Source organism: Nothoprocta perdicaria, unplaced genomic scaffold, assembly GCF_003342845.1.
Source record: "Nothoprocta perdicaria isolate Ctin4 unplaced genomic scaffold, notPer1 scaffold_184, whole genome shotgun sequence".
NCBI classification, from domain to species: Eukaryota; Metazoa; Chordata; class Aves; order Tinamiformes; family Tinamidae; genus Nothoprocta; species Nothoprocta perdicaria.
In genome coordinates, this window is record NW_020455027.1 from 112,575 (window position 1) to 233,196 (window position 120,622).

Sequence of the window (120,622 nt, forward strand, 5' to 3'; positions counted from 1 at the left end):
GTCAGCGGCGGCGCCCGCGGCCGCGGAGGGGCCGCCCCGCGCGGCCCGGGATCGGGTCTGGGCTCGGGGCCAGTGTTAAAACCGCCCGCCGCCATCGCCCCCGGGCCAACGGCCGCCGCCATCGCCCCCGAGCCAACGGCCGCCTCGGGGCGCAGCGGCTGCCGCCCTCTGCCCCCAAGTCAACGGCCGCTGCCATCTCTCCGCAGCCGCATGGCCACCACCATCTACCCCCAGGCCAGCGGCACCCGCCATCTACCCCAGCGCAACGGCTGCCATCTCCCCCTGACCCAGCAGCTGCCTCGGGGTCAATGGCTGCTCCCACCTCCCAGACCAACAGTCACTGCCGTCTCCCCCCCCAGCCCCATAGCCGCCATCTCCCTGACCCAACAGCAGCCATCTCCCCCGTGTCTAACGGCCGCCTTGGGGCACAACGGCTGCCGCCGTCTCCCCAACCCCAAGGCCATCTGCGCCAGCCCCATGGCYGCCTCGGGGCGCAGCGGCCGCCCGAGCGGGAAGGGCAGGGAACAGGGGCCAACGCGTGTGGCAGGTTCCCCTGGATCTGGGGGAAGCTGCCCCAAGGCAGGTCCGTCTGGCACCAGCCAGCCTAACATACAACACACATATATTTGGATTTTATCAGCTTTTTAGTTAGTAGAAACAACTATATTTAGAAATTCTACTTTGTCATTACATGACACATTGCCCGTACCTGGTAATTCAATAGCAGCTCTGAGAGCACAAGYGACTTACCCTGTTATATTTATACCGTATTGACAGCCAAGTATCTAAGCACAGAAACTATTGCCTGGGCAGCAGCCTAGTGCCCTGCTCAGCCAGCCCTCCTCTTCGGCACGGGGTGCAAGGAGAGCAAAACTGAGCGGGAATGGCACGGGCTTTCCTCAGGCGTTTATTTAGTTCATTTTAACACATCTGCCGCAAAGGCAGCATGTGGGCACCTTGTGGCCAGGGTGTTACTTAGTTTTTTGACTAAGCTAGTTGAAAACTGCCACGCACCGCCGAGGTTGGATGGTTCTGGTGGCTGCGGTCCCACCGTGGCGTTTTGGTGTGCCAAGGGCCTTGCATTAGTGGACACCCACATTAAACCCTCCTTGCCCATCTCCCCACTGGCCTGGTGGGGGCTTGGGTGACTGGTTGTGTTCATCCCACCCAAGATGTGTCCTAGGTGTGTGGTGGGACAAATCCATGGTTGGGTTCATCCTGCCCACACTGTATACGGGGTGTGTGGTGGGATGGATCCATGGTTGGGATCATCCCACCCACAACGAGTCCTGGGTGTGTGGTGGGACAAATCCATGGTTGGGTTCATCCTGCCCACACTGTATACGGGGTGTGTGGTGGGATGGATCCATGGTTGGGATCATCCCACCCACAACGTGTCCTGGGTGTGTGGTGGGACAAATCCATGGTTGGGTTCATCCCACTCAAGATGTGTCTTGGGTGTGTGGTGGATGAATCCATAGTTGGGATTATCTCACCCATGATGTGTCCTGGGTGTGTGGTGGGATGGATCCATGGCTGGGTTCATCCCACCCACGCTGTATATGGGGTGTGTGGTGGGATGGATCCATGGTTGGGATCATCCCACCCACGCTGTGACCGTTCCTGCAGTGTGGTGCATCACCCAGCAGGTGGGCGGCCCTTCCCTTGCGGTGCCTCTGCTGGGGCAAGGCTGTGGTGACCTCAGCAGTGGGACCGCCCTTGGCCAAGGGATGCTGTTCTCCACATCTGGAGACACATCTGCACACCCAGAGGGCAGCAGGTACTGCACCCCTGGGCTTTGTGGAGGTTGCAGTTGGGTACTAACAAAACAGGCAGAAGTTCTTAGAAGCCGTAACCTAAGCTAGGAACCACCTTCATTGGTGCTGGCTCTTCATGGTCATTCTTTTTCATTGATATGTTCCATTCATTTCTAATTTTCCTATATTTCACAACCATATAAAAACACTGAATATATTCTTRTGTTCCTGATACGAATCACCAGATACAGTCGGACTCTCTAGTTCTCTAGCCTTGGGGTCTGGGCTATATCATCAAGATAGAAGAATGCAAGGATCATGTGGCATCAGTGCATTTTTATGGCTGCTTTTGAAACTCAACATTTTTCTGACTACAGTTGTTAAGGAATCAATTTGTAAATCTTAAATATGGCTAACAACAACCAAAAAGATATGATTTATGAGTAAAATCTATTTAGTTTTGAATTGTCAACAGTTCCAAAAATATTTCTCATGCTGAAGGCAATAGTTTCTGTGCTTAGATACTTGGCTGTCAATAAGGTATAAATATAACAGGGTAAGTCGCTGGTGCTTTCAGAGGTGCCATTGAATTACCAGGTGCAGGCAATGTGTCATGTAATGACAAAGTAGAATTTCTAAATAAAGTTGTTTCTACTAACTAAAAAGCTGATAAAATCCAAATATATGTGCTGTGTGTGTTGTATGTTTTCTGAGGGATAAAATTTTAAAGAAAGAAATGGAAATACATGAAGAAAATGTCAGTACTGAAACACAGCATATCAGCGAATTCAGTTATGTGTATTGAAGAATCCTGTGCAGYTTTTGTGTTTGCTATGGATTTCTCTAGGAAAAAAAAATTGCATTTCTGTGAAGAAAACACTGAAAATGTTTAAATCTGGGTAGTTGCTAATAAATTTGTAATAACAGAGATGTTTGTGGTGATGCAGTTGCTGCTCTTCTTGTGTTCGTGCCCATTTCAGGATGTATCCAGTGAATGAAAGGGAGTGATTGCTTGAGAAAGAGTGATTGCTTGAGAAGAACATTCAGCCACTGACCTCAGCTGGGCAAGAGCTTGAAAACATTTCCCCGTAACACAGGGTTTCTTTAAGACCTGACAAACAACAAAGATAAAAGTCTGATAAAAGATGGAGGAACTGAGTCAAAACTAGTAACAATGACCTGGAAATTAATATTTCCCTTAGCACYATATCCCATGGAAAAATAAACATTCATATGATGAGTCTCCAAAATTGTAGYGACCAGCAGAAAAATGGGGAGCATTTTATTCCGTAATAAACCAGAAATTATTTAGGAATAATAACAATTAAAAAAAGACAAATACACTTCCGATTGAAATGTACTGCTGAAGATACTGTTTTAATAATGATGGGAAGGCCTGAGTAGTCCCTTTTAATTATTAATTGCTTTCTTTAAACTTATCAGGATGTATAGAGCTTTCTAAAGCATTTCCAGCACATACAATGTTCACTATAGTCAAGCAAAATGTCAGCTTTATTTATAGCTTGTTTTCAGGGAATGTGGCTGATGGGAGCATTTTGCTTGATATTCCAAAATACGGAGTGGCAGAAATAACTTACAAGTTCACGGTGTTAAATTTAGGCACTTAAGATTATCTAAAAAGGTGTTGGCAGAGGCTGTGTGCGTGCTGGAGCTGCTGAGCACTTGCAGCTGGCCTGGAGATCAGAGAGGCTGAAGATTCTGAGCAAACCAGAAAGCTCTGTTACCTGTATATACATATACATACATYGGTATATACCTACCTCGTGGTCATTTCGCCTCCATATGCAAATGATGACCAAAATGCATTGGGAAAATACATTTTTCTGCTTCCGTACGTGCTGTGAGCAAACATGTTGCCAGCATTTCTAGAAAGAAGCGGATGAAATAGAAATGAGATACAAAGAAGGTTACTGATCCCGTGGAATTAAAAAGTTTCAAATTAACTATACATATATTCTAAAAGTGTGAAATGTCTAATAGGGAATCGTGTGAAATGCTGCCAGTAGTCAGTGGTGTTGTGGGAGAATGAGCCTGAAAATCATCAGGAAAAAAGTCAAAAGGTCTCAGCAGGACCGAGAAGAGTCAGACACTTCCATTCCTGTAGTCTTGAGAGACTGTTTAAAATAAATACAATTAATCAAAACAAAGGACCTACCCAGGTACCTGAGCTCTGAAGAGTTATTCGTGCTACCTCCTGTCATCTATAAGTGCTTTGCAGGCTTTCTGTGGAGCTAAGTCTTAAGCCTCATGAGAAATTATAGAAAAATGTTCCTATCGAGCAAAAGCTCCCTAAGGAAGAGCTGGTGCCTTTCAGGAATTGCAGCCTCCGGGATGCAGCAAGTGATGGATGAGTGAGGCAGCTCTCATCTGCAAACAGGACTTTTACACGGATCGACGTTYGCTGCTTTTCGTCATAACGACTTCGTCATTCATCAGTATTTAATTTTCCCCACATTTTTAGTATTTCTGTAAGTCTCGACGGCTTTATAGAAAACACACGACTGGAGAAATCTTTCGTGTGACCTTTTCTCTGGTTTGTGGGCTGATCTTGGCAGTCAGCACGTGTGCTCAGCAATAGCACTCGAAATCTGAAATGGCAGGAATTAGAGAAAATATGTGCATGTGTGAAGCCTGCAACTGGTCATGTAGTGTCTTTGCTCTTCAGAGTTTTACTCTGGAGATATTTCCCAAGGAGAGGAACTATTTGTAATTGTCACACTAGTAGAAGCAGAAAAGTTCATCTTCAAGTGCAATGAATCCTGTGTATGTAAACTGTTTTTGAAGTAAGTTAACATCCTGTGTGCTGCTGATGTAACTTTTAAATSCTCTGTTATAGGAGCCATTAATTTACCGGGCTGAGTACAGTGTCCTTAGTTTTGGAAGCTTTAGTTCTCCACATTACAACTGGCTTGGAAGTAACTGTATTTATCCATGTATATATCCATGGCTCTGGAAGGAGCTGTTGCTATGTGGACTGCCACATTGCTACTCCAACTCAACCTGTGAAATCTAGCACATTTCAGACCAAAAATACTGTGAAAAAGCAAGTGTGAGATCAGCARCAAACAGTTTTCTCTGGTGATTCACCTTTTTCAATTCAAGACACTGACTGTCACCATGTGAATAACCCTTTGAAATGTTGCACTACCAATGTGCAAAACAGCACAGGGGCTTAGGGAAAATGTTGCCGTGATTTACCACAGTAAAAKTCTCCTTGTATTTAGCACATGCTACAGATGTGTTTACATGATATCTCATCTGGTCTCGGATGTGAAATGYCGCCTGTCCTGTCCTCAGAAGCTAAGGAAAAGTAACTGCTTGATGAGCTGTGTGCTCTGAGGAAATCAGAGTGGCTTTGCAGGTAATTTATATTATTAACATACATTAGAAATAGTATAGATTCTACAGCTATCCTTTAACAGAAAATGGAAGTATAAATTTAAGATACTTCCCTTTTGGTATTCATAAAGGAGAACAGAAACCCACGCTTGATGCTGGACCAACCGTGGTTGAATCCGCAGCAGACTGTGTGGGATCGAGTTTTCCACCATGCGTGATGGCCCCAGCTTCCTGATGCTCGGAAATTAAGATGTCCTATTAGCACACATTCTTAGAGGAGAGCGTGTTCAGTTCTGATAGAGGCTCAGCTCAAGTGAGGAAGGAGGGAGCTACGAGCTCCTGTTTCTCCAGCTCGTGTGCCTAGGGGAGCAAGGGCAGCGCGGCAGGGAGAAACCAGGAGGGTTTCTGGTGCACTGGTTTCTCACATCCTTGGTGTGCAGCCCGTGACCACGAGGGCCTGGCGCCCTGCCCGGCGCTGCCTCGTGGCCTCCYGTTTGTATCCCCCGCGGCCAGGCCACGACGGCAGCCCGGGCCGGTCGCCCTTTTCTTCTGGGCTGTCGTCAGGCATCTAAAGTAGGTTTTAGATTGCACTAGGACTGAGGATCTAGCTGATTTCAGGAAAATAATTGAATACGGAACTTCATACTGTAGAGATAGAAGATTTGTGGTCTATCWGTAGGTATGCTAGTGCTTTTGGGAATATCTATTTAAGGAACACAGCGGAAGGAAAAACAGCTTGGAAAAAGTACATTGCAGACCCATGAAGGTGTAAGTTACTCCTGAACAGCAACTCAAAGGCATACTTTTCCTGTTTTCTATTTCACACACTCATACATTGCTTATTTGCAGTGTATAACCAGCTGTAGCCGACGAAGTTACAGGTCTTACCTCAGTATTCACTCCCATAAGAAAAGCTGGTGAGTTTTTTTCCCCCGATGCCTGTTGCAGTTGGTTCTACAGATTACCTTCCAGTGGAAAACACACACTGATAAAATTCCTGTCAACTCCAGTATCACTGAAAAGAGGAGGGAGTTATTGCCTAAGTTTTTGCTGGGAGCTGTGGTAACCTGGCAGGGTGCTGCAGCCTGCCTGGAGAAGCAGGTTGCCTGCAGCGCCTGTCAACACCAGCACTGATTTCCCCTGCACGCGGCGTCACGGCAGTGAACGCAGCTCACGCTTAAATTCATCATGCCAGGGAGCCACCGAACAGGAGCAGACCGTGTCTGCAGAGGAAGCTGTGATAAAAAAGCTCGTTTGTGAAAATCCACAAGTTGCTGACACATGGAGGTGACTGGGGCCCTCCACGATTTCCTCTGCTAGTATCGGTAGAGTTAGAACAAGACTGGAACAAGACTGTATTTAGCCAAGCACAAATATGAGGATTTTTCCAGCATGTCAATGAGATTTCACTGAAAATGCGAGTTCTTGTACACTTTGGTAACACCAGCTCCAAATTCTGAATCTACCTTAGTATTATTATTTCTTTGGGGATAGATTACACTTTTCAGCTTCTCCTAGGAACACAAGTGACAAGCACCCAGATTGTATTGTTTGTCTCTAGCAGTGAGACATTCACCTCTGTTCACCTTTTGTTGTCACAAATTGAAAGAACAAGTTCTTGGAAGCCAGCCTATGGTGGGCCCAGTATTTTTGAGGCACCAGTGTTATACTAAACCCCATGTTTGTCACAGAACATCCTTTATAAGGCACCTGCCCCACAGGGGTCCAGTGAAGTCCTGCCTAGTATTTATTTCCCCTCTGTCAGTGTGGGTTTTGAGCTCCATAAATAAAACCCTTGAAAACAAACAGCAGAATGTTCTTGAGGAAAAGACTTTTAAATGGGTAACCCCCAAAATACTGTGCTTATAGTTTCTGGCCACCCTGAAGGGAGAATAAAAAGGAGATTTGTTAGCCAAATGGCAAGGATAAAGAGCACAATATATCTCCTTCTGATTATGAGCCCTTTTTTTATTTTTTTWAAAAATGACTGRAAGATTAGGAGGGTATTTTTATTGCAGAGGGGCAAGAGGAAATGAAAGAAAAAAAGCTCTGTTTAATGTTCTCCTTAGCTTAGTTGAGAGGTATAATGAAGCATTTAGTCTGGCTGTCTTTTACAGCCAATAACAGTGGGAATTCTCTTTTAAAAGAGAATGAAAGAAAATAAAGGAAATACTGCATCTACATGCTGTCCTGAGAGAAGCTGTGACCTAAAGAGTATTGGTAAACTAGAAATTTCATTGCATTTTCGCTGGAAACTTTATACTTTGTATTGTGGTATTTATATAGCAAAGTAGCAGTTTCCAGTGGCCTTATCCAGTTTCTTGGATAAAGGTGTATGGAAGGCCCATGGAAACTATGAAGAACTATGTGGAAAACTTGGAAGGCTGCTCTGCTTCCATTCTTATTTTTTAAGATAAATTACATGGTAATGTGATATTTTATGCGGCAAACCAATCTTTGTGCTGCTTATTTCCATGCCTCTGTTACTGATATTGATAACTTCAAGCAAATATCAAACTCCCGTGTTAACTTTCTTGTGTCCCCAGAGTGCCAGCCACAACGGGGCCCTGTTCATCACGTAGGCACCACCCAGGAAATACCCTTGGCAACAATATTGACCATCTCTTCACAATGATAAGTAAAGGAGAATCTCGGACAACAAAAATGACACCTCTTAGAAGAATGTAAAATAGAGTAGCAGTAGTTCCGGGATGTTAGGGCAGGCCGCGGCACGTCTGTAAGTAAAGATATGAAGTTGCTTTTATATGATAGATTAAAAGGAAGGTGTTATTGTTCAGGGGGTGAAATCTGGGAGACMAAGTAGGTAAATTTCCCTTGGGGAGAATGGTTCAAATCACTTTGGAAAGTTATTTTTCATGGTAATGAGATAGAAGGGAATACATGGGATGAGAGTTGATGTATTTAGGTAAGGTGAATTCAGATCAAGTGTAATTGTCAACTGGAAAAAGACAATTTTTTWAAAAAAATTGCCAGAATTACATTCTGCATTACAGAAATGCAGAACAATATGGCTCACATGCTATTAGAGGTATTTAATTGGGCAGCCCCTTCATGTTATGTTCATCGGTGTCACGAACACCAGGGATGCTATAGGATGTGCTGGAAGTCAGTGTGGTCACAGCTGTGTGACTCAGAGGGCAATATTTTTAAAGCTTTCCTATAAAATTGGGGGCATTTCTCAAACGACATCACTCTTGTTTGCATTACTTTAAAGTGAGACACCAATTACACTGTATGCCACTGTCTCTCACRTGCTTTATATTTTCCAAAGAGCTTCCAGCTTATATATCCAAATATTACAGAGAAGGCACCAACACCTCCAGTCATTTACTTTGGGATGTTCTTTAGGTGCCTGCTCTTGAGAAATGCAGACCATCCCTTGGGCAACCCAACAGGCCATGCTAGGCAGCAGCCCAAGTCCTCTCAGGGGAAGTAAAAGCAGCCTCAGTTCAGTGGTGGAGTCACTAAGTCCCACAGAAGTGGGGGGAACCAAGCAGACCCCACGTGGTGCCTCAGTGCCAGGACCCACCCCCAGGGGCCCCTGGACACGGACACCGGAGCYGGGAATTCCCTGCAGTCATCTGAGACAGGCACAGACAGGGAAAGCTCCCCCAGGAACACTTGGAATTCTTCTGTGGGACTGCTCGCCTCTCCTTGCTGATCGGAGAGGAAGGATATTCCTGTCTGAAAGGCCTTTCCCAAGGCAGGCCGCCTACGGCTAAGTCACTCTTGACAGAAATTGGTCTCTTTTTTTTATTTTTAAAGGCTCCAGTCATGAAAATTTGGCAAGTCCCTCCAGGCACTTCCTAATTATGAGGAGGCTTTTCCTCATGTCTGCCTGGATAACTTCCTTGCTGTGGTTTAAGATCATTATTAATTTTCCTCTGTGACTGTTCTTGAAAATGGTCATGTTCCCCACTCTTTGATAATGGTCTTCTCTTCATTAGGCTGAACAACCCAATTTATTGCAACTTTGTGATTTTAGGTCATTAATTATATTCTCATTGCTGAACTGTCCAGTTTTGCATGTCCTCTTGAAATACGACAACCAGCTGCAAAACTGTCCTCAAGTTGTGACCCTACCCAATCCAGATCGAAGATGTTACTTGAGTGTATGCAGAAGGTAACCCCTGTTGTTGATTGCTTAGATATTGATCAGTTAAATCAATAATCAATATTTTTTTTCTGGCTGAAATTACTTCTTAAAAGCAAGCAAGGGTGGGATTCACATTTTTTTTTATATTTGGCAATCTTAAATTGACACATCCAAGTCTAAGTTTGCTGTCTATGGTGAGTGGACAGAGGCAGGCTCTTCATGAGGGGGATTCATCCCATCCGCATGGAAGTGTCTAAGATACATGAGATTAAACCAAAGGAAGTGAATTGCCTCCCTTTCCCCAAGAATGACCTTAAGGAAGCCTAAAAGATTAGGCTAGACTGCATATCTACCTTTCAGATAGTTAAAGGGAAATTGCTTTACCTTAACAATACAATATAATTCATCACTCTCAACAGAAGGAATAAATCCTAAGGAAATATATATATATATATTTATAAGCATATATTTTCATTTCTTACTGAAATGCTATAAACTGTAGTACTTTGACTCTTGTTTTCCATTGTYAGTTAACAGATAGTTATTTTAAGATCTAAATATTTAGAGAGAAATTTGTCCTTAGATGGAGAGATTAGAATTGTATGAAAATTATTTCTAAAATTATTCAGAAAAAAAAAAGAACAAGATGTACTAGGGTTAGTCTATATAGCCAATCCACTGGCTAGATATTTTTCTTATGGTTCTCTATTTTTTAGTGTTCCCCAAAATGTTGGCATAACAGCACACACTAAAATGTAACTTTTATGTCCGTATGTCATCTATTTTAAGAGCAATGTTAGAGGTTTTACTGCTCTGGGCAAACTTCCTACTTCTGTGAGGTTAGATGATAAAGCTTGGCAGAACTATATTTATGGTACAGGTACCAATTATTTCAATTTGTCAAAATATTAAAATAAAAATTGATTTTTGCAGTTGATATCCTATTGCCCCAAATTAAATTAGCTTGGCAGTTTAACTCATTYGTAAGCTGATTTTGATTACTCCCAAACCAGAAAGTATATGGTCATTATTTACAAATGCAGTGAAAATTATTTAGAGATAGAATGAACATATTACAGACAAAAGTAGCATATGATAGTACGGATGGAAGGACAGTAACAAATAATGTTAGAAGCTACCCGTTTTTATACATTTTTACTGTACTAAACTGGTAGCTTTAACGAATGACTCATTCATTAAAACGGCTTGAAATGATTCCCATTTCATGCTAAATCCCTGCACTTTCTGGGTCGAGATCCTTTGTTCTGCCCCTTATGGAGCCWGACCTCTCCCATGGCCGGTTTTCACGTGGGAAGAGCGAAGGAGGAAGCGCCTGAGGTGCAGGAGGCACCTTGGGCACCTTGCTCTTCCCTCCATCCTGGCTGACTGTTAGACCTCTACAGGGCAGGATCTGGCCTGGAAAACATTCCATGCACCGACCCCCTGCTCCGTGGGCTGGCCCCTTCCCTTTCCCTTAGACACATGGGATGGTTTGGATCCCTGYGATCGCACGTCAGCCTGTCAAGGTTTTGCAGCGTAGCTGATTTCTCTTTCACTCCATCTGTTGTTTAAACTCGGAATTGGAATAATGGGGTTAAAATGCCGACATGTTTATAAAGCAGCTCTCTGTGCAGACACAAAGGGAAATTTTGAAGTTACCCGTGGAAAGGGACGATTTTGGGTGTAGCCTTTGGGAGCACCGAGCTACACAGGGCTATAGGGCAGCCAGGGGGGCCTCTCTGGGAAGCTCTAGCAACAGGAGAAGCCAGAGATTCTGGAGCTGCTTAAGGTAAAGGACTTAAGGTAAAGGACTTAAGGTAAAGGTAAGAAAAAAGGAAAAAAAAGAAAGGAAAAATAATAGAACTGGGAGCATGTGTGACACACAGCAAGTAGAGGTGGCACAGATAAGGATATTGGAAGCGTGATTTTGATTTTGCTCCCTGAAAGAAACAAAACTTCATGTTGTTTCTACAAAACTTCCATTATGTGAGGTGACTACATGAAAGAAATGGAAAAAAAAAAGAGAAATATTATTTCTTTATATTATTTCTTTTTAGCTAATCTAACTGCTAAAGCTTCCCACACCATGTAGGAGACTGACGATCTGTGAAGGATTTTTTTTTTTTTTGCACTTGGTAGCATCTGGTTGCAGGAGATTTAGCAATAAATCAGTGGCAGAAAGAGGGAKGTTTCTCTTCTGTGCATTCCTTGTGAGATGATCTAGGCTGGTGAAGGCTGGGCTGGAGCACCTGAAAGGCCTGAGGGAGCTTCTCAGCTGACAAGGTGTGTGGGAGAAGAGGGGAGCAGAACATAAGAGTGGCTGAAGGAGATAGTTAATTGAGGGAGTGGGAGATCAGAACAAAACTGTAATGGGTTCACATATGGCCGTATGCTACATTTTATTGTAATTCAGGGCCACGTGCTGCATTTCTCATCTTGGATAGATAAGGAAGAGGTAAAAGGTTGTCTGTCTTCACATTTTTTCCCCCAACTTTCTCTAGATGCCATTAAAATTGTTCCTCAAGATAGTTCTCTTCTAGGCATGCTGCTGGTCAACATCCCCCATTGTAAAGAATCTATTCATTTTATATAAGTTTTCTCCCAAAGTCCTTACTTCACAGAGAAACAGAGGAGGGAGCAAGGTTAATTTCTGAGTGTTTACAGGAGCACATCCCATTTTCTAGAAGAAGGAACAGCAACAACAGCAGGAACCTCTGTTTGCCTGAAGTCCCAGCCTTTGGCTAGAGGCCTCTCCTTGCCTTCTCCCGCAGGTTTATTCTGTCTATCCCAGGGTTTATTCCATCTGCTTGACTTTCTGGTTGCCTGGTGTGTGGTGTCTCTGCACGTGGCCTCCTTAGCTGTTTAGCTCCACGTGGTGCTTCGTTCTCTATGAAGCTCAGTCCCTGCCTGGCCTCGCTTGCAGACTTGTGCTCTGGGGTTTATGGTAAGTCCCCTATAGAAATCTCCTGCCACAAAAAAAGCAGAAATTCCTTCTGAACTACGTTGGTCTGAGCCCCAGCAACAAAAACATTTACAGTACTCATGCAATTCGGTGAGGTTTCATCCAGCTTTCATCGTAACGATGCACGAGACAGAGCCCTTGGGGGTTGTCCAGTTTTGGRTGGAATCTTAGGCTTATACTCCTATAACTCTAAATAAAATATATGAGCTAACTGTGATTTCAAGCTGTGTTTTTACAGAATGCTGGCCCAGAATTTCATAGATACAGTRTATAAAATCGGGGGTGGGCATGCAGCTTAAGCTTGTTATTTTGACTACCTCTGTACTCAGCAGAAGGCAGGCAGGCTCCTGCAGGGCCATTCRTCCTGCTGCAAAGTAAATATCAAGAACACAGAGCAGATCTTTTGCTCTCTCAAATGTCTCTCTCTGAAGTAACCAATGAGGCAGCCAGAACAACTAGCTTAAATTAGACACTTAACCCTTTGCTGGCTAAAGGTAAGTGAGTGAAAGTAATCAGCAACAGTTTTCTGCTGCAGGAACTCCCATTTTTACCGCTGCAAAAGGCCTCCAGGAGAATTATCCATCATCTGGCTGCTTCGCCCAGTGTCACTGAACAAAAATGCTTGTAAAACCAAACGAGGTGCAGCTGTGCTGAGCTCTCTGCTTAGCACCACGTGTGTATCTGCTGCAACCTGTGCTGAGTCTCCTAAAACTGCCAAGAGCTGAATCACGCAGTGTGAGCAAATCTAGGGGCAGGGATTTGCTGCTTTTGCAAGGCTTAAAAAGTAATATTATAAAACGTGATGTTGAAAAAGWTTTACTTCATTCAGAGAGCTACAGTCACAACTCAAAAACGTGCAGTTTCTCTCGGTTTATACAACCACCAGGGTTTTCTACAACATACAACCTATGGAACTGATTGTTCAGTACATTTTTGAGGTTATGAGGCTAGGAGATTTCAGAAATAAGTACCTATCAGTTATTTTGATCCCTGATTTAGATTGGCTTGTTTGGGCATCTGTAGCCAAGCATCATGAGATTCTCCAAACGGGTATGCAGGGCTCACAAAATACTACGTTAACATTTACTGACTAATGCACCAAAGYGGTGCACTAATGCACCAAAGATAGYTAAGGTTTAATGAGCTCTCAGGCTAAGGATTAATACACTTATCACACCAGATACAACACAACTTGACCCAGGAATTCCTGACCAGTCTGTGWCTGGTGCCCTCGCTTTTTTGACGTAGGGTTGCACCATCTTCCGTTCTCACACAGGGGTTTTCTCCCTTAACCCCTACAAATATTTAACACGGTTTTCTGAACAATTCCACCACTGTCTGCAGTGTTTATTTTTCTTGTCTCTCCTGTCTCTCTCAGCTCTTCCTCAGCAGTGTGRGTGAGGGATAACCAGCTTGGGTGCCCACCGCTGGCCTTGGACCCCTGCTAAAGCCCTGGCCATGGGGAGCCTCCAGCAGCCCTTCAGAGAGAGAAGGAGCATTGCTCACATCATTAAGAAGACAGAAGGAAWTTGTGTAAGTTGCCATTTCTCAGGGAAGGCACCACATGGCATGGTCCTAAGCATGGATCATGCTTACCTATGGCTCTTACCTATGGAGCCTGTGAAGTTTCTTTTGCAGCATCTGGTACCACTGTTAGACACTCAGTGCATTAAGAAGGTGCTYGGGCTGCTCCTGTAATTGCAACCTTTGCATTTTTTAGAGATGTTTATGTATCTATACATACACACACACATACACACACCTACAAATACTCCGTGTTTTATATTCCCTGGAAATTAGTGGGGAAAAAAAAAAAAGGATTAGTTTTATTTGATGATAATTTGGCAGGCAAAGCAATAGTGTTAGTATACATGGTATATACAGGGTGGTAAATTTGGTGTGGAATATGTTGGGCAGTTGTAGGAAGTGACTGTAAAARGTGTTTCAATGGTTACTGATGTTTTTCACGCAGTAGTTCAACATTTCATTTGTCAGTGTTATGGCTAGAAAACAACCCGTTTCCATTCCCGTTTTAGAAGGCCACCTCTCTGTGCACATTTCTGCATTACATTTTTATATAACAGCTGTCCTTGGTGATGGTTGCTATGAAGAAATATTGGCACTTTAGTCCAATGTTCCACTTACAGGGCTAGTGCCTCGYGACCCTGTTCCATTAGGTTTATATTTTCTACTTTGGAAGCTCTGTCTTTCTTTGAGTTCCAAGGCTCTCTGCCTAATGCCTGATTATCAGTCATGTTGGGACTGGTAGGAGTTAATTTTTATCTTGCCTGTTCATTAYGTTGACTTGCCCTTTTGAGCTTGTCTCTCTTACATTTGAGTAAAATTCAGAGCAGATTTCTCTGATGAAACATCATGWAGCTCAAGCTTTTATGTAGAAAGATATCAGGAGGACATCAGGCTTTTGTCACTGGGAAGGAGGGTTTTAATCTTTAACTGTTTCCCTTCGCATGTGCATTTATAACCATTAAAGCTACTGCTACCTTCAGAGTGCAGCACGTGTGGTGATCAAAAATTATGTTCATGAGAAGACCTTGGACTGGCTACGTTCACCCTCCCTGGCTCTTATCCAGGGACCTCTCTCTGCTTCTCCAGAGGCCGGTCCTCTGTGCCCACCTTGGTGCCCTTGGAGAGTGTAAGGACTCTCCTGACCATCGCCCTGTGTTGCTCTCACTGCTTTCTTTGCAGATTCTTGACCCTGTGTTACCACCACATTCCTGATCCTGCTCCTTTGGCACCTAGTCCTCTTGCTCCCACTTCTCCCCCCAAGTAACTCTGGAAACCATTGACAAGTTTTAACCAAATAATGCAGCGAAACATCTCCAAGATGGTTAACATTTGACATGTTCTCTGAAAACTGGCAGCTAAGCAGAGGAGGAGACCTAGGGGAACGTGTGTGCTTGGCAGAGGCAGGGCAGCAGACACCATGGAGTCTCCTCCATGGTTGGGGAGTCTCCTTCTCTGGAGATCTTTAAAACCCTCTTGGATGCAGCCCTGTGCCCCGTGCTCTAGGTGACCCTGCGTGAGCAGGGGGGTTGGACTCGATGACCTCTGAGGTCCCTTCCAACCTTGGGCATTCTATGATTCCATGGGTCATGTCTGACAGCTCCTACATGGCTAACCAGCGTTCAGCCTGTACATAGCGCATGTGCTTTTGGGGGAAGAGCAGGAAGAAATGTGACCTAGGGGACACGAAAGGGGGTGAGGGTGACATTCTTGTGTGAAATGGAGCACTGGGCAGAGGGTTGTGGTGTCCCAGGGCAAAGAAGCGGCAGTGATCCCGAAGCAGCCGGGTTTGTGTTCTGCTAATCCCAACAGAAGTAACTTCCTCCTAATACCCCCAAGAGCTTAGCAACTGCTCCAAGTCCTAAATGCTTCCAAGAGGTCTCCTTTATTCCACAACCAGCTCCAAAAGCCTGTGTAGATCATTCTCTATCCCCAGCTGAAACAGTTACTCAAAATTCCGGTTGTCTGCTCCGCTGCAGGCGTTGCTGGCTTGATACCTGCACACAGACAGAGCTACTCAGGCTGCAACATCTGCGTGGTGCACTGGGGCTGCAGAAGAATGGCCAATGTGGTTTGCTCTCTTTTCCCTTCCATCTTCTGATTCTGCTTTATTGGACATTATAATGAGTTATTTACATACTCACGTGAGTCTAAAATTTTAGCAATAGTGTTAATAATTAATGCTTGAAGCAAGCACAASACACACGATCCTGTCAAATTTGCTCGACTTTAGCTCTGCACTTTTACAGTTACAAATTCCATGACTAAGCCAAAAACTGAGAGGAGAAAGTGAGTGTCATACCTTAATGAGCTGAAAGTGCTTTGCGTGCTGTGTCACTGGCAGAGCTTGAATATCTGGTGTCTTGCCTCAAAATGTTCTCCAATCCCAGCCGGCTGTGAGGCTTTTTCCTGTATTTAATGAGATCCCCAGTGTTTGATCTATTTTTTTCATGAATTTCCATCCTGACATTTTTTGGCTTATGTTGTCCTGCTCTTGTGATTCGAGTCTCAATGTATGTAGTCCAAAATGGTCTTGGCTTTTCTGCACTGTTTCTCTTGCTTTAAATGTTTGTTTGCTTGAATCTTATATAAAAAACATCCCATAGTAATAATTTTTWAAAAATCAAAAATTATTAAAAGGTAAAAACACAAAAAAGAAAGTCATGGATAATTTTTTCACTCTTGACAATAAAATTACACAAGATATATTCACTGTATTACTTAAAGGTTCTCACTACACTCTGTGAGGAGTGTTTCATTTAGAAGTAAATGTTTCCATTATAATGTCAAAAAAAAAAAAAAGTTGGAGTTTGAGGAGCTTAGTTTTGGAAAATTTGCTTCAGATCTGACATCTAATTTGACAATATTCTCTGAAGACATATAATTGCATTTTTCTTTCGAATATTATTCCTAGGTTATCAGGATGTTGATGAGGTAAGCATCATAATTCAACTTGCAAATTAAAATAATACCACTTGGGAACTAATCCTGTGCTTCTTAAGCTCCTACGAGTGAAAATGAGTGGAATAAGAAATAACAAGCTGTTATTTTAAGGTATTTCTACATATTAGTCACAGAACTTACTACGTAACAAACTATTTATTGCTGTGTTGTTCGGATGATGTTGATGCCTGGACATCTTTTAGATATGTCCGTATGTATTTTGTGTGTGTATGTGTGTGTATAATTAATTGTTTGTGCATGGATTCTATACCCCACTGCAATATGAATAACAAGGAAGAAAGATAATTTGCTGCCTTTTACACAACCCAATGCTCTTAGTGAAAAACCCATGTAGCCCAATGCACAGCCCCTTGCTTTTTTAAGAGGTCAGCTATAGAGAACTGAACAATTTTGAGCAAGTCAGTTATCGTCAGCCCTGTGCAGCAAGCACAGCTGGACTCCAGACACTGACTCATGCTCCAATTACCATCTCCTCCTTCATTTCCAATGGGCTCCCTTCTGCCAATAAATCTTCCAGCTTCCCACAACGTCCTGGCAGGCTGAGGTCATGGCAGTGTGGACATAAAAACTAAATCTGTGTCTACGCCCAGAAGAGGAAAATAAGGCAAGGTACTTGGAGCCAACTAGCATTAAYAAAGCAGCTGGAAAACACACAGGCAATTTGAGGAGTTCTTTGTATGGAGCACAGAGGAAACCAGGTATTCTGCATCTGTGTTTACCAGGCAGCCCGCTCAGACACAGCAGCGTTTCCCTTGCAGGCAGGAGAGAGAAGCAATTCGCAGGTCAGAAAAGTTACCCTTAGCTAAAAGCAACAGGACAACAAAKCTTCGTGTTGTAGGATGCTTCAGTGAATCCACAGGGCAAAACATCAATTTTGCTGTGTGGTAAATGTAAGGAAATAGAATAGTGGTCTATACCAGCCTCAGTCTTGCTGTCATGTTAATAAATAAGCATTAAGCTAAAGGCCTGTTTACCAAGACCTGCCATGAACTTCAGACACGTGTTCCAAGTTCTTGCGACCAGAGTACGAGGGTTTCACTCAATTTAGCACCACCAGATCTCCATTTTACCCCAATTTCACTGAGGCAAATGTGCTTTGCAGTTTAACTGAGAGGTTGCAGAATCTGCTCTTTCCCAAAACAGACTCTTTAGCCCCACAGTGGGGGGCTAAAGCCCCATCTATACAGTGGATGAAATTCTATGGCATGTTTTGCCTAGGAAATTTAAATATATTTCCTTCTGTCTCTACACTCTATTAAAAAATAAAAGGCAGAAGAGAATATCATAGAGAATATTTTAATATTCCTAATTGTGYGGCCATCTCTTTCTGAGTATTACCAGCAAGTGTCCTAAAGTCAACCCGTTGTCATGAAAGCAGTTTGAAACAGAGAATTCCCACCGATGGAAAATGATTTGTCAGCCACAAAAACAATATGGAAATTGAACTTTCAGAGCTATCTCATTTTCTAATGAGTAGTTACAGAAAGCCAATGTTTCTAGCCACTAGAGCTGTTAGTCCTACTGAGCATAAGTAAGATAATATCTTGAAGTAAAACTGTGTTTGACAAAATGGCTAGCAGAGAATTTTAGCAGCAAAAACAAACTGATGTGAAAGAAAAAGAAGAGTTTAGCTTTAGAAAATCTCAGCCAGGCTACTCTATGGTCTCACTGAAGCTCAAAAATATCAGGGAAAATGAGTTTCCAGTGTGAGTTTCTTTGCCTGCTGCTGAAAACTTGTCTGTATTCAGGCTGTGACACTGGAACATTGAAGAGTCCTAGCAGCCTGTCCTAGCAGCCTGAAGAAATTAAAAAGCCAGGTATATACCAGGCTCTGGGGACAACGTTCAATAAAAATCATTGCACTAAAACATTATGAGGAGGAGCGGGTGAAATGGAAAGTGATATTAGCCTTCTGCCTCTGAAGCCAGTGCTTKGTAAGGTGAATGTGTCTGCAGTGATATAAAAGATCATCATTATTTAGATAAATTGTATTTATGTTAGAGAGAGAAAGGCAAAGAAATACCCTGCATTTGAAGTGAACGACAGAAAACTACCCCCGTGGAAAAAAAAAAACCAAACCCATATCTTCTTTGTAATAAGACGCTGTGTTCCCAAGGAACAGAATTATTGACCTTGATCTGGGAATTCAAATCATTCCTTTAGCTATGGGAGGTTTTTATGTCTTTAAAGAGTGAGAAAAAGAGTAGCTAATAGAGGAAACAAAGAAAAGACAGGTTTTTTTAAATTAGCAAGGTACCAAAAAGGTTTGCTGAAATACAACAGCTCCAACTGAAGCACAAAACAAACTACTTGGGGAGCTTTTTGTACTGTATGACTCCCTTTCAGTGGAATTTGACGGGAAAAGAAAGTCCGTGTGTCCTGCAGCGTGCTCTATATGGTAGTCATTTTAATGGTCATTTAAATGTAATGTAATTTTACATTTAATGTCATTTAATGTAATGTAAATTTAAATGTGGGATGTGTTTCAGCTTCTGCAGTTTGATGTGCAGTTTCCCAAACAACAACGTGGGTCCCGGGTTCCTCCATATGCGTGGAGGTGGTGGGCTGAGCAGACTGCCAAGATAGGGTTGCCAGCAGATGTTCTACAGCTTGAAAATAACTCACCAGCTTCATCAGCAAGCCCTGAATGTTGGGGAGAGTTACAGTAGGATGGATGTGAACGGTGCCAGGGGACAGGGCCGGAGCTGAAGGCTGCGGCGAGGGGCTGCGGCCAGGGAAATCCGTGCAGYTTGGGAGCAGAACTGCTGGGGAGAGGGATCCCTGCCTGTCCTGCCTTGTCCTGCCTTGGCCAGAGCTGCTTCGCTTGCGCGASTTCCCAAAAGCCTCAGCCAAAGAAAATCCAAGGTACATGGGAGAGATGAAGGAAAACAAATATTTAGTTTTTAGTAGAAAGGTAGCTAAAGGAATTTATCAGTTTTTTAACATTGTAGGCTTCTGAAGGGGAAGTTCAAGAACTTGATCTTGTATGTCTTGCTCTGGCAACCTTCAATTAACTTGGAATTTTGCCCACATAAGGAAGATGGGAGTTACCTCTAACTCCTTATGTTGGTATCTGCAACAGGGAACAGATCTAAAACTCTTTTAACGTTCAAAAACGCTCAGGTTTTCCTTCTGTGCATTACATGAATGTTAAAAGAAAAAGCCAAAGCCTAAACCAAACCTGAGATAAATGAATGGAAAGACTATATGCTTGCAGCCATCAAGCAGCATTGAATCCATCTGCTTAGGCACATGGATTCAAGCAGGCTAAAAGTCCTTTAGGAGGCCAGCAGGATACCCACCCCTTCCCAATAATGGCACAGGAAAATATTCCTTTCAAGGGAAGAGCTTAGAAGGTAAGTGCAGGTTAGGGGACGTGTTTATGCAGAATGGCCCCTCACCGTGGTGTCTGGGGGTGTTTGRCTGGCAGCAGTGGAGCTGCTCTGAGCAAGGCCAATCCTGAGGCTACGTAGGAGCAGGAAAGCACCTGGCCGCTCGGAGGYTGGAGTTCCATGGAGTTTTACACAGAGACTGGACTTTCATGGAGTTCTGAGACTGGAGTTTCATGGAGTTCTGTTTTACACAGAGACSGGGTAGCTGCGAGCTCAGTGTGTGTCAGCACTGACTGAGCGGGACATTTTTTCACAATCAAGTCATGGGCTTAAAACGGGAAATCTGCCTGGCCAAATCTGTATTATTCAATATCCTTAGATAAACATTGAAATGTCTGAAAAAAAATCCTTAAACTGCAGTTGGTTTCTTTTAATGGAGGCACAACTGTGTTTGGGAATTTTGGGGAAAAAAAAAGATTCTCCCTATAAAAATAGATCCTTATCCACTCCTGTGCATTTTTCTATACCCTGACAATTGACTCTTTATGAATCAAAAAAAAAAAAAAAAAAAAAAGGAAAAAAGCTAAAAATCCTAGACACATGGATATGATTAGCCTGTACTGGATATATATTTTATTTTGGATAAAGATAGCTCTTGGGTTAAAGAAGTCTTCTGGTTGCCTACAGATTACTTAATCAGAAAGGATCCTATTCTTTACTCACATTCAAGTAAAAATTTAACTAATCTCAAGAGACTGAAAGGACTGCAGAAAATACTGTTATATGCAAATAAATTTTCTTCTTGCAATTAATTTAAAGAGAATCTTTTCCAAAAAGAGAAAATATCAGTATCTTAAAGCATCTTCTTTACATATCTGTTGCTCCAAAGCTTCCTAGCACCGCAGTGACACTGACACTTAATATTTTCTAGGCTCTCTGACCATCGTTATCATATATTCATGCTGAGCATCATCTAGAGACTTCCAGTACAGACGTACAGGGCAAACTGCTTCAGAAACTCACAATTTAGCCTAGGAAAAGGGAGAAGGAAATCCACACGTAGCCGACYAAATGAAGCCTTTAAATTGATTCTTTCTTAGTCCTGATGCTCAAGAGCCCAAATATTCCCCCGTTGGGTTGTTCRGATGCTCTCAGGGAGAGGAGGAGCTGGATCCTGGAGCTCATATTTCTGCTGATGGGCTGGCCAGGATGTTTATGTTAACTGTGTGGTTGCTGCTGCTCCACATGGAAAAGAGGCCAAGTCCTGCTTTTCTTTCCATGGTGGAAATTTGAATCTCTCTCTMTATCTTTTATTTATTTATTTATTCATTTCAGGCTTTAATTTTTCCAGTTTGTAAGAACTGTCTTGTCACAAAACACAGGGGTGGCCTCCTCCTTTTGGAGAGGCCGCGGATAGGGACAGGGCAGATCTCTCCCGATACGTAGCCTGAAAGACGATGCTGCGGGATTGGAAATATAAGAGCACAAGGAGTTAGTGGAGATGTTCAGCACAGCAGCCTAAATACACTGAAAAGGATGCATGCAGTGAGAGGCCCGGGTAATCAGCCAGATGACGGATCTATCTGCCAGGATAAATCAAAGAAGATTTGGAAGAAGTACCTGGATTTCCTCCCCCTCTTCCAGAGTTTTGGACAGAGAACTTTGTGAGTAAATCCAGGGTTTGAAAACACTGCACAAATGGAGGCAGGGAGTTAGAAACCATCGCTACTCCCTGCTGAGACAAATCACGGCTGCGAGGCCAAGGAGGCATCCGACAAAAATAGCTGCCTCCGCTGCTCCGCGGCGCGTGATTCATCCTTCCCTCACTTTGGAGCCTGAAGCAGTTTAAAGGCCAACTCAAAACATTTACCTCGCTATTTAAGGTAAATACAGAGATACTCGTGCAGCACAGTCAGAAAAAAAAGCTCCGTATAAACCCAATGGAAAATATTTAATGAAGGAGTAGCAAGCACAGAGCAGAGGAGGCATTGCYGCAAACAAAAATACAAAGAGAAGGCGAGCGAGCAGTAGCAAAAGTAGACTGCAAAAAATGTGTAAACAGGCTTCTGGGAAAACCCAATTGGTCTGTAGGTTAAGGGATGGAAAAATGTGAAGACTAAATAAATAAGAGTTTTAAGGTACTTTCAAGAATAAATTACTTTGACGTCCAAAAAGCAAAAGCATCCAGAAAGTAAATTATAAAAACAATATGTGCAAAGCATAAATTATATGAAAATTCAGTTAAGCTGATGACATAAGAAGTAAAGAAGGTTGTGGGTAAACTAACAGTAAGAACCGAAAAGTAGACAAAACCAGGGAAGGGGCGTTTTGCCCAAGTGCTCATCCCTGCTCCTTCAGAGGGATCCAAAGGTTAGGGACGTGCGAGATGAACAGGGCAGCACCAAAGACAGCGGACACATCGGCGGGACACCGATATACAACATAGATCTGTGCAGTGCTGGGTTCCCCAGTACAAGAGGGATGTGGAGCTGCTGGAGAGAGTCCAGTGCAGGGCTACGAGGATGATCAGGGGCCTGGAACATCTGCCCTATGAGCAAAGGCTGAGAGAGCTGGGCCTGTTCAGCCTGGAGAAGAGGAGGCTGAGGGGGGACCTGATCAGYGTGTATAAATACCTCGAGGGAGGCAGTGAGGAGGAGGGGGCGGCCTCTTTTCAGTGGTGGGCAGCGACAGGACTAGAGGAAACGGCCACAAGCTGAGGCACCGAAAGTTCCACAGGAACTTAAGGAAACACTTCTTGACAGTGAGGGTGACAGAGCCCTGGAACAGGCTGCCCAGAGAGGCTGTGGAGTCTCCTTCTTTGGAGATCCTTAAAACCCRCTTGGACRCAGCCCTGYGCCACGTGCTCTAGGTGACCCTGCGTGWGCAGGGGGGTTGGACTAGATGACCTTTGAGGTCCCTTCCAACCTTAAGCATTCTATGATTCTACTTGCTACTTGAAGCTGAAGCTGTGAAAGCAGAAAAGGAGAGGGCTCCATTGCTGAGCACTTTGCTAGTTAGTGTAACAAAGATGGGAGTAGAATATGTGTAATGATATAGAGTTGACACAACATAAGGAATCTGGGTTATTTTTTGTTAATTAGGCAGCAGAATAGAAGGAGTTTGGGCTGTGCTGGATTGGACTGTGTGTTTGGATGAGCCAATGAGGACAGATTGGCAGCTGGCCATATGGATGTTGTCCTAAAACACTTGGGATGCACACTGCTGAAACGTCAATGATTTTGTTTAGAAATACTTCTGCAAACAGACCCTACTTGTAATGAGCATGTGGAAGTCATTCTAAGTTATTACAAGTGAATTACTTGTTGCAAGTAATTGGAACAAAGTAATGAAAATGTTAATGTGAGAAATATTGCCACTTAGAAATGACAATAACTAGGTCCATGAGAAAGTTTCGGTTATAAAATTGTTGATTTTTGGATTGGCAAGTTTCCTCCAATATGCTCCCTTTCACTTCTTCATCTGTTTCCCTAATAAAAAGAGTTGTGCGTGAAAGGTTGACAACCCCCTACCAAGGTTTTGCATTGTAAAATGTAAGTCTGGCATTAAGTGTTATTTTTCCTTCTTTATTTATGCTGAGGTAAATATATGCAGCAAGGTCAGTGTCAATGGGTAACTGAAATGAATGAAAAAAAATAGGATTGGGTTTTGCCTAATTTCAGTCAATCTGAGGATTAGTACTCAGCATTAGAGGAAAAAACAGAGCATTGAAACAAGGAGAAAAGAGTATGCCAGGTAGAGGTGTAGCTGCTGACCTGCTAAAGGATCAGCAGGACGTGGCTCAAAAGAAAAGAAAAGGTGATGGACAGCAAGCTGTAGCCTCGGATTTCCAAAACTGTGGTACCACTCAAGTGCTAGTAAAGTAAAACATTATTTAAATTAAGATTAAAGGCCCTGATGACTTTGTGTAAGCTGACTTTGCTCCTCGTCCTTGTCAAACTTCTCCCCCTTCTGTCCAGCCTGGGTGCAGGCTCAACATGCAGCAAACCAACTCTGTGGCATCTCGGAAAAGGGATGAGATCACCCAACCATGTAACTGTGCAGAGTTTGTGGGATTAGAGGGAGGTTCCTTGGTATATGAATATTATGCTAAAAGTTCACTTTCTGATCAGTTTAACAGTGTYGTAAAACTTGGTGATGTCATGATGCTCTTTTTGAAGGGGTACTGAAGTTACATAGGACTCAGATAATACTGTGATCACTAATGCAAAGGAGGATCAGTGGTGGTAGATGTTTGCTTGAAACCAGCAGCAGTATCAGTCTTGAAGGGGATTTTGGTAAACGACAAAAATCCAGTAATGAAGCCTTAGGGAAAACAGGGCAATTATATATGCCAGAGGAAATAAATTTACAGAATGGTTGAGGTTGGAAGGGACCTATATAGGTCATCTAGTCCAACCCTCGTGCTCAAGCAGGGAGACCTACAGTACGGGGCACAGGGCGGCATCCAGGCGGGTTTTGAAGACCTCCAGAGAAGGAGACTCCACAACCTCCCTGGGCAGCCTGTTCCAGGGCTCTGTCACCCTCACAGGAAAGAAGTTCCTCCTCACATGGCAATGGAATTTCCCATGCAATTCCACTGTAAAACCATCAGGCAAGTGCTACAGTTGTGCATTAGCAAGTGTGGAAAAATTCACCAAGTGTGCCACGTCCAGTTTTGTGGTAAAATGGGAGGCTGAGAGTCACAGTCCCTTCTCTGCATGCTCCCAAGCAGGAATGACGCAGAGGCCCCGGAGGGCAGAGCCTTCYGCTGTCAGCCATAGCGAGGTCCCTCGGACACATGGAATTAATGGTTCTGTGGCCTGTCCCATCTCTAGAGCYAGGAGATGGGCAATGGAAACCACTGCGGCAGCCCTCTGCCAAATMAACAGCCTCTTCAGGGAAAGCAGTCCCGTTCACGCCGGTGAAACCCAGCGTCAGTTAAATCCGTTGGGGAAGAGGGTGGGGAGCGCCGCCCTGACGGGAGCCCCGCCCCCTCCTCCGCCTTCCCGCCACGGGCACCATAGMGCTCCCCTGGGAGCTAGAGCGGCCGCCAGCACTAGCGTGGCGGAGCCGCCATATTAGCTACGGGCACGCGCCTCGCCCAATCAGCGCGCGGGACGGGGCCCGAGGGGGCGGGGTGCCGGGGGCGGGGCCGGCCGTGCGCGGGAAGTGGCGGCGCGCGGCGGTAGCGGGCAACGGTAACGGGCCTGTCGTGGGTGTTTCGCGCGTGGCCGTTAACGGGCGTAACCGCCGCCTCCCCGCGGGGCCGGGGTGGGAGGCAGGGGGATGGAGTTCAGCCGGCGGGCGCAGGCGGGGGAGCGGCGGGAGCTCTACCCGCACAGCCTGCAGTTCTACCTGGAGCCCCCCACGGAGAACATCTCGCTCGCCGAGTTCGAGAGCTTGGCCGTGGAGCGCCTGAGGCGTGAGTAGCGGCCCCTTCCCCGTCGCGAGTCCCGTTGCGAAGCAAAGCAAAGCAGCCGGGTTTCTTTTCAAGCTGCTGCCTCTTACGCGAGCGTTTTCCCTCCCCCTCGCAGTGCTTAAGGTAGTTGAGAATCTCGGGGTGAGCCATGTGAGAAATGGTGATGCGTACAAAACCAAGCTGGAACAGGAGCTCCGCAAGCTCAAGTTTCCCTACAAAGTAAGTAAAAAAGCTTTATTAAGAAGTAAAACATTTTTTTTTTCCATTTTACTCTCTCTGTCCTGTTAATAAAATACAACTAGGACTTTTTTTTTTAACATTAATCAGGTATGTAATTTGTATCTAAGATGCAAATTTTCTAATTTCCAACTCTCTTTCTAATGGTCTTGTGTTCTATAGTCATAGAAATTATTATTACTATTAGTATCATATATTCTATTCAGTCTTTTGCTGAAATCAGTAATACCTTGAGCCAGGAGGGGGTTGGACTAGATGATCTCTAGAGGTCTTTTTCATCTCCACCATCCTGTGATCTTCTGTAGGCTTTGGCTGAGGGCGATCATGACGCAAGAAGGAAAGACCATATTTCTCACTTCATACTACGTCTTGCTTACTGTCAGTCGTAAGTACTTTCTAAGTTATGCTRTAGTTCTCTTGGTAACTTTAAGCGTAGACATGTTATTGTAGACATGGTGAACATTATGAAGCCATGTGGTTGACAGAGAGGCAGGCTCAAGTAGAGGCCTTTCTGACCTTGAAACTTAGATTAATCTGTGGTAAAAAATAATACCCGGGGTCAAAATTAAGTCTTAATCGTATTAGATCAAAAGAATGAACTTTTCATAAACTATCAACCGATGAAAGCCGCTGAGGTAGGAGTCTCTGAAACGTGTGCTTCAATAGGYCTGACTGCAAACGAGCTTGAATTCAGTTCTGTTTTCAGAGCAGTCGTACATTAAATTTCTAGTAGGCCAGCAGCGCCACCCAGGGGTACAAGTTTGTATCGACTTTGACTMTCTGCATCAGTCCTTATTCATGGTTTGGTCCGTGGATTTTGTGTGCTCTTCAGCCGGGTTTCCCTTGCTACCTTTTCTTGTATTTTAATCCTAAGCTCATAAGGTCTCCTCTATCATTGGTTCCTTGGCAGAATTAGAGATAGAATTCTGTTTCATGCCCAGGCTTCTACAAGCTGGTAACTGAATTGTTATGTTTAATTTTGGAGTGGTTTGAGACCCTAAATTTAGGCGCATTTTAATATTGCAAAGTACTTTCATTCTGGTGCTCAACAACAAATACTTTCGGTTTTCATAGACTTTCTTGGGGGTATTTATGGGTAGGTTGTTGATTTATTTATTTATTTATTTTGAGTGCCATTCCCTAATGTGAAAGAGTCTGTTTACAATCATTTTCTGTTTGGAAAGCTACTAATCACATTTAAACTGTTGAGGGTTCTGCATATGTAACTTGAAGTGGTGGTGGGGGAAAAAGCTAGGAAGCATTTCTCATCTATTTGCTCTGTTGCCCTTAGCTTCCATGTCTGGACTACCTGCAGCTGTTTGGTCTTCAGCAGCAGCTTGGTTAGCTGTGGAGTAGCATTGGCAGCACTTCTGAGCTTTTGGTTTTAATCTAATATTGCTTATATATGAGGAAGGAGAATGTACTTCTTTGTTAGCAAGTATGAGAAATGAATCAGATCTGGGAAAGGTGTAAAAAATCCCATGACATGAATATGTTTCATATTCTAATGACGGTGTATGAATTGAGATATGTGCTGGGCAGGTACAGCTGTATTGCTCAGGTACACCAGCTCATTGGAACTGTGTGAAGAATCCATAGGCAGTTGTGGTTACAGAGCAGATATTGGGGATAAATTAACAAAACATGCAAGTATTAAACTTTAGTTGATGATGGGAATTGATGGGAATTATAGGGAATTGTTTTCCTCTTTTGGAGRACGGAATGACTAGGCTCACAGTAGCTACACATTCTTGACCTTCCCCTAGGGAAAGAAATACAGTGTAAAACTATTGCATTAGGACAAGAGTAAAATTGTCTCAGATTATTGCTGTTGTTTGTGCTTTGATTGTGGGATTCTGTTACTGTGCAAAATAATCACAGAGGAGCTAGAGAAGACAAGTTGTCAGTGCATTTACTTGCATTCTGACTTGTACACATCCTGGTCACTGAAACTGTCAACTATGTTTTAGGAAAGATCTAGAAAGAGCCTTTCCACCTGGAATGGGAATTTGAATATTAATTACTTTCTTTTCCAAACTGTATTTCAAGAGAGCTTTTGCAGTCCACTAACTCACTGTGCCCAGAGTCCTGTTGCGATGAATTGCCTCTGGGGAGGAGAGCTCAGTAGTATAAAGGAAAATAGTCCTGCACAACTTCTGCTCTGCAAGCTGCTGGGCTGTACCTCTCAGCAGAGCCTTTGGAGGACTGCTCAAAAGAATGCTCCCTTAGAGCAAGTTGCGGTGTCTACTATGTTCTGTGCTAGTTTGTGTGGTGTTAGTTTGGTGACTTGCATTTTGCTATCTATTTTTGGTAGCTTGGAGTAACGTACCGGTGATTCAGAATTTGGCACTCCAGCGTGCCCAAAGTTAGACAGTGGGTACCTGGAGATGGACTTCTCTGTTCCTGTTTCTTGTCTTGTTCTTGCCTCTTCAGTGCTGCCTCCTGACCCCTGTTCTCTGTGTACTTCCACTCGCCTGCAGCTGCTAAACCTGGTCTGCCAGGTCATGGCTGTGTTTTGCTTGTCTTGCTCAGCCGTGTTCATCCCCATAAAATTTCTGCTAGCCTCCTTGCGCGTTAATTCTTGCCTTGTCATAGTGTCTCTGTGTGTGTGTGTGTGTGCATGCTCCTTCACGCCTACGGATACTCCCTGAAAGTGTGACAGTAAAAAGCAGTAGTAGTCACAGTCAATCTGACAAAGAAAATACAATATGAAGTTGATTGCAGTAAGAAAAAATAGTGTCACATTGAAGATTTGCTCTAGCAGTGAGGGAGAGTATCTGCAGTTGGTTATTCTTAACTAACACAAGTAATAAATGATGGARAATACATGACAGAATAACAAGTCTTAAATTTTACAGAACATTTCCAGTATTTGGATTGAATACATCTGATCTTCCAAAATACCCAGTCATGCTTCCTTCTGTGCTACCTCTTCAAAAACTTCTTCTGATTCAGTCTTTATTCATTCCCCTGAGGGTTTTCTGCCTTCTCTTCCATGGTAATCAGTCCTCTGCCACAATCAGAAATATATTTAATTCTGTGTTCTCTTGGGTTGCTATCCAGTCTATGGTAGGAAGAATGCATAACCTATATATTTTTATTTCTATGTAGTGAGGAACTTAGACGCTGGTTTCTCCAGCAAGAAATGGACCTGTTTCGATACCGTTTCAATCAACTGAATGCTGATCTAAGGCAGAAATTCTTGGATCATGTGAACTTACATTTTGAAGCTGTAAGTATGTTACATCTTGTGTTCTGCTATGCAGTGCATGTCTGCTTGCTAGAATTCTCACGAAGTCAATTTTAAGTCAATTTTAATAATCTTATTTTAAAATTTAAAAGCCATAATGCTTCATACTCCAGCCCATTGCCTAGTTTAAAATGTGATGTATTTACAGTGGTGTTATCTGGTTGACAACTGTAGTGACAGTAGTGAGATATTACTGATGAGGATTTCTCTAGTTGATAGGGTTTTTGTTAAAATTCTGCCATCAAGAACCTCACTGTTAAGCTTAGAGCACTGGGCTTGCTGAGGGGAATACAGCATTTCATTGCCTTTCTGCACGCTTCAGTTTGGAGTGTTCAACATTGTTGAAGAGGATTAGGCAGTGTAATTGTCCCTCCATCTTCAGAGGACAAGAAATACTGATGTGTTCTCTGCTTTCAGAGCTTGCTTAGTTCTAATTTATACTTCTAAAGTGCTTTTTGCTGATACGTTGAATTCTTCTCACAATATTAGGAGAATCATGGATACAGGTAATTGGGTTTTAGTCTATTTAGCCTATGCTAACTGTATTTTTTTTTTGGCAGTGCTATCATAATCTAGAAAAAAATACTGAAATGTTTTACCCGTGGCTTTTAATCTTCAGCTCTCAAGGCGCATTTGGAAAAAAAAAATGACCTTGTTAAATCAGGCACATGGGGAGAACAGGAAGCCCTTAAGCAGCACTCAAGTGAAGTAAATGCTGACATTTAAGGTGACAGGGCCCCTGCCAACACAGGTGTGCAGTGGAGACTTAAATTAATTTAGGAGATTAAAGCACTAAAATCTTGCAAAAAATGAGTATTTACAGTTATGATATCTGGCAGATTCTGGCAATTAAAGCCCCTAATGCAGACTTTTAAAGATATTTAAAGGGAAATGCAGTGAATATTCATTTTAAGTAAAACATCTCCATCAATTGCTGTAGTGATCTCRAGGATGGTATATGAAAGAGCTATGTAACTTATGGCACTTGGGTTTTAGCTAAGAAGCTCTCTTTTTGTGGAGAGCTGSACTTCTGTTCTTCTCTACCACGTTACTATTACCGTCTTTCAGCCAAATTGTACTGGATAACCTATTTGAAGCTGTCGAGCAAGTTGGCCATAACATATCTATATGCTTTGTTATTACAGTAGTGCATTTGGACCCTCACGGTGTGAGCTAATTCATGTTGTATCAATTTGAAGTTATCGTAGCTTTTTTGACATAATCACAGTTATTAGAGCAACTAAGGCAGCCAGTTATTGGAAAGCTTTTAATGTATCTTAATTAAGGAAAAACATAAAATATCTGACCTTTGGTGGTTTTAGAAATGAACACATCCATAATACTATTTCATCTGAGTGCTATTGCTTTCATTTGTTACTGTGTCTTTCCAGGAACTTAATCCACTGGAATATGGYGTAGAGTGTAAAGTGCTATCCTAAATTTAGGTTTCAGTGACAGTGGTCATCACCTCAGTTGTTCTGCTGTCCTGAAACCCTTCTTTCRTCTTATCTTCAGACTGCTAGCTCCTTCAAAAAGACAGGAAACGTGACGATCACATTCTTGTCTGGTGTGCAAGCACCATGTATAATAGAATTTACATCCCCCCAAAGGTCTGTGCTGCATTAACTTTATAGCGTAACCAGAAGAAATAAATTTGGAAGTGTACAATATTTTTTCCTGTGCTGATGCTATGTCTCACCAGAGTACAAAAGCTTCTGTTTAAATTACTTCGCTCTAGAAGGCCTCTTCAAATTTCAAAAAAAAAAAAAAAGGGCAAAACTTTTTAATTTGCAGGCTAGATGCCTTCCTTTGACTGGCAGACAGTTGTTGCCAAATTCATTTTTAAGGGCGTTATGCAGCGTGTTATTTGAAGTATTTGTATCGTAGTAATGAGGAAGGAATAGCGGGTCAGTATTGTCAGTTGGTGGAGCTACTGCTCCACAGTGCGTCTGCCAAAGAGAGAGAACTGCAAAATAAGAGGAATCAGCAAAATACATTAGTGGAGTTCGTTGCTTCCACAGAACCTCGGCTTTGAAGTTGCAGTTAAAGTATGTTTTTTGAGATTTAAGCAGTAGAAATTAAACTTCTTTAATTTTCATTTTTATGATCAGAGCACTCCTATGAGAGACTTTCTGATATTGCTGTTACACTTTTTTCGAAAGCTTTTGTCTCAGAGGGGCAGTGGTAGAAGTATTTGTAGTTTAGCTGCTTGAACATTTTCATGTTTTATAGCTGACTTTTTAGAAGGTGCAGAAGATCCTAGAACTAGATTTGGATTAATGAGAATGTGACTAGTTTGTGTCCTTAGTAAGTAGGGATAAATGTGAAAGAAAAAATTCGATATTGCATCTGTCTAGCAAAAGGTCATGACTACAATTATCCATCTTGGTGGCAAGTGTATGAATCAAAATTTTTTTCTGAAAATGCTTTAGAGACATAAAGTAAGATTGCTTCCTTTCCCACACAGAATGGGAAGAATGCTTAGAACTAGGAACTATCTAGAGCTTTCATTTTTTTTTTTAATGAAAACTTAGAAACTGTTTGAGTTTGACATATGTCCAAGTAGGCTGCAGTTTATGTCTSGGAAGGAAAATAGTTATTTTAGCTTATTTTGTTGCTAGCTGAGATTTCAGTTTGGTCCTTTGCTTGAAAATCAGCTGTGCTTGTCTTGGTGATGACAGCCAAGGTCAGAATTGAGGCTTTTCTCTATGGGCAATAGTGCCTTACTGCCAGTGTCAGCTAAAAATACTTATTCTGCTGCTTAGATCTATACTTAATCATAAGAGAAACAAAACTATGTAAAAAGATGAGAGTAAGAATTATTTTAAAGTCTAGATTTTATTAAAGATGACAACGAAACGGCTGCGTGCTTTAAAAAGCCTGACATCCTCATTTCAAAGGAAGCAACGATTTTCCGTTTAAACTTTTGAGTTTCAGAAGATAGATTTAAGTGAAACCAAATAGCTACTCTGTCGAAGGAAAAATTGACTATTTCTTTTTTTAAATTTGGTTTTTGTCCCATAGAAAGGAAAAAGTGTAAGGGCTTACCTTACAGCTACCTCTTGCTGGATTGATTAGTGATGGATTAAGAGGAGAGCCAAGATTCAGAGCAGACCTCTCCCATCATAACAATTAACAGTGAAATATGAGCACAACTCTGTTATCAGTTATGGAGGCAACTAGCATTTTCCTGGAGACATTCCAGATGCAGGTGTTTGTACATACTGTGATGGTGACGCTTCATAGAAGTGAAGTTAAATATAATAAATGTGATTGAAAAAATGTAACTACTGGGACTGTCTCTTTCCACCTTCATAAACATAATGAACAGCAGTTTGTAGATTATGCAAAATGCTAATTAAAAGTTTTAATTTGGTAATCATCTCTGATTAGTAACAGCTGCTCATTATCTGCAGAAATCCTAAGTGGACCCTTTTAAGACCACTTTTACTGCTTAAAATCAACTTGTGAACCCAACTAGAGGAGAACTAAAACGCAAGCTGTACAGTATGTTACTTGTGTCCCAGTGCAAGAGAGTATTGTGATATATTTTTTTTTTTATTAAATAGCTTTGTGACGTTTCTCATTTGAGCATTAGGGGGTTCTAAAGGTCTTATTGGAGGTTGAAATCTTCTGTGCTGGTGTAATGCACACACGCTTTCTGCTTTGAGGTGCGTTTGTCCTGTTTTGAAGAAGTTACCTGCTTTGAAGTAAGGTAATTTTTGGGGTGAAGAGGATACAGTAAAAAATGAGATGTCAAAAACATTCTTCTACCTGATCTAGTAGAAAACTAGACAAGGTTCAGAATACATTTTGAATCCTGAGGGCAGATGTTCTGCTGCAACTATGGATGGCTGAAGTCTGAAACTGTGAGAGTGCAGCGACCTGGTGAAGAATAGGGATCTGTTGCATTAGATTTTCTTSAGCTTATGGTAAGAGGCAGGAAGGGAATCCACACCACATGGGTGCTGTAGCACTCGGTGTTGGTCTGGGTTATGTATGTTTCACTGCTGGTTGTCTCATGGTGAATGGTGAAGGCAATGGCAATAGATACAGAATAGATCTGATTCTTCTATTTYCTCAGGCCTAACTTGTCAGTTTTGGATTTTGCAGGAAACATAGTTTAGATAAATACCCTCTTTTTCTATAGGTAATTCAGTGATTCTTTTTGCATAATTTGTATCAAGCCAGTGGCTTTAGGTGAACACAGCTGATGTTCTCCATTGCCTTGGGCTGTGCTGCCTTGCAGGGTGCCTGTTAGTTAGGAAATGATCGTTTTGACTGCTTGATACTTAAATAGCCTGTAGCACAGTATTGCGGAACCGTATGTTTTTGAGAAAGGTATTATGCAGTTTAAATGCCATCTGCGTGGTGACAAAGTTATGTATAATAAATTGAATTTCTTAGGAACACCAGTGATATGTTGCTAACCAGAGAGGCAGAACATTGGAGGAGTAATAGTTTGAGCTTGGAGTTCTTGTTTATTACTGTGGGATTTAGGAACAGCAAAATKAAGTACGTAGGCATATATGGTATAATGTACAAATGCATTGTGATCACTTCATTAAAACAAAGGAGGGATATTAAATTTTGAAGTCTTTGGACTACCTCATTGCCAGTATTTGTTTAACCAATCTTTTARTTATTCATATTTCAATCTAAATTTGTTTCTTTATGGCTCCAGAATGATTCTTGGTTCAAAAGCAATGAATAAATTGCATATAGAAAGCGAGAAACGTAGACATTATGCAACTTGCCCCATATAAAACATTCGCAATCCTACCTCCCTTCTTTTATCCCTTCAATTTTTCCCCTCCCTCTCCAATCTTGTTTGTTTTTCCTCATGTTTCAGGAAGGCTTAGGGTGAAGTGTTAGGTTGTTCCAAGCTGTAACATGTGGCCCTTTGGCACTGAAAGGGGAAGATCCTTTTCCATGCCTTTATAGTCCACATTTTTYTTGTGCTCTGGTTTGGTGGGAATAAGCAGATTCACTTTAAGCTGGCAATAAGTAACCAAAGGAGAAAAAAACCCAAAACTTGTGAATTGTTTTCCTGGAGTGAACGATTTGAATCRGTTCAGGGCAAGTTGGATGAGCAGTAAAGGGGGTCAGGACTATGCAGCTGCAAGGAGCAGGGAAGCACTTGCTATCCTCTTGCTTTCTTGCTCCCTTCCTGAAACTCTGCTCATCTCCTTTATCTTTTGAGCAGGAGAGTATTTTTGTCTGACAGGCATTTTCAAGTTCTGTCAAAAGTTAAGCAGCCTGTTTATCTTTTAGGATTCTAATCAAGATTTCAAAGCTGTACTTAATTCTGTCTAATTAATGATTACAGGAATGTATTCATGCGGGTGCCACTTTAGATAKGAAATCATTAAATGTGCAAATTGTAGTGTTGTTTTAAAAAAAAAAAAAGCTTTTCTGGTTGAATGGGCTGGTTAAAAATGGGGCACATGTTTCAAGGTGCCCCATCTACCAAGGTACTTGCTATTCTGCAACTGGAAACTTGAGTCTGACTTTGGAATATTGATTGTCTTATCATGTAAGAAATCCTATGAACTTTCCCGCTGATCAAACCTGAGATTTATATTCAGTTCTGCCTTCAGTCAAGCTAAACTTTGACATCTTTCTATGTGAAAATGGAGAAATCTTTATTACTTATGTTTTTTTTCCTTTAATGTTCCTGTCTTTGGGAAAACAAGCTTTATTCTAYATATTCTGGAATCTTTATCAGCAATAGCTAAGGCAGTACTTGCCTCCTTTCCTTCTCTATCCGTTAGCTGAAAACACAAAATTCAGTGAACAGGCAGCAGGCAGAGTGTTTGGAGGACGATGGAAGGTAATGGGGCTCAGGGAGAGGGTTCATTTACTGATCTTGTATGGTACCCGAGGCTGTAGGAAATAAGTAACAAAGCTCTTAAGTTATTTTGCCCTTTTTGGATTTTCAGTAATCCTGCCCACAAACTTAACCACTGTCTTGGTCGTAGCCCACTAGCTACTTTCTCTGGAGGCTTCACCAGGATGACTGTTACCCAAGTGTTGAAACTTCCAACCTTAACCGTTCCGTGATTCTGTGATTCTTTGTAGCGAGTTGCAAGAAAATCAAAATGACTGTCGCTTTGCAACCACAAAAAAAAAAAAAAAAAAAAAAAAGAGAGAGAGAGATGGCCAAAGTACTAATATGGAAGGACCTGGACAGCTTGGGAAGCTTGGAATCTGATTATTTTTATGTTAAATTTCAAGGACAAGAATCTTTAAATGAACTGTAATACTGATTAAAGTAGTTTTATTGATGAAAACTAGTTAGCTTAAGCATCAAGCCTTGCCTTTTCCTGCAACCTGTACGCTACATCAGTCACTGACTGTATTTTTATTTTCAGCAAGAATAATGTTGGCTCAACTTTTAGCTCATGCGCTCCCCTCATCCCCCACTCCCACCCCTCTACTCAGGGAAATAGGCTCAAAAGCACAACCTCTTTCAATTCTAGATCAGTGAAGAGCTGAAAAACAAATGGGCAGATGATCTGTGTGCATCAACCCCTGGCCTCAGCATGATTAAAGTCAAAGAACAAATGTTCTATAAGGTAAGTAGAAGTGGGAAGTTGCAGATTTGTGATCATTTTCTTAAAACTATGAGTTACAGCTTTTTAGCTTCTTTATTAGCAGATGATCAGAAAATAGGAATTAAGTTTCCTGTTTTTCATGCCAATATGAGGGTGAAAGGAGGGGCTCATAARGACAAAGGGGACTTTAAGCTATCATTAAATTCTCTGCCTTCTTTTACAACCCATCCCTTGCTACCAAAAAAGTCCTAATTCTTAACACTTCCCAGAGAAATGACCTGGCTGACAGGCTGTTTAGGATGGAATCAAACATCAATTGCTGAAGCTAAGCTAGCTGTGACCGAGCTACTGCTCAGTTCTTGCTGCAAGAAAGCAAGGACAGAGGGAACAGTCATCTAACTTAATCCACCAGTTCTTCTCTGAGTAGAGCCAGTTGGGTTTTGGATCCATTTCCAAGAACTGTTGTATGTATTCTGTATGAATCGAATATTTCAAGCTACCTGATAACCAGCAGGGCCAGCAGAAGTCTGTTCTCAAAYACCAAACCATTAATACAATGTTACGTAATCAGGCTAACAGTCATGGGCACAAATTATCCACTATTCTTTTTTGCTAATGTGTGGCTTTCTGTAAGCACGAATATTTTTCCCACCAAAGTGATCATTGGCTCTTTCATCATTTGCTTTCAGAAGTTTTGGTTTGTTAAAACACACAAAGTGACTTGAAAGGCCTCTGCTTCAATTTTAGGATTGTAAACACTTAATGTGTGGTGTTTTTTTTTTTTTTTTTTCTAATCCGTAGTGGTACCTTTTTAAAGTTTGGGTCTCTCTCCCATTTCAGGTTGGACTTGCAGATGCTGTGGAGCTATTCAGAGCAAGAAGAGTGTTTATCAAGGATGGCTTTGCGTATGTGCCTCTTAAGGATATTGATGCAATTGTCTTGAATAACTATAGAGCAAAGTTATCTAAAGCTTTGGCGGTAAGTGGGGAGTCTCCTTACAGCTTTTGTTGCATAGTTTAATAACAATGTTGTGCATAACTTACCGACAAGCTTSTGCAGTAACTTCTTGGAGATGTAAATCTATGGGCTTCAACTTGCAAAGGAAGAAGTGGGAACTATCGGGGGAGAACTGTTCAGTATGAAACTAAGCAGAGCCACTTGGGAAGAATTTTCAGCTAGAGATTTTAAAATACATTGTATGRTGACTGAAATGATGACTAAACTCTGAAAACAAACAAAACCCACCCTTTCTGAAGTTCAACATAGGTTTTAATATTAGCTTTAGGTTTGTTTTATAACTTAGAACAAACTTATTATTTCAAATTACTTTTATATCTGGGCTCCCCAGYACAAGAGGGATGTGGAGCTGCTGGAGAGAGTCCAGCGCAGGGCTACGAGGATGATCAGGGGCCTGGAACATCTGCCCTATGAGCAAAGGCTGAGAGAGCTGGGCCTGTTCAGCCTGGAGAAGAGRAGGCTGAGGGGGGACCTGATCAGTGTGTATAAATACCTCAAGGGAGGCAGTGAGGAGGAGGGGGCGGCCTCTTTTCAGTGGTGGSCAGCGACAGGACTAGAGGAAACGGCCACAARCTGAGGCACCRAAAGTTCCACAGGAACTTRAGGAAACACTTCTTGACAGTGAGGGTGACAGAGCYCTGGAACAGGYTGCCCAGAGAGGCTGTGGAGTCTCCTTCTTTGGAGATCCTTAAAACCCACTTGGACRCAGCCCTGCGCCACGTGCTCTAGGTGACCCTGCGTGTGCAGGGAGGCTGGACTARATGACCTCTGAGGTCCCTTCCAACCTTAAACATTCTATTATTCTATGATTCTATGATATGTTACTCATGGAGGTTGGTGGAGTTAATATGCAAACGTCTGTATAAGATTGCTGAGTGGTAGTTTAGATATTTCAGTAACAGTAGCACAGAACTTAGGTTGCAAATATTCTTAGCAACTTTAGATCTCCCTTCCTGAGGACAGTTGCYTTAATTTTTTTTCTTGAAGTCAGAATATTTGAATTAAAATTGCAGATGCACAACTGCAGATTAGTATCAGAGCTGTTAAACTGCGTATTGCACAAAGGATTGTCTCAAGAAAAATGTCAAGTAGGACAAAAAGAGGAAGGGGCCACAAGAGGCTGTAGGATCACTTAATTGGGACTTACCTTTCAATAGCGATATCTTAAAGTAATTGAGAAATTGACTTAATAGTTAGCAGTTCTCTAACTTGTATGGACCAACTGTTTGCATCTAGAATCGCCACCTTCTGTGGTTAACTGAAATGGGTGTGGAGATGAGGTCTCCCACCTGCTGGAAATGTTCTAGTGTCCAAACATAAGCTTCTAGGGAATGTGACATTCCCAGAGGTACTGTTATCTCTGGACATAAGTGGAGGGTTTTTTGAATGACTCTTTCTTATAGTATTGCTTAGTACATAGTATAGGTATTCTTTGTGTAATTTAAATGTTTTATTTATTATTATTAGACCATAGTCTTTAACCTGTTTTGCTTGAGATTTCTGTGCTTGTAGRTATTCTAGGATTGAAAACTAAAGGAAAGGAGTTTGAGCATCAAGGTTTCCAGCAAGCAGGGTGGTGGTARCTTATTTGTATTGTACTCTCATCCTCGGAAATGATTTTTGATCAGTTCCGGAGATGGGCATGATTGCCTGGGATGCCCTCATTTATGTAGGGCATTTGTGTAAACAAGATGGAATCATTAATTGTTATTCTTATCCTAATGAATGTTGTGGCTTAGCAAAGTTTTATCATAAAACTGCAGTGCTCATTAAACAGAACACTTATAGGCCATAAGCTACTGCTTGAGGATGGATGTGTTCCTGTGCAACACGGGTGCTTTTATTGTGGGATTGAGGAGTTTGCTTCTCAAGGACTTGCTTGTCTTTGGTAGCCTGACCTAGCTTTAAGTTCAGAGTCTGGGAGGTTTTCAGTGGAGCTATTTACTTGCTTTTAAACTCCTAATTGTGAAGCTATCAATTAAGGTAGCAACTTGGCTCTGTGTGTGTGTGTGTGTGTGTGTGTGTGTGTGTATATATATATACACACATTTTTAAACATTCACCGGGTCTTTGTTTGGTGAATATTTTTTGTCAGAACTTAACCTTATATAGTATCATACTTTATGCAAAGAAATTAATTTTAATTAGCTGAAAATAACAGAGGAAATGTCTGGTACTGTAAGAAGTTCTAATTTTAGTTTGTATAATCTTGCTCACCCTTCTCATTCTTGATTTGGTAATAATAAATCTTGCAGTATGAACTGAGTAATTTGGACAAATATACAGAAGTTATGGGGTCTTGAGGGCTTGGCACAAAAGGAAGATTTCACTCCTATTTGCTARTTTTTATATCCTTTTGGTTTGTTCCTTCCTATGTTCAGGGTGCAATCTTCAAAAACTTTAGAAATATATATCAARTAGGATTGATTTTAGTTTTTACTAAAGTTTGTAATTTTATTAAAAATACATTAATAAATTATGCTATCTGCAAAACACTTTTATCCTTAAACCCCTACATTTCAATCAGTGAGGTGAAAGGCTTTATGCCGTGGTATTAATGGGGAGAAGGAGAGATGGAAGAGGGCCTTGTCACGTGAAATTCACATCAGGGTTAATATTTTTGTAATGTCATTCCTTTTCACTGGTGGGTGGGCTTTTTTTTTTTTTTTTTTTTTCTTTTACTAGTCCTCTGACTAATAAGACTTATCTCTTAAGATCAACAAGGCTCTCTCTTAGATCAGTTTTTTAGCTGATACCGATCCTATCCAAATGGCATAGTCTTTTCAATTCATAAAATGGGAAATGGATATTAACCAGCTACACATCTATCTTGGAAACATTGGGGTTTTCAGTAATTTGAGTTCTTAGATTGTTCCTTGGGAGCATCTTCTAAGGCTTTTCTATTTCTTCTGTAAGCTGTGATACTTTGGGATGCAAAGCCATCACTGCTGGGGTATCTATCATTCTCAGTGAGTGATGCCACATTCTGTCTCAGTTTTCCTCTTGACCTTGGCACTGCTGTATTCCTCACATCTCACCTAAAACTAGTTGGGATTCCAACCTGTTTTCTTCAAATGGTTGACAATTTCCTTTTGTGTACTTGGTTTTCCTACAAATATAGTCTATTGGGTGTCTGAAGGTAGAGTTCATTCAGTTGGATGTTGCATTTGTTCTGTAGGAGGAGCTCAGACTTTCGATGTTCTGGAGTCACCGTGATCCTGTTACCAGTCTCGGATTTTCCCCTCTGTCAGCACAACTATGAAGCTGCATGTCAGGCTTCCTGTATTCCTGAAGAGTGATAAAGAGGAATAAGCAGACAAAGCTGCTTCAGRCCTTAGCTGTTATCACAAGGTTATGTCCAAAACTTCTAAGGAGACTGTTGAACATTCATACTTCCAGTTCTGAGCCTTCTATTTTTATTATATTTTTTTCTCCTTGACCTGAACTCCATGGTCCCATATCTTGACTTGCAATGATGGGTTGGTAGTAGGATGGAGACTTAAGAGCAGAGTTTGCAAAAGCTCTGCAGCTTCAAATTCATCTGTTTGTGTRTGAATATGGTCACTGGTGGCCCTGATACCTGGAAATGGGCACACAAGAACTCTGCAGATCACTGCTGCAGCCAGTGTTTGATGTAGTGCCTCTGAATAAGCCATCTACTTCCCTGTGCGTTACCAACTTCTCTTGTGCCCCTAGGAAACCAGGATACTTCGGTAGTTTGAGGAGGAGGAATAGCAGGGTTTGCAATTGCCTTGCTAAGGCAGCTTACAAATTAAATACTAATATTGGAATCTTATTTCCTGGAGATTTCTGTCCTCCTTGAGTTCTGCTTGCTGTGAGGCCTTTCTGCCAGGCCTGGCACCGAATCTAGTTCTGCAGTGAGCAGAAGCAGCTATGCCAGCCATGTGGTTTCAAATAACCTGGTATCTGCAGATGCTTTGGGTGCTTGAAGAGGATTTGATTTCTTGTGTGCACTGCTGACCTGAAACTGAAGGCTTTTATCCAGAAGGGCAGTGCCAGGTAAACTTGCCTAACTGTATGTTAAAATTAATATTTTCTAGCTGCCCAGTGAAATGGAACGTCTTTGGTACGTGGAGCCCATCTAAGCCACTCCTAGGACTGCGGTGTGCAAGTTAGTGAAAAGATGTTTGATGCTTTAAAAGCTAATATAAAAAAGCTAATATAACATTTAATAATAATGTTTATATTAGAATGACATTTTCTTAAACGTTTCTAAATGTTTGCTTAAAAATTGTTGTTTTTTTCTGTCCCTTACAGAAATTTAAATGCTTTAAGTATTAAACCAAAGTGTGGTATAAATTRATACCTTCCGAGTTTGTACATAGAGGCATTGCAGTTTATTCTCTAACTTGATTTGAGCAAATGGTGATTCAGGATAAAGGAATAGACCTCCCAGTATAATCACGGAATAAACTATAAAGATACAGTTGAAGTGTCACTGCAGTAGTCAGGGTGTCATTGGAGGAGACTAATTTTGTGATTGAATGGTGAAGCTCAATATATGTTATTTGAGAAATCAAGGGAAGGCAAAACACAAAGGCTACCTCAAGCCAAGCCTCAAGTTCCTGTCTTTTTCTGACAGAAATTTAAATTTCTTTTAAGCATAATGACTAAAACTCCATTTTTCTTCAGTGTGTTCAAGCAGTATTGTGATTGTCTGTTAGGACTGAATATTTACAGAAGTTGGATCTTTATGAAAAGAGCATATGAAAACTTGTTTCTTATTTCTGAGCATTGCTAAACTACAACATTTAAACGGGCTCTTTGAGACAGCGTAATTAAAAGCGCTGAGATGCTTTGCTTAATCACTTCCTTYTTTGAAATGCAGCCTCTGAGTTTTGCCCAAGTGTGTTGAATGGAGAATACATTTCGTATTCTGAATGGGCAGTTCTCTTAGCACTGCACGTTCCTTAGCACTTCTCCTGGAAGATAAATTGAACAGCTCTGTCTTACTCTGTCCGTGGTTCTCCTTGTTCCTGACTGTTTCCAAATACACAAGCATGAAAGTGAAATAAGGATTTTCCTGAATTATGCTTGCAAGTAGAAGAATTCTTTAAGACCTCCTCATATGGGGTAATTTTTATTGCTGCATGGGTGAAACAGTTTCCTGTAACTGTAGGGATATTTTAAGAGGATTTGAAGGTGTATTTACCCAGAATTTTTATTTGCTGAGGCCAAAAAAAGAGGGAGCAGGAGATGAAAGGAAAGGGGAGCAAGTGACAGCTAACAAGGAAGTAGTTGCAGTGTGGAGATGAGGGATAACTCTGCTCTTTCATCTTCAGTGAAAAACAGGCTTGTATCAAACAAACCTTCTGCCCCTCTGGTTTAGCTGTGACAAGTGCTGTGGCCTTGGAACAGGCCCTTCCACCTGGTGGGTCCTTCCATCCATAGTGCAATTTACTTCCCTCCCTTTTCCTCCTCTTTGAAATCAACTTTTTGTAGTACTGGGTGTTGTGGAGGTGTCCCTTCCACCCTAGGCTATCATTGTTTCATTATTGTCTCTAATTTAAAACTTGGCATAAGCTGGCCTGTTTGGTCATGCATTTGGTTCTTCTCATCTAAAGCCCCCCTGAAGTTGTTATTTTTGGGTTACTATCATCTCCCGGCTTTGATTCACATGTTTTGTAAGGATATCAAGCTGTTAAGAGTTCCTCGCTATTTGCTTGCTTTTGTTCTGCTTGTACTTGAACCGCTACTTGACCGGGGCAGATGTTCTCCAGAGGTTTTGAGGCAAGCCTTCCCCTTAATTTTCCATGCTCTCCTTGTTTTCCCAGTGCATATTTGAATATTGCAGTGAGTAAGAGCTGAATATAGGTAATCAGGGTCTTGTTCTGAGGGATTCCTTTAGACAAGTCTCAAACCCTGGCAGCATACACCAATTTCTATTTGTCAGTGGTGAAATGTGCTAGGTGTAGCAAGTTTGAAATGAGAAGAGGTTATTGTGTTGTTCTGCGTGCCCTTCCGTTCTGATCTWTTGAGCTGACCTTAAGGAGCAGAGATAATCTTTTAGACAAATAATTTCCCATTAAGCCCTGCTTCCTAAACCAGGGCTGTGTGTGCCATGGGTGGTGACTGTGATTTGCTTTGGCATTTTACTACGTCTGTTTTCCATTTTCTCCTAATCTCACCAATTGCCTCCTGCACATGTTCGAAAGCAGCTTTGTCTCCTCAGCCTCAGTCACCTTCTTGTCCTTGTCCCCGAATAACTTTTTGTGAGGTCACAAATTGGTGTGAAAGAGCTGCATTTCACAGGCAAATGTGAGTGGAGATTTTTCACGTGACTCAACCAAYGAAGAAAACGTTTTGCTCATGGCTGATGTTTCTGAGTTTTCTTGTAAACCTCTCTCCCTTTTTCTCTCTGATTCACCTGCCTSGTGCTCTTCCACCTGCCCTGGTGCCGGAGCTGTGGGCAACTGAGGCGCTCAGGGCTTGGAGTGCCCGAGCTGCAGGGAAGCCCCTTGGATGCTGGCAGCAGGACAGCGACTTCCCCGGCACCCTTGGCACCTTCCAGCCTCGTGTCCTGTGTGCTCAAGTACTTTCTGCTCCTGGCAGTCCTGCTGCAGCCCTCATGCTGCAGTTCTGTGCGTGCTTCCCTTCACGGGCTAACCTTTCCATTAGTTACCTCACAGTAAGTCAGAGATACTGGAGAATAAGACCGACTTGCAGACTTTCTTTCAGACACCTGATAGTCTTACAATACACAGGCTAGTGAGAATCATGATCCTGCAGCTCACAGTGTGTTGCTGCTTCCTAGTGTTCTGGTTTTAAAACTTATTCTTGAAAAGTAATACCCACACCTCCTTTGACAGTGTAATGAGAAAGTCAGGAAGACAAATATAGAATAATAAACTATCATCTCAGCAGGAACCTAATTGCCTGTGRWTTTTTTTTTTATTTGATGCTTCAACGTTTGAACACCTGAACTCTGAAGCTTTTCTTATGTTTGAGCTATCGTAACACTTTGAGTCTCTGATGTTCTAGATTGACTAAGTCCTTATGTATTTCATGGCAGTYTCACATTTGAAAGAGATAAGAACCTGAAACAGTAGGTCAAAAGTTAATAATAATAATGTTACAAAAATGACTAAAATAGGCTTGCATTAGCCTCATTTTCTCTAGGAAAAAAATGCACAGTTTTCATGCTATTTACTTGCTTTTGGCCTTAATTTATTGGAGAATTGACTTCTGAGAGGCTGTATTAGTTACTGTCCTGAGAGAGAAAGGAACCTGAAGATCTGATGTGATGACATCAAATGTTTTCTGATTTTTCAGAAGATTAGCCCTAGGAAAGGGTTGCATTGCTTTCATATTCCAATTGAGAAGAAATGGACTGCCAGCTTCTGTATAAAATTTTCTTGAGGGAGACTGTTTTAGGTTAGTTTTCTGTACCTCTCTAGTCCCCCTTTTTCTGAAGAGTCTTTGGCTTTCAGGTTCAGGGTTAAATGTATATTTGAGTGTGTGTGAACAAGGAGGATTTCATGAGGACCCATGAAATAGTGAAGAACAAGGATGAACATGCACTTAACCCCTGGTTTTGCCTAAGTAGGGATTATGTAGAAAAGCAGTAGGAAGAGAGATTCCTTCTAATTGCATCTATAAATCAGGAGTAATATCTCAATATTGTTATGAGACGTCATAACCTTTTGAAGACCATGAAATCTGGTCTTCTCTGCAGTGCAAAAATCAAACTGGGTTTACAGGCAGGTATAGAAATATGACAGAAATGAGACATTAACAATTAAGTCCTGGATTTGTTTCAGCCTTTCATCTTGACTTTTATAAATTCATACTTTTAAAATACTTTCCTCAGCTAAATTGTAATGTTAGTTAAGATTTTGCTGCTTTAAATCTGGCGGAATGGATGGTCACAAGAGACTGAAACATCTGTTGATTATTTATAGGCCTATTACACAATTAATTGGTAGTCTTATTTCTTCTTCAGAAGACATAATTATGTTCTTATGTCCTCAGTATAAGCYAAGATGCCACAAAAAGCAGATACAGATTTTCCTTAATGGAGAGGGGATAAGAAGGAAAAAAAAGAGGAAAACTAACAGAAGATAAAAAGATACTAAAAATACATTTCTGTAATCATATGCACATATGTGGCACTCGTGAAACAAGTGAGAATYATTGGTTTGTAGAGTTTAGTCCATCTCTCTCCTATGCCACGTTGCTTCCATTAGGGTGGCTGTGTAATAGGATGTGAATACTTATTTGTTAGAATGCCCTGTGCTTTACATGTAATCACTGCAGTCCTGCTGCATGCAGGAGGAATTTCAGCAGGTCAGGCCCTTAACTCCAGAGAAAGACCCTTTTAACTAAGGAATCAGGAAGATGTTATTGCCCACAGCTGCTTTTCTCATGTTTCTCAAAGATCCTTAGCTCTCTGCTGAACTGGGTGGGGAAACAGTCTGCATGGGTGTCCTCCTACTCCAGGAGCTGCAGCTGAGGTTTCGTACCAGCGTGGACCCAGTTTGCCCAAGGGTTTCCCCTTATTTTTGTTCCTCTACCTCACTGGTGAACACTTAACTTGCTCTTAATTTCTCTTAATATGATCGCTAATGCTCACATAAATAATGTGATCTTTTTCTTTGACTTGGTTTTCAGCTTCATGAGCTTGAGGCTGGAGGGAAGGTTTCTTATGTTAGACTGTTTTTATTCAGAAGTAATATATGTAATACTGGCAAACTCAGTCCAATTTAAAAATTGGATATTGGTAGCATTCCTGGTGATTTTTTTTTTCTGGGTGTGTGTCCTTTTCTTTCTGGTGGAAAAGTGTTCTTTCTTGGGGAAAGAAAATACTTAAACACAGGAATGTACTTGTACTTTGTGGAAATGTTCATTGTCGTTGCTGACAGCTGAGAGTTGAGATTAAGTAAAATATTTGAAAAATGCTGATAAGTAGACTCCGAAGCAAGAAACATAAGGACCTGTCATGTGTTCAGTTATTCACTACAGATAAGAATATAATCACTGAYACTTGAGTTTAGGGCAAGCGAGGACTTAACGCTCTCCTGCAGGCTACAAGAGGAGCTCTGAAATATCTGATTTTGCTTCTGAAAAAAAAAAAAATTTTGTAAAACATGTCCATGTCAGCAAAAATATTCCATCATAGTAATATACGAATTGAGTTTTTTAAATTTACAAATTATAACAATAATAAATTCTCATACTAGGATAAACTAAATTTGAGAAATCTGGGACAGCTTTTGCATGAGATTGTCAACATCAGGTTGTGATAATCATGATTTGTATAATCAGGTGTTGAAATTTATGGAAAATTTGAGTGCAGTAATAAGGTGCTATGAGACCAAGTAGCTCTAATTCCCCAAAATAAAGTCCTATTAGTAAATGAAACATCTCTCTTTTTAACAACAACGAAATCCTGGTTTTGCTGCAGACTGTCAACGTGGCAGACCTGGATTTCCGCAGTGCCTTTTAAATAACATATGGTTTGGTTAATAAGGCTTATCAAGATTAATGATAAGTGCATAACACATTTCTTTTCTTATTTTAAGATTTTTATGATGGTCTACTTTGAAGAACAACAGATGAGGCTGTGYAGTAGGAAAGGACACTGAGAAAAAATGAGGTTTAATTGAACTAACTGGTGTCAGGACATGTAAATGCCAATGTGTTCTTTTTTAGCTGCATGTAGTGTCTGGTATTGAAGTTGTTTTTTTAAAATATTTTATTTAGCGTTCAGGTGTGTGGATTTTTTTTTTCTTTAGGGCAGTTTTGGTATAGTGGAATATTGCATTAGTGCTATGCTGTGAGGCATTTGTGATGGGAAAAACCTACAGTGGTTTCTGAGAGTGACTTCATGCAGATGCTTAGTGGTGCAATATTTAATCCTTCATACTTTTTAGTATGACGCTGGGCTCTGTAACTTCCTTCCCGTGAATGATGGGAATGGTGTGCGCGCGCAGGAAGTGGTGGGTGCAGCTTTCTTAAAATCTGGAGGAATTCACTGCATTCCTACTCCACGCTGTTGCTCCCTCTGCTTAAAGGGTGTGAAGTTGGAGCAAGTTAATTAAAAAGGAGAGAGAGAGAGAGAGAGAGAGAGAAAAAAAGGTAGAAGTTTTTCTCAACTACTCTTAGGGAAAAGAGAAACAAACTTGGCATACATAGTGGAGAGATGCAGAAGTATTTGCCTGTCTTAGAAGCTGGTAGTAAACAACAGTGAATGAACTTTCCATTTTTCTACTGCTCTACTGATTTAGTTTTAAAAATACCAAATATCTGGCTTAGTTGCCAAAATGACTGAGAACAAAACATTCAAGTTGAGAAAGTTATTGGTGAAGGGCAAGTCAGTCCTTTCACAGTTAAAGATTTTTGATGAGACCGTTTGACTTCAGTGAAGAACCTGCAGTGGAAAAGCAGTGTTATTTAACAGAAGGCTTAGAGTTTGCTGACAAAGTAGCTTTCTAAATGGCTACTTCAATCTACATATAATTAAACTCTAAAAGACATTATACAGTATTGTGAGAAAGATGGAATTAATAATCTATTGTGGAGGAAATCATCTAATGAGAATCCTGGTAGGTGTCAACTCCAGCTTGACAYTAGAATGCAGAAAGTGCAAGAGATGAGTAATTTACATTCCTTATCCCTCATATGCAAGGGAAATGGGTATAGCCACAAGTAATAACGGTGCTGGAAAAACAGTTCATTTACCAGTTTAAGCAGGGTTTAATTAGTGAAAATTTTCACTTTAAGGACTAAATATTAATCTTCAAATACTATTCATATGGTAATGTGAATATGAAAGTTAAAACCTCCCAAGTCCATTAATTTCAAAAGCAAATGCTGCAGGACGATATCAATTCTTCTGAAGGCCTTTGACAAAAACGGAGCTGACCTTAGAGCTCAGTTTCTTCAGAGTTCCTAAGTATTAGGTARGAGTCTAGGACATGGTAGCAGGGAAATTCTTAATAGTTGTTAATCTGTTTCTTCTGCTGTGGAAAGTCTGTCCCTTGACATATTAAGCTAAGTGATCAACTATATCTATGGATTTAAAATTGTTAAATATTATGTGTTTTAATATAAATAATATAAATATGTGCTTTAAGAAACATTGGTGGTAAGCGATCCCTCCCTGATGCTAACTTAGAGGCCAAAAAAGGAAATTGAGATGAAAGTGCTTTTTTGGGCATTAAATTACACAAATGAGATTTTTTTTTAAAAAGAAAAACTTTGGAGTAACGAGCATTTTACTTAAATGCTTAAAAAAAAAAAAAATCTTAGCTCCTTTCCTATGGAAAATGTGTGCTATGTGTGCTAACACATCACATAAAATAAAAGCAGGATCATTTGCTTAGATTTTTATTGGGCATATTTCCATGCGATTGCTGCCAAAATAACTTGTAATACCCAAAAAAGCCTTGGTGCAAATTGCTTACTAAAAGTGTATAGTGCTCGAGATTTGTAACATGTTGCCAAAGGTTAAAATGAAACTTTTTTTTTTTAAAGACAATTGATCAGTCCTAAAATGTCAGGTGCCTGGGCAGAGCCCTATTGCAGCATGTAAATGCTGTTCTCTGCTTTCAGCTTCCCTGGCTGCACAGCATTTGCATCGTGACATTTTGTTGCAACATTAGCAAGAAGGTTGGTGTTTGGGAATCGATCTCTCTTTCCGGCTAGGAGAYGCTGCAACGTAGTGGGGTCTGGCAGACTGTTAATGGCTTTTCTTCGAAATATAAATTTGTGTTTTTGACTAAGTACATTTCACAACTACTTAGCAGTTAAGCACTAAGTAATACCATATTAGCAGCGTGTATAAGGCCACCACATATGGTTATCATTCTAATGTTACCTAAAAAAGACAAAAGAAAACAATGTGAGCAATATGAGAACAATATTTCTGGGGGATATTCAAGAGCCATCTTGATAGGGTCATCAGCAAAACACTGTAGGTGACCCTGCCAAGGCAGGGAGGCTGGACCAGATGGTTTCAAAGCTCCCTTCCAGCTTCAACCACAACTGTGAATCTGCAGTTAGTTACCTGGAAGACTTCAGACAGGTGGAAAAATCACATGTACTACAAGGARAAGGCTCTCTAGAACGTCATAGACTGAAAATTTTTGACAACAGTGTTATTTAGAATTCATTTGCTTTCATTTGGAGATTTAAGGTGCTGTTAGAAGTGTGCAGCTACAACTTATGCACTCTCAAGGCTTTATAGCCTGTTGAACTTAAATCTAGTAACAGAAATTGGTTGGTCTTAACTACAAATTTGTTTCCATGACTTCTCTTGCACTTTGGTCACTCTTCCACTTCTTCTTTTCCTATGAGTTTTGCTTTTGGAGTGTTCTGTTCTCTTGCAGTTAGACTATAATGCAATAACATTCCTTCTACTTCAGGTTTTTCTGTGCATGGAGAATAGATCTTAAGCCTTTGATTGYTTTCTTAGCAAGACTTAAAAGCTGTTATGCTAATGAAATAAAACACTTGGGAATAATATCAAAGACCTCCTATTTTCTTGTACCTAGCAGCATTTAAAAAAGTTATGTTCTTTTGGTACTGCTTTGTTTAATTAGAGCTATTAAAAATAAACTGGAAAATGAATTAACCTCGATGTGATCTCTTCAAAATAAAAATTGAAACCCAGTAATGGAGTAGTGGAATGAAGAATAGCTGCATAAAAAGAAAATCTACAAAAAATGCAGTTTTAGGGAAATTAACTGAGGTATAATAGCATATATTGTAGTATAAAGTATTCTTGCATTTCATTTTGACACTTCGGGGCTGGAACCTAAGATGTGCTCTGGACTAGTGTTTTAAATCTAATAACTAAGATTGTAAAATTCATTAATAGCGTTTCAAATAGAGGTGGTTGTTATTCGTGCTGCTTTTGGAGGCAGCATCTTGTCTGCATTACTGGAGGGTCTTCAGGCCAAACATAATTCTGTCTAGGTGGGATTAAGCTGCTGTTTTAAAAAGATATTTAAAAGTCTTCACTTTACAGTAATTTTTGACCCTCTATATGTCTTAGCTTCTTGTCAAACACATGTAGTTTGTTTTCTTTTATTATTTTTTCCCCTTGGATTATAGTTTTGTCATTTTTTTTAAGCTTGGCTCTGCTGATAGTGAAGACTCTCAGCTGTCTGTGAGAGGAGGTGCCAGAATRTGGGACGAAGCCAGCAACTTTTATGGATTTTATACAGTCCAGGAGCAGCTGTTTTTAGTTTCCCGTAAGATAAGAATGAGTTAACATAGATAGAAAAATACTACGAAATCTGTGCATAAGTTGAAATTTTATGAATATCTTTCTGGTGTGAAATGAGTTTAGACATGTACTTAGTAGGGAAGTGAGAAACTCTTAAATTGAAACACACAGGAGAGCTGGTTTTATATCAAGCATTTTTGATGCACTCTGAATGCTTAAGCAATTGGTACAATTTCTTTTTTCCTTCTAGTTAAACTTTTTGTCCTGTTTGTTCCTATCACCCTTCAGGATCGCCCACCTACCATATGCAGCTGACACAGAGCATATATGTGGCTTGAGTGGCATGATGAAATGATCAAACTGAAATATGTGTTCAGGAAAAAAAAATATGTATGGCTGCTTTTTTTTCCCCCCCAAATCCCCTTAAATTTCTATCTGTTTGAGGAAGATAGCACATAACTACACTTGTCAATCCACAGATGCTTACATCTAAATTGCGTTTTGAGCCAGAATATCTTTGTACAAAAAAAGAGGCCAGGAATGTGTGAGTTTGTTGTCATGTCGGGAAGAACTAGTTGAGATTATGAAGAAATGGAGTGGTGAATCTTCTAACTCATTTTCAAAGGAAATCTAAAGCTTCCTGGAAAATGCAAGGCCCTGAAATTCGTGATTATGAAATAAAAATTGACTGTGTAATAAGGTGGCTTTACATTAATAATCTCCGAGATAAGCATGGATTTATAGAGACTAAGTTCCTAACATAATCATTTCCTGATGCTTATTAAAACACGTGAGGATTAACCAACAGTGGTAACTGCAGCAGAATTTATATTCCTATTTAGATACCTTTATAAAGACTTCCCTGCAACAGAGTTTTGCTTATAGTTTGGGCTGTTTGWAGCTTTAAAAAAAGGCAGTAAAAATATATCAGTTGACTTTGAAAATATTCAACTGTGGATGGTTAGGTTGGGACAGAATTTATACTTTAAAACAGTGAGAATAATGATGGGGGGGAAATTGTTTTGATGAATATGAGAACAAATTCATCGTCTAGCAGTAGCTCGGAGCAGTCTGTTAACCATTGTATAGGCCCAGTGCACAGAAATATTTTCTGACAGGCCTTCTCAAACTGACCTTTGTGAAAGCCTTTCTTTCTGTGCCTTTGTAAGCTTGGCATGGTGCTTTTGCTAAATATCGTTCAACGTGAAATATTAACACAAAATCTCACGTGGTTTGAGGGCGTATTAAAATCTTGCATAACACGACTAATTAGGACATCTCATCTAGAAAGTAAGYTCTTTGTAAGAATAAAATTTGCTTTATTTCCCCCCTGGAAAAACACTGGGAGGAAAAAATAGCTCTTCTACCGTAACCTGAAAATCAAGAAATTTACACACTCATAAAGAACTAAGACAAGTTAATTGAGCCACAATAATCTTCTTCATAATTGCTGTATATGAAAATGTCATTCCTTTCACGATAACATGTGGAGCTGCTGCTTAACATCAGGCTTGGTGGCAGGATTGCTCTTTTCTTTTTAGACTYGTAGTGAATCTTCAATAATGGGCTCTTGCAAGAGCTGGCCTCACTTCTGAATTCATAGAATCACAGAATGGCTGAYGTTGGAAGGGACCTCTAGAGATCATCTAGTCCAACCCCCTGCTCCAGCGGGGACACCCAGGGCACAGGGCGGCATCCAGGCGGGTTGGGAAGATCTCCAGAGAAGGAGACTCCACAGCCTCCCCGGGCAGCCTGTTCCAGGGCTCTGTCACCCTCGTGGTCAAGGAGTTTTTCCTTAAGTTCCTGTGGAACTTTTGGTGCCTCAGTTTGTGGCCGTTTCCTCTAGTCCTGTCGCTGGCCACCACTGAAAAGAGGCCGCCCCCCTCCTCCTCACTGCCTCCCTTGAGGTATTTATACACGCTGATCAGGTCCCCCCTCAGCCTCCTCTTCTCCAGGCTGARCAGGCCCAGCTCTCTCAGCCTTTGCTCACAGGGCAGATGTTCCAGGCCCCTGATCATCCTGGTAGCCCTGCGCTGGACTCTCTCCAGCWGCTCCACATCCCTCTTGTACTGGGGAGCCCAGCACTGCACACAGTGCTCCAGATTATTCCAGTACTGGGGAGGWGCAGAACAAATCTGGTGCCTTCTCCCCACTTCACCCTGCTTACTCTTTGAAATTCCTGTGCTAAATGTTAGATTATTTTGATATTAATATGATTGCCCAGTCTCTGCTGCCTTCATACATTATCAGGTTGCTGCCATCCCAGTGCCCTATGACCAAGTTGTTCTGTTGKTTTCCTAAGAGCCTGTAATGCAGCGCAGTGCTCGCTAGAAACACGAGTGTCACGTATGGCACAGGAGAAGAAAAACTTGTCATCTACGTGACTGCAGAGAGATGATTTCCCTGGGCCAAAATTACCAGGAGGTACCCGTGGCCCTGGGCCTCGTTCTAGCACGAAGTCAAGCACTTAAAACTGCTGTAGTTTCTGCTTTTACACAAAACAGTTTTTACAAAACCCTGTCTCAGCCTAGAGTTTTTTCATTGCTTTTCTTGCTGCTCTTGTTCAATATTCTCCCTGCTTTCCCATCTGAAATGCTGTGTGATGCTGATACACGGTGCCTGGTTTTGCTTAGCCAGCTACTTCACACCTCACAGCGTTTATTGCCTGGGCTGCAGGGCCTTGTTTGGTGCTCGCTGTGCCCGGCCTTGGCCTCCTCTAGGCCTCTGAACTGGAAATGTCTCAGCTCTGCAATGCTTAATATTCCCTGCAACTTCTGTTTCTTCTGTTCTGTACCTTGTATAGATGAAACAAAGGCCTCATCTACGCAATGGATCTTTTTCTTCTAGTACATAATTCTTTGTGCAAGACTTGCTTGCAACCATATAGCTACTATTCCAAGTGTCACACTTGGTGCTTTAAAGAATGGTAAAGAATTCTTTTCAAAACAGTAATATTTTAAATAGACATATGACACAGCTATAAAAAAAGGGCAGCACTTTGCTACAAGGAGGCTTGTCAATATCAAGAGTCAGATAGTGCCAAATATTATATAAATTTATCATATGCAAATATTATAAGGCTCAATGGAATACATTTTTATTATGCCATTGCTTTGAATATGCTTTGAATAAAGTAAACAAACAGCTTTCTAAGATGCTTTGCTCTTTAATTAATATACATTATTTAATAAATTCTTTTTTACTGTTAACATTTTAAATTTATATATATAGAAGGAAAATCTTACCMAATGCTGCATAAAGTAATAACAATATTGATTCATTTCTTATATCATTCCTGCTGTATGCTTGTAATTTTTTTGAAGAGAATATTTTATTAATTGAATTTGTGTTTTCTTCTAGCTAACAGCACGCGCACTGCCTTCCATTCAGTCTGACGAGAGACTGCAACCTCTGCTCARTCACCTCAGGTAGCATAAACAGAAAGCATAAATGTGTTCTTTCATACAGATAAAACAATTATCAGTTAAATATTTTAGGAACATTTTTTGAGATGCTTTATCTGTGGGATTGGCTTTGAGTAAAAAGTATTTTCTTTTTAAGCTTTCAGTTTAATAAAAATTTTAACTTAAATTACATGAAAAAAATAATATGGCTGCCATTGCTGCTTCTGAGAGATAATAGAAACATATTTGTAGCTTTGTAAAATACCTTTTTCATGTTAAGTACAAAGTTGGTAAGTTGCTTTATGAATGAAACTCATCATATTCCAAATTATAGCACTATGAGTACATACTGATCTCATTTCATATTTTTACCTGTTAATTTCTTTCTAGAAAACTGTCACTCCATCCCTGCTGAATGGAGCCCATTTACTTTTTAAATGGGGTATGGAGAGAGCTGAAAATACGAGCCAATAGAGTGCTTGATAACATGGTGAAAATGCCTGCCCCTTCTTAGGAGCAGAATAGAATATCTTTCAAGCTTTTTTTTTGGAATGAGTTTGGGAATGAAGAGTAAGAAAAAACTCTTTTCTAGTATCTTTTAGTTTAGACATAGATTTGATCTTGCTAATATAGGTGATTATGTTCTACTGTTTTACATAGTGATTGAGAGAGTTTGCCTCGTAAGGTAGGAAGGAAGAAGACCAAACAGCTAAAGAGAGGGACCCTGGTTGAGAACCACAGAATATTGTAGCTTGGAAGACTCCTCTGGAAGAGACTGTGTCTAACCCTGGCTCAGAGCAGGTCTGGGTAGATAGTGTTGAATCCAGGAGAATTTTTAATATCTTGCAGGTTAGAAATTTACTTAAACATTGACACTCAGTAAGGAAAGTACTTATTTACGCAACRTACACCTATATCCAGAAATGACTGAAATGAATGAGTGAGTTGGGAATGGAAGCAGCGAAGCTCTGTCAGGGCAGCAGGGCAGATGAATCCRGAGCTAGTTGGTGTGTTTGTCTCCTGTGGGGCTCTGCTGCGTGATGCAGCCCTGCCTCCAGTGCACTGTTCTTGTTCTGTTTCAAAAAAACCCAAATAATTACTTTGTCAGTAATTTTTTTTAATGCATAACAACAGTTTCAAGTCTTACTGCTTGTAATGTAAATCAAAATATGAAATAGTGTATCTGTTGGTCTGTTTATTGTTAAAAATAAGGATAGTGAATGAAAAATCATCTAAGGTAACTCTTAGGTAACTAGTTAGCGAATGCTTCTGCATGCAAATTGCCTTCCWTATTTTTACTACCATTCATCATATTGGCATTTTCAGAAATGCTCTTCAGTAGCATTCCTTTCACCGTATGAAGTAAGAGCAATTAGGTTAGTATTTTATAAATGATAAATGCTCTCTGTGAATAATTACTGAGAAATTTGAATTTTCTTCTGATAGATGCTATGCATCTGTATAAGCAGAACAGCCTCCAGGATCAGAGCAAACAGCCTTTTGTGTCTCATTTATTGTATGAGGACTGGAAAAGTTTCAAAAAAGCTATTTTTTTTTTTTTAACACAAGCTACTAAAGCTAACAGAGATGCTTTATCCTGAATTTATTATATCCTACTATTTTTGGCATTTTCTGATATTAAAGTGCATTCCTATGTTAATCATCCAGTGACTTGCATGCATTTTGCTTTTATCAATATGGAGGGGCTATTACAAGTGCATTGTAAGTAACTGGAAAMGAAAATATGTCAACAATTACATGTTGCTTTTTTTAAAGGAACTTGCAAAAAAGCAAAATACATTTGACCTTTTAGCTTTCAAAATGTCAAGGGACAGACAGATGACCAAATAGATATTTTCTGTTATTTCYGTACTTCGTCCTGCTCTTAAAGAAAAGTGGTTTTAGGCTTTCCTCTTTTTTGTGTGTGCTGTTTCTTTCAGCAGTATTTTATTTTTGGCATATGTCAACAGAGCACTGTGGGSGGAGTGGAAGCTTTGATAGCAAAGTGTGCAAAGAGCAGACGATGGAAGGTTGTGGGGCCTTGGTGGCTGTTAATGCACTGCGCCCTCGCTGGCAGCGGCGCGTGTCTGCCCGTGACTCTAAAATCAGCAAATCCTCAAGAAAGGTCATTTTGCCAAGAATTATGTCTGCACAGATATTTTAATCCCTGCCTGTTTCCTAAGGAGCATAGCGTGTATTTTATAATTGGGCTTTTCTAGGCCAAACAGTTATTTTGTCAGTGGCTTGGATGCTCTTTTGGTCCTGTTTTGTTTCATTGATGATTTTTAATACTAATTGTAATAGACTGAATGAAATAAATAACTCTTGGGTTAAAATTTATTTTATTCAATACGGAATTGTACCAACGGATTTCACTTGTTCCCAGTAGACTACAATAAGACTTAAAATGCTAAATCTTTTGTAATTATTATTTTAGCAACCAGTTATAGCTCATCAAGGAAGATGAGGATGCATCTGTAGAGTGTTAATATTCTAACATAACTTTATAGAAAAGGAAAATATGTCCAAACGAGAAGTACTCTTGCTTCAATATTCAAAGGTTTTATATTCCTGGTTTTATAGTGAAATTAGAATATCACAACACTCTATTTCAAGTCTTAAGCAGGAATTACTTCAAAGATGGATGCAAGTTGTCATATGTATTCCTATCAAAGTACTAGAAAGCTGTGCCTGTGCACTGAGCTTTTCTTATCTTGCAGCACGTTTTTACTCTGTTTCTGTTTTTTAATTTCCTTTTTTTAGGATGCCTGCTTATGCCTTGGTGTTTTGAATACATCGAGTTTTTAAAATTACATCTCAGCTCAACTTGTGCTCAAAAAAAACATGTGTGAGAGGGGGAAGCAAGGACAGACAGCAAAAAAAACGTGTAAGAATTGCTGGGATAGAGAAGCATATGGGGCTAAGACAAGCAAGAAAGATTAAGGATAACAAGAAGGGATTTTACAAGTAGAATGGTTGTATAAGGAACTTGTGGGATAGAATTCCCACTGATGGAAGCAGGAGTTAGGTCTTCTCCACATTATCCATCAAGAGGATTGTGGAGAGAATGGCAGAGCACCAGCACAAGGCTGCTAGAGAGAGGTGTTTTCAGCACCAGGTTTATGGGGAAAGGCTGAGGGAATTGGCTTTGTACCATCTGGTGAAGAGGAGGCTTAGGCTGATCAAGAAGCTGCCTACAACTGTTTGAAAGGCAGGCATCACAGCACGGGGCTTTCTGGTGTTGCCAGAAGATAGAGCAAGTGGCCGTGGTCCCATGTRGGTTCAGGTCAGACATGAGGAAAAACTTCTCTGCTAGGGAGCAGTGCAGCAGGCTGCCAAAACATGGAGTCCTTGGTCTTGGCAGCTTGAGGCCTCGACTAGAAATAGCCCTGACCAGTGTCCTTCCCGAGAGGGAACAGGACCAAATTGTCTGCTGGTGTCCTTTGCAGCCAGTGTTTGTATGGTTACATTAAGAGTGTCTTCGAATGTTAGTTAATGAAACTGATTAAGAAAAAAACCTATTTTGTAAGGTTTTTTTTTGTGTGTGCAGACTTGTTCATCCTTATTAATGCTCAGAAATATGAAAAGAAGGATGCACACCTTAATATCCTACTGTGTTACTCCCATTTTCAACATCTTCAAAGATCTAACTCTAGTAGATGTAATGCTGTAGTAAATRCATCCATGATGGTGCACTGTTTGTCAGAATGATCCAGTAGCTGTTTATTTGAAAGACTGAGATTCTGTTATTGGAAATGTGGATATGATAATTTGTTCATTGTACTRACACTGTGAGTGTATGTATGAACAATCCCTAGGGAAGTTCATACATCCAGCAACTGGAGCACTTTTGATAAAGAGCCCTTGTGCATCTAGGTGAGTAAGAACCTTAATCAGGAAGTAACCACAGAAACTCTGTGGAATAGAAGAAAGGGATGAATCAAAAACAAAAGCTAAATATTGGAAGGCAAAAAGAAGAGGGGGAAGAGGACAGCCACAAGCTCGTCTGAACTGTGTTGTGCTAGTGTGTTTTCAAACAGTAGCAGGCTGTTTGGTAACATTCACTGACATGAAAAGAGAGGGAGATTGCCTGTAGAATAAAGGGTATTCTTCTTACTCTTTGGCAGGATTCTCAAGATTGCTGTTATTTTCCTTTTTATTCCTACTAAAAATCTGTGGAGAGAGCAAACTGTGAGGTAATCGATGGACCTGGMAAATTTGTGCTGTAGAAGATCAAAGGACCTGACATGTATCACTGAATCCCAGGACTCCAGGCTGTTGTTCTCTTGGAAAAGGAGTTTATTTAGCTAGCAAAGGCCACCTGAGCAGTCCGCTTTATGCCCAGCTCCAATATTTGCCACGTATGCTGGATGGAGAGGCGCACTGAGTGCTGCCTTTGAACGCAGGTTGTGGAGTTGAGTGCCTTGGTGAAAAGTGTCAGGTATCACGCAGCTTTCACCTTGTGAAGGTCATGTGCTGCTTTTTAATGTAACAGGAAGGAAGCATGCATGAGGAATTCCCATTTGCTCATCATGCTGTGAGCATCTGAGTTGTTCAGAATCTAAAAACTTCTTCCTCCCTTTCTTTCGCTTTGCTTTGTTTTCTGTCCTTGCAGTAGGTGGTTTTACCAAGGCCGGGCCTGTGGGCAGGATTTGGAGAGCATGCCCTCTGTTCAGCACCGATGCCTGAAGTTGTATTTTGTTCCCCTATAGTATGGGCCACCTCTGTGTGTGCCCCCTTGCCTGGCCAATCCTTTCCACAGGTGCTAGGGAGAGACTGGTTGCTTTATTGCAGTCACACCAGTGCTGAAAAAGGCTAAGCCAAATAGCAAAGGCCAGGAAGCAAATGACCTGAGGGAACTCTGTTTGCTACCTGGGCTCATCTTGAGGTGTGATGATTGTCTTGAATGGTCAAGACTTGGGCAGCTTTCTGTGCTGTTGTGTTTAGTCTTTGGTACTGTGATTTCTATTTTTTTGTTCGTAGTGTGAGTGTGAAAAGTGATGCTGATCCATTTTGCATTTGAGTGCTGATTTAGTAGAATCGGTAGCAATAGAAATGTTCAACTTGTACTTTTATTCATTCTAACCATGTTTTCATCTATTCAGAGAGGCAGGCTTTCCAAAGSCCTCACAGCTTTTAGTGAGTTTACTGCTGTTTCAGTTTTAGGGAAGCGGCCCTCCCTGTCTCCATAAGATTTCCCGCTTCCCTGTCTTGCTGCCAGGAGGACACCCAACCTTTCTGCCCTGTGGGCAGAGTTCCTGCAAATTGGCACTTTTACTGTTAACTCTTTACTCACCCATCAGAGTTCGTTGGTTGTGGCTGCTGTTGGTTTCAGCAGGGCTTTTGGTGCTGTCCCCTACAGTGCCCTCAGTGTCCAAGCGATGGAGCAGGGGCTAGAAATGCAGCTGAACTGCTGGGCTCAAAGGGCTGTGCCGAGTGGCAGTCACTCCACCCAGAGGCCGCTCCATAGTGGAGTACCCCAGGCCTTGGTACTGTGACAGTCCTGGTAATGGAGATCCAGCCAGGAAGTTTGCAGCCCACATGGATTGTGGGAACAGGTTGGCTGTGCTGCCATCCTGAGGGACATTGAGAAGCTGCAGAAACGGGCAGAGGAACCTGCTGACCTTGGGCAAAGGGAAGCCCTGCCCYCAGGGAGTAACTGTGCACCTGGACAGGCTGGGAAACGGCTTGCTAGGGAGCAGATTTTTGGAGAAGAGTGTGGAGGACCTAGGTGGACACCCAGCTGGTCAAGAAGCAGGAATATTCCAAGGTGGGAGAAGGAGGCCAAGAGCCTCCTTGATGGTCTTAGAGTGCTGTGAGCAAGTTATAGGAGGTGCAAACATTCCATGGGAAGTGATTGAGGAGACTGAGCCAGGCTCTTCTTGGCAGAGCCCAGGAAAGGACTAGAGGGGCAACAGGCRCAAACTGAAGCGCAGCAATTTCCACCTAACTCTAAGATGAAAACTCTTCCTCTGAGGGTGGTTGAACACTGGGGCATGTTGTCCAAAGAGGAGGCAGAGTGACCCTGCTCTTGTTCAAATCCTGACTGATCTCAGSAGGCCTGAGCAGCCTGCTGCAGAASAGCCAGCTCTGGGCAGGAGCTTTGGACTAGCTGAGGAGCAGAGGTCCCCTCCAGCCCCAGCTGTTCTGCTCTCTTCTGTGATCCTAGTTGAGAATGACTCCTTATCTCTCACTTGGAAGTAAAGGAAGGAAGGGATCCATTATCCTCTTGTCTCTAATGCTGGTTTTATAGATCTGAATTATTTACATACCTGTCAAATACTGTTTTTTCATTTTGTTTTTGTTTTTTACCATCATGGAAAACATGTAACCCTTAAAATGGGTAAAAAATAATTTCTTCCTACATTTTTGAACTGTTGTAATTATTTTGGATGAAGTTATATGTTTTATGTTGTACTTTTTGCTTTGTTTTTCAGCCATTCTTACATTGGTCCAGATTACAGTGTGCAAAAAAATGCTGGAAAAATTTCTCTGGAACAAATTGATGCTGTAAGTTCTCTATTTGTATGATATTATATGGTGTGGTCTACCTCTTTAAAGTTAAATGCATAGATAAAGTTAATATCTCTATGCACAGATATCATAAAGCCTTGATTTCATTTTTTAAGATGAAATATTTTTGACTGTTAAGAATCAATTTTATATGTTTTCACAAATACCTAACATTATATAAAAACTAATGATTTTTTATTTAATTTTGTGATTTTTAGTGTTTAATTTCTGACAAATTAATAATTTTGATTTGTAATTTTTATTTGGGAGATTTTCTGGACTTTCTAGTTAATGGCTTTTTTTTGAGCAGGAAAGGAATAAAATTGATTGTAAATGTGCATCACCTATGTAGAGACAAAAAAAAATTGTGTTTTATCTGAAGCTTAGAAATGGTGTGTTTTGTTAGTGTGTCTTAACTCTGGCGATGTTCCTTTTGAACTCAGCTGTCAAGAAATAAAACCCACATACAAGTAGGTTTGAATGATGCTTTCTTCCTGAGATTTTATATTATGGCAAAAAAAGAAATATACAAAGCAATTGCAATGRGCTTTACTGATAGTTTCTCAGAGGTGTTAAATACCAGTTCCAATCCACCTGGCTGTTTCAGAAGCTAAAATAAAGAAGTAGCAGCTTTGTAATGGAACCGGGGCTAGATTTTATTTCTGACGGCAGTTAAAACTTTGGTACTTAGTAGCTGAAGACTAACATCTGCCAGTCGCTCACATGATTATTGGATGGTTATTGAATTTGAAGGCTTAAGAACACACTTGTTCACTTCAGCCCAGATGATCTCCCTGTGCATTTCTTTCTTTCCAGCTGTTAGTATTTTCAGACGGAGATAATCGCTAAGTCTACGTCCTACAAGCCCAATGGACAGGGTGTCTTAAATGCCTGTTTTTCCTCCTGGCAGCTGGCTGTGAAATCGTTCCCGCTTTGCATGCGCCAGCTGCACAAGGCGCTGCGGGAGAGCCACCACCTCCGCCACGGAGGCCGCATGCAGTACGGGCTCTTCCTAAAAGGCATYGGCTTGACTCTGGAGCAGGCCCTGGAATTTTGGAAGAAAGAGTTTATCCAAGGAAAAGTAGATGCAGACAAGGTAATTCGAGACATCAACATATACGAATACGAGGATGTATTTATGTGTATTTTATGCTGCCTCTGTGAAGAGATGCTTGTTAATCTTGTGCAAAAGGTGCTAGTGTTGTCTTCATAACCAAGTGAGAAAAAAAAATATTTTATTCATTTTCGCATTCTTCTGAAGTATCAAACTCAAGGCATAAAGCCAGAGGCTTTTTAGAGATGAGAACTAGAAAAATGCAATCCTTTAAGTCCTTTCTTAAAGCCTTTGTAAAGGCAGTAAMTGTAATTCTGCTGTTGGATACTAGTTAGTTAATACCTGAATTCAGGAAAATGTAATTTTTTTTTCAGTTGCAATTTCCTATATTTAAAGGATATTAGAAGAACCAGCCATCAGAAGCTAACAAAAAAGGTTAATGTGTGTGTGTGTGTGTGTGTATACATGTATTTTTTTTTTTTTTCACTATTTAGGTTTAAAAGGCTGAACAGGCCCAACTTGGTCTCCTTGTACCTTGATACAAGGACCTAGGTGTATGCAAGTGGATCAAGACACTTCCTGTAGCATTCCCGTTTCATGCACTGCATAGACATAAACAGACCTCTAAGAATACATTAGAGCTTTATAGTTGATGAAGTTGTATGACCAAGTCTTGATTAGCATTTTGAGAATGATGCAGAAGATGATGGTTATGATATTTTTCATGCAGAGGTCTCTATTTCTATAGAATCTTCATATTTCTTTTGAATTTCTAGATAGCTTTAGTCTCTTGAGGGGAGCGTAGAAAATTGTCTCGTAACACGTGGTAGTGAAGTCAGTGGTCTGTTTTTTACAGCAGAAAGTTATATACTGTTTTGATAAGTTAAGAAGAACACAATTCTTACTCTGTTCTTATTTTCTTTTTTTGACAATTTTATTTTCTGAATCTCATGCCATAGTTCCTTTTCCAGGAGGATACTTATACTATCCCCATAGTATAAAAATGGGGATAATTATACCATCTTGTTTTATTGGAGCATTGTGAAGGTATGTGCATGATACTTGGTGCAGACTAAGGTTAACTGTCTGGTGTGTCTAGAGAGGAAGGATTTGATTTGCTACAAATGGTTATGGTTTCAACATTCATATTCTGAAGTTAGTACTGTAGTAATATTTGTATTGGTTGTCAGTCTTAAGACTTCTTGACACACAGCTTCAACCTCACATCCATCAGTAGCAGTGTGCTGCAGTGCCTCTCACAAGGCTCAGCATGAACACAAGGAAAACTTACCCCTACGTGAGTACCCTCTGCTCTGAACCCCTAAATCCAGGCCTTCCCTGTGATTCCATGATAAAAACACTGTAGACAAGATTGCCAAAAGGGTTTTGCCCTCAGAGAGGAATTTGCAAGTATATTGCACATAAAGTGTGAAATATATTCAGTGATTAAAAACATGCAGGGCTTGCAAAATGCACTGCAATTGGTGATGATCTTTGTGGAGTAAGTGGTCGTGGAGGATGTGCTCACAACAGGCATATGCAGAGTGGAAAGTGGTTTTGCTTGAAGCATCATAATTAAAATTACTCTGCAAATTACTAGGCTAGAAATGTGTAAATGATAAGTTGTTGTTGTTACGATGATAGGATCAACTGTCAAGTGGTGGTAAACGTATTCTGAATGTTTATGCCAACTCGCTTCATAACCTCAGTGTAATTCTAAGGTATTGTTTGGTTTTGTTCTTGTAAAATGTAATCCTACTCCGAAGCAAAAATATTAATTACTTTACACTTTGATCTCCTGTTTCTTCATATTTTTAAAAATCTTTAAAAAAAGCAGGGAAAAGCCTGCCGTGGCTTTTAATATTTAAAACATTTGAAACAAACAAAATATTGAAGGAATAAGGTGAATCAGTAGCAAGATGAAAATTAATTAAAACATACTTCTAAAATGCTCTGAGAATTAAAAATGAAATCCACTTTTACTGTAGAATTTGTTGTTACTTTTCTGTCTGTAACTTTTTTCAGATCTATTTATAGGATTAATTTGTGCATATGAAATGAGACTTGAAGACAAGGTATTCAGACAAAGGAAAATGAAATCACTTTCTTTGGCTAATAGTGTGGAATGCAGGTTTTTATAAGGAGGGCAGCTCATTGCTTTCTACTTTGCTGGATATATCCTTGTGAAATATATTCTTGTTTTCAGAGATATTTGCCCTGTTGTGTGGAAGTATTCTCTTCCAGTTCTTTAATTATTTTCTATAAGAAGAAGAAATAGTTGTGCACTTGGAAAAACTATCCCTTTGATACTGCTTATACAACAATGAATTGATTATTTTGTCAAATATGATACTGTAATAAGTATAAATACAGTGCAAAAGCTTAATGAATCTCCCAATGTATTTTAAGGTATTAATTTTGCTGTCCTACCACTTTTATCCTGGTGATAGTTGTAGCTTATCTCTTTGCAAAAGATCTCCTTGGCCATTGTTCCTGCTGGGTTTGCAGAGTTGGTATCTGAGTCTTTGTGTGTGAAAACCCTGTCCTGTCTGGGTGAYGTGACTGAGAGCAAGAGCGGCTTCAAACCCTGTGTGCTGCAACTCTGTCCCCTGAGGAAGCCAATGGTGATGTTCTCGTCTGGCAGGTCTCTCTTTCTTCCAGATTTAATCTTCTAGATCAGCTTTCTGCAGTTTCATATGGGTGTCTGTCACAGTCACAACTGGCAAAAGTGTTTGTTCTTTTTCCCTCTTGTCAACTCCTTTTTCCTATGCCTGGGAGAAGAAAGGGCAAGTCTCASACTTAAGCCTTGCTAAGGGTCATCATGAAGGATTTGATTCTCTACTAATGAGCTTCCAGCGATTGCCAATACAGTCTAGGTATTTCTTGCACACATGATTGTGTATGAGACTGGTGGCAGACAGCCTGCAACCATAGACAGCATCAAGGGGGAAATGTGCATCTCCTATGTCTTCTTGACTTCTTTTAAGAAGTGATGAAGTTTGGGGATGAAGATATATCCTAAATATCCCTAATGAGTTTTGGTGATTCAGTATCCTCGCTCCTTCATTTTTTCTGGAGATGATTCTAGGAGGTCTTTGCATTTGGATYCAAGGTTGAAACTTTACCTTGATTGGAAGCAACTGGTGGCAGATGTTTCTGCTAGGACCATCCACAAGTGCTGTAAGATGGTTCTTGAAGGTGGATTTTGGTCAGTGATCCCCTTTGAATTTACTTCTCTCACCTCTGTAAAAAAGCCTGGGCTGTACATTTAGCAGCATGTTCAAGGTTGGAAGGGGCCTTTAGAGATCATCTAGTCCAACCCTGCTGTTGAAGCAGAGTTACCAACAAGGGTAGGCTGCTCAGGAGCCTGTCCAGGTGGCTCTGACTGACTCWCTCCAAGGAAGGAGCCTCCACAGGCTCTCTGGGCAACCTGCTCAGTCACCCCCACAGTAAGGGAGCCTTTCCTGATGTGCAGGTAGAACTGCCCGTGTTTAGTTTGTACCTGTTGCCTCTCACCCTCTGGGCACCACTGAGCTGACTCTGGCCTGTCCTCTCTATATGCCCTCCTTTCAGATACTTATACTTAGTGATAAGTTCCTCCCCTTCAGTCTTCCAGGCTGAAGAGTCCCAGCTCTCCTCACGGGAGAGATGCTCTAGTCCCTTCATCAGCTTAGGAGCCCCTTGCTTCACTTGCGCTGCTTCATCTCTGCTCTCCTGGGCAGCCCCTCACTGGGCAGCACTCCAGAAGTGGCCTGACTAGGGCTGAATAGAGGGGAAGGGGACTTCTCTGCTTCTCCTGTTTTTAAAGTGATCAGAGATTCTGTTTCTTGGAATTTGRGTCCCTTCTGTAATGGGATGGTTCTTGTCAGCATCATGTTGGTGTTCATTAGAGCTGTGAAGTGCACTTGATTGGTGTGCGTGTTCAGCCCATCTTTCCGATGCTCAAACCCCATTTGGTTGGGGATGTCTTTTGCAACTGAAGAATGTGGAGCTTTACTGAAGTTCTCTGTAAATCTCTGTTGCTGACTTGGTGATTCACTGGCTTCCCACTGATTTGACCTCTCCATTTTTGTTTTACCACAGTCACCGCATTTGAACGAGTCCCTCTCACTTGTAGCTTCTGGTGCATGAAGTGGTTTCCAGATGAGATCTGAATCTGCACCCRAGTTGCTTCTTTGGGCTCTGGGTAGAGGGTTTGAGGGTAGAAGGTAATCATGCCTTTAAGGCTTGCCCCTATTTAGATACATGTCTCTTATTTAGATACATGTCTTCCTTCCTTAAACCCATCCTTTCTGCCAAGTCATGCTTTCTACCACTCAACAATATTCAGTGTTGTAATGGATGAAATTAATACAACCAGGCAGTCTTCCATACTGTACCAAACTGTGGAGCTAGATGGACATAAATGAAATATTTGCTCTTGGTAAGAATCAATGTTTGAAGGTTTACAATCCCCTTACAAGCCAACAAATATTCTGCTTAAGGAATGTGAAGGCTATGTTCTTCTTTTGTTGGTGTCATAATAAAACATGGAGTTTTATTAGGTTTATTTACTTTTCCTTTTTAGCATTTATATTGGATACACTCACTTTTGAGTAACAAGAATATTTTCCATACCAGAAGCTTAATATAACTCCAGAGTCAGATAGGTTTTTTACACTTATTGCAATTACAAATTGATATAGATTATGCCTTCAGAGAAACCTATTGATAAAACTTTTCCATGTTAATCCCTCATAACTATGAATAGATTTTTTTTCAAGACTACTCAGCTATTTCCAAGTTTGTTGCCTGGAGAACAGTATTTGGGCAGAAGATGAAACCATGTAGGAGCTGTGAGTTGAGTAACTGTTCATGTTAATCTTGGATCGTTTTCTATGCCATAATTGCATTGTACTGCTACTTCATGCACAAATGTATACATTTTGTTAGAGATTTAGATCAGATTTAAAAAGTGTTAAAGTATCCTGAACAGCAGTGAAGTGTAGATTCAGATATTTCAAGGGGCTAAATCTATCCTTGGATTATTCTAGGTACCGTAAAATCAGTATMATCTGCAAAAAGCTGCTCTTTTGGGGGACCAAGACAGGCTGGGAGAGTGGATTGATGGAACCCACTGAAATTCAGCAAGGCCAAGCACCARGTCTTGCCTGGGGGAGGAAAAGTCTCCTGCAGCAGCCCAGCCTGGGCCGTCGCTCTGCGGGGAAGGACCAGGGGCTCTGTACACGGAGGCAGGAGATGGCTTCCGACTGCTCTCTGCTTGTCTGGGACACAGCCTTGTGTCCCAAGGGCGYCCTTCGGCTGTCTCCAGTTGGAGGGAATCCCCCCCATCCCAAATCCAAGCTCTAGATARGCTGGAGCAAGTTGAGCAGAGAGCTACTAAGGAGGTGAGGAGGCAGTTGGAGACTTCTAAGACCCAAGTGGGGAAAAAAACCCAGAGCAATCCAGTGCAGTCCCTTGACTGGCCCTGCTTGGAGCAGGAGGTTGGACTGGATGAGCCCTTGAGATCCCTTCCAGCCTGGATGTTCCTGTGATTCCATCTGCTCCTGCAGGCAGGTAAAGTAATGCTTTTTTTTTTTTTTTTTTGAGTGAGGGCCAGTCACTAGAGGGAGACAAGATCCTAAGGAATAAACCAATGGAGTATATAAGTGTAAAAGAGAGGTGCTTCTGCTGTAATGTGCTGTAGATCTGTGCAGCTATAATACAAAAGCAATAATTTTAAATGAAAATCAAAMCAGATACTAGGTAATCTGCTTTGTAGGGCTTTAAGGGTGCATGGCTCTCTCTCCTGTGACTTAGGTCTTAAAGCAACACCCTCTTAAATCCCAGGAATGTTTTCCTTAGCAGTCAGTTGATTACATCTCATTTAGGTATTTTAAGTCCTCATATGTTTGAGATTTTACTTGGATTTTTTTTTTTAACGTAACCCTTTTATTTGGACTATGATTCATTAATTGAAAAGGGTTTTTTAAAATCATGTTTAATTATAATTCTGTAATTGGCTACTGTTATTCTTKAATTATTTAAATTATACAAATCTGCCAAAACCTAGAATGCCATGTTGAACAGCAAGATGCAATATTTRGCATCTAAAAGATCAAAATACAAGTATATATAAAATATATATGTTAAAATATAAAAATACAAAAATATAATTGAAAATCTCATCTTTTTCATTTCAMGTAATTAATACTGTAATGCAAATTGATGGTAAGTTTGAATTTTCCTGAAATATATAGAGGACTCTAGGAAAATGTTTGCTCTCCTKTAGTGTTTGAAAAACATATTAAAAATGCTGCTTATGTTACCTGTAAAGTGTTGTCCCCATGAAATGAGTTAAAAGCAGACCAGTACTTCATGGTAATAAGGTATTGGTATTAGTTAAACTCTTCTTGCTTAYGTGGGTTAATGGGGATTAGATAGACAAGGTTTTGATTAAAATACCTTGTTATGTGAAATKCATCCTAAAATGGAATAGACTTTTTCCCCTTCCACGAGTGATTGCAAAAGTTGGTTCAGTAGAAGCATTTATTATTTGTGTTCTCTCATTTTATCTGTATCSTTCTCTCATATTTGGAAATCGTAATTTTGTATTATTTGGAAACTTCTACTTCATGCTCTAGTTGAMGTGAGAGCATGTAAATTTTAGAAATTTGAGTGAATCATTTTTATTCTGTTTTGGCAAAAACGGCACCCCAGTCACAGCATTTATTGCGTGTTGAATGGCTGCACTTACCTAATATGTCAGAGCATAAGAAAACTCAAAACAGTTCTGTTATTTTTCCAAATGCTTTTTGTATTCCACTATGACAGCGGGCTTTTGAAGCTCCTTCAACAACAGRCTGAAGATAATGTAATTGTCAGAAGAAACGAGGAAATTCACTTTTATATCATGTCTTTATTTTGATTTCCACACTTAACATTGAATCTGCAGTAGCTCTCTTTAAATGCAAGTTCAAAGAAAACACAACAAAACAGCAGTGCACGATAGTTACAGCAGTTTGAAGGCAGTAGATGGTCCACATRTATTATAAACATGCAGGCTTGAAGTAAAAGTTAATATTTCAATTGAATTTCCATTCTAAAAGTAAAAGAAAAGGACTTTCAGATTTATGCTGCTTCCGAGTTCTGTTCCCTCACCCCCTTCGTTTTGGTGTAGCCATCTGTGACTTCTTCTCTGCACACCCAGGCCTGTGAATTCAGAATATTCTTGCAGATTTGGGAGGAGGCCACGATGCATGTTCATATTATCGCAGCAACACCTGAAACTTGTAGTCCTGCTGTTTCCTAGCAGTGAGCTTCAAGGACAGTAGGAGATCTGTTCTGTTCGTGTAAGTGACCTGGTATTTTTTCTCTCTGTATAAACTGAAGCCTGCAGATCAACAGATGCATTTGTCAAACGCGATATTGTTAGAATTGAAGGCGTGATAATCGTACRGCGAGATGGTTCCTCAGATTAACTGGCTTAGATCGAGTGACTAACAAGGATATTGTAAGTGAATTTAGTCAAAATAACTAAGTATGAGGATGGAAAGTGTGACTTGAAGCCACAGATACAGAGATTGCTCCTGTTGCATCTGAATTCAGCTGAGTTAATACAGCTTTTCTTGTTGACTGCTGCTGAAGGAGCAGCATTCATTTTTTTTTGTCTTTTGGTCCTAGTGGTTTGATAATAAGAAACAGTGAGAAATTTGACTCAAAAATCCTGAGAATTTATGTAGTGCACGGCTATGGTTTCTCATTCCRTTCAGCTAAACAAATCTGAGCTTGGAAATGAGGAATTTGTTATAGACCTCTATGGTCTGACCTTGAGGACTTGTCTAAGGAATCCTAATATCCTCCTTTCTCTGGATGGAAATAAGTGTCATTTGCTGTTTAGATTTTGATATTTTTGACAGTAGGCATGTCAACGTGTGTTAAATGAATTTAGGCTTGTAGATTCTTGCTGTCATCTTCTCGTTTTGATTTGAAGCTGGGACTTKGATTTGTAGCTGGGACTTTGGGGGCATCGCTCGCAGATCGGTGGCCCACAGAGACATGTGGTTTGCCGTGGGTACCTGCTGACCAGCACGGCAGGAAGAGGCCTGTGATGGCTCCTAGATATGCGGAATATCAGCACAGATTCCTAGAGCTGGACCCTGGCTCCTGCCTGAGGGGAATTTGTTGTGACTTGTTGGCGTTGTTTCTGTCCAGACACCGTTCCCGAAAGGCTCCAGGATACACAAGGCTCAGCTACTTAGAGCTAGCCATAGTTGGCTGCTTCCTATTTAATGAAGCATTATGAGATCAAATCAAAATAATTTCAGGCTGTGGGCATCAGATGGTGGGTTTTGGTAGGGCTTGCATTTAGCAAGTTTCCTGGCAAAAAGGAAATCCTGATGTTGCTGCAAAGAGTTTTAGCAGTAAGAATTCCCGTTGGCCAAAATACTCAAAGGACGCTCAACTTTATAGCTGTTTCTTTTCAGGTTGCTTTATTCAAYGTGTGTTCTGTGGTTGTTTCTCTTAGTCCTTTCTCTACCAACTCCTACTCTATACCCCTTTCCCCTTCCTCTTCTCCTGCCCCCAAATTAGGCAGTTAAATGAAGGACATCTTGGCTGCAGCTGACAGAGAGAATAATAAGAAATGAGAAATGAGTACGGCKTGTGCCCATACAGCTTCTTTGTAGTAGATGAGAGGAATCTCCTCCCACTTATTTCAGTAAAGTCAGCGGAAGGTTAGCACTCTCACTGTTTCTGACCAACTGAAATGTGTATAATTACCATTGAAATGTTCTATTAACCTATAACCTACAACATATATAGCCCTATGCATGATCCAACTGTATTCAGAAGTCTGAAATTCATGCTTTAAGAAAGAATAATAGAGGTAAGTGGTACGTAGTGTCATGGTATTGAATTCAACTCCTTAATTTGGCTGCTATCTAAATTACCAGGTAGAATATTCAGTTGCAAAAGGAGGAAAAAAAATAATATATCCTTTCAGTGTAGCTATTAACAGAGTTATTGATATTTGCATCGTTAGGCACATTCATCTTTATTTCTGATGGTAAAAAAACTCCTTTGCTTGGAGTGAGACAGGAGAGGAATATCCTAACACTGTAAATTGCAGATTTTCTTCCTGTGTGTGTTAGTATTTGGTTCTGCCTGCCACATATGTGGCATTCTGAACTCTAAGAGGAATAAAACCAATAAGAAACCTTGCATTTTTGGTTTAGAGCCCTTTTACTTGCAGGAATGCATTTAAGTGATATTGACTGCCCTTGCAAACTTAAGATCATTACTGGTTTTGGCCAAGTTAAGGGTACTAGCTAGTGTGTATCTTTAGTGTGCATCATATAATTATGTAGACTTAAGAGTGATCTAGCTTTAATTATGCCCTGTAGCTAATGTAGATGTGTATTAAAATCATGCCTCTGCATTTCCCTTTGAAACTTTCTTTCTTTAGCTGTAAATTACTAATCAGCATATGGGCACACCCTAAGGTTATCAAAGCTTAGTGAATATAGACAACAGTCTCTTGGCTTTCATTTTATGCTTAATATTTTTTTGTAAGATATTTTTGTGGTAAAAGCTTTGTTTTAAAAAAACTTTACATTTAAAATAACTTCTGTGCAAAGAGCATACGTCTTAGGCAGAATTTCTTAAATGAAATGGAGCTGAAACAATACTATATATATATTTATTTATTTATACACGCCTTAATGCAAAAGCATCAATGCTTTTGTGTCATGGATGTTAGTCAAGGCTATCACTGAAAAATAATAAACCAGAAAAGCATAAAACTTCTTCAGACTCTCACATAGTTGGAGGTTACTGTTCTGTGCACACAAATCTTGGGAATTCCCCCTAGTAGTATCCCACTGTGAGAAGGATGTGGGCCCTTTCATTCCGCATGCTTTTCCCYGTTGAGCTGCTACCCGACTTCCCAATTATGTTCCTTTAAAGGTCAAATTCCCTGCTAAAATTCCCTGAGCACTGTTGGCAGGTCAAAGCTTGGCAACATTTTCTATGGTTTTTCACCTTGAAGTACCTTAATTTTTCTTTTTTTTTGGGGAGGGAGGAGGGCCGAGTTAAAAATATCTCTTTGTATTTTTGGTAATCAGCTTTCATCGTGCAACTTTGGCTGTAAATGAAAACTTGAGACTGGGCCCATGGCAGTTCTTGGGGGCAGAGAAAACTCTGACTCACCATCTCCTCTATCTCAGGGCCTTAATTACAGCTTGGCTCACACTTCAGTGTTTTAATTGTCCTGGCTACAGGAAAAAGAGAGTTAAGCAGATCCGTTTTCACAGTTGTTATATATTAGGTACCAAAATCTAAACTTTAGTGGTAAGATTCATGCAGTGATGAGAATGGAAGCAATAGATGACTTCAGTAATAAAATTAATTTAGATCTGAATCTGGTCTTTTACAGCATGCTTTATTTCCAGCAAATGCCCATTTTTCCTAGCAGCTCTTTTCATACAGAGTATTTTTTGTTTTAGAAACTGCATGTATAAAAGTGTCTGTTAAAGCCAGACCTTTGGCTTCCTAAGATTCCTTTTTGTGCTCTTGAACCGCCTGTCAGCCTTGCACTTTATTATCACCGCAGAAAGACTGTGTACTTGCAAGAAGAGGTTTCTCTTTTATTAGCCATCACAGGAGTGGCAAGCTATTAAGCCAGTGACATTTCAAGAAAAGTAATGGAAAAGCTTGGCTGCGAGGAAGCCCAATTTCTGAGTATCACTAACTGCAGGCTCCAGCCCGCTCTCCTGAATGGCCTCCTAACAACACAGCCCTGGCATTACGGTCATTTGCTGCAAAGACCTTCGGTGCTTCCTGGCCCTGCAGGGTGTTGGGGCGCCCGGGGTGCYAGCCCCAAGTTCCAAGGCTGGTATTAGCTGCTGTCAAGGTCAAGTTYTACAAGTGTCTTGATTACCTTGCAGAGTGGCCTGACTGACCCGCAGGGTCCTTCAGTTGCATTCCTGCTTGCTTGGAATGGAAGAAATGCTGCATTTGGGAGATCAGGATGTACTCATCTTGGTATAACTGCTTGAAAGAATATTTAATTGAAGTTAGTAAAATGGGCTTTTACATTTGTATGAAATGTTGTATTTGCTGAAATATTGCGGAATTGCTGTAATCGTATAAACTAACTTCGAGAAAGAAAACTTCTAAAATCTTTTGTACTTTGTCTTCTCTTTTGAAAAGTCTCCTTAATTGTTCAACATCACAACTGTCATATTCCATATGCCTACGTGCAGGCAGCAAATCGTGGCTCTGTTTCATATCAGCGATCCAGAAAAGCAGCATTGTATCGGCTGTGCAAGCTGCTGAGACATCAYGTGGGCACTGGTGTAAATGAGAAAGTGCTTTTACGGCCTGAATTCTRCCATTCTGCTGCATGTCTTTGGAAYGTGTCAAATCTCATGAATATAGAAAAGACAGCTCTTTTGTAAGCTATCATATGCACAATTTATGTTTCAGAAATTTGATATATAGATCTGGGAAAGCTAAATTACTGTGATGCATTTGAAGTCTTTCAACATTTCAACATTAAAAGAAGTTTTTTTTTAAGTTAGGTACTGATTTTTATATTAGAATCTGTAATCTTAGCTGAGAAACTGCAAGTCAGATTTTTGGAACATCCTGATCCTTCTCTGGGATTTTATCTTCTGCAGAGGCCAGAAAATCACTTCARGTGACTTGCAAGGCAAGTTTGATTATTTCAATTCCAAACTTTTTTCTTCATTCTTCCAGGAGTGGGTTGTTACTGAGATCATGCTACATTTTCTTAATGGTGTTGGGATTTGGGGCATGAAAACTGTGGTGATCACAGTGAATCTCTGAGGAATTGTTTTTATTTGAAAAAGAAATACTTTTTTACATGAATKAAGTAGTTGTGCTCAGTCTTTTCTATGTTTTCTATCCAGAGATGTTTCCCTGATACTGTAGGGTTTTTTTCTGTTTTAACAACCACGAAGTTGAAAGTAAAAAAATCACTTGTTCACCATTTTTCCTGAAACAGTGCAGAGCAGTGTGGCAATAAAGCCATTTTATTTTGCTATTTGCATTTTCTTTCTGATTGAATCATCTTTTAATAAATAATCGATTAGTCTTGTGTGTTTTAGAGCAATCTCTCACTGAGTGGTGAAAGATGCTCGTCCCTCTGAGGTCTATAGAGTTTAAGTATTATTTCTCGATTGCAGTACAGTCTCGTAGTAGATAKAATAAAAAGGCTTTTATATGTAAGCAGTCATGCTTTTTATGACAGCAAGGACTAATATCGGTCGTTGTCAGCACTTCAGTTTCCTTTGATCATAATCTTAAAAAGTGATTTGATGGCCCTTTGCTTACATCATCTTTCTAAGTAGCCTGTGTTCATTTATGTCTGTTTTACTCCTATATTTCTTGTTTTTTGGTTACACAAGGTTCTGATTAGAACCCATTTCCAACTGTTTTTTTGTCTGGGATACAAAATTATTTTTCTAATACATATTATTATTACTACATATTTTATATATATACATATATATGTGTATTCTAATGCATATTATTATTATTATTGCATATAATGTTTTTCTTGTAGATTTTGGTGTCCCAGGAGAGGAGGACTATGGTGTTGACTTTGTTCCCTCCGCGTCAGTAAATACTAATATGAGTATATGTTACAGTTTAATAGATCCTGAACTCCATGAGACTATTAATGGGAGTGCTCGAAATCGATAGGATAGCAGATTGTTTAGAGATCAGKACAAAAGCTTGGATAAAGAATAGAAATTTAGGTTTTAGATTTCTGGGAGGCCTGGCCATTTTTTAGCCATCTTCTCCTGTCACTTGTTTTTTCTACTAGTGTGCTCCTACACATGGTATGATTTTTCCCAAATCCACTACCCCCAAAATCCTACCTTGTAGCGAGGTGTGATTACATTCCTCGTACAAGGCTCTCGAGAGTTTGCACGCAGGATTTCTTGCTGCTTTCCTGTCACTTGTGTTGTGCCAAGGAAGTTCTGGTAAGCAGGGAGGGAAAGTTTAGAGCTTTGGGGCGGGGYGGAAAGGACGAGCAGGCTGAAGCTCCCTGAGGAGGCCGAGGTCTCTGAAGGTTTGAGCTGGTGGCCAGACCTTTCATTCTCTACCATGCTTCTAAATTAACGTGCTTGCAAGTGTGGCTATTGGAGGTTTCCTGAGTTTCTTTTCTGGTTTGTATATGTATTTTTTGCCCTAGGATCCTACGTTCCTGTTATGATCAATAGAGATGTAGTCAATACAGTCAATAGCGTCTAGAGAATGATTTGTTTAATGAGCTATGCGGGGCTTGCTTTGGGGTAAATTAAATTACTCCCTAGGCTCCACTGATTGCATTGGCCTCCACTGACAATAATGGGGCATGTCTGGATTTAAATGTCTGCAGCTGAATCCTGCTCTTACAGACGCACTCAGTGGCTCTTCTGCTTTTGTTTAGCTCTTAGTTCTGTGACTGTATCACATGCCAACRTCTGCCTAATTTGCAGTCTCTTAAAACTTGTCCTGCTCTTTCAGTGATAAAGCTTCCTATGTTGTCCTCTGCCRCTAACCATTGTGGAGACATTCTTTGTTTTTTCTAACTGCCTCTTCTGCTAAAATTACTATTGTACTTAATTTGTAACTTTTTACTGAAATATACTTTTGAATTGTATCAGTTAACTTATCTGCATGCTGTAATGCAAAGAAAAGAAAGCTGAAAAATCAGTGAACGTCATGGTAACTTTGTAAATCTTGAAGTTCTGGAAGCATGTCTTCCTAATTTTATGGAATTCCTTGCTTTAAATCTTGGATTTCTGTCTAGAAGGCTAACACAAAAGCAGTGACTTTCAGTAAACTGTTGACTGCCCCCAACTGCAGCTCCAAATGGATTTCTTTGATCCTTAATGATTGCTGGTCTTGCACGGTATGTAGGTCGAAGGAGACTGAGGAAGAGCATGACATGATATAGACTCTGTATTTCCAGGAGGAATGGGGAGGCTGGTGCAGTGTAATGTGGAAGTGCTTAATTTCTTTTAGGTATAACAGTCTTGTCATTGGGGAAAATGCTATAAATAGATGATATTATGCTAAGGAGATTGGACATTGTGCTAAGGGAATTGCTTCGTCGTCTGTAGAAATAATCTTTAAGCAAAGACTATTGTATAATTCTGTAACTGCAAAGTCATTTCAGTTGACCAGAAATAGAAATAAATCAGATGTAATAAAAATAAACACTTAGGCAATATTTTTTTTCTTCATTTTTAATGCTCTCCTGTAAGAGAAGTCACAACTTAATACGCTATTCATGGCCATTTAAAGAAGTTTGAAAGTAATACTTAATCTTTGCAACTTTCACAAGCTGTTACGTAAGCTGCTTTCCTGGCACTATGCAAAGCATCTGTCCTCCCTGCATCAGTTTTATGGTGGTGGTTGTTGTGCTCACACATTAAAGGAGTCATTTAAATAGTCTAGAGGGGCAACAACCAGTGAACTTTAGTTGATTTTATTTGCCAATGCAAGATCTTTGTGATCACAGCATCACAGAACAGTTGGGGGTTGGAAGGGACCTCTGGAGATSTAGTCCAGCCCCCTGTCATGGAATGAGTGGTGGTGGGGAGTGAGTGGCAGAATGCACTTCGCTCGTGTGAAATAAATAGCACCAGGTTTTATTGATATGGATAGTGATTTCATGAGATTCTTTGGCAGGGTCACTTATTTTTACTGCATGGACGTTCAAGATACACACAGAATTATCAAAGACACCTTCCCTTTGAGTCACAGGGTTCAGACTGGCCTGGGAAGATGCTGGTATTGACTCAAATATTGAGTCATCATGAAATCTTTCACAGGTGACCAAATGTAGACCTTAGAATAATCCTGTTATGGGTCAAGTTTTTAAGATGTRTTTTGCTAGATAATTTGATGATGTGTCTTGAAGACTTGCCAGGCACTATGCAGATATTTTACTTTTATGCTTAATAAATACTAATTCAAAGTTTTGGTGCATGTAACCTACATAATGTAGATTGATAGCATATAGAAATTGCACATTTAGTTAAATTGTACCGAAACAAGCTTAGGTCACTGTAATAAAAGTCTACATTACCATGTTTTTCTATGTGTGGTCTGGAGTAGCTCAGAAACCATCCATGCAGTTTACATTTATGTAGATGGTGAGTGAATAAATGGTTTTATCAAAAGTTTTCTGATTTCTTGCAGCAGGTGAAGCCACCTACAGGGCAGAGCAATCCCTTCCTCCAGGCTGGGAATACCTGAGGTGGGACAAGAAGAGGAGATCATTTGTACTTGCCCTGAATCATTATGTAGGAACTCCCACAAAACATACTAGATTTTTTTTCAGCTCACTCTTAGCTATGTCTCTGGTCTGTACTTCAAAGCATAAAAATTATATTTCAGGTTAAGAATTTAGGATAAATGGAATCTTGTTTGTAGTTGACAGATAAAGAAATATTTATTTATGCTTCTAAATGGCAGCCATGCTGAGGAAAATACAATCTCAAGCATAGGTTATTTTTAGACAGGTGAGCTTAAAGGAAGTTTTTGAACAAAGATGTGCCAGCTGAGCTGGGTCAACAGTAATGATTTCATTGCCTGCCTAGAAAATGGATCAAAAAGTGAATYGATTATTTCAGAAACTGCACAAGTTTGTGCAGCAAATCCTTAAGTTTGAAGCTATTATCTGTACATGCTCCTACAATCTTGGACAAGAAATTGCCTGATGACTGTTTAAAAGAGGTGTTAAACCACTATATCTTTGAATTTTGCAGAGTTGGAGCTAAGCGAATTTTGCAGAGTTGGAGCTAAGCTGGTGGTCAGCCAAGAAGCTCGACAAAATTGCTATAGCCACTTTGCATAGTGGTTAGATTTAAATCTTCTTGTACTGTAAGGAACAGGCAGATAAAAAATTGCATGACCGTATAAAGATAGTTACCCTGAAACATGCAAGTTTTGTAAAAATGTGAACCTGAGTTTGCAGTGCTCGGAAGACCTTGTCAGCAAATTATTTTGCCACCCTAATTSGCATGCTGAATATCCAGTTTGATAACGGAGTGGAAATGTCAGAAAATGGAATTCATGGAGGGCCTGATTCCATGCCCAGATGCTAATCTGCAAATCTGACAAATGATATAGGCAAAGTAGCAGGCCAAGTAACTCTGTGATGACCTGGTACATACGTTCTGCAGGAAGGCCTCAGAAACAGCGTTTGTAACTTTTCCATGGCATTGAATTTGTGTTCAGCTTTATCTAGTTGATGACTGAGGTATATATAAATATTAATACATGATATGTTCAGTGAAATGCCCATATGGTCTCTCTGAGAATGCGAGTTATCTGGGGGTTATCTCCTTTCCAAGAATAAGGCCTTGCCTAAATTAGAACAAGATGTAAAAGCCAGCAAATCTGTTTATCCCTGTAACTTTGTCAGCAGCAAGTAGTCCTGTGCKAGATTTGGTCTGTTGCCTCACGTGTTCCGCTTTGCAAGGCCCTTAGAGTATCTGACACAGGAGATACCTATTAATGGATTGTCGTAGGAAGTAATTAACAGCGACAGCAGGAAGCTGTTCCTGTGGGAAATATCCAGGAATATTACAAATTCATCAGGTCGGTGGAACCTGGTGAGATGCCTGCCGGGAGCGTGGAGGGAGCTGGCTGGTGCCAAGCCAGCCTGGATGGCCTGGCTGATCTTTGTAACCTCTGGAGTGACGGGAGGTTCCTGAGGGCGGGAAGGAAGAAAATGTCAGCCCTGTTGTCAAGAACAACACATTAGACTAAAATAAAATGTCAAAAGTTCTTACAGGGCAGATAGTTACTTCTTTATTTTTTTTCCCCCAAGCTTGGAATTGTATCTTGAGTTTTCATCTTTTAGAAGTTTTCTACTATAATGATGATCTAAGAGATTGTAGTTTTGAAGTTGATTTCCTGAAATAGTTTACAAACAAGGAATTTATAAGGAATTAGAATGATGCTGTAAAAACTGATGTGCAGGATGACTGTTCTGCACATACTCTGTTTTATTTTGTTCAAGGACCCTGTATAGCAAGCCCACCGTATCAATTTGGAGGAGCAAAATAAGTTGCAAGTGGCACCTCGCCACCTCTTCTTTCATTTTTGTGAGTTGCAAACATGTCTAGTTCTACCTTGATGCTTTCACTGGCAAGAGGCCTTGCTGTAGAGGGGGATTTTTCTCTCTCCATTTTGCATGCTTGCTAGAGTAACACAGCTAAGGGAAAAGAAMGTCTCCAGCAGGTCGAGGGAAGTGATCATCCTCCCCCTATACCCAGCCCTGGTGAGGCCACCTCTGGAGCACTGTGTCCAGTTCTGGGCTCCCCAGTACCAGAGGGGTGTGGAGCTGCTGGAGAGAGTCCAGCGCAGGGCTACCAGGATGATCAGGGGCCTGGAACATCTGCCCTGTGAGCAAAGGCTGAGAGAGCTGGGCCTGTTCAGCCTGGAGAAGAGGAGGCTGAGGGGGGACCTGATCAGTGTCTATAAATACCTCAAGGGAGGCAGTGAGGAGGAGGGGGCGGCCTCTTTTCAGTGGTGGCCAGCGACAGGACTAGAGGAAACGGCCACAAACTGAGGCACCAAAAGTTCCACAGGAACTTGAGGAAAAATGTCTTGACAGTGAGGGTGACAGAGCCCTGACACAGACTGCCCAGAGAGGCTGTGGAGTCTCCTTCTCTGGAGATCTTACTGTTACTGCTCTACTACTCACAATAAGAATATATAATACATGCCCCAAAGAGCATGCAGATGAAATGAAACAGGAAATGGCCTCAAAAGATCAGGCAGGATTACAAGAAACTGATGAGAAGACCATGTTTCCCAGCCTGTTTTCAGGAYGTGTGGTTAGACATGTTACTATAAAGCTTTTCTGCTTACTGCAGGAGTTGCTCTCAGAATAAAATAATGAGTTAGGTAATAAAAGCAACTTCTGTGGGCATTTAGGCAAGTGATGTGAAAAGTACAGCTCAAGTTTTCAGTGAGCACAACTGTTAAGAGGGTGTTAATTTTCCAGCAAACTAAGCAATACATCCCACAAGGACCAAGATTTGCTTTTCCCTTAATTTTACTGCTTACTCAAATGCTCTTTATTAAGCAACTGCAACAGACCTTCCTCTGTGTTTTGCACAGAAGGGGGAAGGGGTCCAAGGTGATGGGGGAACAGTGGCAAGATCATCACAGTCTTTGCCTTTATCTTAAGAAATTCGCTCAGAGGTTGGAATTTTAATGCAGGTCTTTGTATTAGTGTTCTATTTTTCTGTTCTTATATGTATAGTCTAATTTTTCTTTATTTTATGCTTATTTTTTAAGTTTTTTAAGAGTAGATATACCATTTCGTAGCTCCCAATTGTGTTACCTACAGATATACTACAAACATACTGACATGTGTGTATATATGTATATGTGTAAATGCCAACATCAAGTTTTCAGTATTGCAACATCATTTGAACTATAGGACTCATTGACTGTGCAGGAAAAATATTGTTTTGTGTTACAGTATGGGAGACATGTATAAATGCAAATGTTCAGAATATTATTATAGACTGATACTGTGAATATATGAAAAAGGAAGCTTTTTGAATGATCCACTCTTGCACATTWACTTCAGAATTTTGGCATATGTTTAAAACAATTATTGCTTTAAAGGATATTTTTGGTCTTACTGTAATGACATCCTTTCCTGATGTGTGTGTAAAATWTATATGTGCAAGTCGATATAACGTAAAAATTGATGCTAACACTAAGCAACTTCATATTCCCTTCCCTCTGTTTTAATGGGCTTGGAAGACTTACGTTCATTACCCAGTATGCTATTTACAGAGTAGCTAGAAATGCTAGCAAAGCATGTAAGAATATAAATATATTTTTTTTCTTTTTTTTCTTTTTTTTTTCTTTTTTTTTCTTTTTTTTAAGTTTGACAAAGGATATGCTTACAGCATCCGCCACAACTATGGGAAAGAAGGAAAGAGAAAGGATTATACCCCGTACAGCTGCATGAAGATCATCATGACCAATCCACCGAGTCAAGGCGATTATCATGGTAAGTTCCTAAACAAGCAGTTTCAAAAACAGTGGGAATTACTGGGCTGGAGAAGAAAACAAAGGTTTCTTAGGATTAGCTGAAGAATGAGGGCAGTCTCTCTTTTCTTTTCTCATACCTCAAGGCAGRCAGTGATGGGGCGGCCCCTTTTCAGTGGTGGCCCCTGATAGGACTAGAAGAAAGGACCACAAACTGAAGCACTAAAAGTTCCACAGGAACTTAAGGAAAAATGTCTTGACTGTGAGGGTGACAGAGCCCTGGAACAGGCTGAACGTTGTGCAGTCTCCTTCTCTGGAGGTCTTCCAGACTCGCCTGGATGCTGCCCTGTGCCCCGTGCTCTGGGTGTCCCTGCTGGAACAGGGGGGGTTGCACTAGATGATCTCTAGAGGTGCCTTCCAACCTCAACCATTCTGTGATTCTGTGATTGGTTTTATTCGATGAGCAATATCAGGTGAGACAAAATCAGTTTTACACTTAAAGCTTTTTTTTCCCTTCCTGCCTTTACTCCTACTTTGGATGTAAGAAAACAGAAAGGAGTATTACTTTTAAACTTCACTGCCAACCTATCTAATTCAATCTATTAATTTTTAAGCCTTTTGTCTTCAGAAGGTTAGATCCCTGTTGTTCTTTTAGATTCTTAACTTCTGCTTGCGGAATAACGTGTTGCCTTTGCAAATTTGTACGTTAGCCAGTATTGACACATCAGACTCCTAGAGTCTTCTGCATGGAAGTTTCTTCTCTGAAATCATCAGTTCTATAGCCATACCTGAGACAACTCAGGTACTGCCAAGGGAGACTTAACATGGACTATAATTCCCCTGCCATTCTGGTTTCTGAAGAAGTAAAGCTTAAGAAATTTGCTTTGCTATGATGGGGTAATGATGAAAGTTGTGCTGTTYGTCCCTTCACAAAGAAACAGTCATAATCATGCCCGTGTAATATGCGCAGTATTTGAGTTTTATCTTTTCTACTGAAATCATTTTTCAAAAGTTCTGTTTGAATGCAGAGAGAAATTTTACAGGAGTTGTATTTGGAGTTTACTTCTGATTTTTTTTTTTATCTCACAGCAAGCTCATGTTTTTCATAAATAGGATGGTGTTCCCTTCAGAAATTCTCTGGAGGAGTTTTGGATATCAGCTGTCATTGTCACTACTTCTGTAGTCTCTTAAACTAAATACTTAATTTYAAGACAGCAGTGGCCTTGTTCTGGTGTTTTACATAGCTTTTGATAGCTATTTGATAGCTTTTGACTTAATATGTGTTGTGACACCCAGTACAAGGAGACTTAAAAATGTAGATACTTTAAATAATGATCAATTAGAGGTTAGGGGATTCGAGGCATAAATTCACTGAAACTGATACTCAGAAGTCTGCTAGGGTATTCTAAAATATCTTTCTGCATTAAGAAAACATGCAAAACCGGCACTGATTTCACCATATTCATTCAGTTGTACCTAAAAACTAATTCTGAGGATCCCAAAACCACTTGTTTTAGATACTTTAAAGAGCAGCTGGCTCCCATTACTTCATTTTTGCTGCTCATTGTATTGTGCTCTTACTGAATAGTGGCTTAATATGCCATAGTTATTAAACTATGTTATTAAACGTACCAGTGCTGTTGTAAGCAAGGAACTAACTGAAACTCTTTTCCAGGTAGCTGTTTGTGCTGGGATATTTTAGGGAACTCTTAAGTCTATTATGCAGTGGATAATTATTAAATTATACATTAAATGATAACTAAGCAATGGAATAATTATTAAAAAAAAAAAGCTCTTGTACATATGAACAATTACCTTTCTATTAGTAAGCTGTTAGACAATTAGAAGCAGCTTGGTTGGTCTCTTGGGTGCCTTTCTGTGCTAACTCCTGGGGAAAGAGCCTTGCCTGTGAACTCGCCTGCCTTTCCTGCCAGGGTGCCCGTTCCGCCACTGTGATCCCGAGCTGCTAAAGCAGAAGCTGCAGTTATACAGAGTGCCTCAAAGTGGAGTAAATCAGGTAAGGTATACTTTGTTTGGAGCTTCCTGTAATTTTTTCAGCTATTTTTAAAAAACTTTTCATTTTTACTTTATGTAAATGTCTGTGGTTATGTATATATATGTAAATGTTACTTATGATTTCTCAGTATGCAYGTGAAATCTTTCCTATAAAAGGTTTAAACCAGAATCATAGCCACCATGTAGTTCATGTTGGTGTTTGTCATCGGGCTTATTTAATATTATGGGTTGGTTTGTTACTATAGYGTGTACAATGCAGGATTTCATTGTACATGCTATTTCATACTCATTCTACTTTATTAATAAAGTTTAATCGATTATGGCAATATTTCAGGGAGTTTATTTTAAAATTTTCTCCAGAACTGTAGAAGACACTACTGTGTCTTCAATACATATAAGCCACTGTTTTCTGTAATATGTTTCTTTAAAAAGAATTAATTACCCTTTGTGATAACTTTCCATAAGCAGTAAAAGGACATAAAGTGTAATTTAGAGGTTTCAGCAGATTTTAAAAAGGGAACATAAAAGTGAAAACCTAGTTTATGCAGAAAAGGCATAGAACATTCTGGCATGTACACCAAAGGACAGTGACTGCTGTTAATTGTTGTAGCAAAAGGATAAGTATATGAAAAAAACATTATTCTCCTCACCGGAGAAACACAAACAAGTAAGAACTTAGCTTGAGACTGTTGAGCAAAAACTAATCAAGTGCACTAACTGCCCGAGAGCTATTTTAAATCTGTTGGAAAACATTTCTTTTTCAATGCACATGCAATAGCACTGCCGCTGTTAACAGTGAGGGTGACAGAGCCCTGGAACAGGCTGTCCATGGAGGTTGTGGAGTCTCCTTCTGTGGAGATCTTCAAACCCACTTGGATGCCGCCCTGTGCCCTGTGCTCTAGGTGATGCTGTATGTGCAGGGGATGGGACTAGATGATCCCTAGAGGTCCYTTCCAACCTTAAGGATTCTATGATTCTCACTCCTATGTTAYTCTCTGTTCCCTGGAAATCAATCCTATCATGGAGAAGAACCAGCTAACTCTGTCTTTTGCATTTTTTTTAGCCTGAGTATCTTTTAAGAAATCACACCAAAGTAGAACCGTGTTAAAGAATGGCCAAAGAAATTGAATTTGCCAAACATAATGGTGTTCAGATACCACTGTGGGTGATGTGGACTCCAGTTTCTCTGTTGTTTAAATATGACTTCTGACTATACTGGAAGCTATTTGCTTTTGGGGATAAGTTGTCATAAATAAAGAGAATACTTCTCCAGGTGAGAAATGATTTGCAAAATGAATCTGTCTTGGGTATATTGAGATAAAGTTTCTGACTTTCTGGAGGTGGCTTTTGGGATGAGATTCATCTCACCTAAATTTAAGGGTGTGCAAAGGTAAACATTCACACCTTGGCCAGAATGCATTTTGAGTGCCCCGAGACCTTCTTCAACCTTCCTGGGCAATCGGGTAAGATTTCTGGCCCCGACAGGCCACAGCTCCTGCCACAGGTAACTCTCTACATGGGGTGGCMGTGTCCTGGTGGAACTTAGGACACTTCAGTGCATGCCCAACTGTTTGCATCGTTTSCCTCATCATGCTTATAGATCAGGGGATCTTTCTTTCATACGACACCTCGGGAAGCTGCTGTGTGAAGTCTGAGCAAAAGCAACTCAAACTGTTCATTTAACCACCTGTTTCCCAACTTCATTATCCTTGAYGGTGATACCAAGGGAGTTATGGGACTCCCTGCAGTTGTGACAGGTGTCAAACCATCTGATTGTTAGACTTCTGCTTTCCAGGTTAGTAGTGATACATGGTTTTTTCTGCAGTTAAGAAGCTTACTTCAAGAAGGTGGAAGCTCAAGACTCGCAGTTCCCTGCTGAGTGCAAAATCTGGAAGTCTGATTGTTAGGAAATGCACCAGGCCTTTCATTCCCCCTTTTCCGGCAGTAAATGAATTCCCCAGTAAGTTAATCATGATATAAACCTCAAATCTTAAGATATACGAGGTACCATTGCACATTTGCTACCAAGAAATGAAAGTGTAGTCCTTTAATTTAAAAATTATAAATCCCTTGAATATTTTCAAATGGTAGGTTAAGAACCATTGTTCACCWTCCAAAATCTTTCAGGCACTTATTGTCTGTGCTATATTGACACCTGTAAATGCTTGAAAATGATACAACCCTTCAAGGTGCATGGTGTGAAAGTTTAACAATACCATTATTTCAAGAGCACCTTTTAGAAAAACGTCTTTAGCGATCTTCTGATGTATGGCTAAATATGAATGTTAAAAAATGCCAAGAATTTCCCATAGTTGAGAAATATTTATTGATAGACGACACTATTCAGTCATTTCAATATGTTGAGAACAGAAGTTGTGTTTTAGGAGCATTGCTCTCCCATTTKATCTGAGATTACTATCTGATTTACTATATAAATATATTTKTTGACATAGCACTTTGCTTAGTATTTCTTGGCCAAATTGTGTACATTGTTTAATTGTTCTCTGCTTGGTTTATTTTTCAAGCATCACCATGCTTATTSATTTCATTAGGACTGCCCTTGTGTGTAAGCTAAGCTGATAACTGTGAGTTTAATTGGTCAATACTAAGCCTTTCTCTGTCTTAATAAAACCTCTGTAAATTCTGGTCAATGTTCAATATAATGTCTCTTGATCAAATTCAATGGTGACTTTTTTAGTGTGTGTTTACTGGTTCTGTGGTGTTGGTATTACTGACACCATCTATTGGAAGAATACTCTAAAGCAGCTGCTGATAYGAAATGGTTAGAATTAATTATTTGAAAAGTTTCAGTGATAGCATTTCAGGGTACTCAATTCTCCYAGTCCTCAACTTGCTGCTATAAGCTGAAGCAAATAGATAGGAAATTATTACGGATATTGGGCTATTGTCAAATGAGATTGTAATGATAAGAAAGCTGGTTGATTTAATGAGTAGACTTGTTTGAAATTCTGGTTTAAGCACTCCGGTAAGAACAAATGTTGAACTTCTAGGGTAATCAATTGGCTTGTGGCACTGAAACAAGTGAACAACATGAGAGAGAAGCCTGGAGAATGCAAGAAGTACACAGAAATATTGAAAAGCAGAGCTATTTTTTTAAGAGGTTGGAAGAAAACCCATGTCCTTCAGTATATGCATCTAGATTTTATATTATAAGGAACAATTGAAAACATAATAAGTAGGCAGTCAGTTGAAAACTGTTAAAGGTTAAATTGGAAAAGAACTTCAAGTTTGCATTTAATATTTGAACCACAATAAGGATGTAATAGAAATGTATGGTTGAGTGCTATTGCTTTTTCAATAATATGCCTTTTAGAACAAGATGAGATGAAAAGGAGAAGCAGAGGTGAATTGTATTAGTTTGGATATGCTTAATTTAGGGCATTTCCTTCAGCAGTTGATTAGTGTAACTGGATGTTGCAGGGAGGAAGTTGTTGGCCCCCATCCCTGCCCCCTGCCTTTCTTGCTGCCTCTTGAGTTTCCATTCGTTTCCTGCTGCTAGCCCCATGGTCGTATGGTAAAATGGATCAAAGAGCTGATCCAGCTGTAGGATCCCGACCTGGGAATGGACAAGGAAGGTGGAGGTTCATTTTCAGTCTATAATTAGTGCAGGGATGGCTGGAATAAGGGCCCCTAAATAGGGGGAGGACCAGTAAGGGTCTTCGTATTTCAGTAGCATCAACTTGTGATTAAGTTAACATTAACTGAAGGGTTAAACTACATGTGAGATTTCTATTTGGCAGGGAAAGGAGAAGTACACCCAGGAGAAGTGACAGGGATAACTCATCACTTCAGAATGAGTAACCGGGGAAAAGAAGAAAGAATTAGAACATATCAAGTATGAATGTCCCATCTCACTGTTCCTAAAACTGATATGTTGTAATTTAGGACATAATTGAAGTAAATATTTCAATCTTCATTATTTYGTAACTTAGCCTTTGATTTTGCTATATTTTATATGCTTCCTTGCATACTTGATTGCAGCCCAGGTTCTACCTTAGTGCTCACTTAGAGGGCACAGTGTAATAATGGGCATGGCTCTCCTTTAAAATAAGTGGCTGTAGGCTTATTCAGCATTAGTTAGTTAAAAATGTCACCGAAAAATAAATGCACCTTTCTAACAGGGTTGGGGAAGCCTCGGATATGTTCCAGCAGCTGCACCTCAATCATATCTTCAGTCACCTTTGAAATAAAACAAAGGTTAGAGTCACAGTTAAGTAAATCTATAGTAGGAAGGCTCTGTTTTTGAAAATAGAAAGTAATCCAGCAATTTTCCATAAAACAAAGTAACCTTGAATAAATGAGAATGACAATAGGTAATTACAGAGCCCAAACTATCCAGCTACGCAACATCTTGGCTATATAAGTTGAAGATGTAGAAAGCAGGTGGCTGCGCACAGCTGCCAAACACCATCTTAACCCCATCAGTAGTCAGTAAAAATGAATTGGAAAAGCAAGTTGCAGATGGCAGGGAAAGAGAAAACACATAAAAATTAACAGAAAGAGTATCTCCAGCAGGTTTGTCCTCCTGCAGCATAAAGCAATTTAGTGCAAACGTCTTGAGTATGTGTAGAGGAAATTGCTACTGCGAATGAAGGTAGTCTTGAGAGAGYTTGTTTCTTCATAAGACTTGTGGTAAAACAGCTACAAATGTGTGCTGTCATTATAAGCACAGATGTAATAGGAATGATGATAAGTAATGTTTATTATGAATGATAATTCCTTCCTAAATACAGGACAGTTTCTGATTCTGTGATGCAGAGAATCCCTTTCTAGCTTGACTCAATTCTGTGACAATTCTCTTTGTCTTTCTCTTCATAATTTGTTCCCCAAAAAGCTAATGTAGTAAAATCAATCTACTAAACCTGCTCAATTCCATTATCGCCTGKGGAAAAGGAGTTGGCTCTCATGTGGTGTGGCTGGTTTAGAGTTGCAGATATGCTGGTTACTCTGCTTACTGGTTGCTGGCTTTTCTACTGCCTGTAAGAACTGCACTGTAGCCCCTTTCCCCTGCAAGGGTCACAGATGTTGGCTGGTCGTTTTTAACTGACCGTAATTCTTAATGAAGGTGTAGGAAGGCCTCTTCCCATCAGTTAAATTCGTTTGAAATTGGCTACAGCCAAGCTGGCTTCTGGTCTGTTGTGTCCTGAAATCTGCCCCGTTTCATATCTGTGTCATGTGTCTATACCTATCTCATGCTGACAGCATTGAGCAAAGAAACACTTTGAAGAGCCACTTGCCTGTAGACTGCCAGTAGAGTTTCTCTCTTACCGTATAATGTTCCAAGATCGATGCTTTAGTAGTGACACAGCCGAAAAACCTGTGTGGTGCCATAGCACCAGTCTGAGAGGGAGTCTTGGCAGAGTGACTGGTAGTTTCTTGGTGAATCTGCAGTGGAGATGAMCAATAAAAATTGAGACACAGTCAGTTCTTGGAGAGCAAAAGTAGTGTTTGGAAGTTCTTCAGGGCAAGCTGATATGATCATTCAGCAGTGTCAATTCAGTGAAGTCCTCTTCCCCTTAAGGATGGGTCAAGTTTTATCTAAAGATAGGTTAAGATTAACGTAAGGTTGGATAAAGGCTTAAATAGGCCTAGTTTCATAATAGTTTATCCAGAAGAAAGGCTCTTGCAATGCTAGAGTTTATTTATAAGTGCCCCTTTTATTCTGCCATCACCTGTGCTGTGTGTGTGGTGCCCTTTCTGAAATCTGTCACTTGAAGTGACCATTTTCCCTCAGAAGTGGAGGAGGAGACAGGGGACAGCAGTAGTTTGATTTGTGAATGATTGTGGGGTAGTAAATCAAAAGCTGGCTTTGATCTGCCTGGGTGCTACCAGGTGCCCCGTGCCCTGGGTGTCCCTGCTGGAGCAGGGGGTTGGACTAGATGGTCTCTAGAGGTCCCTTCCAACYTCAACCATTCTGAGATTCCGTCATCAGTTCTTGGCTTTATCCCTCTTTAGGGTGGTGAGATATTGACACAGTTGGCACCATTGATAAAACAAGCACCTATGGTTTATAGCCTGGATTTTTTTTTATACTAGCCTTTAATTAATTGTTTTTCCTCTCAAATTGCAAGAGAACTTTAGCTTTTGGGTTTCACGGTCAGAAGTCTTTGCTTATAAAACATTTTATTTGCTACTTATGTTACTTAAGAGTCTCAAGGTTTTAAATGCATTCACACCTGAAATTAGAGATGTTTATTTATGCAATAATTTTTATTAGATATAATCATCGATTAAATGAAAAATAACATCAAGAAAGCCTAAGAAATTTATGAATGGATTTGAATTAGTTTGGCTTTATYTGGAAAAAATAAATTCAGCAAAGTCTGAATGGTGTAAACTGAAATACTACAAGTGTTTTAGCTAACTGGAGATGTAGGCTCTCTGGTCATTACTTTTAAAAGATGAAAAATATATTTGGACAAACTGGCTTTTTGCTGTAGTGAAAATTGCAGTGATCTGTAGTGATCTGCAATTTTAGTTTTTTCTATTTTTCTATTCAGATACTTTAAAAGAATATACACAGAATGCTAGTTTTATTTTTTATATTTTTTAGTATGTGCAAGCGTGCAGTTTGGTTGACATTTGGCTAAATGTTGCTCTTTCACATAGTGTGTGAATTTTTATTGTAAGGAACAGACAGGAAAATAACATAAGATGTGATGGAAGTTCTAGAGAGCTGTACTAAGTTCTAGAATAGAGGAGTTTTCTTCGCTCCTTGATTGCTTAATGTGACACTAATCTTTAAGCCCCTTTCAAAGGGCAGTAGGGGAGATTTTAAAATAAGTATATTTACAATGCCAGATTTCAGATTTTATTGCCTGCTTGGCTTTTGCCTTGATATTTTACAGAGGATTTAACAGGAAGTGGCAAGAGGCAGAGAAATGTAATCAGTTGGGCTATAACAGAGGAACAATGCAGTTAAGTACTTTCTTGGCAGTGTAGTGCTGTTCTACCCATTCAGCAAATGGAATTTATTTGTACATCTGTCAATAAATACAAGGTGGCATCCAGTAATGAGGCCAGCGGGGATTTAAGCTGGGGTGTTTTGCTATGTTTGTCACAAAGGTCAACTGTGGGAAAAGCTCTTGAAATTGCCATGCCTTGAAAATTATTTTTCAAGTCCATTGAAGTTATCTCTTAATTCCAGCAATTTTCTTTTTGATAAGCAGAGAGAACATACATTTTGATAATACRGAAGAGGGAGAAGGTGATGAAACTTCAAAAATTCCAACTGGCATTGCATTAGGCTGATAAGAATGGGACTTTGTGCAGCGCAGAGGAGATTACATGAAGCACAATTGGGAAGGAAATTGTATTTACAAAAGATGGGGTGATTTTCCTAATAGGTGTTCTGAACGGGCTACTCACTTGCATATTCTGCTGAGCTTGACTAGAAATAACTTCATTTCATAAAGGACAAATCTGATTGAATGTAAAAGCATTCCCCTCCTACAGATACTTGTCTAAAGGATCTGCATTAAATTTCCTTGATGGGAGCTCAGTAGTATTTATTTTGCATTTATATGAACTGGTAATGTGGAAAATAAAAATACAAAATAGTGCACTTGATTGCTTCATGCTTCAGCCACTTGAATTACTAGATTTATATCTGCARTTATGGAAGAGATGTTGCAATATGATAGTTGGACAATAACTGTCAGAATTATTATGAAAATACATATTCAACTTATTTTTGAAGCTATGGGTGATGAAATTACAAGTAAGGGAGCAGGCATATCTTCCTGTGTTTATTTTCTTGTTTTTTTATATAGACGAGRTGTATTTAAAGACCTCTACTACCTCTAAATGTTGTCAGGTATTAGCAGGATACAGAAATGGCACGGATCATGAAGTTTTCTGAGCTATTTACACGCATGTTTTGGTTTTGCAAAATACCTTGTCATAGTAGATTGTGAAATMTCAGTTACGATTTAGATTTCTGTGGTTTAAAATGTGTGCTGCTTCTGAATCCTTTCTGCTTTTTCGCTCTTTGTACAGATCCTGGAGTTAGTGAAGGGCATGCATTACCAGCTGGCCTGTCAGAAGTACTTCGAGTTGACACATGATGTAAGTACCTAGTAGTTTTTGTTGCAGTATAATCAGCGTCTTTGTCTTTAGGAAAGCCTTGGAAATCAGGAAKGAAATGCAGAGTTTGTTGGCAGTTTTAACACCCAGTATTAGCATTATCTATCCATTTAATTTTCACTTCAGTTATTTTAAATATACTTCAAATACTTTTATAATGACTTAAAAGTTTATATATTATTGTTAATATCTTGTGTCTTACAAGATGTGAATGGTTATGCTTGCTTCCTGAAAACATGAAGAGTATTCATTTTTTTCATTTAAGCTTTCAATATCTTGTTTTTAAACTKTTTAAAGTATAGTTTGAAATACAGTTAATATATGTTCCATGTAAAACTAAGTCAGTAGAAACAGTATTTAACCGAGAAGTCTGTGGAGATGAAAGTGAACACTAACCTGAAAATAAATCAGCACSTAAGAGTCTATTGCATTTTAAGAAAACTGTCTTTATTTTGTGGAAAATTCCAAAAGAATGTGCATTTTAAGTCTTGCGATAGTAGGAATATCTCTGTGCTGCTTACACAAATAAAATAAGTCTGCTTAGCAGCTGATGAGTCTCCTACTTCAGTGAGAAAATTTCTTTTTTTTTTTCCTATTCTTGTTCCAGTTTTATTCATTTCATTTGGAAATGAAACCATCATCAAACAGTACCTTCATGTTGAAGGTCGCCAAAATATTCCAAAGGCAAGAGGAGGCATTATGATTGCATCCTCTATCATTCAACTATAACTTTCAACTGTTCTGAAAAAACCTGCATAAATTACATGTAAATTTGATGTAATATTTATATYGCAGTCAGCTTTCCAAGGAACAAACCCAGTTCCTTTTAATAGCATAATAGCAGGCCTTCCTTTGTGAGCACCATGGTGATATTTTTGTTTATTTGTTTTGGAAGAATAAACAAGCTTATTAGATGAAGAGCTTTCTTAAGGTACTGCTGTCTCAAAGACTGTATGTCTTCAGTGTCTGCTCAGATGATAAACACCCAGGTAGTAAAAAGAGGTCAATCTGAGTGCATTTTCCTTGGTAGAAAAGTATGTTTTGCACAGTTGGGATGAGGCCACACCTGGAGTATTGAGTGCAGTTCTGGGCTCCCCAGTGCAAGAAGGATGTGGAGCTTCTAGAGAGGATCCAGCAGAGGGCAACCAAGATGATTAAGGGACTGAAGTATTAAGGGACTTCTAGATTTTAAGATAGTTAAGGGACTATCTTATGAGGAAAGACTGAGTGAGCTGGGCCTGTTTAACCTAGAGAAGAGAAGACTGAGGGGGTATCTGATCAATACGTACCTGAGGGGAGAATGTAGGTAGGATGGGGCCAAGCTCTTCTTAGTGGTGGCCAGCAACAGGACAAGGGGAAATGGGTCTGAGTTGAAACACAGGCAGTTCCATTTCCATGTGAGGAAGAACTTCTTTACTGTGAGAGTGACAGAGCCCTGGAACAGGCTGCCCAGGKAGGTTGTGGAGTCTCCATCTTTGGATGTGTCCAAACCCACCTGGATGCCACCTGTGCCATGTGCTTTAGGTGTCCCTGCTGGAGCAGGGGGACTGGACTAGATGATCTCTAGAGGTCCCTTCCAGTCTCACTAATTCTGTGATTCTGTGACTTACTGTTTTCTAAATCTTCTTGYGAAGACCCTCTCATATGAAGAGGGTCCTCACCAGTGGAGGACGTAGGAACACTGTCCACACCAGTAAACCTGCCTTCCATGAAAGAATGCTGTATGYTGAGGGGTTTCCCCTCCTATTGCTTGTTTTCAAGGTGGTGTGAATTACCCCAGACAACAGTGCTTTGAATTCTCTGTTTATTTTTTTCTGTAGTCTATTAAGTAATTGCAGTGAAGTCAGCTTATTTTACTGTATCATATTCAGCAGAAAGCAGTACAATGGCTTCAAAACTGYCAGAGGCAGAACCTCTTCCCTGGAATATTGGTCAAAGAGGAATAYGAGATGACACAGACAAGACCAACATCACCTGCCTTCAAGTATCTGCTGCTGAGCTGCTTATTACTAGTTTACATTTTATTTAGAAGAGAGCAGTAGTTGTATTCTTAGAGCATCTTCCGATTAGGGGGGCAGACTGAGGAAGTGATGCCAGACATGGCTTGCTCACCAGTTAGACAGGGCTGACACAAATGTTTACTGTAGCAGTGTGATTGCTCCTCATGGCTTTTCTGTGGTATCAGCTGCACTGTTGCCATCTGTCACTTCAAAAAGTTCTTGGTTAAAACCCAAATATACTACAGCTGCAAAATAATTGCTTCAGTTTCTTTCAAAACGACATTTGCTGTCACAGAAGTGTAAAACTAGCGTTGGTGTGAAGGTCAATATGTGCAAAATGTGTTGAATCCAAGAGAAGTCTGGCGATAGTATCATTTATTAGTTGCAATAGACGATTCGGTCTGAAGTGACAGGCTGTTCTACTTGAATCAGTAAGTGTTACAAGCTTAAGTTTCTGATTGTGCAGAAAATGCATTTTTCTTTGGACGTGGTGGGTTCCAGGTGAATTTACATGTGTGGATGGATAAAACTTAGAAATCTAGTTTCTCTGCTTCTGCTAGGCTAATTTTCGTATACTTAGACCAAATTAATAAAGCAACTTTTAGAATACTCTAACATTGTAAAACTTTTTTAAAGTAGCATGAGCTGTCTAACTGAAAAGAGCAAGGGCATTTGTATATGCTCCATCTCCATGTTTTGTGCTCCAGCCTGTGTTTATTGCTACAGCCAGAGCAGGTCCCCTTTCTCGTCAGGGGAATATTCACTGACCCTAGTTCAGAATCATGCACAACAGAATGAACTGATTCATCACAGTATCATAAATGATGGTTATCAGCAAAATTTGGTCTTTCCTCAGGATCTCCAAGATGGTAGAACAAATGGACAGAATTCTCTTCATGAAAACAGTGCTGCCCATACTTCATCCAGTGGAGTTTTTAGTGGTTAGAAACCACTGAATTAAAAGAAAATAAGTGGTGCATAGAATCACATTACACTTTTAACCAAAAAATCTGTGGTAGCTTTCAGCCAGATGCCTTCCGTCATTTCCGAAAGCGCTGCCGGAGGCTCCCTTTGAGCCACTTTGGCAGCTTGTTCTAGTTTGTTGGGAAGGGAGGAGTTCAGCACAAATATATAAGACTTAAAAAATGTTTCCTAAATTGGCCTAAGGAAATCTTTCTTAGAAGAAACTCTTTAGTTACCTCTATATTTTATCTAGAAAAAGAAAGAAAAACAAAATAAAAAAAAAACCACTTAAACAGAGTTTCTTCTAAGAAACTTAGTTTTTCATTAAGTTCTCATATAATGGAAATTAAAAATATGGATGAAGGCTATCTATGGAACTTAGATAAAATTGAAATGAAATTTGGTACATTTTTAATGTGCCTTTTTGTGGGGACACTCCCAAATTAGTGGTCTAAGACTGTCACTCATTTTTTAAGGTATTTTTCAATGGGGAGTCACATATTAATAATTGTTAATATTTTTCATGGCTGAACTAAATTGCTACATATGTAGCCGTGTTTTTGATAGAGATGAGATATACTGTGGTTATGTATTTAATCAGGATTCCCTTTAGAAAACACGGTGCTGCTGGTTCACAGTATTCACAAGTGCCTGAAACCTGCGCTGGTGGTTCTGGCGTGTTAAATGAGACACAGTCTGTGTCCTCAAGTGACATTCTGTGTGTACACACAGTCACTGTGCTTGAAACAGCCCCACCTTTCAGCAAAAAGGGAAAATAATCAGAATAGAAAACTACCAGAATAGGACCCTTAGTCCTCCTTCGTTTATTGTATACCAGGTTTGGGGATTTTTTACTGTTGTATAAAAGCAGTATTTTTCTCAAGTCCTTCTCCACTAGAAAGGAACAATAAATATACGTACATTTTGCTAGTTTTTGGTGTTATTCACCACTGGAAGAAAATGTATATATTTGTTTTGGTGTTGGTTGTGCATCCTGTAGAGTTTCAGGGTGCTGATCCCGGTCCTGGTAGAACAGAGATGACCTTGATCTTACTGGGCTTTTGAAATAAATACTGTAATCTAGTGTTTCTTTCATTTAATCTAGTGCTTCTTTCATTTTACCTGCAGATTGAAGACATTGGATTTTCCTTGAATCATCCTAATCAGTATTTTGCAGAAAGTCAAAGGTTATTGAGTGGTGGTAGAGAGGTAAAGAAAGAACCAACTCATTTGGGAAACTCTCAGCAAAGAAGCAGTGGTCAAGAAAGCATGAATTCAAATTCGACTCCAGTCTCTTCCAGTACAGCAACTGATGCAGAACTGGAGGGACTGGAGGAATATTTTGCTGAAGACTAAACAGCTTTGCAGATTTCTTTTTTCTTCTTTCCCTTCTCTGAACAAATTCTTCCTTATAATAAGGAATATGCATTTGGATACCCAGAAGACAGAAGCATTTAGTGCTTTGCATAGACTGATTAAAGAAGAATATAAAGATACTGAAGTTGTAAATGTATCCTTCTTTTTCTGCTGTAGAATACTGTTATATAGGGCATGTTGAAGAATAAGAATTAAAATTACTTCCTAAATATCAGATGCTTTTGCTCTTTTGATGGTGTTCAAAGTGTGTAATTTCTCTATGCCTTTTTAAATTACTTTTATCTGTTTCTTAATAAATAAAGTGCAAAATGAAAGTTTGTGGTATTTTCTGGTTAGCTGTATTGGTATGGTAAGTAGGAGTTCTTATTTCTGGTCAAAATTACTTGCTTCTGGAGCATCTGTCTCTCTCTGTTCGGTATGTGGGGAGCTGAGGAAAATCATTTTTCAACTTCAGGTTCCATGGCATTCAATTGAGGAAACCTGCTTTAATATCCAAAACAGAACATAAGTAAAATTAGACACCCATGTGTAAGAAAATAACGCAAAAAGCTGATACTCCACCAGGTGACTAATGTTGGAGGAACTAAAAAAATCATTCATTAATAATTCATTCATTCAATTTTAAAGTTTCCTCAATGTTTGAATGTGGTTGGAGCTTTCTGTATCCTGCTAAGCAAAACAGCAGCCCCCGTGAAGCTTGAGGCCATTTAAATTCCATCCACTGCCCAAAAGCCAGGGTCACCTGGCACTCAAATGACATCAAGTCTGGAAGCTGCCTCTGTGGATCAGGTGGAAGTTCAAGTAAAACTGATATTATTTTATTTTACYTTGTTGGAGTGCTCTTCTGGAATTTTCAGGACCTGTGCTTTATTTTACTACTACTTACTACTACTAAGAACCTTCTTTTCATATACTTCAAAGGAATTACATAAATCCAAAGGGAAGGAAGAAGAAAAAAATTATCTCGAAGGGTAGTTGTTCCACATCCAAGAATCAAGGAGTCCTCTGTACCTCTTGGCAGGATATCCTCTGTTGGTCAAGCTCTTGGCCATACCCTTCTTGTGTGGACCTCAAGGATGATTCTGTGGATGTGTTTGGCTCCGTGGATTGTGTTAATGCTCCAGGAACTTGACTATAGGGTTTTGCAAGTGGTAGCTGTCATCTAATTTTGAGTTRCTGAACACCTAAACTAGTGGTGCCCTATATCAAATTGAAGGTATGATTGCTGTGCATCTTCTTTTGTATGCAGCTGTGAAGACTTCTGCATGAGGTTTATGTTCCTAGCTAGAAGAGCAGTGTGAATTGTTTGGGATGCTGAATCCAGGTGCCGTGTTTCCCAACTAAGATCTGCAAATTGCAGTTTATGATGGAGTAGAAACATTTCTGTTACCCCATAATCCTACTAACACAGGCTGTGTCAGCTTCTGCATGAATAAAATCATTAGCATTTTCTTGTTCTTTCCATTTACTTTGAAATCTGTTAGGAGTGATCAGCTTGTTCAGCTCTGCTGTGCTGAATCGTTACATTAGCAGAATAAAATTATTTTTAGGAAGTCAAGCATGGAATTTTAAAAACCAGGCTCTACAGTATTACAGCAAAGGAGTATCAGCTAGTTCTGTTGAGTTAGAAATGCTAAAAGTATCAAACATAACAATATTTGACAAAACCTTGATCTTTCTCCTTCACTGGTTTAGATTATTTGTGTGAATTTGCCTCTGTTGATTGATGGTGCTACACGTTGCTTTGAACCATCCTGTTCCCTTTTATTGCTTGTCAGGTGGACACTCATAAAATATATAGTAGAAAAAACATACAGATTAGTGCACACAGAAGTAACTAGCAAAGGATTAAATTAATGCTTTTGCATTGTTGCTGTTGAATGCAATAGATGATGATATGTTTTCTTATTTAAAAAAAAAAAATGACCATGTAAATTCTTCATTGAGAGGAGAATTTATGTATTTGTATAAAAGAACAGAATCAGAGTCCTCCTTTTGAGTAGTCTGCCGCTGAAAAATTACTTGTTTTCTAGAAGAGTTCTAGTGGGAATRTAGTTAGAGGCTGAGATGTGATGCAGAGGATTGCTCTGTGGTGCCACTATGTCCATGTGCGTTTCAAGCAGTTTCTGCTATCAGAAAACGTTTCTGGAGGTTTAAAATGTTGTAGGTTTTCTGTTAAAGACTTTCTACCAACTTTGATATTATGCAAATTACACCTTAAAGGTTTGAGAGCCAGGGTTATTTCCCTGGGAATTTTTATCTTCCCAAGGAGGAAGCAGTTCAAACCTCACAGTTATGTTTCTACTTAGACATGTAGGCCAGCCAAGGACATTTGTTATGTATATTAAGCACAGACAAATGTTGCTGTAGCTTTCTCATTTCCACAGGGTTTTAGAGGTCATCCATTTGAACTCGCACAAAACCAGAACATCCTTAATGCTTAACAAAAAATAACCTTTATGGTGGCAGTGGAGCAAGACTGGAGAATTTTGAAAATGCAGACACTGATGGCAAAACTACTCAGAGCATTTTTCAAAGACAGTCACCCTGAAATCTCATCCCAGTTATTGYAGAATTTCATTTCAACTAGATGATGCTCCTCTATAAAACTTTTCCCTAGTCTCACTGAGGATAGACTTTATGCATTAAAGGGTCACGGGGTCCTATCCTTACGTGATGAGAGAAGGTGTCACTTGAGAGCTCTTCAAATCTTTTTTGCAGAGAGGCCAGTTGGTTTCATGTCAGTGACCCCAACTGGATTGTGTGATGCATAAAAATTCACTGCACTTTATTTTGCAAAACTTTTACTGTAAGGACTACAGCTGGTTTGATACCAGATTTTTCCAGTGTTTCTGAAGAGCATTCCAACAGCAGRTATAAAATGCTGCTTTATGTTCCCTGATGTAAGCTTTCTTGGGACACGGCTCCACCAGGTGAGCTCTGGCAGTGAAAGGTCTTTGGTTTCAAGTAGGCAGTGGGGTTTGGTCACCCAGCAGGAATGTGTATTTGGGTGCTGTGCATAATGGCATGAAAATGCCCTCTGGGACTCGAGGCAGTTGCTGTAGTCCATGCCACTTGCCTCCCTGCTTCTTACAGAGCACTGAATGTCAATTTTTGTTTTAAAAGGACTCAAAGAGTCCAAGTCCTTTCCTCTGAGGCTTGCAGCTTTATGTCCTTTTGGTGTATCTGTAAGTGCTATAGGTTTTGAGTGAAGCATGGTGGCTACATGTTTTTAGTGGTATGCATACCTCCTGAAACTGTTTTATAAAGGTTAGTAACCATTTTGTATTATTTCATGTACACTTTTTTAGATGTACAGCAGTGTAATCATTGCCTGATTTTTCTTCATCCATCAGTAGTAATGGGTCCATGTAACATTTTCCATGCTCAGGAAAGTTTCAGCTGTGTTGCAAGGACGTCAATCCACTGAAAGTTAAACTGTGCTTTTTTACCCCTGCCCTGTGCACACCAACACTGTTGGAGCAGGACAGAGGCAGTCTGGAGCTTTGGGACAAGTCTCTCTCTTAATGATGTTTTGGGCTTTCCCTGCCTTTCCTCTGTGTATCAGGACCTTCTACTGAATTGCAGCTGGGCAGATGCAAACAAGGTGTCTCTTATCTCAGTAATGCTTTCAAGTAGTTTCCATACCATGATACTTGTGAATTATTATTTTTTTAATACATATATATATAATATCATATTCTAAAATTATACTTTTCACGTATCTTAAAAAAAAAATCCATGGGAAAATCACAGAGCACTTTCAGGTCTCCCTCCCCCATTTCACAACCCAGTATCTCTGCTCTGTAACCAACATTATTTAAGTGAACTCTGCTGTGAGGGTTCCCTTTATTTTGCTGCCCTGTGTATTTCTCCTTCTCTTCCACATCGTACATGCTAAGGTAGGCAGTTTTTAGAACAGAATATTCTGAGATATCACTAATTTATGTTACCTCAGTAACCTGTGTTTGCCAATGTGCTTGCTSGTCACTGCCTTTCAGGTTGTACTTCATGTGAAGGAGTCCTCGGCCTTCAYAGTTCCTTTGCTGTCTGAAACCTTCTGTTTATCAGGAAATAATTCATGAATATGGGACATTAAAAATGACATGAGTAAGGCAGGGCTTGTTGTGCCAAATCCCCAATGTCCGTGTATTTTTTAAAGAACATTGCAGTTTATTCAGAATCAGAAATGTTTCATGGGAGGTCTTRCCAGTAAATAAATAAATAAATAAATTTGTGCAGAGTCACAGAACTTAAAAAGCTAATGTCAGAAAAAATCACGTTGGATGAGTTCGGAAGAAATGTTTTTACTCAACCTAAACTAATCAAAATGATGTATGTGATGGTCTGGTGTCCTTTTCAGAGCAGGTGATCCAGCTGGCCCCTTTGGCCTTTAAAAGTCCATGGCACTAAGATTTATTTTTATGTTTAATAGGAATCGAATTCTCCAAACCGAAGAGCATCCCTAGTTTTGAGACATTTGGCCTAGAGCTTTGGGCTAGAACATAGAGGCAAACTAARCAGAAAGACCTAATGAGTGAGAAATGTGCAGTTTACCTGCTCAAAGTTCAGGAGTTTGGAGCATCGGGGGCTCACCCAGCTACCGCGTTCAGAGATGTGGCTGCCTAGAGAAAAATACCAGAAAACCCTCTGAATGACTCAGCTGTCATCTCAAGGTATTAAACCATGTTCTCTAGGAAAAGAATAGCTGTAATTGCTACTGCTATGGGATTTTTTCTTTCTTTTTTGAATGCAGAAGAAAGMATCTGTGTCACTGAGCTGGAAAGGAGGTTAGGGTTTTCCTAGACCGTCTCTTTGTTAAATCAAGAGGAACTGTTGAATATAAGAATTTTACCTACAGCTGATTGAATTGTTCTCTTTATTTATAATGCTGTTAGTCCCAGATGGTGACTGAAAAAAAATCACTTTTCAGGATCTAATTTTAATGGAAACATTTTTAACAGTTCAGGGAACTTCTCATTGCATTTAAATATTCACCTATAATCCTTGCTTCTCTGAATTTACCCACATTGATAGCATATGATAAATGAGAAGTGCAAATATGAGTCAAGATGTGAATGTGGAAAGTAAATTGTATTATTAAAGCACATATTTCAGATCTTTTTTATTTGTAGGCTGTGTAATAGCAGTTGAATATGTTGGTAGTGCAGATACAGTAAGTTGATAAGTGCAAGCATCCACGAAACAGGATTGCAATACTCTGCTTGCTGCCTATTTCAACTCAGTATGCTGAGAAACGATCCTTGAAAAAATATTCCTCACTTTTTCATCACTCTTTTAAAGACAATTACAATTTTTGTAYTGTAAACATTTCAAGTGTATTGTGCAGTAGAAAAATGTGATTAAATTAAATCACTGATTTTTATACTCTCTATTTATTGCATCTGTGTTTTGGCTTAAGCTAACTTTTATGTGATGTTTAAGGTCCTAGCTCTTGAAATCTTAGGAGTTTGTGAGCTTGGAGTGGAGAATGCCATTTAATTTAACTTTGTCTTCAAGCATCAGTTAGAAAAAGAAATCCTTGCAAAATAAAAATTGCAAACAACCTTCAAGACCCTTCTTAAGGCATATGAAATTAACTCCTCTTGTCGCCCTTCTAATATTTTCCCAAAATGAATTAATCAAATCATATTGATAAAASTTTTAAGTACATTTTTATTTTCTCTAAACACAGCTGACTTTCTGTAGAAGTTGTCCTCTTGCAGCCAGAAGGCCTTGYGACAATATACTGAGATCAGATCTAGATGCAGTGTTTTGACTTTGTACTTTATTGAGCCAGATTTATCCCTCAGTTGGTGTCAGTGGTATCTTAAATGAAGCTATGATTYTTAGTAGCAGGTTAAAGTTCTTGATTTTGATTTAATGATTTTGATCTTGATTTCTTGATYTAATGTTTAGAAGATTCAGATTTAGTATCTAGCTGGATGCTCAGTGTATGGCTGCTGAAAGCCATAAATGTGATCCAATTGGTTGTGATTTATTTATGCTTTTGTTTGTGCAAGTTATAACTGAGTGATATAACATACTGAAGTATCTTGTTTATTTTCTCTACTAAGAAGTTAAAGGGTGTTTGCACTCCTTTCAATTCTAGATGCCTAAATATTTTTTAATTAAAATCAATCATCCCCACCACATGCTCTTCCTAGGTTCTTTTGGAGAGTCTGGAACTGTGGGTTTAACTTTCAGCTGCCAGTGAAATGTTGGRGATGTTAAAAGTCAGCTCTTTATGCACTAAATGAATGGACTCGGTGCATCTTTTCCATGTATCATAGGGTTAATAATTTCATGGTTCACCGTGGTGGTATTTTTGCATGCAAGCACTTGAATGATACTTAACCTGAATGTGCTTTCTAGCAATGGCTCTGTGCTTGGGTGTAAATGATTTTAGTGCTTCACTGAGCAGAATCTGCAGCCAAAATTAGGTATATGGCAAATGTGTGTCTGTGGAGGAAGAGTCGGTTCAGCCACGGGTTACCTTGCATCTGCTCGTGCTGCCAGATGGAAGGCTGAAGCCAAATAAATATGTGCTTCTGACCTAGTCCATGTGGGCCATTGAAAGCATCTGGCAAAATCTTAACTTCCTAAGGCCAAAGAACGGAATAGCGGCTTGGTGGCCGCTCTTSCTGTTGTGCAGGATGCGGAATAGTTAGTGCTGGAAGGAGTTCTGGGTGGTCCCTGGAGCAGCAGGATGGGCAGTAAGTCAAGAGGGCCACTGAATGTCAGCAGTGCGCCGCAGGAACCATCAGAATGGGAGAAAAGTGGGAATCCTTGTGACTGACTAGGATGGTGATAAATGGGGCYGAGTCCAGTTGGAGGCCTGTGGCCAGTGGTGTCCCCCAGGGGTCAGTRCTGGSCCCGGTGCTCTTCAGTTTGTTCATCAATGACCTGGACGAGGGCACRGARTGCACCCTGAGCAAGTTTGCAGATGACACCAAGCTGGGTGGAGCGGCCGACACTCCRGAGGGCTGTGCTGCCATCCAGAGGGACCTGGACAGGCTGGAGAGTTGGGCAGAGAGGAACCTCATGAGGTTCAATATGGACAAGTGCAGGGTCCTGCACCTGGGGAGGAATAACCCCAGGCACCAGTACAGATTAGGGGTCGACCTGCTGGARAGCASCTCCACGGAGAGGGACCTGGGAGTCCTGGTTGACACYAAGTTAACCATGAGTGAGCAGTGTGCCCTCGTGGCCRAGAAGGCCAATGGGATCCTGGCCTGCATCAGGAGGAGTGTTGCCAGCAGGTCAAGGGAGSTGATTCTGCCCCTCAGCTCTGGTGAGGCCGCACCTGGAGTACTCTGTGCAGTTCTGGGCTCCCCAGTATAAGAGGGACGTGGAGCTTCTTGAGAGGGTCCAGAGAAGGGCAACCAGGATGATTAAGGGAATGGAACATCTCTCGTACGAGGAGAGGCTGAGTGAGCTGGGYCTGTTTTCTCTGGAGAAGAGAMRGCTCAGAGGGGATGTGATTAATGTGTATAAGTTCAGGAAGGGAGAATGCAGGGAGGAAGGGGMCARGCTGTTYTCACTGGTGGCCAGCGATAGGACGAGGGGTAATGGCCACAAGCTGAAACACAAGAAGTTCCRTCTCCAGGTGAGGAGSAACTTCTTTACTGTTAGGGTGACAGAGCAGTGGAACAGGCTGCCCAGGGAGGTTGTGGAGTTTCCTTCTCTGGAGCTCTTCCAAACCTGCCTGTAGGTCTTCCAAACCYGCCCTGTGCCCCGTGCTCTGGGTGTGCCTGCTTGAGCAGGAAGGTTGGACTAGATGATCTCTAGAGGTCCCTTCCAACCTTAAATATTCTGTGGTKCTGTGATTCTGTGACTTCCTAGGGACTGTGTTTATAACTCATAGATATTAGAAGACTGGTATTTCCAATTTCTTTTTGAAATAGGTTGTCATTTCTATGGACCCACAGAACTGTGACATTGAGTCTGGCTCTTTAGCTTAAAATAAATAAACAAATAAAAACACCTTTCCCTGTGAACAAAGTTGTATGAAGTGATCATTTCAGAGACTGAGCGCTTGGCATTTTATTTATGTTAGCAGGCAAATTAGCATCTTCCCTTCCTCTGCTTAGTTAAGGAAAGTATACTTGGAAATGAGAAGGAAATGATTGGAAGGATGTCATAATATTATTATGAATGCTAATTTCTAGAGGAGTTATTGTGACAAGGTCTCATTGCACAAGAGCTTAGTAAGGCAGAATTTCTGACCCCAAGTGCTAACAGTTTAACCTGAGATGCAGTGATAAGCAAATATAACAAACAGAAAGAGATGAKAAAAATGCAAAGGACTTTGATCAGAGGATGTTGTTACATAGATTCCTTGTTGTATAAATTAGAAGTTTGAGGTGGACTGTATAAAATAGACCCATTAATTATACCCATAGTCTCAGCTGGCCACTTAACTATCCAGTATGAGCTGGCAATTTACTRTCGATATGGTGGCAGAAATGGGTATTGAGGAGGGATTTGAAATCAATGAATACAAAGCAGGAAAACAGGAAATCAAATTAGATGCTAAATAACCCTGAGCTGAGCTCTGTGCCTCCCTTGCAGTCTGAGTTGTGTTGCTCTTTGCAAACCTTCCAGGGTCTTTGCCAGTGCAGAAGCCCTTGAGCGAGGATAGATCTTCACTTTCTGTCTCTTTATTTAGTGCTGTTGATGAGAAATTGTGATTACCCAAGAAATAAGGGGACGGGATCCTGGCCTTTCCTTGAAAACCATTGGACATTTCTAAATCTTAAGCAGGCACAGCTGTATTGCAGGCTGTGCCTTTTCCAGATAATAATAAGTATTTAAAGAATGTTAACTTGAACATATTACTTTTCTATATAAGTAAAAATAAGCCCAACAGTGTAGGTCTGTCATGCACTGCTTCGTAGACTCGATTTCAATGAGCAACGTCTAAGCAATGGCTGGAGGAGAATAACTCTGGTCTCTTGCTGATGCAGTCATGGACTTTGAGTGCAAAAACCTGCAAGGGACAACAGTTCAGAAGTCACTGCTGTGGGAAGTGTTGCAAAAATTTTGGCATCTGAGAAAATAATATAATTTCAGAGACACGTGTCTGAAGAAAGGAGAAAGAAATTCAAGACAGTTCATGGAGAAAAGGGCTCAACCAGCAGAACACACTTATTGGTGCAAATAGTAGGAGCAGAAAGTAGGAGGAGTTGAGGRCGTTTGTTTTCTAGGTGTCATGTCCAAGCACACTGAGTGCTGCGTTTTTGTTTCATGTGTGCTTACAAGGAAAGCAAGCTTTGGTGTCTGATGGGGTGTCCCTTCATGATGTTCCTGTGCTTGGACACTTAGGCCTAGTCGCTTGCATGGACTTTATATTTCATTATTGGCTAAGCCTTCTCATCTTGACTTAGTTCTGTAACTTTTTGTGAGCTTATAAAAGAAGTTTTCATTAGCTTTTATGTTGTGTTTTCTAAGGACACATTTCTGTCAAACGAGCATTTTGATGTGCAACAAATTTTGACAACGCGAGCTCCTTTCTACAACATTAATCACACCTGCAAATTGTCTCTGGACCGCTCCACAATAAACATGTTAGTGTTGGGGTTCCCTTGCAGAGCTCTCAGCTGTGCCTTGCTTGGATCAAACCTGCACTAGCTGGCACTTCTAATTTGCTATGAAGCAAAGTAACACTGGAGTTGAATGACGTTGTGCCAATGCACGCAGTGGAATGACATTTCTGATTTGTCATGTCAGGCAYGCTAGCTCTCAGGTGTCAGTTCCTAATTAGTTATAATGATTATTTTAATATATTGGTTATTGATGCATTAGGATTGCATCCGTGAGTGATGGCAAGGGCACTGAGCCTGTATCCCTATTGTTGTTTCAATCCCAATGAAAATAGGTAAATATTATGATCACAAACTAGGTCCCATTCCTTCTGTTTTGAAAGAGGGTCTGTGTTTCAGGTGAGAATTACAGGAGAACATGCAGTCTCCTAGTCCTAGCTCTAACTCTTTTAGTTCAGAATGGCAGTAAGAAGGTTGACCACTTGTAGGAAGCAGTCTATATTCAGTATATTGCTTGTTCTGAGAGGCAGAATCTTTCATTTGCCTTGTTTTCTGGTGTTGAGCAGGTTACGCTCTTCCTAAACTGGATCATGCTGTTTAATGGCCATCTCTGGACCCATCTTCCATGAACTTTTAAAACTGAAGCTTCTGGTTTTCAGTGTTCGGTTACAATAATTCCCATTCTACAATTGTGCAGTATGTGAAAAAAAAATTTTTATACTTCATACCCGAATATATCAATATATTGTATGATGTGTAACAGCAGTTATCTGCTCTTTTCACTTTCTCAGATACACGTGTTCCAGCTTCATGAGTTAACTGATTTTCCAAACCAAAGAGCTCTACTTTACTTTGTGCTTTTGCAAGTGGATGTTATTCTGTATCTTTGATATTCCTTCTCCAAAAGCTAAGGCCTTAGTCACGTTTGTGTAATGAGGACCTGTATTTGAGACCAACCGGCTGGAATATTTATTAGGGTGCACAGATCAGACRGTTATCTAGGTAATACAGCAGAAGCCAGAAATTCTGTAACTAAAAGCTTACAGCAGCACATTTTTTCTGATTTATTCTCTGATTATTCTAATTGTTAATAATAAAGAAAACAAACACATAACTAGAAAATATATGTGGGAGGAGGCAGTAAATTAAACATATAATAGGAAGGATTTTTCATAATACTGTTTTTCTTAACACAACTAAGGCATTTGAGCTTTGTCATGCTTCATAATGAAAGMAGAGATTTATATAACTTATGTGAAGTATAATCTAGTCTGCTTCATGGGCTGRGAGTTTGTAACACTTCTGCCTCAAATAGAAGTTTCAGCTGCACTAAGAAATCTGCTATCAACAAGAATGATGTATAAATATAAGTTTTGTCCTCGTTTCTAGCTAAGGAATAATGCAGAGCATCTAATGTTTTGTAAATCGTTACTTTTTGGTTTTGAAATTGATTGCTGCTTTTTACTGCATACAAATGTTTGAATGATTTCAATTTTACAAGGGTTAAAGCAAGACCTGCATTTTAGTGAAGATTGCATCATAGTCTTTTATGGGAGATCCTAAAATTAAGATATAAATAYTTTTTCTAATATTGAATGACTGTGAAATTATATCAGGTATATTTTGTTAGCATACATCTATACGTGTTAGTATACTCCTAAGACTCTCTCTAGTTCTAATCATCATAGGATATCTCATGGTCTCCAAACACATATATTTAAGATACACTATTTAATAAATTGTTTGTACCCAGCATTTTGCATTCTAGTCTTGTGATTTTGCAGTCAGAGCTACCCTCTAGCTTCAGCGAATTTCATAGACTCTCTAAGTGTTGCAACAACTGATTTGGACTGATGCTGTGGAACGGGGCTATTTCATATTTTAATTAATATTTTATAATCAGAAGTTTTTAATAAGTTACATATTAAAAACACACACAGTCAAAACAACAAATATCTTCTGCTTGAAGGCCTGGATGGTAGAAAGACATGGAAAGTCCTGTTGCTGTTAGCTTATCAGCTTCAATGCAGCTAGATCATTTGTCAATTCTGACAAATAGTTCKTGCCTGGAATGGGTAGGTGGACACCCATGATGTGATAACTGAACTATTAATTCATGATATGTTCCATATAATATATTAAGGTTAAAGAGACCCATATAGACCTGAGAAAGAAGTTTGTACTTTCTCTTCCTATTAATGGAAGTTCTTATTTTCCAGAGCTAACAGTTCAGTATGTTCAATATATTTCATGAAAACTGGAAATGAGGGTACTTTCAAAACAACTCTCTATTCACTTTGTGATATTTCTTTTTCCTGCCATTCCTGGATTGCCCTGAAGTAGAGCTATGGTTTTTGTTTGTTTGTTTATTTTTAAAACAGTACTTTCTGGGACAGAAGCTTGTTAGAGAGGTGGAATTGCACAAGGAAATTTATGATCCTTCAAGCAGGCTTCCAGTTGTTTGGCTTTTACCTCGTGTTTCTGATTTGCTGTGGTGGCTCAAGTCCTGCTTTGTGTTACTCCGAGGTGCTTGAGTGAGCCAATGGTTTTGTTCTTGCTAAAGCTGCAGAGGGGAAAAAAAGGCTCAGTTTCCTGAACCACCAAACAAGAAACAAGACCAAACAAGACACCAAGCAAGAAAGTCAGAAATACAAAATATTTTTTTTTTATTTATTTAGTTATATCCCTATATTTAGTTATATCCCTTCGATGTTTGGATTTGGCACGTGAGGGAATGAGTCCTGTCAAACTGTTCTGTTTGCAGTTTGACCTCTGCAAACCCCAGCTCCTCAGGAGGGACAGGATCCTCTCACCTCCTGAACGGTGTCTGGGCCAGGCGGTTACATCCACTTGTTTGGGGCCACTCTGCTGTAAAATGTTTGCTTTTCTTCTCTAGGGTAGAAGGGTTACACCTAAAAAGGGGGTTTCTCTAGGGTTAAGATCTCTCCTGTTTGGGAGAAGTTMATCTTCTATTTTTCCAAAGACATCCTGTACACTCTCCATAGCAGACTGGCATACACAATAAATAGTTCTCCATTTGTATTTTTTTGCCTCATGCCTTGAGTTTTAGCTGTATTGACAGATACGCATTTGGAAATGATTTCATAGTCTATTCTTGTGACACCCCAAACAAACAACCCCAAGTGAGAATACTTGGGATGTTAGAGTAGGAAAACGGTTTAATCTACCTCAGATAAGAAGGTCATGGAAGGCTTTGCAAAGAGAGTAATGAAAATCTTAAAGATATGAGAACCATAAGAACCATAAAGATATGAGAACCTCCTTAAGTTGGAAAAGCAGGTGCAAAACAAGGTATGGAAGAAGGAAGTTAATCTTGCAGTCCTACCAAGTAAGGAGGGCCCCTGTTCTGCAGGAGTAGGTGGAAGAGAAAAAGTGATTTAGTAGGGAGGAGTATGATGAGAAAATGTTGTCTTTCTCAGACACAGGAAGCTGATTAGATTTGCTTGAAGGCTGAATGTGAGGCAAAATTCTCATGTTATCASAATCTGGGCCTAATTGCAAGCTCCTCTATCCTGAGGCAATTGTGTTTGCTAGGACTGAGCCTATGTCCAGAACTCTCTGGTCTTACCACTGAATTSATGAGTATTCCACAGGAAATTGTGAGGAAGGGCACAAATATGTTATCTGTTGCCTAAAAATAGGAAATGATGCAGATGCAGTAACAGATTTTGCTGCTGACGTTGGCTTTTCATGCTCCATTAATCTCTTCATCATTCCCTGATGTTCTGAGAAAACACGTTGCGCTTGTCTTGRTGAGCTTGACCCATGAGCAAGGCAGACACATGGAGGCAGGGCATTGTGTTACCTGTGGACAGGACATCATCTCACAAAACCAAGATTTTTGCTTGCATTTCCTCCAAAACTTGGACTACACAATATTTTTTTATGTACCAAAACCAAGTGAAAAATGAAGGCCTTGCCTTGCTGGCTTGGGGCAAAGCTGAGATGTTTCTGGCTTTGGCTGTGCTCAAAAAGCTGAAAGTTTCATAACACTTTCAAGGATGTCTGCTTTATCCCTCTGAAACATCAGATTTTTGGATGATCTTGAAATTACACATATGGAAAGTTGCTTGCAGGGCATTCTCAGCTGAGAGAGGAAAGTGCCTCTTGGCCGATGAGGAAAGGGGGAGCGATGATGGGATCTGCAAGTACCCATGCGTCAGCGGTGGGCAGAGAAGCTGGGCTGGACTTGCTGAGACAGGAGAGAAAGACAGTAAATTCTTTTTCTCCATCTTGCAAAATGTTCKGGATTCACCCTGCCTTAGCAGACAAACCTCGATACTATTGTAAGCATTGACTCCTCTGATGTCACCTTTCTTGTGACTCAAAGATCCATGTGGTAGAGCTCGAGAGGGTTTGTGTTTCATTCTGCATGCTCTCRTGGCCTTCCTATGTCATCTGTGGTAAAATGCCTACTTCCTCTCATCAAAAGTGGAGATGATCCCTCTTTCACCACAGCTCTGGCACATCTGTATTAGTTTGCACCACACTTGTTGTAGCTCCTATTTTTGTATGGCACATTAAGGGGATTCAGCGCAGCTGGAGTCTCCAAGCTTTTCTGCGATGCCAATGAGCAAAGACAAAGGGTCTATTTCCAGGGCTTTGATGTACTAAATTTGTGTTTAACATTAATTTTGGATTATACAAGAAAAAATATTGTTGGTGGCCTTTTCTAACATCTTGATGCTTACAATTCTGGATGTTTGGAATAATCAGCATTGCTAGTTCTTTAATATTTTGAAATTTATATTGCTGTTTACCATGGGAGGTCCTCTGCTTTGCTTTGAATGGCCATGTACTGCTATTTTTGTGTGACTGTTGCAGCATGTTGTAAATAAAACAGAAAATTAACATTTTCATCTCACCTCACAGATGATCCAGGCTGCTCTTATCTTGGATTCTGTGCTCTGTCATTTGCTTTAATACGGAGTTCAGACGTAGTCAAGAGAAAACTGTTTTGAACAACTCTGTCCCAACCCTTCAGGATGTAAACCCCCCCCTTTTTTTTTTTTTTTTTTTGGTCTTGTTCTAGATATCTGTTTATTTTGAATGTTCTGTTTGTCAGTGCTTGTTTTCCCTCCCACTCCAGCATGTGAGACTGTGTCTGAAGCTTAGGGGAAGAGCATCCCAGCTGGGTATTTTTGACAAGCTCAGCTGTTCTGTTTATTTCTGTTTCTAACTGCAACATCAACAACAAAGAAAAAAAAAAGAAAAAGAAAAAGCTCTGAAAGTTGGTTAAATGCTTTATGTTTCTGTTTTCCAACCCAGCAAGATGCTACAGGGGCAGGGAAAGACATGGTTGGAAAAAAAACAAAACAAACAAACAAAAAGCCCCAAAAACTAAACTTTTTGTGGATGGAYTTTTTTCTACATGTCCAGAATTTAATGTGAAAAAAAATGCTCTTTGTAAAAGTTCATGGAAATTGAAGAGTTAGGAGCTTAAATAGAAAAAAGTGAATTGCCCCATTTTCCCATTTGTCTTCTGCTATTTCAGCTGTCTTCTGCTCAAACCAATCAAATGAAAAACAAGGAAGCAGATACAAGGGATACACTGAAGAATACAGGGGATAGCACAAAGTTGTCCAGAGAAGGGTTGAAGACCAGGAATAGAAAGTGTGACAGATTCATAATAGCTGATTTCTTTGCAGAGCCTGAAAAAAGAGCCTTGGATGCCTGAACCTGAGCATGGCCAAATAACTTTGTGTAATACACATGCGAAAGAGATGCACTGTGCCCAGACTCAGAGCTTTGCTACCTGTCTAAAGATGACCAGACTGGATAGCAGAGCACGGTGACATCCTGCCTTTCCCATACTGGATTTTTGCCTTTGCAAAGGGACAAAGGGAAGGGCAAGAAAGGGAACTGAAAGGATTATTTACCAAAATTGGTATCAGAGTTTTTCAGGATGGAGGAATGAGAGGATCTTGGAGAAGAGGGGACTTGCTAGAGGTAGGCTGTGAGACAGGCACTAGGTGGATGTTCTCTAGGCCACCAGGGAGGTCAGCATTGAGTTGCATGGGCTCAACATTTATAGGTGACAAGGTGGGAGGTGAGAAGGAGGTGGGCAAACAGCTCTGTCCCTTGGCTCAGGGCAGGGCAGATTGCTGCACATTGCTGGTTTTAAGAGCAGGTTTGGGAACCACTAACTAAGGCAGCCTGCTAACTAGATCTGAMTGGATTTTGTATGGGCTGGAGTGAAGCAAGACTAAAGAAAGACCACTGATAGAAAAGATGCAATACTTATAATGGGGCATGGGAACCTCCTAGGAGGAAAAGAAGAAAGATGGATCATAACAGATTTGACTGATAAAGGGAGCAAAGAGAGCTGAGGACAAAAAGSAAGAGAGCTGAGCACAACTTTTGAAATATGGACCCAAAGAACTACAGCACTGTGGTAGTGACACCTATAACCAGGAGCTGCAGAAGGTTGAGCTTGAATTAGGGGGTTGATTTTATTTGTGCTAAGTTGAACAGTCTAACAATTGAACAACCTAAACATGTGAAAGAAATCAGTTTTTTAATGGCTKTTAAATTTGAGTTTTAATGAGATAATAGCAAGACTCTTGCATGTATTGTCTCTGGTGGGTAGTTAAAAAGAAACTGGAACATAGCTAACTGAAATCCCTTAGAGAAAAGGGAGAAAAAAGGCCAAAAAATGCCATGAACAGCTTCTTAAAATGATGATGTGGAGGCTTTTAGCAGATCTTATGCCTACATGCTCTTGTATATTGCTTTTTTTTTTTTTTCTTTTTTTTTAATTGGGAATATTGAGACTTTTTGTCATCTTGCAAACTGCATGGTGTAGCCATGCTCAGCTTTGGCCAAGATTTTCCCCTTTCCCCTGCCCAGCAAGTGCCTGGCAGGCTTCATAGGTAATAGTTTTGCTGAGTTTGCATGTCTTTTTGGTAGCTCCTCAGCACGGCAGGCATGGCGTTGATTTGTCCTTTCTGTCCAGTCCTGTCTGGCATCTGTTCAACTCTGTGTGACAACAGGAGGGTTAAAACAGCTAAACTGCCACGGTGCTGGTAATATATACAAGAAAGAACAAGAATTTCAGATATAACCAGTAGGGGAGAGAGTGGAGGTAAGGAAAGGCCATGGTATTTTTGGAGGGGAATCCTGTCTGTTCTATCTATCAAGATGAAATCTCACATTGTGCAGCATTTTTAGYCCAGATATTGCCCTAATTGCTTTGCTGAAATCCTTACAAATTGATTTGCAGATTACATTGACATCATTACTCCTACTACTGAAATGTCATTTTTGCTAATAATGGATTTTTTGAAACAGGAAATGAACAATGTACAATCCATTTGAAATTTTAAAGGTGAGCTTGTGGAGACAGAATATAATTTGCCAAGGAGAGCTGGGATCATTACCTGCGTTCTCCCAATAAATGTCACAGGTTGTTTAGCAAATGCATGAGGGAAGGTCCTTGCAGGAAACGTGGCCCTGGGAAGTGAATCAATTCTGAGATATTTGTACCGACATTTGTCGTATCATGGAGGGAAATTCATTGCCCTGAATTCAATGGACAGACTTCCCGACTCCTGACAARATTTGCTAATATGAGGCTAATTGCTTTGCTATTTGCTGAAATAGAAAGTGACGGTGCTTCCTATGGCAGAGTCTTCAATACAAGGCCTGGGAAGAGATGGTTCTGTCTAATCTCAGTGGAGAATCATAGAATCCTTAAGGTTGGAAGGGACCTCTRGAGATCATCCAGTCCAACTCCCCTGCACACACAGGGTCACMTAGATCACGGGGCACAGAGTGGCATCCAAACTGGTTATGAAGATCTCCAGAGAAGGAGACTCCACAACCTCTTGGCAAYCTGTTCCAGTCACAAATTTTTCCTTCAGTTCCTGTGGAGTCTTCAAAGAAGTCCTATGGTGAGCATAGGTGGTCAATCATGGCTTGAAAGTCCCTGATATCCAAATCACTTCATATAGCCTGTGTACTAAAGCATCTGCTTCTACTAAATTTTTCTACTTTTTATAAAGTGGGCTTCTGAAAGTTAAATATTTTCCTTCCAATACCTAGGAAATAATTATAAAACTATCCAGACCTCTRAGATGGGCCACAAAATTATTCAGTTTTATTAAAATGGAGGCTTCTCTTACCTTAAAGAGAAAGTTTGTTGAGCTTTCCAGTAGCAGCAGTATCAAAAAGACTCAAAATATAAATATTTGTTTGAGTTTCCAGACATTTGCCAGGATTGCAAGTCTAATGTAATTTCAGCAATTCTTCCCAAGCTAGTCCAAATTAATGTTTATGTGAGCACAGCTAGGAAGGCCTTACCTGAAAGTAAATCAGATTGATTTTTACTTAAACTATTTAGCATTCCTGAAGAAAGTTAGCATGGATTGTACCCCAGTGATTATGATGAGAAAATAATTGAACTATTAAAACTAGTYGCTGCTTGGGATTTCTCTCTGAGAGTTTGCCTTACTTATGCATATAAAATGGTCTGAGCAGTAGGAATAAGCATGCAATTATAGGTTTTTAAGTGCTGTTATAATGAAACAATTGCTTGAATGTGAAAGCAGACTTTACAATGTTAAAAGGAAAAATACATTTATTTTCACATGTTAAGTCTGTTCAGTAAATCTATTCAGAGACTTCTCACCACGCTTTCTTTTTTTTCTAATTTTCCAGTTGGATTATTTGTTCTAAGCTTAAGAAAAGTAAGGATTGAAAAGTGCAATTAAGAGGTGCTTTGTACAAATTGTGCATGTATGTGCTTATTACAGAAGACTGGAAAGTTTTTGATGTTGGGAAATCCTTCTTTGCTGAAATGAAAAGCTGTGGGGAAGCATTTTGAGCAAATATCTGTTAAGAAGACACCTCAGGTCCTGGGTTGTTTGTGCAGCAAGAAGATTATGAAGAGAGATTCCATGCTGGCAATAGCACTTGCTGTAGGTTTTATGAGACCTCAGAACTTGACAATTACCAATCCTCATTAGGTTGCTTAAAACATCAAAACATTATTCATAGCAATATGTGGACATCAAAAAGAAAAAAAGAAGAAAAAATCATGTGTGGAGTTTGTTTTTGTAATCTCCGTTCTTGGACAACTTAAAGTCACTTCTTTGGCTTCTTAGAGGTCTATAGGTTCAAGATTAAAAGCCAGCCATTCATTTACGCATGCGGGGCGGGATATTGCCTGTACAATATAGTGCCTAGGGCATGACGGGGGAAGCAGGTATCACAAGCAATGGTGGCTTGACCCGAAATAATTACCCAACCTCTGCGTTTTTCTCCTGTCACTTCCAAGCCCACGCACAGCTGATCCAAACCATCCTTCCTGCAAGCAAAACTCAGTGGTGAAATATGAATGCTGTCTTGTTAAGCAGAATTTTTCATGCTTTTTTTTTGTTGTTGTTGTTTTTTGATTTGTTTGTTTTGGCCAGTTTCATCGTAAATGTAAGATGGCATTATGTATGATGAACCCAGCAGCAGTTAGGCAAGAAAGGGCAAATGCTCATAAGCAGATGTGTTTATGTTAGTGACATTGCATCTGGGCTGATAACATGGTTTGTATTCTGGATCACAGAGAGGTCACACTTCTAACCTAAGTGACGTTTTTATTTGTTTGATTTTTTTTAGAGAAAAAAAATGCAATGAGTCTGAAATGACAGAAGGAACTGTTGTTTTTATATAAATTGGTCACATTGATGTCTGGAAATTAACATAGAGATATGAAGCTCCTGCTTGAATTTCAAAAGGCAGCATCCTTTGCAAGCACCCTATGGAATACATTTGAGGTCATTAAGCCATTAGCAGGCAGCAGGGAAATTGCAATTTTGCTTTTCTTTATTCTAGCTGTTTCACTGCACAGCCCTATTTCACATTGCAACTTTCACTGAAGTTGATTACTAACTTGATCTCTGAATAAACCTACCGGTTATGCAAGAAAAAGGTGAGAATCTGAGCAAAGCAGTTCAATCTATGTCAGTAAAATTATCCCTCTGGATTTAGTTATTGTCCTGGTGGATATTCTGATTCTCCACTTCTTATACCTTGACTTCATGCTTTTGCTTCATAATACAACTTCTCCTAATCCACCTAAGCCTTGCAATATAGTTCACTTGCTCGCTGACATTTCGCTTAGTTGTTGGTATTCATCGTGAGGCATCCCCCAAATGCCTGTCAATTAATCAGTCATAAGTGTGCAGAGTGTTATTAGAGCAGGGACTAAGCACCTGGATTTCAAATGAGGTGGCATTTATCAATTCATGTGACTCTCAGTAAAAAAAAATAWAAAAGGAAACTCGTGCTCTGTTGTTGCCAGAAGTCTTTAGGATGGCTGGAGCACAAGCAAACTTTGGACCAAATCCCACTGAAGGTTTTAGAGGGAGATCTCAGCTTCAGGGGCTTTTGTCTGTCTTGCCTTATCTGCTTGTGGCTCATGGATTGTTTTGTCTCCCCATAAGAGCTTGGAACCTAGTGTGGCCTTTACATGCTGGCCTGAATATTATAATTTCAATGAATTTTAAGATTATCTTAAAATGTCTGTAATGATGCTGGCTGAAGGCAACAGTAACACATCATGAGTTAACTCTACCGACTGAGGCTGTRCTCAGAGCTGCCTCTGCTTTTAATGCAGGTTATTTTCAAACTATGTTTTTTTAACCTAAATATGAGTTGCTACACCATATCTGCTAGCGATTTCTTATTTCAGAGGTAAGTTGAAGAGTCTGCAGATTTTCTTTTGATTTCCTTATAGGATTGTTTCTCAGAGGAAGTGAGTTGTTGAAGGGAACTTGTTCTCGAAGGAGGAGAAAGGAGAATTAATTCCAGTCTCTCTCCTGTGGGATACATGCTGCAATTGGGACTGAGGTTGTTTTGCAAAAATTTACTGTCATTAATATATCTTTTTCTTTTGTTTTTTTTTTTTTTAGCCATTTTTCCCTGGAGTCTGAGAGGAAAAAAAWTCTTTGAAAATTTTTACAAGATAGGGAAATCATCCAGGCTGGATTTGCTTAGCTTTTCCACAATATCCTCCAAAGGTCTTTTGATGATACATCTTCAATGGAGTATTTGATTTTGGTCACACAAAATAGTTACTCACCATGGAATTTGATGAATAGTAATAATATTTGATTAGTAAATTAGCACTGGTTCCTGTAGAAATAGATTTCTCAGTGGAGAAATACGAACCAAAAAAAATTCCAGTCACAAAATTCAGAGATGTATATGTAGATGTGTATTTAGTTCAGATGCAATCTACATTCCTGCAAAAGCTCCTGTGCTGCATCATTCAAGCTTTAGGTGCCTAGTAATTTTTGGTGGCTTTTCTGCTTTACTGACCTGGTTTTGAGCAGGCTGAAAGTGAAGAGGAAAGAGAGGTGGCAGTGGGAAGTGGAGTGTCCTGTATGAGGAACTACTGGGGACTGTGTGTGTATGGGAGAGCTCYGAGGCCGTGGCCGTGGTTAGAGCTGGGGTTTATACACGTGTATGTACATATACGCATGCCTACATATATGCAGATTCCTATGCACAAAATTATATGTATAAATATACATCTAGCTTGTGCCTGGTTGGTTTACCCTGGCAGCGCTCTGCATTGTGTGTCTGCTGAGCCCTGCAGAAAAGGTGCAGCTGTAGCTGCTGCTTTTGTTGCACTGCTTTCTCCAAGGGCCTGACTAAGCTGATAAAAGGATATCTATATCTACTCCAGGGGCTCCGCTGGCAGAGCTAAGCAGGCTTTGAGATAGGATATTTTTCCTTTTTTTTTTTTTTTCCTAAGCTTTAATAACCAGCATAGCTGTTCCAGCAAGGCTTTACAGGGCAGGCTCGGCCTTCCTGAAATGACCCAACATTTGCACCGTGCCATGTTTTAGGCAGGACTCATCCCACCGTTAATGGCGTGGCCAACGTAACGTAATGCTGCAATCTGCCCATTCATAAAACCACCGTTTCTTCCCCAGCCTATACATGTGCTCACCTGTTGGGATGGTATTGAAAGGAGGCCAGTTGCCCCGTGTTTGTAAACAGTGCCACATTGGGCCTGCATGCTCCATTCCGCGAGCCCATGCCCGCTGAGCAATGCAGTTATTCAGCTCCTCTCCTTCCCCTGGATTTCTCCTCGGCGTCAGCGCCTGAGGAGGCGGCTTCCCCAGGCAGCTTTATCCCTGGCTCGGGAGAAGACACAGTATAATAGTCCCACACCATATTCATCATTGTGTGCCGTGCAAGGAGAGCCACAAACGTGGTGAATGGAGGAGATCCCACCAAACCAGCTGCAGTTTGGGTCCATGGTGTCCCACAGCTGCAGACACTGCGTAGTTTCTGGTAGCTGTGCTGCATGGTGGAGCTCTGATTCCTCCCTCTTTACTCTGTCCATGAATGTCCACCGCATTTCAAAATAGTTTTGCCTGATCAGGGTGTGAAATCGCTGTAGTTCCGGCCTCAATGACAGTGCACAACAGAGGTTTTCCCTACCCTCTTGCCACTGATTCCCTGGTGGTCGCAGCACTGCGGCATCGGGTTGGGGTCTTGCACTGTGAAAACCTCCGCACGTCATTTAGGTGCAAATTAGATGCATGTCCAGGGAGGAGGATACTAATGAATTCCCATTAATAGAGGGCTTTGTCATTTAAACCCAGCTTCTGTGACAGCCTCCGCTCATTTATATTAATATGATTTGAATTGTTTCCAGTGTATTATCACTGAAGGGACATATTGCTAGATAAGTATTAGCTGACCCCTTGAAGAAGGGACTTGAGTGTCACCTTCTGAACTGTTATCCCTGCTCACTGACAATTTATTCCCTCCCCAGCTGCTTTGTTTTTTCTTTTAATGGGAGTCCAAACAAATGACTCCAGGTGCACAAACGTTTGCTCTGGTTTGCCTGTGACAACGCTTTGCCAGTGTCCACGTTGAGGACGGCTTGGCCAGCAGATCCCTTGCCTTACCCCTGGTGAGCTCCTGCACAGAGACCCGCTTGGGATGCTCGTGTGACTTGTGCCACGGCCATCAGGCTCATCCCCTGCTCAACTCAGGGCACYAGAAAATGGCTCCTTCTCCTTAATCAGATGAATGAACATAAAATGGTACTATTCCCTACTGGCTACGGTGCGTTAAGTACTGAAAATACTCCAGAGATTGAATAACAACTCCAGAAATCAATCTCACTAGCTGCTTATGTGTTTTTGTTTTCTTTTCTAGTATGCACTGATATAAAGCCTAAAAATGCAGTTAAATGTTAGAAGACTAATAGTATGCTTTCAGACATTGACTTTCATCACGTTTTTAGAGGAAAAAATTCTATATTTAATTCAAAAAAATGCATATTAAAAAATAACAAGGAAGCACCTTTGCACCATGCAGCTCAACTCCAAGTTTTGACAGAAACAATTCGGGATCTGTGCAGAAATTGGGATGTCTGCTTGGAGTGAAGAAGCATCTCCTAATCAAGAGGATCATGAAGGAAATCCTGATCTTTTTCAGCTAACAGCCTTAGAAAAGTTGTCTTTCAAGAAGATTGATAAAACAAGTAAGTCTACAGAATAGCTCAGCTTCATATTGACATGCATGCAGTATCTCTACACTTCTCACACCTATATCCTTGGAGAGATCAATTACCCACACAGTGCCCTAAGGGGATTAATGTAACATAAATTTTCTCTTTCTCTTTTGTCCTTTTTTTTTTATTTTAATGTAACATAAATATTCTCTCTCTCTCATCTTTTTTTTTTTTTTTTAGGTTGTTGTTGTTGCCATATAACTATCTTTTCAATCAGTAAGTATCTCTCTCCTGCATCCCTAGCATTGCTGCATGTTTTTCYCCATGTTGGGCTTCAATAGCTCAGCCTTTGGGTATCTTTTTGTCCTGGTATCCCAGGCAGATCAGGTCTGAAGGAGAAAATGAAAAATAAGATTATTGAAATATTTATTCTGCCCCCTTTTCTTGCTCTTAAAACTTAAACATGTTCCTGCTGTGACTTGTGGACATTAGTTATGAGTTAATTTTTTGCAGTAATTTTTGCTTCCTGACCCTCAAAAAATAAACCCAAAACTCACAAAAAATTGCCAAAATAACCCACCCACAAGTCCCAACAACAAAACAACTTAGTCTTATCTGAAGATAAACAGGAAAAAGTAACAGTCTTATTTTGCAGTGAGTATTATTGGTGCAGTCCACCACGTGGTGGATTCACTATGCTGAACAGTACGGCTTGTGGTGAAGAGGAGAAGCTGGGTCCATCCAGGAGACATCATTAGGTTCATCTGTTTCTTTCTGAAAGAAACTCAAGTGTGCTCAACAGGGACTCGTGGTGCTGAGACTGTCACTTTGAGTGWTGGCTGCTCGTGTGATGACTCAATGTAGCTGTTGGGTCGTGCATGGCTCAGTGAGGCTCTTGCTGAGCCACTGGACAGCACAAATTCACGTGCTCCTCAATGGGGGCTGGTGCCTCTTAAAATCAATCAAAGCATTTGTTCCTCCCTGCACTTCTCCCGTGTTTGTATTAAGCTTGTAATCACACAGATCAATACTGACTGCAGACTTATTTATGCTAATAAGAGTAGTGGTGGCAAAACATACTTCCACTGATGTTGCTTTCAAAATACTGCTGATTTTACCACAGATCTCACTGGAGAAACTGGCCAGCCAAGGAGATGSAGGAACCTGCTGGCAGCACCCTAACCTGCAAGGAGGGTCCTTCAACTTCATTGCTATTGCAGTTAYAGGGTGAATCTCACATTGCACAGGTATCGCTGCTCTGCTGTGTAAAACAACGTGCTGCTCTGCTGATTATGAAGTGTTCTCACCTGATGCTGGGCTTTGGAAACAAGAAAAAACAAATGAGAAGAGACATTTCTAGTGAGCAGAACTGGGCTGGTCCACAGTTGCGGAGGGATGGAGCAGGTTCATGGAATAAAAAGAGAGAGATTCCAACCAATTTTCTCTCTCTCTTGTGTCAGTTTCTGAAGAAGAGTTATTGCTTTGTTGCAGTCAGTATTGTTACAAAAAAATGCAGTAGTTTCTTTAGTGTTTAGTTTCTTGTGTGTTCAGAATGTATGGGTACATATTATCCCTTTGGCAATAGCTGTTTTGATTCCCTAATCCAGTCTTGAGGGAATTTACACAGCGTACCACACAGAGCATTAACTTGATGTAGTCTTCAGGCTGTTGTGGCTGCCAGATCTGTCTTGCTCTGAGGGTCACAGCATCGCTTTGGTCTCTCTGTTGCATTAGTGATAGAGCAGTCCTAAAAAAGAGATAAGAAACCAAGGGCCACTGTGCTCATTACTTTCTTTTCCATAGAAAGTGGCCTGGCACGTAGGGTTGTTTGTAGTATGAGGTCATATTTTTTCCCTGTGTGCTTTCTATGTCTCTACAAAGATACCCTTGGCTACTGACAAYGAAGTGTCCTGGGCCCAGGTCTTCCAACCTACTCTGTATTTAACATAGATGTGCTCTAAGAGGTATTTGCTCCACATGGAGGTAAATTCAACACTATTGTGATATTTTGACACACTGTGGGGGGAAAAAAGAAAAGACTGTTTTCTTGTCTTGTTAGGGTGACAGAGCAGTGGAACAGGCTGCCCAGGGAGGTTGTGGAGTCTCCTWCYCTGGAGGTCTTCAAAACCCACCTGGATGCCACCCTGTGCCACATGCTCTRGGTGTGCCTGCTTGAGCAGGAAGGTTGGACTAGATGATCTCTAGASGTCCCTTCCAACCTTGAATATTCTGTAATTCTGTGATTCTTATTTGGAATGGTAAATAAAACAGGCTTAGTTAATGTCGTTTTCCTCATTCCATACCACGGGCTTCAGYAGAGGCACATCTACTGCAACATCAGAGTTCCCACTATGCTGTTCSCACACTGGGGATCTGGCAATTTCAGCAACTTTAGGTGAAATATATTTTCTTTACACCCACATAGTCTTTTTTTTTTTTTTTTTAAGAAATCTTTACCCATATCTCTCCAATGCTTGGCTACTATGATGGCTGTTTTTTTCACATGTATAAAGCACCGATTTGTTTCAGCTCCCCCTTGGATGATTCATCCCCAAAAGTGCTTTTGGTTTGCAGTTTGGAGGCTGAAGTCTGCATACAAAGTCCATTGACGTTTCTGAGGCGTATTGATGACTGCCTGGTTCTTGGCCATTTGTTTGACACAGGTGGCGTGGGGTGAATGGCAGCACAAAAGCCTGCAAACTGCTTCCATATTTTAATCTGKCTTTTATACAGGAGGAGGAAGATTGTTTTCTGGCATTCCTCCACACCTCGGCACAACTCAAATTGCTACATTGCAGAGATTTTAATTTACGTTTCCAATTGCCCAAGGTAGCAGCTAGTAAATCTCGTTGTTGGAGGAAGCTTCGGTTTCTGGTTAACTGCTCAGTTACTGAAGTTTTTGATATTGATAGGAAACAAAAGTTCCCCTCTTCATGGGTCTAGTTTTCTTGCAGCACCCAGACCTCCTTATGGGTGTAGAGAGGGGCCTATGGGGAGCTAAGCTTGGACTCAGCAGCGGTTTTTTGAGTCCTGGTTTCTAGTCTCCATGTAAGGTGGGGTTTAGGAGGTCTTGGATCTCCTGCTGGGAGTGTCCAAAGCTGTGGGCTATGTGCTGAAAATGTGCATGAACATGTTGCACCTTTATCTCTAGAGGTCTCCTGTTTGTATCATGTCACATCTGGTCCTGAGGCTCCTGCAAAGAGGAGTGGGTGCAATGAATGCCCATCCCATGATGATATCAATATCTGGAGGTAGACCTGAAAACCTTAAAAAGGAGGAGAAAWTCTCAGTTCAGAATCCTTCTAATATTATTCTGAAGATTCCTCTTGCACAGCCCTTCTGTGCAGTTACTCTCTCTGCCTTTGGTGCATTGTTGGTTTCCTTTGGGAGGAATTTTTTGCCATTTCAAAAAAAAAAAAAAAAAAAAGCCCCCAAAACCCA

At 40.4% G+C, this 120,622-nt stretch overlaps 1 protein-coding gene across 1 annotated transcript; it reads left to right on the plus strand.

The window, feature by feature from the left end:
• Positions 1 to 25,302: 25,302 nt before the first annotated feature.
• Positions 25,303 to 94,431, plus strand: PRIM2 (DNA primase subunit 2). The gene is made up of 13 exons (XM_026036671.1): positions 25,303 to 25,438; positions 25,551 to 25,654; positions 25,978 to 26,057; positions 28,784 to 28,904; positions 35,405 to 35,500; positions 36,320 to 36,457; positions 53,049 to 53,116; positions 59,530 to 59,602; positions 60,516 to 60,701; positions 79,578 to 79,704; positions 81,617 to 81,699; positions 89,718 to 89,786; positions 93,896 to 94,431. The coding sequence occupies exons 1-13, from the start codon at positions 25,303 to 25,305 to the stop codon at positions 94,121 to 94,123; spliced, it is 1,509 nt and encodes a 502-aa protein (XP_025892456.1). The 3' UTR covers positions 94,124 to 94,431.
• The last annotated feature ends 26,191 nt before the right edge of the window (positions 94,432 to 120,622 follow it).